General features: G+C 40.5%; 3 protein-coding genes across 5 annotated transcripts; 2 read left to right on the top strand and 1 right to left on the bottom strand.

Annotated features, from left to right (window-relative positions):
* The first annotated feature begins 30,273 nt into the window (after positions 1 to 30,273).
* On the top strand, positions 30,274 to 47,122 carry LOC128702310 (ubiquitin-conjugating enzyme E2 N). The gene is made up of 6 exons (XM_053796496.2): positions 30,274 to 30,425; positions 36,423 to 36,513; positions 39,225 to 39,312; positions 41,792 to 41,859; positions 42,121 to 42,233; positions 46,512 to 47,122. Exons 1-6 carry the CDS (start codon positions 30,393 to 30,395, stop codon positions 46,575 to 46,577), a joined length of 459 nt encoding a protein of 152 aa, XP_053652471.1. The 5' UTR covers positions 30,274 to 30,392; the 3' UTR covers positions 46,578 to 47,122.
* Positions 47,123 to 49,070: 1,948 nt separating this feature from the next.
* LOC128702309 (DDB1- and CUL4-associated factor 6) lies at positions 49,071 to 79,864 on the bottom strand. Of its 3 annotated transcripts, none has more exons than XM_053796493.2 (14): positions 79,666 to 79,864; positions 78,031 to 78,166; positions 75,664 to 75,800; positions 72,722 to 72,900; positions 71,734 to 71,869; positions 68,819 to 68,979; positions 64,265 to 64,415; positions 63,075 to 63,717; positions 55,200 to 55,660; positions 54,751 to 54,793; positions 53,798 to 53,944; positions 52,721 to 52,973; positions 52,039 to 52,147; positions 49,071 to 49,928 (listed from the first exon to the last, which is right to left on the bottom strand). In XM_053796493.2, exons 1-14 carry the CDS (start codon positions 79,733 to 79,735, stop codon positions 49,855 to 49,857), a joined length of 2,700 nt encoding a protein of 899 aa, XP_053652468.2. In that variant the 5' UTR covers positions 79,736 to 79,864; the 3' UTR covers positions 49,071 to 49,854. The 3 variants fall into 3 exon arrangements, with proteins under 3 accessions (XP_053652468.2, XP_053652470.2, XP_053652469.2); XM_053796494.2 differs by having other exon boundaries at positions 49,718 to 49,916; XM_053796495.2 differs by lacking the exons at positions 78,031 to 78,166; positions 79,666 to 79,864 and having other exon boundaries at positions 75,638 to 75,775.
* A 26,144-nt stretch (positions 79,865 to 106,008) lies between these two features.
* LOC128702407 (uncharacterized) lies at positions 106,009 to 107,018 on the top strand. The gene is made up of 2 exons (XM_053796648.2): positions 106,009 to 106,202; positions 106,538 to 107,018. The coding sequence occupies exons 1-2, from the start codon at positions 106,067 to 106,069 to the stop codon at positions 106,738 to 106,740; spliced, it is 339 nt and encodes a 112-aa protein (XP_053652623.2). The 5' UTR covers positions 106,009 to 106,066; the 3' UTR covers positions 106,741 to 107,018.
* The last annotated feature ends 37,161 nt before the right edge of the window (positions 107,019 to 144,179 follow it).

The raw sequence follows: 144,179 nt of genomic DNA, 5'->3' as shown, positions 1-144,179 counted from the left end.
CTAAGTTCCTAATTCAGCAGTGAGTCTCATTCCGCTGCTGAATAATGAGAAGGAGAGTGCATCTCCGAGTGTAGACACTACCATGCACTCCTTCAAGGACTACTGATGAAGGGTTCTTGATTTAAGGAGCTGGAACTGCCCTCACCTGCCTCTTTCGCGAGGGATGGAACCATGATGTTAGTAAGGGACTCTTGTTGTACGGGATTGCAGCTGTACTTCCTTTCCTTATTTCTAACTTTATTGTTTTTCGTTTCCTAGGCGCTGTGTAACAGTTACAGATTGAGAACCTCCCCATAATAATAACAATAATAATAATAATAATAATAATAATAATAATAATGTACGGGATAAAAACCTGAATAAATAAATTCCTACAGGGGCTCTCACCTAGGGAAGGACCATGGCGGAACGACCATGGCGGGGACGACTATAGTTGGGACGACCTTGGCTGGGATGACCTTGGCGGAACGATCAAGGCGGCAACGACCATGAACTAATACAATTGCCTCCTACACCCTCCTATTTTTTCTTCAGTAAGTTTTGCTTCTTTATATCTCTGTATTAGAGCCCCGGGAGCGCCTTGGCTGTGAGCACCTGATAACAAGTAATGGAAACTCCCTGCTAATGACTAAGGAAAAAAATCATTAAATTTACCCAAGAAAAGCGACTACATTCTCTGAATACGGAATTAGAAGTTTGGGGCATTTCCATCTGGATTGTTGTTGTTCTTGATTCACCGGTACTCTCCCGGTCCGGGTCTTTTCCATATGATTACCCGGCCTTGGCTCCCTGTCTTGGGAGTGTCTTGAGACCTATGTCTCCCATGGGAGGAGATACAAGTACTCCCTCATCTTTGGGACCAGCTGTCCCCAGGCCTAGCTTCTCGTAAGGAGAAGCTAGGCCTCTCTGGTCTTCCATCTCCGCCCCAAGGGGACTAATGGGAATGACAGTCTTGTGAGCTGAAAGCTCTGGCTCAGGCACCTACCCTGCCTTAGAAGAGCTGGGCAAGATGTCGATTCTCGGGACCAAATTCCATTGCCGTTTTGCCTTGATTTGTAGACCCTCGAATTTCATCATCCCTTTTCTGTACGTAAAACTATAGATATTCTCTATAAAACGTATTTTTTGTTAATATTTCCCATAATACATAATATAAATCCAATTAATCCATTCCAGACACCCAAAAATATTAACAAAAAATACATTTTATAGAGAATAACTATAGTTTTACGTACAGAAAAGGTATGATGAAATTCGAGGGTCTACGTATACATACGTATTAACGTTTTCTGTTATTACATTATATTCATTGGGAACTTTTATATTCATTAGCGTCACAGTGTCTGGGTAATAGGAAGAAATCAGGTTTAATCTAAGAGTTGGGAGGACAGCTCCGGTTCCCTAAATCAAGAGATCTTCCCTTGGTGATTGAAGTAAAACTGTGAAGTGGTTAACTGAGTTGATTAAAGACTGTCAACTACACGAGGGTCATTTAGGCTGCATGTCACCTGTTCACCACCAGATTCTAATCCCTGGAATAACTTAGAAGTGGGAAAAATACGTTCTTCTGGAAAATATTCAAAATTTTCAGACTGGAAATAATATACACTAATATTAATCTTATTTGTATTTGTTATGTATGATTATAAATAACATTTATTGGTATATTAACCATTGTATGTTAACTAAGAGTTTAGTTATCTGTTTAAAGGATTAAAGTATTCTTGTCTAGCAGTGTACAGATTAGATTATCAGTGTATATATACTGAGATGTATGCACCTCCGTGTATATACCAGTATTACCAGTTAATAAATGGAAGTAATATACAACCAGAGGGATATAGGTCTATCTTCAGACATAAGGTAACCATAAAACCATCAGCTTGATTACCCTTGTAGCCCTTAACTTATTTATTGCCTCACTCGCTACTACCCTGACCATAAGAGCTGTAGTACAATATTTGGACACTTACCCCTTCTCTACATTCCATCGTCACCAATGCTTCCTCCCCCAACTTACCAAACATTTGGTTAAACTTGAACTCTGGACTACTGTTACTTACACTTTTTAGTATAAATCCAAGTACGTGATGCATGGATATGTAATCGGGAACTGAGAAGACATCACCAATGGATTGAACACTTCCCTAAACACACACACATACTTTCCACATTTGAGCACTTGCCGGGGTAACAAATGGACGTCAGACATCACAGCTTTGCTCGTATATAGCGAAGGAAGGTGATATGACTGGAGCTGCGAAACACGCAAAAGCAAAAATCTTTATACGGAAGATTACTGAAGGAGGGGTGTTAATGTTGCAGTTTTATAACTGTAGTGTAAACACGACTCTGGCAAGACAGTGATGGAGTGAATGATGAAAGTTTTCTTTTTCGGCCCACCCTGCCTTGGTGGGAAACGGCCGATGTGTTAATAATATATATATGCAAACAATCGCAGACAGGCGATTTTAACTATGAAGGATAAGTCACAGGGGGGAAATCTTTAGCTCAAGTTAGCTCCTGATGACGCACTGAGAAGTGCGAAAGTACTTGAGCTAAAGATTCCCACCCCTGTGGCTTATATATATATATATATATATATATATATATATATATATATATATATATATATATATATATATATATATATACAATAAGATCACAGTAAACAGGTGATTTCAGAATATGCAAAACAACCACTCTGAAAGAATAGAGAAATTCCAAGCGCTTTCGTGACTACTCACATTATCAAGGAACTCTCATAGTTCCTTGATAATGTGAGCAGTCACGAAAGCGCTTGGAATTTCTCTATTCTTTCAGAGTAGTTTTTTTGCATATATATATATATATATATATATATATATATATATATATATATATATATATATATATATATATATATATATATATACACACACACACAACTAGCAATTTCACATCAATATGAGTCAGTCCTTCCCTCTCGACATCTCTGGTGCTGGGAGGCAGGTCAGACAGGAGGGGCTGGGGTACAAGGCCACTCTGCAGCACAAAATACATGAGTCTGTATTGACATTTCAGGCCGGTTATGGTAATGGGTGAGGGGGAACCAATGGGATCCATTCTCCTTATATATTACCCAAGTTAAGCGAGCCAGACTAGGGCTAAACAGCTGTCTGGAAGTCACTACCAGCTGATTATACATTACTGACAAAAATCTTGCTGTGTTTCACGCTAGTAAAGAATTCTAATTGTTGGATGACAGATACACGGCACAGAACAAGTTCTTTTCCAAGACATTTCATTCTTGGGTGAAACGTTTCAATAAAACCACGTTTGCAACGTGATTTTTTTTCAGTAGTTTCCTTAGCACTCTAACATCCAGAATGATAATTACTTACAGCAGTATAGAATTACATTCAGGGGATAAAAAAAATAATTATAAAAATTTCTAAATATATTTTTCAATGATAATTTACATAAACGTCTCACAATACAAAATACGAATTTTTATTCTCAGTTATTTAAGGAAATGTAATGCAATCTTCCTGTAGAATTTATGTAATTTACATAACGTAATCTGCATGTGATTTGCATAATGTTACACAATATAGTCTCTGCCAGATAGCTTCCGTCTTGCCACAAATACTAAGGTTCTATATAAACTGCATACGTAAGGTTATATACACTTGGAAGTGTATACTTCTCAGTGTATATATACTGAGAGATTAATTTAATCCATGTTTATTTACAAAAAAAAGATAGTTATATATGCTCTTTAAATGATAAAATTTTCTATATTATTGTGACAATAATGCCCAGAGAACTTCAAAGTGAACTTCAAAGTGAACTTCAAAGTGAACTTCAAAGTGAACTTCAAAGTGAACTTCAAAGTGAACTTCAAAGTGAACTTCAAAGTGAACTTCAAAGTGAACTTCAAAGAACAGAGAGAGGAAGATACACACCAGCCATATATATATATTTATATGTCGTGCCGAATAGGCAGAACTTGCGATCTTGGCTTAAATAGCAACGCTCATCTTGCCATATAGGACAAGCGAAAATTTGTGTATGCAATAATTTCGCCAAAATCATTCTGAACCTAACGAAAAAAATATATTTCACTGTGTTTGTTTAGTATTAAATTATTGTTAACAAATCTAAAATATATTTAGATGGGTTAGGCTAAAATAAATTGCGCTTGTTATAATAAGGTTAGGTAAGTTTTCTAAGTTCCTTTTGGTGCAAAATTATAATTTTTTACATCAACATTAATGAAAAAATATATCTTTAAACGTATAAGAGAAAATTTTAGAAAGGACTTAATTTTAAATGAGTTCTTGCTAATTGACCAGTTTTACATATTCGGCACGACATATATATATGTATATATATATATATATATATATATATATATATATATATATATATATATATATATATATATATATATATATATATATATATATATATATTCGTTAGGTTCAGAATGATTTTTGCGAAATTATTGCATACACAAATTTTCGCTTGGCTTATTCGGCAAGAAGAGTGTAACTATTTAAGCCAAAATAAAAATTTTTACCTATTCGGGCCCCTCAAGGGAGGTTCCTTGACGCTGGTGAGGGACTCTTGATCTAGAGAACTAGATCTGTGCTCCGTTTCCCTGAACTGAGTCTAAATACCTTCCATTCCTCCACCCCCCACATGCGCTGTATAATCTTACAGGTTTAGCTCTCCCCCATGATAATAATAATAATAATAGTTACCTATTCGGCACGACATGTATATACTGAGAGGTGTATGTTTCTCAGTGTATATACATCAATATCTTACTTTGATCCCTGTTTTAACTTAGGTGTTAAAGTATTTTTGACTAGTGGTGAACAGTTACACGCAGCCTTAATAATCCTCAGTGTAGTCGATAGGTTTAAAACCCAATTAACCAACCAACAAATAAAATATTTAAGACGCCAGAAGGTTCACATCTTGCAGTGGCAAACAACAGTATCGAATCCAATTTATTATGAGTCACCCTGGGAGAAGTAAAAATGGAAATCGATGGTCAAGGGTAGGGAGGAGGACTATTAATCATGCTTCCATTACACCTCCTGTCACAACGTCGAACACTTTATTGCCTTATTGCTTATTACGCATTCCGCCGCACCTCGTCTAGTGCGTAATATTAAGTGTTATGCGCGCCACCTCCATGTTTGACATAGAGAATTTTACAACGGCGCATTCTCCGAGTCGTGAACTGCTGATGACCCTTAAAGACTAAGTAAGTATGTAGTTTATTCAGCTACAAATACACATAAATACAGTTAAATACATAGTATATGTGTAGATTACCTAGGATTACCTAGGACAACGGTAAGCAGGACAAAAATCACAGCAACGTGTGCTGTTTATGTATGTACTCATTGTATCTTAAAAAGCCAAGGCTCACAATTAAGGGAAACTGATTCTGTATTCAGGAAAGGCGGGACATGTATGGGGAAATGTTCTTGCACCTGCTGCCTCTGTTCTCCTAGCAGTCAATAGGTACCCGGGTATTAATAACTGTTGAGTATCGCATCCCTGGAGGAAAAAGGGCGGATAGCAAACTTCAGAGTCAAGCTTTGAAATGAGATAAAAATGGATAATAGTTACCCTTTAAATTCAACGATGTTAACAGATATAAACCGTGAAGTTCCGGTCTAAAAGAATCTAACTTTACCAGAATAACTTTACAGTTAATCAGGGAAAGGTGGTGTTTTGTGTGCGTGTGCCTGCACAGATAATATATTCATATCTTAATTCCGATCTGAGGCTGACACACCGTGTCCGTATATGTGCTGTGGATTACGGAAGTCAATCACCCATCCCCCTCCCATTTTTTATCGCTTCCACAGCGTCAGTGTTGTGTGATAAGCCATCAGGAGGGATTGCGCTTTTCCTGTAAGAGTAACTCCAATTCTATTACAAGACAGTGCTCAGAACTTTCAAGGTAAGGGATTGAAGATATCCTCATTGTCCAAGTCTCCAAGCGCAGGCAGCCACAGTTTACTAACTCATGAGCTGTGTGGATCCTTATGAGTTTAGTGAAACTCAGGGTGGCCGTGTAATATAAACTCAGGGTAGCCGTGTAATATAAACTAAGGGTAGCTGTGTAATATAAACTCAGGGTAGCCGTGTAATATAAACTCAGGGTAGCCGTGTAATATAAACTCAGGGCAGCCGTGTAATATAAACTCAGGGTGGCCGTGTAATATAAACTCAGGGTAGCCGTGTAATATAAACTAAGGGTAGCTGTGTAATATAAACTCAGGGTAGCCGTGTAATATAAACTCAGGGTAGCCGTGTAATATAAACTAAGGGTAGCTGTGTAATATAAACTCAGGGTAGCCGTGTAATATAAACTCAGGGTAGCCGTGTAATATAAACTCAGGGTAGCCGTGTAATATAAACTCAGGGTGTAATATAAACTCAGCCGTGTAATATAAACTCAGGGTAGCCGTGTAATATAAACCGTGTAATATAAACTCAGGGTAGCCGTGTAATATAAACTCAGGGTAGCCGTGTAATATAAACTCAGGGTAGCCGTGTAATATAAACTCAGGGTAGCCGTGTAATATAAACTCAGGGTAGCCGTGTAATATAAACTCAGGGTAGCCGTGTAATATAAACTCAGGGTAGCCGTGTAATATAAACTAAGGGTAGCCGTGTAATATAAACTCAGGGTAGCCGTGTAATATAAACTCAGGGTAGCCGTGTAATATAAACTCAGGGTAGCCGTGTAATATAAACTCAGGGTAGCCGTGTAATATAAACTCAGGGTAGCCGTGTAATATAAACTCAGGGTAGCCGTGTAATATAAACTCAGGGTAGCCGTGTAATATAAACTAAGGGTAGCCGTGTAATATAAACTCAGGGTAGCCGTGTAATATAAACTCAGGGTAGCCGTGTAATATAAACTCAGGGTAGCCGTGTAATATAAACTCAGGGTAGCCGTGTAATATAAACTCAGGGTAGCCGTGTAATATAAACTCAGGGTAGCCGCGTAATATAAACTAAGGGTAGCCGTGTAATATAAACTCAGGGTAGCCGTGTAATATAAACTCAGGGTAGCCGTGTAATATAAACTCAGGGTAGCCGTGTAATTTAAACTCAGGGTAGCCGTGTAATATAAACTAAGGGTAGCCGTGTAATATAAACTCAGGGTAGCCGTGTAATATAAACTCAGGGTAGCCGTGTAATATAAACTAAGGGTAGCCGTGTAATATAAACTCAGGGTAGCCGTGTAATATAAACTCAGGGTAGCCGTGTAATATAAACTCAGGGTAGCCGCGTAATATAAACTAAGGGTAGCCGTGTAATATAAACTCAGGGTAGCCGTGTAATATAAACTAAGGGTAGCCGTGTAATATAAACTCAGGGCAGCCGCGCATTGCCGATACTCTCAATAATTATAAGTTTTGCAAAGTTCCTTTATTTTTTGCAACATTTCAACCCAGCTGGACGTCGGGGTTCTGATCCCTGGCCTAAAATATAACAATGTGAATTTAAAGAAGCAAACAAATATTTGATATCAGTTTCGTGAAATTTTACGATGCAATTGAATAAAAAAACTAAACACAGTTCTCGAAACCTTTAAAAATCCCATTGATTTAATATTACTCATTTGAAATGATAGTTCTTAAAGTAAAAAACAGGGAATATGTTTTTTTTATATGTAATATGGAACGACAGAACTGCACCACCACAACCAATATAGATTTATTGAATCCTTCCCTAGCAGAAAGAAAGTTATGTAGTGGAATTAATATGACAGTGACATATTACACAAACTCTTGACAGTGACTCGTTATAGAGGTAAAAATAATAGTAGTAAATCTTTTGTTGGGTACTTAAGTGCAGGTGCGTAATATTTATCAAGTTTTTTCTATTGTTGAATGTTTATCAACGTGTTTACTAACATGTCACTTAGGTTCTAAGGATGTAACACAGGATACTAAGGTTCTGAGGGTGTAACACAGGATACTAAGGTTCTAAGGGTGTAACACAGGATACTAAGGTTCTAAGGGTGTAACACAGGATACTAAGGTTCTAAGGGTGTAACACAGGATACTAAGGTTCTAAGGATGTAACACAGGATACTAAGGTTCTAAGGATGTAACACAGGATACTAAGGTTCTAAGAGTGTAACACAGGATACTAAGGTTCTAAGGATGTAACACAGGATACTAAGGTTCTAAGAGTGTAACACAGGATACTAAGGTTCTAAGAGTGTAACACAGGATACTAAGGTTCTAAGGGTGTAACACAGGATACTAAGGTTCTAAGGGTGTAACACAGGATACTAAGGTTCTAAGAGTGTAACACAGGATACTAAGGTTCTAAGGGTGTAACACAGGATACTAAGGTTCTAAGGGTGTAACACAGGATACTAAGGTTCTAAGAGTGTAACACAGGATACTAAGGTTCTAAGGATGTAACACAGGATACTAAGGTTCTAAGGATGTAACACAGGATACTAAGGTTCTAAGAGTGGAACACAGGATACTAAGGTTCTAAGGATGTAACACAGGATACTAAGGTTCTAAGAGTGTAACACAGGATACTAAGGTTCTAAGGGTGTAACACAGGATACTAAGGTTCTAAGAGTGTAACACAGGATACTAAGGTTCTAAGGGTGGAACACAGGATACTAAGGTTCTAAGGGTGTAACACAGGATACTAAGGTTCTAAGGGTGTAACACAGGATACTAAGGTTCTAAGAGTGTAACACAGGATACTAAGGTTCTAAGGGTGTAACACAGGATACTAAGGTTCTAAGGGTGTAACACAGGATACTAAGGTTCTAAGAGTGTAACACAGGATACTAAGGTTCTAAGGGTGTAACACAGGATACTAAGGTTCTAAGGGTGTAACACAGGATACTAAGGTTCTAAGGGTGTAACACAGGATACTAAGGTTCTAAGGGTGTAACACAGGATACTAAGGTTCTAAGAGTGTAACACAGGATACTAAGGTTCTAAGAGTGTAACACAGGATACTAAGGTTCTAAGGGTGTAACACAGGATACTAAGGTTCTAAGAGTGTAACACAGGATACTAAGGTTCTAAGGGTGTAACACAGGATACTAAGGTTCTAAGAGTGTAACACAGGATACTAAGGTTCTAAGGATGTAACACAGGATACTAAGGTTCTAAGAGTGTAACACAGGATACTAAGGTTCTAAGAGTGTAACACAGGATACTAAGGTTCTAAGGATGTAACACAGGATACTAAGGTTCTAAGGGTGTAACACAGGATACTAAGGTTCTAAGGGTGTAACACAGGATACTAAGGTTCTAAGGGTGTAACACAGGATACTAAGGTTCTAAGGATGTAACACAGGATACTAAGGTTCTAAGGATGTAACACAGGATACTAAGGTTCTAAGAGTGTAACACAGGATACTAAGGTTCTAAGGGTGTAACACAGGATACTAAGGTTCTAAGGGTGTAACACAGGATACTAAGGTTCTAAGGGTGTAACACAGGATACTAAGGTTCTAAGGGTGTAACACAGGATACTAAGGTTCTAAGGGTGTAACACAGGATACTAAGGTTCTAAGGGTGTAACACAGGATACTAAGGTTCTAAGGGTGTAACACAGGATACTAAGGTTCTAAGAGTGTAACACAGGATACTAAGGTTCTAAGAGTGTAACACAGGATACTAAGGTTCTAAGGATGTAACACAGGATACTAAGGTTCTAAGAGTGTAACACAGGATACTAAGGTTCTAAGGATGTAACACAGGATACTAAGGTTCTAAGGGTGTAACACAGGATACTAAGGTTCTAAGGGTGTAACACAGGATACTAAGGTTCTAAGGGTGTAACACAGGATACTAAGGTTCTAAGGGTGTAACACAGGATACTAAGGTTCTAAGGGTGTAACACAGGATACTAAGGTTCTAAGAGTGTAACACAGGATACTAAGGTTCTAAGGGTGTAACACAGGATACTAAGGTTCTAAGGTTCTAAGATGTAACACAGGATACTAAGGTTCTAAGGGTGTAACACAGGATACTAAGGTTCTAAGGGTGTAACACAGGATACTAAGGTTCTAAGGATACTAAGTGTAACACAGGATACTAAGGTTCTAAGGATACTAAGTGTAACACAGGATACTAAGGTTCTAAGGGTGTAACACAGGATACTAAGGTTCTAAGGATACTAAGTGGGTGTAACACAGGATACTAAGGTTCTAAGGGTGTAACACAGGATACTAAGGTTCTAAGGGTGTAACACAGGATACTAAGGTTCTAAGGGTGTAACACAGGATACTAAGGTTCTAAGGGTGTAACACAGGATACTAAGGTTCTAAGGGTGTAACACAGGATACTAAGGTTCTAAGTGTGTAACACAGGATACTAAGGTTCTAAGGGTGTAACACAGGATACTAAGGTTCTAAGGGTGTAACACAGGATACTAAGGTTCTAAGCTTGTAACACAGGATACTAAGGTTCTAAGAGTGTAACACAGGATACTAAGGTTCTAAGAGTGTAACACAGGATACTAAGGTTCTAAGGATGTAACACAGGATACTAAGGTTCTAAGGGTGTAACACAGGATACTAAGGTTCTAAGGGTGTAACACAGGATACTAAGGTTCTAAGGGTGTAACACAGGATACTAAGGTTCTAAGGGTGTAACACAGGATACTAAGGTTCTAAGGGTGTAACACAGGATACTAAGGTTCTAAGGGTGTAACACAGGATACTAAGGTTCTAAGGGTGTAACACAGGATACTAAGGTTCTAAGGGTGTAACACAGGATACTAAGGTTCTAAGGGTGTAACACAGGATACTAAGGTTCTAAGGGTGTAACACAGGATACTAAGGTTCTAAGGGTGTAACACAGGATACTAAGGTTCTAAGGGTGTAACACAGGATACTAAGGTTCTAAGGGTGTAACACAGGATACTAAGGTTCTAAGGGTGTAACACAGGATACTAAGGTTCTAAGGGTGTAACACAGGATACTAAGGTTCTAAGGGTGTAACACAGGATACTAAGGTTCTAAGGGTGTAACACAGGATACTAAGGTTCTAAGGGTGTAACACAGGATACTAAGGTTCTAAGGGTGTAACACAGGATACTAAGGTTCTAAGGGTGTAACACAGGATACTAAGGTTCTAAGGGTGTAACACAGGATACTAAGGTTCTAAGAGTGTAACACAGGATACTAAGGTTCTAAGGGTGTAACACAGGATACTAAGGTTCTAAGGGTGTAACACAGGATACTAAGGTTCTAAGGGTGTAACCCAGGATACTAAGGTTCTAAGGATGTAACACAGGATACTAAGGTTCTAAGGGTGTAACGCAGGATACTAAGGTTCTAAGGGTGTAACACAGGATACTAAGGTTCTAAGGATGTAACACAGGATACTAAGGTTCTAAGGGTGTAACACAGGATACTAAGGTTCTAAGGGTGTAACACAGGATACTAAGGTTCTAAGGGTGTAACACAGGATACTAAGGTTCTAAGGGTGTAACACAGGATACTAAGGTTCTAAGGGTGTAACACAGGATACTAAGGTTCTAAGGGTGTAACACAGGATACTAAGGTTCTAAGGGTGTAACACAGGATACTAAGGTTCTAAGGGTGTAACACAGGATACTAAGGTTCTAAGAGTGTAACACAGGATACTAAGGTTCTAAGGGTGTAACACAGGATACTAAGGTTCTAAGGGTGTAACACAGGATACTAAGGTTCTAAGGGTGTAACACAGGATACTAAGGTTCTAAGGGTGTAACACAGGATACTAAGGTTCTAAGGGTGTAACACAGGATACTAAGGTTCTAAGGGTGTAACACAGGATACTAAGGTTCTAAGGGTGTAACACAGGATACTAAGGTTCTAAGGGTGTAACACAGGATACTAAGGTTCTAAGGGTGTAACACAGGATACTAAGGTTCTAAGAGTGTAACACAGGATACTAAGGTTCTAAGGGTGTAACACAGGATACTAAGGTTCTAAGGGTGTAACACAGGATACTAAGGTTCTAAGAGTGTACTAAGGTAACACAGGATACTAAGGTTCTAAGGGTGTAACACAGGATACTAAGGTTCTAAGAGTGTAACACAGGATACTAAGGTTCTAAGGATGTAACACAGGATACTAAGGTTCTAAGAGTGTAACACAGGATACTAAGGTTCTAAGGGTGTAACACAGGATACTAAGGTTCTAAGGGTGTAACACAGGATACTAAGGTTCTAAGGGTGTAACACAGGATACTAAGGTTCTAAGAGTGTAACACAGGATACTAAGGTTCTAAGGGTGTAACACAGGATACTAAGGTTCTAAGGGTGTAACACAGGATACTAAGGTTCTAAGGGTGTAACACAGGATACTAAGGTTCTAAGGGTGTAACACAGGATACTAAGGTTCTAAGGGTGTAACACAGGATACTAAGGTTCTAAGGGTGTAACACAGGATACTAAGGTTCTAAGGGTGTAACACAGGATACTAAGGTTCTAAGGGTGTAACACAGGATACTAAGGTTCTAAGAGTGTAACACAGGATACTAAGGTTCTAAGGGTGTAACACAGGATACTAAGGTTCTAAGGGTGTAACACAGGATACTAAGGTTCTAAGGGTGTAACACAGGATACTAAGGTTCTAAGAGTGTAACACAGGATACTAAGGTTCTAAGGGTGTAACACAGGATACTAAGGTTCTAAGGGTGTAACACAGGATACTAAGGTTCTAAGGGTGTAACACAGGATACTAAGGTTCTAAGGGTGTAACACAGGATACTAAGGTTCTAAGGGTGTAACACAGGATACTAAGGTTCTAAGGGTGTAACACAGGATACTAAGGTTCTAAGAGTGTAACACAGGATACTAAGGTTCTAAGGGTGTAACACAGGATACTAAGGTTCTAAGTGTGTAACACAGGATACTAAGGTTCTAAGGGTGTAACACAGGATACTAAGGTTCTAAGGGTGTAACACAGGATGTAACACAGGATACTAAGGTTCTAAGAGTGTAACACAGGATACTAAGGTTCTAAGGGTGTAACACAGGATACTAAGGTTCTGAGGGTGTAACACAGGATACTAAGGTTCTAAGGGTGTAACACAGGATACTAAGGTTATAAGGGTGTAACACAGGATACTAAGGTTCTAAGGGTGTAACACAGGATACTAAGGTTCTAAGGGTGTAACACAGGATACTAAGGTTCTAAGGGTGTAACACAGGATACTAAGGTTCTAAGGGTGTAACACAGGATACTAAGGTTCTAAGGGTGTAACACAGGATACTAAGGTTCTAAGGGTGTAACACAGGATACTAAGGTTCTAAGGGTGTAACACAGGATACTAAGGTTCTAAGGGTGTAACACAGGATACTAAGGTTCTAAGGGTGTAACACAGGATACTAAGGTTCTAAGGGTGTAACACAGGATACTAAGGTTCTAAGGGTGTAACACAGGATACTAAGGTAACACAGGATACTAAGGTTCTAAGGGTGTAACACAGGATACTAAGGTTCTAAGAGTGTAACACAGGATACTAAGGTTCTAAGGATGTAACACAGGATACTAAGGTTCTAAGGGTGTAACACAGGATACTAAGGTTCTGAGGGTGTCACACTGGATACTACTAGGTTCTAAGGGTGGTTCTAAGGGTGTAACCCAGGATACTAAGGTTCTAAGGGTGTAACACAGGATACTAAGGTTCTAAGGGTGTAACACAGGATACTAAGGTTCTAAGGGTGTAACACAGGAACACAGGATACTAAGGTTCTAAGTGTGTAACACAGGATACTAAGGTTCTAAGGGTGTAACACAGGATACTAAGGTTCTAAGGGTGTAACACAGGATACTAAGGTTCTAAGGTGTAACACAGGATAACACAGAATACTAAGGTTCTAAGGGTGTAACACAGGATACTAAGGTTCTAAGGGTGTAACACAGGATACTAAGGTTCTAAGGGTGTAACACAGGATACTAAGGTTCTAAGGGTGTAACACAGGATACTAAGGTTCTAAGGGTGTAACACAGGATACTAAGGTTCTAAGGGTGTAACACAGGATACTAAGGTTCTAAGGGTGTAACACAGGATACTAAGGTTCTAAGGGTGTAACACAGGATACTAAGGTTCTAAGGGTGTAACACAGGATACTAAGGTTCTAAGGATGTAACACAGGATACTAAGGTTCTAAGGGTGTAACACAGGATACTAAGGTTCTAAGGGTGTAACACAGGATACTAAGGTTCTAAGGGTGTAACACAGGATACTAAGGTTCTAAGGGTGTAACACAGGATACTAAGGTTCTAAGGGTGTAACACAGGATACTAAGGTTCTAAGGGTGTAACACAGGATACTAAGGTTCTAAGGGTGTAACACAGGATACTAAGGTTCTAAGGGTGTAACACAGGATACTAAGGTTCTAAGGGTGTAACACAGGATACTAAGGTTCTAAGGATGTAACACAGGATACTAAGGTTCTAAGGGTGTAACACAGGATACTAAGGTTCTAAGGGTGTAACACAGGATACTAAGGTTCTAAGGGTGTAACACAGGATACTAAGGTTCTAAGGGTGTAACACAGGATGCTAAGGTTCTAAGGATGTAACACAGGATACTAAGGTTCTAAGGGTGTAACACAGGATACTAAGGTTCTAAGGGTGTAACACAGGATACTAAGGTTCTAAGGGTGTAACACAGGATACTAAGGTTCTAAGGGTGTAACACAGGATACTAAGGTTCTAAGGGTGTAACACAGGATACTAAGGTTCTAAGGGTGTAACACAGGATACTAAGGTTCTAAGGGTGTAACACAGGATACTAAGGTTCTAAGGGTGTAACACAGGATACTAAGGTTCTAAGGGTGTAACACAGGATACTAAGGTTCTAAGGGTGTAACACAGGATGCTAAGGTTCTAAGGGTGTAACACAGGATACTAAGGTTCTAAGGGTGTAACACAGGATACTAAGGTTCTAAGGGTGTAACACAGGATACTAAGGTACTAAGGGTGTAACACAGGATGCTAAGGTTCTAAGGGTGTAACACATAATACTAAGGTTCTAAGGGTGTAACACAGGATATTAAGGTTCTAAGGGTGTAACACAGGATACTAAGGTTCTAAGGGTTTAACACAGGATACTAAGGTTCTAAGGGTGTAACACAGGATACTAAGGTTCTAAGGGTGTAACACAGGATACTAACCTGGAGTTTACCTGGAGTGAGTTCCTGGGGTCAACGCCCCCGCTACCCGGTCTGTGACTAGGCCTCATGGTGGATCAGAGCCTGATCAACCAGGCTGTTACTGCTGGATGCACGCAATCCAACGTACGAGCCACAGCCCGGCTGGTCAGGTACCGACTTTAGGTGCTTGTCCAGTGCCTGCTTGAAGACTGCCAGGGGTCTATTGGTAATCCCCCTTATGTATGCTGGGAGGCAGTTGAACAGTCTCGGGCCACTGACACTTATTGTATGGTCTCTTAACGTGCTAGTGACACCCCTGCTTTTCATTGGGGGATTGTTGTATCGTCTGCCGAGTCTTTTGCTTTCGTTGTGAGTGATTTTCGTGTGTAAGTTCGGTACTAGTCCCTCTAGGATTTTCCTGGTGTATATAATCATGTATCTCTCCCGCCTGCCTTCCAGGGAGTACAGGTTCAAGAACTTCAAGCGCTCCCAGTAACTGAGGTGTTTTATCTCCGTAATGCGCGCCGTGAAGGTTCTCTGTACATTTTCTAGGTCAGCAATTTCACCTGCCTTGAAAGGTGCTGTTAGTGTGCAGCAATATTACAGCCTAAATAGAACAAGTGACCTGAAGAGTGTCATCATGGGCTTGGCATCCCTAATTTTGAAGGTTCTCATTATCCATCCTGTCAAAGATTTTTATGATGTGGGATGTTAGTGCTATCGGTCTGTAGTTCTTTGCTATTGCTTTACCGCCTCCTTTGTGGAGTGGGGCTATGTCTGTTGTTTTTAGTAACTGTGGGACAACCCCCGTGTCCATGCTCCCTCTCCATAGGATGCTAATAATAATAATAATAATAATAATAATAATAATAATAATAATAATAATAATAATAATAATAATAATAATAATAATAATCTCTATTTCAACAAGTACATGTATAAGGTATACAGGCCTAGCTGACATCGATGACATACTACTATATAGGAAGCCCCTTGTTATGCAGAGCATTTCGGGCAAATTACCCCTCAAGGAAGGTTCCTTGACGCTCGTGAGGGGCTCTTGATTTAGGAAATTGGATCTGTTCTCTGGTTCCCTGAGTTAAGCCTGAATACCTTCCATATTCCCCTCACAGGTGCTGTATAATCCTACGGGTATAGCGCTTCCCCTTGATTATAATAATCGGGCAAATTAGGTCAATTTTGTCCCCAGGATGCGACCCTCACCAGTTGCCTAACACAGAGGTACCTACATACAGCTAGTTGAGCAGGGACAGCAGGTGTCTTGAGGAAACACGTCCTAATGTTGCCACCCGTACCGGGGATCGAAACACGGACCTCAGTGTGTGAGTGTGTGAGCCGATTGCGCTAACATGGATGCTAAGGTTCAAAGGGTCTATCAAAAGACATCCAGGTTCTAAAAATGTAACACAGGACTATTTAAATATAATGTATTTTTTTATTATTCATAAAGATTGTAAAAAATACTGGCGTGCACTCTTGCGTGCATCGAGTACATCAGCTGGTGCACATTACACTGCAGCTCCTTTAGCTCCTCCTCCTGTATCCACTATTTATTCAATGCGCTCAGTATAAACCCTTATCCCCTGGTGGACAGAGCCATCTGGTAGAGGTATGCAACACTAGAATAAACTGGTGACCCCTGTGTGATGGTTAGTTAGTTTAATATGTTTATTATGCACCCCATACCCATCCTGTGGGCGGTAGTCAAAAGATTACAGAGGTACATAATGGGTCCAGGGACTGGGCCTCAAAGTTTTGATAGCTGAGCAAGTTACAGAGGTAATGAATTCACAATTTACAAAGGTAATGAACTCCAGGTAGGTCTAGTCACAATCATGACAAGTTACAAAGGTATTTACAGATACACTGTGTGATGGATCATTTTGACCTTACAGGAGAGGGTTGTCTGGATGGTATAATTGTTTGTGGACTCAATCTGTCCATTATATCATAGTTTAAAGGGATAGTTAAATGAGCGGGATTTAAAGGCAACAGGGAACAATATGATGTTCAATGAAGACAAATTCCAACTACTCCGTTATGGAAAACTAGAGGAAATAATAACTAGGACTGAGTATACTACAAACTCCAATCATACAACAGAGCGGAAAAGTAATGTGAAGGACCTGGGTGTGGTAATGTCCGAAGACCTCACCTTCAAGGACCACAACAATGCCACTATCATATCTGCTTGGAAACTAATAGGATGGATACTGAGAACATTCAAGACAAGAGACGCTAATCCAATGGTGATCCTTTTTAAATCACTTATTCTCTCTAGGCTGGAATACTGCTGTACATTAACATCCCCATTCAAGGCAGGTGAAATTGCAGAACTAGAGAATGTACACAAAACCTTTACTGCACGTATAAGTTCCATCAAACACCTTAACTACTGGGAGCGCCTGGAAGCACTTGACTTGTACTCACTAGAGCGCAGGCTAGAGATATATATCATAATCTATACCTGGAAGATTCTGGAGGGATTGGTCCTTAATATGCATAGCAATCACTCCATACGAAAGCAAAAAACTTGGCAGGCGATGCAACATACCCTCAGTGAAAAGTAGGGGCATCACTGGTACACTAAGAGAAAACGCAATAAGTGTCCGGGGCCCAAGACTGTTCAACAGCCTCCCACCAGCAATAAGGGGCATTACGGGAAGACCGCTGGTTGTCTTGAAGAGGGGGCTGGACAGATACCTGAAGACGGTGCCGGATCAGCCGGGCTGTGGTTCGTACGTTGGATTGCGTGCGGCCAGCAGTAACAACCTCGTTGATCAGGCCCTGATCCACTGGGAGGCCTGGTCGTGGACCAGGCCGCGGGGGCGTTGATCCCCGGAATGATCTCCAGGAAGACTCCAGGTAGGCCTCGTGGCATGGCTTGCAAAGCTCTCGCTTCACGCACGGAGGGCCCGGATTCGATTCCCGGCGGGGTAGAAACATTTCGACGCTTTTCTTTACACCTATTGTCCTGTTCACCTAGCAGCAAGTAGGTACCTGGATGTTAGTCGACTGGTGTGGGCCGCATCTTGGGGGACAAGATTGAGAACCACAATGGAAATAAGACAGTCCTCAATGACACACTGACTTTCTTGGATTATGCTGGGTGGCTAACCCTCCGGGGTTAAAAATCCGAACGAAATTTTATCTTAAAACGTACAGTAAACGCATCGTTAGATGATCAGGATATCGGGATATCGTGGATGTGTGCTAAGCTCGTGTGGGTCAGACAGTGCCTGTGGAATGAGAGATACTCAGGTTTGATCCATGGAAGGGAAGGATAGCTTCAGTTCCTTGGATCGAGAGCCTATCATATGCCTCAGTCCATCTCTAGTAAAGAGTTTACAAATTCTGCAGATTTTGTTTAGTTGCTGCTACACTATTGCTAGTTTTCTTTGTTAAATATTTCTAGACATAGAAAGTGAGAAACTAAAATATAATGGGACGTCTATACTATACTAATGCTCCATCTCTCTCTCTATATATATATAAGTTTATTCTCTATAAGGGTTACAATGCGGGGTTTACAGGTTTTGGGTATGGTGTGTTTGCATGTTATAAAATACTAATTACAGAGGGGGCCACTAGGGCACCTAGCATGGCTAGGCATTTCGGGCAGACTGAGATTAATTCTTAACATTAAATCCTTACAGATTATGGTATTAAGGCTAAGTGACTACATTATAATTTGTGAGTTTAGCAATGTGAATGCTTTTGTTTTGGCACAATACAAGTGTCTATATTGGAGTATCGTAGGCAAACTTATGACTAGTTAGGATTCATTATTTTAAGATTAAGATTAGTATTTCTGTGTTTATAGTCAGTGGGTGAGTGAGTGTAATTGTGAACCACCAGGTGGTTATCATGTAGTTAGTTGTCGGGGTGTAACAGGGAGATAAGATGTTTTCTAACTGTAGTTTTGAAAGTGATGAATATGTCTGCAGTTCTAGAGTTTTCAAGTAGGGTGTTCCAGATTTTAGGTCCTTTGAAATATATTGAATTTTTGTAAAGGTTTAGTCGGACACGGGGAATGTCATAGAGATGTTTGTGTCTGGTGTTATGCTTGTGGATCCTGTCACAACTATCAAGAGAGCGTTTTAGGTCAAGGTTAAAATTGGAATTTAAGGTCCTGTAGATGTAGATTGCACAGTAGTAAGTGTGGATGTTCTGAACAGGGAGTAAGTTTAGATCTATGAAGAGTGGGGGATGGGTGTTGCCAGGGATGGGATTTAGTGATTATTCTTACTGGGGCTTTTTGTTGGGTTATTATTGGCTTTGGGTGTGTTGTTGCAGTTGATCCCCAAGCACAGATAGCATAGGTGAGGTATGGATATATAAGTGAATGGGATAGTGTGAGAAGGGCAGTTTGCGGCACGTAGTATCGTATCTTGGAGAGGATCCCCACCGTTTTGGATACTTTTTTTGGTATGTGTTGGATATGGGTGCTGAAATTTAGGTTGTTGTCGAGGTATAGGCCAAAGAATTCGCTCTCTCTCTCTCTCTCTCTCTCTCTCTCTCTCTCTCTCTCTCTTTGTTTCTTATTTCCGTTATATATATATATATATATATATATATATATATATATATATATATATATATATATATATATATATATATATATATGCAATAAGATCACAGTGAACATGTGATTTCAAAATATGCAAAACAACCACTCTGATAATGTGAGTAGTCACGAAGGCGCTTGGAATTTCTCTATTCTTTCAGAGTGGTTGTTTTGCTTATATATATAGATGTATATATATATATATATATATATATATATATATATATATATATATATATATATATATATATATATATATATATATATATATATATACCTGGAGTTTACCTGGAGAGAGTTCCGGGGGTCAACGCCCCCGCGGCCCGGTCTGAGACCAGGCCTCCTGGTGGATCATATATATATATATATATATATATATATATATATATATATATGCAATAAGATCACAGTAAACAGGTGATTTCGGAATATGCAAAACAACCACTCTGAAAAAATAGAGAAATTCCAAGCGCTTTCGTGACTACTCACATTATCAAGGAACTTGATAATGTGAGTAGTCACGAAAACGCTTGGAATTTCTCTATTTTTTCAGAGTGGTTGTTTTGCATATATATATATATATATATATATATATATATATATATATATATATATATATATATATATATATATATATATATATATATATATATATATATATATGTATGTATATAAGAAGGTCGTGTAAGTGGAACCTATGAACTGTTAGATTAAGAGTTAGCTATACCATATGTCTCACCCTGTCATAATTGAACCTGGTTCCCTCTATTGCGAGACGGAGCTGCCACTAAGCTACGAGTCACCTACATAAGCGCGAGAATCTTCAGCAGCAAATTATCTAAAGCTTATCATAAATCAACAAGAGACAACGATAAAATTATCACACTCTGGATTATGACAACACACCTCACCCTTAAATAGTTAAAATTACTAAATAGCAAAATCATTAACTTAGCGGAAACAGATTAGTAGTTTTATTGATTTAAGTTAAATCTGCATAAAGCATTTTTTGTGTTTCTATAACATTTGTGTACCGTCAAAACCATGATAAAGAAAAATTCTTATGCACTAAAAGTCGAAATATAAATTTAGAGGGAAAGTAGAAGAGGAAAAGAAGTCTCCTTTTAAATACTTTGTTAATTATATATTGCTGAAGGTAAGACCTTTAAGTGGTTGCCTGATATTTTTACCTTCCTAATACTTTTCGATTTCATTTCACAATGAACTCGAGAACCTCTCATCCGATCGGATTCAGAATTTGAACGCTTATGACTGGTAACAACGACCAGCTTCTAGCAACAACTGGCATGTGCAGGTGCCCTGTGACTAGAGGTATTGAACCTATTCCCAGCAAAACTTTGGAGCCCGGTCCCTGGACCCATTGTGTACCTCTGTAATCTGTAAATACCTTTGTAACTTGTAATGATTGTGACTAGACCTACCTGGAGTTCATTACCTTTGTAAATTGTGAGTTCATTACCTTTGTAAATTGTGAATTCATTACCTCTGTAACTTGCTCAGCTTTCAAAACTTTGGAGTCCAGTCCCTGAACCCATTATGTACCTCTGTAATCTTTTGACTACCGCCCACAGGATGGGTATGGGGTGCATAATAAACATATTAAACTAACCTATTCCCAGCATCTTGGGATAAATTAGATAACTTCCATACCCCCGGTGGTCTGGTGGCTAAATCTCTCGCTTCACACACGGAAGGCCCGGGTTCGATTCCCGGCGGGGTGGAAACATTTCGGCGTGTTTCCTTACACTTGTTGTCCTGTTCACCTAGCAGCAAATAGGTACCTGGGTGTTAGTCGACTGGTGTGGGTCGCATCCTGGAGGACAAGATTGAGGACTACAGTGGAAATAAGACAGTCCTCGATGACGCTCTGACTTTCTTGGGTTATCCTGGGTGGCTAACCCTCCGGGGTTAAAAATCTTATCTTATCTCTTACCCACAGCTGTGTAGCTTCTAGCGTTGAGAAAGCTGCCTCAAGTCGACGATGGCGGAGAGTTAAATTCAAGCAGATAGGTGTTACACTTTTCTCTTTTTCCTGTACAAACCTTGTTAAACTATAAGGTAAAATTCTTTGTAACTTTCTATGACTTAATTTATATGCCCATAAATGACTCGTTACGACTGTAACCGGATATAACATATAAATAGTTCATTATCGCTGTAACTTGTTTAACTCTCAAAGCTTTGCGATCCAGCCCCATTAACCATTTTATATGTAAGTCAGAGTATACCTGGAGTATACCTGGAGAGGGTTTCGGGGGTCAACGCCCCCGAGGCCTGGTCTGAGACCAGGCCTCGTGGTAGTTCAGAATCTGATCAACTAGGCTGCTACTGATGGCAGCACGTAAACCGAAGTAAGAACCACAGCCCGGCTGATCAGCTACTGACTTCAGGTGTCTTCAAGACAGCCAGGGGTCTGTGAGACAGCCAGGGGTCTGTAAGACATCCAGGGGTCTGTGAGACAGTCAGGGGTCTGTAAGACATCCAGGGGTCTGTAAGACATCCAGGGGTCTGTAAGACAGCCAGGGGTCTGTGAGGGATTTTTTATTCCTGTTAAACCACATTTTAATGTTGATGTGTTTTCCTTAACGGAATCAGTTTCTTCCTGTTAGGTTGTGTAAGTAATCACATGCCTATTTTATTAATCAAATGGGTTTCTGTGACTTAATTGGAGAAAGTTACGATCAAACATAAGTCAGTGTTTAACTTCTTTGGGTTATCCTAAGTTAAATCAACTTAATGCTCTATTATGTGTCTATAACATGTGAGCCTTTATGGCACTAGTGCCAGCTGGCTCTGCTAGATAATGACTTTATCTTGAGTCAGTATAAACCATAATGGACAGTGAATATATACCGAGAAATTTGTCTCTCAGTACATATTCACCCAAAGATTTATGATTCGGTGTATATACAATGAAAGGTTTGTTTCTCATTGTATATTCATGAGAAGGTGTGTGTCTCAATATACATGCACCGACATGTTTATGCCTTAGAGTATATAAACTGGGAGGTTCATGTTTCTCAGTGTTTATTCACCAGGAAGTGTGTATCACTCTGTGTATACACATCGAGCGGTGTGTACCTCTGTAAATATACAACTTCTGGATGTGTATAGTTCTTGTCTATTCAGAGAGAAAGGTGCATATCTCTCAATGTATGTACATCAACAGAAGTATATCTGTCAAGGTAAATACACTGATAGAATCCCTATCTAGTAATTAGAGTATTGTTGATGTGGGTGAGTGGTGGATAACAGTCTCAGTAATTCTCGCGTAGCCACAGGCCTTGAATATAGCTAATTTCAGGTCACAGGAAAGGTAGAATGATAATATATCAATTGCATATAGGCCTACAGGCATCGTCGTCAAGACATCATTGCCAAGCATAGGCTTAATTTAAAGCACTCAGATTTCCATGCAATTCGTCCCAATTTTGTTTTAGACACATGTGCAACTCTTGGGTATCAATCTTGAATTCAATTCAATTCAATTCAATTCAAAGTTTATTCTCTATAAGGATTACAATGCTGAATTTACAGAATTTGGTTATTGTGTGGTTTACATGTAGTTAAATAATGATTACAGAGTGTACCACTAGAACACCTAGCATGGCTAGGCATTTCGGGCAGACTTAGTTTAGTTCTTTACCTGGAGTTTACCTGGAGAGAGTTCCGGGGGTCAACGCCCCCGCGGCCCGGTCTGTGACCAGGCCTCCTCTTTATTTTAAAATATTACAAATTATGAGGTAAGTTGGTATTATGGCTAAGTGACTAAATACTAGTGTGTGAGTTTAGCAATGTGAATGCTTTTGTTTTGGCACAGTACATAGTTTCAGTATTGGAGTATCATAGGATTCATAGGACCACATTGACTCAAGGCTGGGGGACTGATTACCTCATTCTCCCCCTGTTCTTCAAGCTTCTCCTGTGTATGGACTGATGAAGCCACTGTGTGGCGAAACGTTTCCTCAATAAAGATACCCAAGAGTTGCACATGTGTCTAATTCATCAACGTATCGGTTCACTGAACCATTCATCTACAAGATGTGTTTTAGTCCCAGCGATGTAATCCTATAAATATGAATTTCATTAAGGTAATAAACGATTATTTTTGTTTGGTAATTTCAGCATCATATTACAGTAATTCAAGAACAATAATTAGAAAGTGGCATCTTAATGAGATATATTTTAAGGTCTACAATGGAAATAAGTCACTCTGACTCTTGTTTTAGTTATCCTGGGTTCTCTGCACATATGCTGCTAATAAGTAAGTAAGTAAGTAAGTAATTAAGTAAGTTTATTCAGGTATATATAAATACAGTTACATAGATTATCTTACACAGCAGCATATGTGTAGATTACCTTGGATAACCCATAAAAATCAGACAAAGTGACTTATTACATTGAGGTCCTGCTATGTATATAATCTATGTAAATAAGATAAGATAAGATAAGATAAGATTTCGTTCGGATTTTTAACCCCGGAGGGTTAGCCACCCAGGATAACCCAAGAAAGTCAGTGCGTCATCGAGGACTGTCTAACTTATTTCCATTGGGGTCCTTAATCTTGTCCCCCAGGATGCCACCCACACCAGTCGACTAACACCCAGGTACCTATTTGCTGCTAGGTGAACAGGACAATATGTGTAAGGAAACGTGTCGAAATGTTTCCAACCGCCGGGAATCGAACCCGGGCCCTCCGTGTGTGAATCGGGAGCTATATTTGTGTATATCTGAATAAACTTACTTAAAACAGTATATTGTACTATTCAAAATTCACTTATAAAATACAAACCTAAGCTTCCACATCGCTTCCTTCATTGATCAATAGAGTTTACAAAAGTTACCATTGTGGCAGAACTCGACCTGACTCTTCATATATCGTTGGTGTCATTGTTTATTGGATGGTTAATGGGGCTTAAAGGTTACCAACAAGAAAAAAAAATGGAAGTAAATACAAATTTAAAAAATAGAATAAAAATAACTGGTGTTTGTAAGGCTGCATGTGACCTGTAGATTACCAGTCAATATTGCTTTAATCTCCAGAATAATGACTTGAGTTGTCAATGTATATGCACTGAGAGGTATATATATATATATATATATATATATATATATATATATATATATATATATATATATATATATATATATATATACTATATATATATATATATATATATATATATATATATACTATATATATATATATATATATATATATATATATATATATATATATATATATATATATATATATATATATATATATATATATATATATATATATATATATATATATGTCGTGCCGAATATGTAAAACTGGTCAATTAGCAAGAACTCATTTAAAATTAAGTCCTTTCTAAAATTTTCTCTTATACGTTTAAAGATATATTTTTTTCATTAATGTTGATGTAAAAATTTATAATTTTGCACCAAAAGGAACTTAGAAAACTTACCTAACCTTATTATAACAAGAACAATTTATTTTAGCCTAACCCAACTAAATATATTTTAGATTTGTTTACAATAATTTAATACTAAACAAACACTGTGAAATATATTTTTTTTCGTTAGGTTCAGAATGATTTTGGCGAAATTATTACATACACAAATTTTCACTTGTCCTATATGGCAAGATGAGCGTTGCTGTTTAAGCCAAGATCGCAAGTTCTGCCTATTCGGCACGACATATATAAATCTCGGTTAGGTTAGGTAAGATTTGTCAGGAAACAGGACAAGCATTTCCTGACGCGGGTCGTAGTCATATGATGACCCGCCACTGGAGCTTTTGGTCATCTGACCGAGGCCTTCCACTGGCTCACAGGTTCACCCCTTTAAAAAATTATGGTCATAATTATACCCATTGGCTACACCTCTCGGTATATATACTTTGGTGTTGGATATATATTTCTCGTGACTTTAGACTTTACTTATGCCCATAACCATTTAATATCCAATAATTCTAGCGCACTTAAAGCCCACTATTTCTAGAAGTGTTACTTCTAGAAGTACATCACAAAAATAAATCTATAATATTTCTGTGAAATGTTCATGATACCACAATTTTTCAAGTGATGAATATACAATCAGCAAAAATGATAAATCTCGCTGGAGAATTTATAAACGAGTAATTCTGATACGTTAAAATATATTTATTGTGCAGTAAATATGATTGTATTGTACACACTGTTGATGTGATTGTATTGTACACACTGTTGATGTGATTGTATTGTACACACTGTTGATGTGATTGTATTGTACACACTGTTGATGTGATTGTATTGTACACACTGTTGATGTGATTGTATTGCACACACTGTTGATGTGATTGTATTGTACACACTGTTGATGTGATTGTATTGCGCATACTGTTGATGTGATTGTATTGCGCACACTGCTGATTGTATTGCGCACACTGTTGATGTGATTGTATTGCACACACTGTTGATGTGATTGTATTGCACACACTGTTGATGTGATTGTATTGCGCACACTACTGATTGTATTGCGCACACTGTTGATGTGATTGTATTGCACACACTGTTGATGTGATTGTATTGCGCACACTGTTGATGTGATTGTATTGTACACACTGTTGATGTGATTGTATTGCGCACACTGTTGATGTGATTGTACTGTACACACTGTTGATGTGATTGTATTGTACGCACTGTTGATGTGATTGTATTGTACGCACTGTTGATGTGATTGTACTGTACACACTGTTGATGTGATTGTATTGTACACACTGTTGATGTGATTGTACTGTACACACTGTTGATGTGATTGTATTGTACACACTGTTGATGTGATTGTACTGTACACACTGTTGATGTGATTGTATTGTACACACTGTTGATGTGATTGTATTGTACGCACTGTTGATGTGATTGTATTGCGCACACTGTTGATGTGATTTTATCTATTTCTGGTGTCGGTGTATATATTAACTATTGCTAACGTCATTGCATTCAGCTCTTAAAATGACCGGTATCTGTCTCAAGTGATTTATTATTATTGCAATCAAACGTAAGCGCTAAACCCACAATGGTCACAGTGTTGTACTTCTAGTGAAAAGCACACAGCAACTGCAAAACTAATGAGCAATTGTTCCTATGCAATATTTATTACATTACCAACGCTGTACATCTTGAAACATGGAAGACTGACGCTGTGCCCCATTGCAAATGAATGCAAATATCATCAACGCTGTACATGTTGAAGTATAGATGGCTGACACTGTGTCCCATTGCAGTGGCATTGCAGTACTGCTGCATGTTAGCCACATTGTTGATCCGTGTTTGTTTTTCCCCGTGTTCTCTTATACATTTTCTTCTGATTTGAAGGGTAGCTAGCAGAAAGATTGGCATTAACAGCTGTTTGTATAAGTAAGAATTTACTGAGTGCTCTACCAGTGGCTTACCAGGATATATAATTTATATATTTTTTTTATTGTTAACACATCGACCGTTTCCCACCAAGGCAGGGTGGCCCGAAAAGGAAAAACTTTCATCATCATTCACTTCATCACTGTCTTGCCAGAGGCACGCTTACACTACAGTTATAAAACTGCAATGTTAACACTCCTTCAGAGTGCAGGCATCTCTCTCAGTCCACAGCAGGACTCGAACCTGCACACTCTGTGTCCTTTGTACTTTGATACAGTGTGTGCAGGTTCGAGTCCTGCTTGGACCGAGAAATAGTGTTTGGTAAAAGTTTGCTAGTTAAGTATTCTTGGGCTATCCTGTGCTTAGTGATGTGGCCTGTTTCCACTGGGGCCCTTGAGTCCTGTCCTAGAATGTCACAATAGTCGACAATGTTCTAGGTATCTATTTACTACTAAGTAGCAGAAGCAACAGTGACCATGACACTAGTGTTTTTTTTTTTTTTACGGTACAGCGAGCGTACCATGGTGGCCCTTAGTTACAAAGTCTGTCTCAAGGTTACCGTCAATGTATCTCACAGACTTTATAATACTATCAATGCCTGGGTATCATCAATGCCAGGGTACCATCAATGCCTGGGCATCATCAGTGCCTGAGTACCATCAATGTCTGGGTACCATCAATGTCTGGGTACCATCAATGTCTGGGTACCATCACTGCCTGGGTACCATCACTGCCTGGGTACCATCACTGCTTGGGTACCATCACACTGCCGGGGTACCATTACTGCCTGGGTACCATCACTGCCTGGGTACCATCACTGCCTGGGTACCATCACTGCCTGGGTACCATCACTGCCTGGTACCATCACTGCCTGGGTACCATCAATGCCTCGGTCATTTGGCTGTGAGCTTAAGGCACGATAAAAATAGTACTGATACATATAGTATACTCATCAATATATAGTAACCATGACTAGCATAAAATATTTGCGACTTCCTGTGTAACTATTTCTACCATTAATGTTTTACCTCCAAACTATTAACAAAAACTATTATCATTATAGTACTGATGCTGTACTATACCATTAAACTATTGTTATTTTAAACTGTATGGGTAAATGACCCATTACGATTGTGACCAGATATAAATATGTAAATAGTTCATTACCTTCGTAATTTGTTCAGCTATCAAAACTTTGGGGCCCAGTCCCTGGACCCATTATGTACCTCTGTAATCCTCTGACTACCGCCCACAGGATGGGTATGAGGTACACAATAGAGACAAACTAACTTATACTTCTACCGTCAATTTGTTTTTAGTTTAATATATTTATTATGCACCTCATACCCATGGTGTGAGTGGTAGTCAAAAGATTACAGAGGTACATAATGGGTCCAGGGACTGGGCCCCAAAATTTTGATAGTTGAACAAGTTACAAAGGTCATGAACTCCAGGTAGATCTGGTCACAATCGTGTTTGTACCAAGTTACAAAGGTAATGAATCATCTACACATTTATACATGGTTACAGCCATGAACAAATTACAAAGTAATGAGCTGATTTAAAGGACTGCCGTCTGGTAACGAGGTGGACAAAGGGGTAAGCAGGAAAAGCTCGGATTTGAACGCTTATCACTGATGATGACTGAATTATCTCCTGTTGTGAGGGTTGCTGGCAGTGATGATTGATGACACTGACAGTCACTGACAGTGATGCTCGTTGATAGTGATGGTCATTGACAGTGATGGTAGCTGACAGTGACAATCACTGACAGTGATGGTCGGTTACAGTGATGATCACCAACAATGATAGCCTGTGATGGGCATTGACACTGACGAACGCTGTCAGTGACGAACACTGAGTGACGAACCCTGACAGACGAACGCTGACAGTGTCGAACACTGACAGTGACGAACGCTGATAAGAAATGCGACAGTGATGAATGCTGACACGCAACCCGTTATCCATTAGCGTCATTTCCGGTTCAACTGGTTGCTTCACAACCACATTCTAATAACTGTGATTCCTCCACTGACTTTGTGAATTGTATCCTTAAACGATAAATAACAAATATTAATATCTGGCTGAGTGGCTAAAGTACTGTGTACTTTGATACAGAGTGTGCAGGGTCGAGTCCTGCTGTGGACAGAGACAATTTCTAAGACTGTAGATTCTAATCAATGGCATTTACGTAATAATAGTAATAACTGGCTTTATTTTACTTTACAGGCTAAGAGTTGTTATCCTGCATCAGTTCGATTATGTGGTGGTTAGGTTTAAAGCCTATCTACTGCACGTGGGTCATTATAGCTGTAGTTGACCTGTGTACTAATATCAAGCATATCTTTATCCCTGCAATAAAGATTAAAGCAAGCTCTCAGTGTACATACACAGGTATATACACTTCAGGGTTTACATGTGGACATTTCCAAGGATGACCTAAGCAATATCTTAAGAGAATTAAATACCACTGTCAAGGATGCGACTTACAACTGACTAACAGGTGATTATTTATTGGTAGGTGAACGGGTACCTGTTTACTGTTAGGTGAAGAGGTAATTGTTCACTGCTGGGTGAGCATATTTATTGCAATGTAAGCAGGGGCAGTAGTTGTCAGGGACCCTTCCCACAAGTCCCACACAACCCGGGGATCAAGCCCGGATTCCTTCGGTTGTGAGCCATTGTATGACTATACTGACCATATTTAACATACAACAATATACATTCTTTATATTGAAAACAGCAGGAATGTAATATTTTATGCTATGTAATTTTTAGATATAAATAAGAACAGTGTACTAATGCAATAATATTCTTCTATTCAATATAAATATACATTTTAATTGGATATAACTATTTGTAAATGTAACTATGATTTTATCTTTTGTATATGGAAACTACTGTAAATATATATATCAAGTTAAACAGGCATAATTGAGTGATTTCCCAAATTAGAAATTCGAATTTACCGCCACTACTTAGTAGACTGAAGACGCGAAGGAGAACCTAAATTTTTCTAAATTCTAATAATATCCACACATTTGATCTAACATACTATAATAAACCCGCAACTGTTAGGCCAGTCATTGAGTCAGGGGTTAAACAAATGGCCATTTAATAAAGGCTAACGGTGTAACGATAAGAAAGGAATATAAAAATGGCATTATTGGAACATAACTGAGCTGGTCCAGTCATAGCCACTGCGGCGTTACTGTGAAATATTTTTCATAAAAATGGCTGCTGGTTTACCTCGGAGAATAATTAAGGTGGGCTTTTTAGGTCTATTTCACCCTGTTGTGTCTATGAGGGGAGGTTTAGGCCCCTCGTAGGTGAAATAAGAGGTGTAATTACCTCAAATACCGGATATGCATGGTAGTAGCCGCTGTCCAACCTGCTCTGTTAGATCATTTCATTTTTTTTTCGGTTTTGTGGGTTTTTATGGTGGTTTTTGGAGGGGGCAGTGTAGGGGATTTATTACTGGGTATTGTGGGTGTCTGTACCCAGGGGTATTGTGTGTCGCCTCTGGGTATTGTGGGTTTGGGCAACTAAGATTGGTGTCTACACGAGTATTACCCCCAGAGTGTTCTGTGGTTCTTCACCCCCAGAGTGTTCTGTGGTTCTTCACCCCCAGAGTGTTCTGTGGTTCTTCACCCCCAGAGTGTTCTGTGGTTCTTCACCCCCAGAGTGTTCTGTGGTTCTTCACCCCCAGAGTGTTCTGTGGTTCTTCACCCCCAGAGTGTTCTGTGGTTCTTCACCCCCAGAGTGTTCTGTGGTTCTTCACCCCCAGAGTGTTCTGTGGTTCTTCACCCCCAGAGTGTTCTGTGGTTCTTCACCCCCAGAGTGTTCTGTGGTTCTTCACCCCCAGAGTGTTCTGTGGTTCTTCACCCCCAGAGTGTTCTGTGGTTCTTCACCCCCAGAGTGTTCTGTGGTTCTTCACCCCCAGAGTGTTCTGTGGTTCTTCACCCCCAGAGTGTTCTGCGGTTCTTCACCCCCAGAGTGTTCTGCGGTTCTTCACCCCCAGAGTGTTCTGCGGTTCTTCACCCCCAGAGTGTTCTGCGGTTCTTCACCCCCAGAGTGTTCTGCGGTTCTTTACCCCCAGAGTGTTCTGCGGTTCTTCACCCCCAGAGTGTTGTGTGGTTCTTCACCCCCAGAGTGTTGTGTGGTTCTTCACCCCCAGAGTGTTGTGTGGTTCTTCACCCCCAGAGTGTTGTGTGGTTCTTCACCCCCAGAGTGTTGTGTGGTTCTTCACCCCCAGAGTGTTGTGTGGTTCTTCACCCCCAGAGTGTTGTGTGGTTCTTCACCCCCAGAGTGTTCTGTGGTTCTTCACCCCCAGAGTGTTCTGTGGTTCTTCACCCCCAGAGTGTTCTGTGGTTCTTCACCCCCAGAGTGTTCTGCAGTTCTTCACCCCCAGAGTGTTCTGTGGTTCTTCACCCCCAGAGTGTTCTGTGGTTCTTCACCCCCAGAGTGTTCTGTGGTTCTTCACCCCCAGAGTGTTCTGTGGTTCTTCACCCCCAGAGTGTTCTGTGGTTCTTCACCCCCAGAGTGTTCTGTGGTTCTTCACCCCCAGAGTGTTCTGTGGTTCTTCACCCCCAGAGTGTTCTGTGGTTCTTCACCCCCAGAGTGTTCTGTGGTTCTTCACCCCCAGAGTGTTCTGTGGTTCTTCACCCCCAGAGTGTTCTGTGGTTCTTCACCCCCAGAGTGTTCTGTGGTTCTTCACCCCCAGAGTGTTCTGTGGTTCTTCACCCCCAGAGTGTTCTGTGGTTCTTCACCCCCAGAGTGTTCTGCGGTTCTTCACCCCCAGAGTGTTCTGCGGTTCTTCACCCCCAGAGTGTTCTGCGGTTCTTCACCCCCAGAGTGTTCTGCGGTTCTTCACCCCCAGAGTGTTGTGTGGTTCTTCACCCCCAGAGTGTTGTGTGGTTCTTCACCCCCAGAGTGTTCTGTGGTTCTTCACCCCCAGAGTGTTCTGCGGTTCTTCACCCCCAGAGTGTTCTGCGGTTCTTCACTCCCAGAGTGTTCTGCGGTTCTTCACCCCCAGAGTGTTCAGTGGTTCTTCACCCCCAGAGTGTTCAGTGGTTCTTCACCCCCAGAGTGTTCAGTGGTTCTTCACCCCCAGAGTGTTCTGTGGTTCTTCACCCCCAGAGTGTTCTGTGGTTCTTCACCCCCAGAGTGTTCTGTGGTTCTTCACCCCCAGAGTGTTCTGTGGTTCTTCACCCCCAGAGTGTTCTGTGGTTCTTCACCCCCAGAGTGTTCTGTGGTTCTTCACCCCCAGAGTGTTCTGTGGTTCTTCACCCCCAGAGTGTTCTGTGGTTCTTCACCCCCAGAGTGTTCTGTGGTTTGTCACCCCCAGAGTGTTCTGTGGTTTGTCACCCCAGAGTATTTTGTAGTTTGTCACCCCCAGAGTATTTTGTAGTTTGTCACCCCCAGACTATTGTCATCAAAAACCTTAACTACTGAGAACACCTGGAAGCACTTGACTTGTACTCACTGGACTTCTGGTGAGAGAAATGTATCATAATCTACACCTGGAAGATTCTGGAGGGACTGGTTCCTAATCTGCATACAGAAATCACTCCTGCGAGAGCTAAAGACTTGTCAGGTGATGTAACATACCCTCAGTGAAAAATAGGGCGTCACTGGTACACTAAGAGAAAATGTGTTTGGGGCCCAAGACTGTTCAACAGCCTCCCACCAACCATAAGGGGCATTACCAATAGACCGCTGGTTGTCTTCAAGAGGGAGCTGGACAGATACCTAAAGTCGGTGCCAGATCAGCCGGGCTGTGGTTCCTATGTTGGGCTACGTGCGGCCAGCATTAACAGCCTCGTTGATCAGGCCCTGATCCGCCAGGAGGCCTGGTTGTGGACCGGGCCGCGGGGACGTTGATCCCCGGAATACCTTCCAGGTAGACCCTCAGAGTATTTTTAGCCTGCGGAGTACTGTAGCCCAAGCAGTAATGTCACCCGCAGAGTACTGTACCATCACTCAGAGTATTGTAATCCATGGAGTATTGTCTTCACCCACAGAGTATTGTAGCCTGCTGGGTATTGTGCCTTCACCCGCTGGGTATTGTCTTCACCCACAGAGTATTGATTGTTGTCACCCACAGAGTATTGGTTGTCATTACCCACAGAGTACCGAGTGTCATCACCCCACAGAGTACTGATTGTTATCACCCCACAGAGTAGTGATTGTCGTCACCCCACAGAGTACTGGTTGTCGTCACCCTACAGAGTACTGGTTGTCGTCACCCCACAGAGTACTGATTGTCGTCACCCCACAGAGTACTGATTGTCGTCACCCCACAGAGTACTGATTGTCGTCACCCCACAGAGTACTGATTGTCGTCACCCCACAGAGTACTGATTGTCGTCACCCCACAGAGTACTGACTGTTGTCACCCCACAGAGTAGTGATTGTCGTCACCCCACAGAGTAGTGATTGTCGTCACCCCACAGTAGTGATTGTCGTCACCCCACAGAGTAGTGATTGTCGTCACCCCACAGAGTAGTGATTGTCATCACCCCACAGAGTAGTGATTGTCGTCACCCCACAGAGTAGTGATTGTCGTCACCCCATAGAGTAGTGATTATCGTCACCCCAGAGTAGTGATTGTCGTCACCCCACAGAGTACTGGTTGTCGTCACCCCACAGAGTACTGGTTGTCGTCACCCTACAGAGTACTGATTGTCGTCACCCTACAGAGTACTGATTGTCGTCACCCCACAGTAGTGATTGTCGTCACCCCACAGTAGTGATTGTCGTCACCCCACAGAGTAGTGATTGTCGTCACCCCACAGAGTAGTGATTGTCGTCACCCCACAGAGTAGTGATTGTCGTCACCCCACAGAGTAGTGATTGTCGTCACCCCACAGTAGTGATTGTCGTCACCCCACAGAGTAGTGATTGTCGTCACCCCACAGAGTAGTGATTGTCGTCACCCCACAGAGTAGTGATTGTCGTCACCCCACAGAGTAGTGATTGTCGTCACCCCACAGAGTAGTGATTGTCGTCACCCCACAGAGTACTGGTTGTCGTCACCCCACAGAGTACTGATTGTCGTCACCCCACAGAGTACTGATTGTCGTCACCCCACAGAGTACTGATTGTTGTCACCCATGGAGTATTGTTACTCTCGGAGTATTGGCATCACCTTTGGAATATTATCACCTGCAGAGTATCGTCACCCGTGGGGTGCTATCAACACCCCTGGAGTTGTGTGTTTTATTCATTTTCCCATGCACTTTTTCAGTTAAATTTACAAAAATTCACTTTAGTATACAGTATATGGTAGAGGAGCTTTATAAGAGCTGACTTTGCACACATATTTGCAGCTTAATGCTCGGAGAGTGCCATATTCTTGACTCCAGTGAGATTAGTTTCATAGCCGAGGCTATGAAACAGATTTTAGTAGGGCTCTTTCCATATTTAATACTTATGTTCTTTAGAGATTTCAGCAGATACAGTTAGCATGAATATTGTATTACAGATTGCTGTCTATGTAACTGAATTTTTTTTTATTTGTGGGTCATTTTATATTTGAGGCCTTAAATATTTTAACGTTAACACTGACATTCATATGAAGTGTTATTTAAGTGAGGAAGGTGATGCTGGGATGAGTATGTAGAAGTCTTCAAAAGGAAACTGGACAAGTAACTTCACCAGGTGCCAGATCAACCAGGCTGTGATGGATATGTGGGGCAGCAGGCCACCAGCAGCAACAGCCTGGTTGACCAGGCAAGCACCAGACGAGCCTGGCCTATGGCTGGGCTCCAGGAGTAGAAGAACGCTTTGAACTCATCAAAGGTATATCAAGGTTTAAGGTGGGTGAGGGGACATGCGCAGTGCACATTTTGAAAAAAGTGTGCTTGGTTTTCGGTTTGTGGTTCCACGACAAATGAAAATGCATATTGGTAAACAGCATACCCTTTTCCTCGTGAGTGATCCTTAAGGGAAAAACAAGCAGTATGATGAATTTGGCTAGTGAATTTGTAGGGATTACTGCTTATTAACCCTTAAATGGTCCAAACGTATATATACGTTTTTTCAACATCTGAAAGTATGTAAAAAAATGTAGATCTTTTTTGTTTTACATTTGAAAACGTGTAAAAAAAACTTTTATCTACATTTTTTTTTGGTTACAATTGAAAATGTTAAAAAAAGTAGATCTACTTTTGTAGCACTACGAATTTGAACGTCGATCTGTTTGGACTGTTTAAGGGTTAAATAATGTCGCTGAAATCAGAGTACAGGCTCTCCTCACTTAGTGACGTACTCATTTATTGATGACTCGGACTTACGACTAGCTCTCTTACCAGTATGCATACCTAAATAATGTATATTAGAGCTGATTTCATCTGTTCTGTTTATGACAATATACAGTACACTGCTGTATAAACATTTAAAAATGCGTATACTGAAAATGTTATTAATGGTGCAAAGGTGATATTAAAACAATATCAAAGATGGTTGACACAAACCAACTACCATTATAGTATGCTCCTTGCTTAGTGATGAATTTGTTTACTGATGTTGTCATAGGAACAGAACTCCGTTGTTCAAGTGAGGAGAGGCTGTATGTGTATACACCTACCATCCGACTTATGACCTGCTCAATTTACGACCACTCGACTTATGACCGTGTTTTTTATGCCAAATTTCTGGGAAATAAACAACTATTTGTGTTGTACACAGTGTTTATCCTAAACCTTACTGTATAAAATACAGTACTAACAGCATAAAAAGTAAAGTAAAACATGAAATACCAAAATAAAACAATAAAATAGTCATTACAAAAATGTTTTGTTGATATTCAGTAGTAAAATTCAACTTAAGACCATTTCGACTTACGACCGGATGGTAGGTGTATTTTATATACAAGAGAATTAACTTTTGTCAAGGGCTCTGGTGGCCTGGTGGTTAACGCTCTCGCTTCACACGGTGAGGGCCTGGGTTCAATTCCCAGCCAGAGTAGAAACATTGGACGTGTTTCTTTCAACCTATTGTCTATGTTCCCCATCAGTAAAATGGGTACCTGGGTGTTAGTTGACTGGTGTGGGTCGCATCCTGGGACACTGACCTAAGGAGGCCTGGTCACAGACCGGGCCGCGGGGGCGTTGACCCCCGGAACTCTCTCCAGGTATCTCCAGGTAGATCCACATGTGTATGTTTTGTGATGTGGTTATTAATAACGTTTACAAAGCATTCTTACAATAAAAAAAATTAATGTATGTATTTCTGTAAGTGATAATTTTGCAATCTTTCAGGAAACTCAGCGGCTTATGGCTGAACCTGTTCCGGGTATCTCAGCCGTCCCAGATGAAACTAATGCCAGATACTTTCATGTAGTGGTAGCAGGTAGGTAGGGAGTTTCATTTGTCTTCTGGTTTCATATTTTAATTTTAAATTAAGTGTTGTGAGTATGTAGGCCTACCCATGTTTGACAAATTTAAAGAAATTTTGTATTATTCCAAACATGAGCTGTACAATCCCTGGAGGTTTAGCATTTAGTTATAATTGTAAGATCATAATTCCAAAACATAATCATGCTTTCTACGTTGGTTTAGGTAGCTTGACGAAGGTTTATTCTCATTTTTTTTCTCCTTTGTGAATATCAGGTCTAGTGTTGGTGTGTTGCCTTCTTTCACATGTGTAAGTTTATTTAGGTATGGGTACACACAAGTACAATTATCATATATAGTGTAAATTACCTTGGATAACCCAAAAATGTCAGTGACTTGTTTCTATTGGGGTTATCTTGAAATATGCTAATGATTAAAGATAGTCATTACACTGAGGTAATTTAGCTTATCATTTATTTACAGTAATTCCAGCCTCTTGGGCTGTTCAGTCTGTTTCTTTATACAGATGGTGGTATCCACTATTACCATGATTTTGACATTTTCATGGTCACTTTTTTTTATTGATGGTTGTCTTAGTTTTCTATGTAGTCTTTTTGCAATTTCTGCTCTTTCCTGGCATTGTTAAACTGGACCGTATGCATTTGCAATGCTAATTTTTAATTTTTGTTCTGGATTTATATCACTAGGATTTGACTTTTTGTTACTGAGCATCACTGACCCTAAGTGGGAAGTTCTTTCTCAAGAACAGGTATTTTATATACAACTTGAAGCACATTCTTGTTGACATTTCAATCCTGGTCTTCCCATGTTTTATGCCCAGTGGGGACTTGACTTACCCCTCTTAGTAGACTAGCCAAGGACCCTAATCAGACTAGTCTTATCAACATATCCTGATATTTGCCTAGTCTTCCCATGGATGTGCTTGTTCATCTTATAGCCTATACCTACACAAGCAGTCGTCTGCCCTACAACAGAGCTCACGGTGCCAGGGCACGACAGGCTCTGGTATCTGCTTGCAGAGTGTGTCTGTGATTGCATTCTTGTGCTCACCATTGTTGCTTGTCCTAGTGCTTGTGTGTTTTCAGTGACAGATTTTATGGGCTTGCAGTATGTCATCACAAAGTTTACTTCATTCCAATGCAGGCTTTACCCAAGGCCTAGTATGGTGACCATCATCTGCATCATTTCTTCCAAGATCTGTAGGTGTCCAAAGAAAGTGCCTACCATACTTATCACGTTCTTGTCTCTTGCTTGTCCCTGTTTGGATGGCACTGCCGGTTTCTGGGTACTGTGGGTACAACTCCAGTTCGACCCAGAAAACTGCATTTTGAATGCTGAGAAATCTGAATTGGGAGCCTGTTGTATTGAGGGTTCCACGTCCCCTAGCTGTGATGCTTCACTTGACAAATGAAGCTTGGATGTATGTACCCCACTTGGCACCTATGCACCACAACCCTTGACAACAATAAAGCAATGGTTTAAATTTATAAACCTTACAACAAAATCTGTACTGGTCAAAACTATACTTTGAAAAGTATTCCTTTACATTCATTGGGCTTAATATGTTGTTGCTCTCATACTGTTCATTTTCTGTATACTAATTGTATGTAATGGAGAACAAGTACAATACTGTAGTTGTATTTGCAGTTTGTCAGTGTCTTTTGTGTTAACTTTTTCTTCCTTTTTGCCTAGTTGAGAAGATTTTTCATAGACTGGACACACTCGATGTTCCAGAGATAGTTACTGTGTCGGCTGGGCATGACGGCTCTTTATGATCCAGGCTTTCAATATTTGTAGGGTTTTCTCCCAACTTGTAGTATACGTACACTGTGGTTGCTACTTCAACCTTTGATCTGTGAATGGTGGTAGTGATTTAGAGGTAGTTAAAAGTGTTGGCAGTTATTTTGTAATATTTTTTCTTGCATTACAGAACACCAAAACCTGAATATAAAGCATTATAACTATGAAAAAGATTACAGGCACTCCTCCCATAATGACCTACCTGTTTAACGACTGTTCAGACTTATGACCAGCTCTCCGACCAGTATGGAAATCTAAGTAACGTATCTAGAGCAGTACACTACTATATAAACATTTAAAAATATACTGTACTAAAAATGTTAGAAATGGTGCAAAGGTGATATTAAAACAGTAAAGATGGTTGACACAAACCCACTACCAATACGGTATGCTTATCGCTTATCGACTAATTCGCTTAATGACCTAGTTGTAGGAACGGAAGTTGGTGGTTAAATGAGGAGTGCCTGTAGTACAGTAGGTCTCCATTTTCCAGAGCTGTTGGGGACATTTTTCAAAACCTTGGATAATCACTCGCTTTTTTTTATGGTCCCTATAGTTAACACATTCCTTTTCTGCAGTATCTGTTAAGGTGTTATACAAAAATGACTGCTGGATGACATTAATTGCTGAATAGGCCATCACCCTGTAATCGATGATCTACTATAGAAAATAGTTTCAGGCCTAAATGTTCATTTTGATTTTGTCATTTAAAAATAAACTGTTGCTCTGAATAAAAATGTACGCAAAGGCATCAAGTAGCACTGCACTCCATATGGTTTGAAATGTTCATTGAACTCAAATAGTAAACTTGATACTTAGAAGCATTTTGAGATAGGATGTGCAGTTGCTGAAGTGTACTATAGTACATGAATGATTTGTAATTTTGGTGTATGATTTCTTTATTAGGTCCAGAAGGGTCACCATTTGAGGGTGGCGTGTTTAAATTAGAGCTGTTCCTGCCAGAAGAGTATCCAATGAGTGCTCCAAAAGTCAGGTAGGTAGTGTAGGTTTTTTCAAGTACAATTATATATTCAGGTTTTTTTATTATGTCAGTAGCATGATGATGCATAGGCCATTCTTTCCCCTTCTGCACATCCTTTGATGGGTCTCGTGAATCCATGTACATTGAACACTTAACTAACGTGATTATTTATAAGTTTATTATGCTCTTGGTGTTGACTCAGAAGGGAGCAATGAAAAAAAAATGGGATTTACCCTGATTGCGTGTACAGCCAACCCATTATCAGATTTATAAGTTAGTTTCCCTTTCATTGTAAGTAATATCTAATTTTAACATATATTTGCATATGGGCTTTTCATCATGACATGATTAATGCTTATAATGTCATAAGTGCAACTTTGACCTGCTCTTCCATCAATTCTACTTGCTCCTCAAAATGTTCATCATGAATTAATACTTATCTAACCAACTAAACCTAACCTGAATAACACATGTAGATAAACGTAAGAAAAAATTGTGAAAAAGCTATCACTATTTCATTGTTTATTTATATCTGGAGACAGCAAGACTGTTGCATTTTGACTTGTATGTATGTTAGCATTTCTGTTTGTGATTTATGTGAATCAGTAACTGTTGCAAAGATGTAGACAGGTTGCCACAGCGATCAGTCAAGTAAGTGAGGATGTAAAATAATAATAATAATAATAATATAATATCTTTATTTACTACAAGTACATGTACATGGTATACAGGCCTAGCTGACATCACTGATATACTACTATATAGAAAGCCACTTGTTATGCAGAGCATTTCGGGGAAATTAGGTCCTTGTCCCAGGTTGTGACCCACACCAGTCGACTAACTCCCAGGTACCCATTTTACTGATGGGTTAACATAGGCAACTGGTGTAAAGAAACATGCCCAATGTTTCTACCCATGCTGGGAATCAAACGTAGACCCTCGCCATGTGAAGCGAGAGCTTTAGCGATCAGGCCACGAGGCACATGGTAATTTTGCTCCCCTACCTTTCCATGAACTTTTATACAAAATTGTGATGAATTTAATGTGAAAAGGCTACTTTTGAGGAAGTTTGAGGGTGTGTCTTTGGTCACATACTTCTGAGGAAAAAAAGATACAGAGTAGCGAGATGTTCTCATCCATGGGTGCCGATCCTGGTGGTATCAAGCATGTTTCTGCTGGTCCTCAGGTTTCATTTGAAGCTTTATATCCTACAGACTTTTCCTTCCTCTTCAGTACTGTTTTAATTTTGTTGTATCTTGGGGGTCCTCTTTTTTTTACCTGTTTTCAATTACTGTACATATACGTGTGTATATGGATATACGGGGGGAGGGGAGAGTGGATATCCAGATTTGCTATCTGTTGGTATAGGAGCAGGGCCAATCTTGTGGTGCCCCATTTAGTGTATTATAAAGTTTTTAGTGCTTGTAGCAATTACTACTACATCCTGTAAACCATTCAATTGATCTACCACACTGTTTAGTAAACAAAAATTGACCCAAGCTGTTTGCCTGACTGAAAATAAGACATGTTTTGTGTGATATATGGTGAAACTCCTACTTTGTCAGTAGAATGTTTGAAATTATTTTATGCGAATGTGTAATGAAATCCCAAACCATGGTACGGGTGAGGTTTGAACCTATGGTGAGCAAATCATAAAACTCCAGGCCAGTACGTAAGCCACTGGACTGGCTGGCTACAATAAAATTCATCCATCTAGGTATGTTTATACACAATAGGGAGGCTAGCATGGGCCACACACTGACCATAGATACAAGTTTTTACAGATGAATCTCCCACCAGCATGGCTGTGGCAAACTCTAGCCCAAGTCCCCTCAAAGCACTTGTGGTCACAGTGGGACCCTTGCTAACCTCCCTGTGGTGTATAAATTAACCTAGCTGGATGAATCTCATTGTAGCCAGCTGGCCCAGTGGCTTATGCACTGGCCTGGAGTTTCACGACTCGCTTGCCATGGTTTCAAACCCCACCCGTATTGTGGTTTGTTGCAATTGTGTTATTACGATTTTGTGAGTAAAGAAATCAACCCAGTTTGGTTTTGATGTTTTCCAATAACATATGCACTTGTTATCTGCTGTAATATTATTTAGCACTGCAACATTACTGTGATTGCATTTTCAAACTGCAACATTAACCAACATTAATACGTAATTAAAGTACAGTGCCTGCACTCTGAAGGAGGGGTGTTAATGTTGCAGTTTAACTGTAGTGTATAGCACCCTTCTGGCAAGACAGTGATGGAATGAATGATGGTGAAAGTTTCTCTTTTTCGGGCCACCCTGCCTTGGTGGGAATCGGCCAGTGTGTTAATAAAAAAAAAATAAATAATAATAATTAAAGCAAGATGTAATATTTGTTCTTTATATTCTTGCTTTAATAAACACTTCACTTTATAGTCCTTGTGCATCCTCTTAAGACTTCAATTTTTAATTGTTTATGTGACTTATAATGCAGTGATTCAATCTTTCCTTACAGGTTCATGACGAAAATTTACCATCCCAACATTGATAAATTAGGAAGAATTTGTCTAGATATCCTTAAAGGTAAGTTCGTACAGTATTTTGATAGAATGTGTTACTGTGAACACAGTTCCAGATAGCTTAAATATTGGACTTGAACGTAAATATTTGAGAGATGTACTTGTGATTTTATGAAGTTGATTGGCAATATATACTAATTGCATTGAATACTTTGATCATTGAAGAATATTGAAGTCAAACATACAATGGTACTCTTAGCACTTTAAAATTGTGCTTACACACTGTAATAAACACAGTTTAATAAATGTTTGTTTTGTCATTTAGATAAGTGGAGTCCAGCACTGCAGATTCGTACAGTGTTGCTGTCGATTCAAGCACTTCTTTCAGCACCCAACCCAGATGATCCACTAGCTAATGATGTTGCTGAACTTTGGAAGGTACAGTAATTTTGGAAATTGAAATGGTAGTTTATACAAGATTATATGTTCTTAAGACAAATGTTACAAGCTGGTGGGGATATTATTTGGAGTGACATGCACCTGTTCATTATATGCATAAGAGAAAAAGTACCTAGGGAGTCTCAGACTGAGCTGCGGGGGCGTTGACCCCCAGAACCCCCTCCAGGTATACTCCAAGTATATGGGAAAAGTGGATAAATGAGAGCAAGAATTATAGGTGAATAATTATTACATTCATGAGGAGTACTAAACCTGTGGGGGTCATACAGTGTTTGGGGAAATGGAAGGTACGTATTTAGACTAATTCAAGGAATTGGAGCACACTTCAAGTTCCTTAGATCAAGAATCCCTCACCAGCATCAAGGGACATCCCCTGAGGGGTGTAGGGGAATTATCCCATTAAGTATACTATGTAAAATACAGTGGACCCTCGCCTTACGATCAGCTCCCAACTCGAACAATTATGCAAGTGTATTTTTGTAAGTGCTTTTGTACGTGTATTTTTGGGGGTCTGAAACGGACTAATCTAATTTAAAATATTCCTGATGAGAGCAAATTCGTTCGGTAATGGCACCCGAACAGACTTCTGGAATGAATTAATATTGTAAGTCGGGGGTCCACTGTTAGGTTAGGGTGTGTAGGAGAGGGGGGAGGATTATTTTCCAGTAAAAGTTGGTCTTGGATGGATGCGAGATGTTACCCTGTTGTAACATATTAAAGATGGGATTGTATGAGAAAATGTTGGTGTTGGGAATGGTGTAAGCTTAAGAGATAATAAATCTGATATAAAGTAAGAGTTCTCATAATTGATATTGGCCTGTGACAAGGTTCTTTTGGAAGATTCTGAAGGAGGTTGCAAAGGTTAGTAGATGAATGTGGGAGGGTATGTAAAAGAAGAAAAGAACAAGGTAATGAGATTGAAATATCCAGGTAATGGAAAATTGAATAGATTGGGGGGGATATGGAGGGGGGCAATGTGGCAGATGTTGCAAGTGTATGGTGTAGGAGGTAGGTTACTGAAAGCAGTGAAGAGTTTTTACGAGGATAGTGAGGCTCAAGTTAGAGTATGTAGGAAAGAGGGAAATTTTTTCCCAGTAAAAGTAGGCCTTAGACAAGGATGTGTGATGTCACCGTGGTTGTTTAATATATTTATAGATGGGGTTGTAAGAGAAGTAAATGCGAGGGTCTTGGCAAGAGGCGTGGAGTTAAAAGATAAAGAATCACACACAAAGTGGGAGTTGTCACAGCTGCTCTTTGCTGATGACACTGTGCTTTTGGGAGATTCTGAAGAGAAGCTGCAGAGATTGGTGGATGAATTTGGTAGGGTGTGCAAAAGAAGAAAATTAAAGGTGAATACAGGAAAGAGTAAGGTTATGAGGATAACAAAAAGATTAGGTGATGAAAGATTGAATATCAGATTGGAGGGAGAGAGTATGGAGGAGGTGAACGTATTCAGATATTTGGGAGTGGACGTGTCAGCGGATGGGTCTATGAAAGATGAGGTGAATCATAGAATTGATGAGGGAAAAAGAGTGAGTGGTGCACTTAGGAGTCTGTGGAGACAAAGAACTTTGTCCTTAGAGGCAAAGAGGGGAATGTATGAGAGTATAGTTTTACCAACGCTCTTATATGGGTGTGAAGCGTGGGTGATGAATGTTGCAGCGAGGAGAAGGCTGGAGGCAGTGGAGATGTCATGTCTGAGGGCAATGTGTGGTGTGAATATAATGCAGAGAATTCGTAGTTTGGAAGTTAGGAGGAGGTGCGGGATTACCAAAACTGTTGTCCAGAGGGCTGAGGAAGGGTTGTTGAGGTGGTTCGGACATGTAGAGAGAATGGAGCGAAACAGAATGACTTCAAGAGTGTATTAGTCTGTAATGGAAGGAAGGCGGGGTAGGGGTCGGCCTAGGAAGGGTTGGAGGGAGGGGGTAAAGGAGGTTTTGTGTGCGAGGGGCTTGGACTTCCAGCAGGCATGCGTGAGCGTGTTTGATAGGAGTGAATGGAGACAAATGGTTTTTAATACTCGACGTGCTGTTGGAGTGTGAGCAAAGTAACATTTATGAAGGGATTCAGGGAAACCGGCAGGCCGGACTTGAGTCCTGGAGATGGGAAGTACAGTGCCTGCACTCTGAAGGAGGGGTGTTAATGTTGCAGTTTAAAAACTGTAGTGTAAAGCACCCTTCTGGCAAGACAGTGATGGAGTGAATGATGGTGAAAGTTTTTCTTTTTCGGGCCACCCTGCCTTGGTGGGAATCGGCCAGTGTGATAATAAAAAAAAAATAAAAAAAAAATGGAGGGAATAATTGCTTGTAGATATTTGGGAATGAACTTGTCGGTAGATGGGTGTATGAAAGACTAGGTGAAGCATAGAATTGATAAAGAGGAAAAAGATGGGTGGTATTGAGGTATCTTTGGAGACAAAGAATTTTATATATTGAGGCAAAAGGGGGGAATGTACCAGAGTATAGTTGTGCCAACAATTAATGTAGTTGTGAATCGTGAGTTTTAAATGTCATACTGGGAGGAGGCTGGAGGCAGTGAGCATGTGAAGTCAGTGTGGTATGAATGTTCTGCAGAGAGTTTTGAGTGGGGATTAAAAGGTGTATGGTTACCAAGAGTTTTATTCAGAGAGTAGAGGTGGTGTTGGTGTGGACATTCAGTAATGTGTAAAAAGTAGGTAACTGGCGGAGAGCGTGTATATTTCCTTTATATAAAGGGAAGGGGGGGGACAAAAGAGAATGTAAAAATTATAGGGGGAGAAGTTTACTGAGTATACCAGGTAAGTGTATGGTAGTGTTGTTATTCAGAGAATTAGAGGTAAGACAGAGAGCAGGATTGTAGATGAACAAAAGAGGCTTTAGAATGGGTAGGGGATGTGTAGAGCATAAAAGTGAACAATATTTACATAAAGGTAGGGAAGTTTTTGTTGCCTTTATGGATTTAGAAAAGGCATATGATAGGGTGGATAGGGGAGCAATGTGGAAGATGTTGCAAGTGTATGGAATAGGTGGTAAGTTACTAAATGCTTTTACAGTTTTTATGAGGAGGGAGATTACTTTCCAGTAAAAGTAGGTCTTGGTAGGTTTAACATGTTTATAGATGGGGTTGTAAAAGTAGTAAGTGCTAGGGTGTTGGGGAGAGGAGCGAGATTAAATTATGGGGAATCGAATATAAAATGGGAGTTGACAGTTACTTTTTGCTGATACTGTGCTTTTGGGAGATTCTAAAGAGAAGTTGCAAAGGTTAGTAGATGAGTTTGAGGGTGTGTAAAGGAAGAAAGTAGATAGTGAACATAGATAAGAGTAAGGTTATCAAACAAATTAGGTAAAGAAAAATTGGATATCACATTGGAAGGAGGGAGTATGGAAGAAGTGAATGTGTTCAGATATTTGGGAGTAGATTTGGCAGCAGATGGGTTTATAAAGGATGAGGTAAGCCATAGAATTGATGAACAAAAAAGGGTGGGTGGTGCATTGATATCTTTGGAGACAAAGAACGTTATCCATGGAGGCAAAGAAGGGCTGTTTGCGAGTATAGTGGTACCCACACTCTTATATGGGTGTGAGGCATTGGTTGTAAATGCTGCAGCAAGGAGGCTGGAGACAGTGGAGATGCCGTGTCTAACGGCAGTGTGTAGTGTAAATGTTATGCAGAGAATTTGTAGTGTGAAAATTAGGAGGTGTGGAATTGCTAGAAGTATTATTCAGCAGGCTTAGGAGGGGTTGTTGAGAAAGTTTAGTCATCTAGAGAAGATGGGGCAAAATATGACTTGGAGGGTGTATAAATCTGTAGTAGAGGGAAGGAGAGAGAGGGGCCGTCCTAGAAAAGGATGAAGGGAGTGGGTAGAAGAGGTTTTGTGTGCAAGGAGCTTGGACATACAGCAGGCATGTGTGAGCATATTAGATTGGAGTGAATGGAAACAAATGATTTTTGGGACTTGATGAGCTGTTGGTGCGAGCAGGGTAATATTTTTGAAGGGATTCAGGGAAATCGGTTAGCTAGACTCGAGTCCTGGAGGTTGGAGGTACAGTGCCTGCACTTTAAAGGAGGGGTTTAAGATTTTGGAGTGACATCTGAACTGTTGTATCTAAGTGCCTCTGCAAAGACAGGGAGTGTGTGAAAAATATTGAAAATGTCTCTCTTTTGGGTCACCCTGCCTCGGTGGGAGATAGCTTAAGTTGACCACATTTCTTTGATACCTTTATAAGCTAATGAAATATATATTTGAACTTGGCAATACATCTTTACTATTTTTCACAGGTGAACGAATCCGAGGCGATTCGTATTGCACGGGAATGGACGCGCACTTACGCCATGGGCAACTAGTGCTTGCCTTTATATAAATTTTTATTGAAAGGATATAACTTCTCAGGATCAACAGCACATTATGTTGATGAAAGAGTGCAGTCCTTAGTCAAAACAAAAGGTACCAACATCAACATGAGCCGCCAAAACACGTGGATCGCCATCCGCTACAAATGAGGGTTAGCTGCTGTTAACAGTCCTTACTGATAAGTATTACCCTTGGCTGTTTTCTACTCCAGTTGTAGGCCAGCAGATGTGTGGAGTACTGGGTGACCTTGGTGGCCCTACAGGTTATATCTGTGGATCATATGTTGGCTTGCTGCCAGTTGACTAAGAATTTTATCCCTTGAAAAAAAAAAATTGTTTTTGGCCACGACATTTTTTTCTTGTACATTTGTTCTAGTCTCTTGTTATTTGGATATTTCTTAAAGTTGAAGATTAGAGCAGAACCATCTGCCACTTCAAATTAACACGAATTCCAATAAACACGAGTTTTGTGTGATTTTTCAAGGTGATCATTTGTAAGTATTTTCATTTGTCCCTGTCTTGGATTCAGTGATTTTTTTTTCTTGGGTGGGGGGGGGGGGGGGAGGTCACATCTTGAGAAAAGGTATCATGTTGTTTGGCCCTGTATCTACAGTGCCTTTTTGTCTGTTTTTATCTCCACTGCAAGGCTTTTTAAATGTTAGGATTTATTTCTTACGCTTAATGGAAAAAGAAGTCGAGCAACTGCAGCACAGGGCCAGAGAACATTCTGAGCATCACAGCAACATGTATAGCTGTATTTTTGTGGGTAACATGTTTGTTCCTCAAAGAAATTTATTCTGATATATCATATTTGATCAGAGAAACTTGTACAATTTTTTGTGCTGTGTGTCCCAAAAAATGAAAGACAACAATTATATTGTCAACCTTGTATGCTGAGTGTAAGTAGATCTCACAAGTACGGGTTCAGTAAGTGTTTACTAAACAGAATTCTGTAGTAAATTTTTTTTTTTTTTTAATCAGATTTTTCTCTTGATGCAAAACCATCTTCAATTTAGGTATAATGAACTGTAAAAAGTGTTTGAAATATATTCAATTGGTGATCCCATGCTTTTTTTTTAGCATTAAGCATAAAATATATACATTGTATATACAGTATATATATATATGTGTGTGTGTGTGTGAAAGTTAATGCTTTAGGATTGTTTCTGGAATGGTGAATGCAGTACAAGGTTACAGTGGGGTAATAACTAATGGAAATAGTATAAGACTGGTGAGGATCATGACAGCATAGCTTTTGAAATGGTGCATAGAATTACTAAATTACTTGTCTATATAGTGAATGTTTTTGGGACACAACAGTACACTGTGGTATCTACAGAAATACTGCTTTAGTACCATGTAATCAATGTCCTATGTAAATGACTCATTCCACATAGTGTGTATTATTTGATAGGCCTTATGATGAGAGAGTAATCTTGCATTACTTTTTCTGTCACCCCTATTTCCATAAATATGCCTGTATTAATGCTTGCAAGAAGAAATGGAAAAATTGGCAATAAGATTCAATCTCAAAGTGAAATTTTGTATGCTGCTTTAGAGTAAAGACTAATAAACTATTTCTGTTTTATTTAAGCCTCAAGATTATTGTGGTTATATATAGTATCCTTCCATGGAAGTACAGGGCTCTTGATCCAAGGAATTGGAGCTGCTCTCCTCTTCCTCATATCAAACTTAATTACCTAGCATTACCCCAGGTGCTGAATGATCCCTTTGGGTTCAGCTCTTCTGAGGTTTCTGCAGCTTTGTCATCCTCCTTTCATACTAAAACAAAAAATAACCTGTAACAATATGTAGTGTATCCATTATTACATTCATTTATATTCAAAAACAAGCACAATCAATGCGAGTCATATAGCATTATATTCACAGAAGGCACCAATATACATTTCACAATTCTTTGTAGAAGGAAACCAAATATTTGATCTATTGAAAAGTTAGTATAGGGAAGGTATTTTGCCAATGATTTTTTTTTTGTTTTTAATAGCTTACAGGATCGATCAAACTTTAATACAGTCAATGCATTATTGTACCTAGTTTACATACAGACATTTTAATAAAAAAAATATAAACATGACATGAAACATTATCCAGATTGTATAATTAGATCAATACTTTCCAGGAATTCTAACTTTTAAAACAGTTAGGAGACCCTATCATTAATTCATAAGTGTTCCACTGCAGTATTAAAATAACATGTATCTCGATCATCCCTCGAGTCATTTTTACAACTTCATCTCGCTAACCTAACCATTTTTTGTCATAGTTCCATAGTATGGAAAGTCCCAAGTAAGGACTCTTAGTAGAGACCAGGACCTTGCCTGAAAAAAGTAAGAGGGACTGGCATTATGCACACCATATAAAATACCTGTATCTCCAAATTCCTGCTTGGCTGCTAGATTGAACTTTTGAGGATTAGAAGTCCAGAGCAATTTCTGCTCCACTACAGCACCCAAGTTCATCTTGCACTAACAAAAAAAATTGAGACTTTGTAAGGAATACAATGCACTAATAAGACTACACAATTATCACAAAAAAAAAAAAAAATATGTACTGATACTCGAGCATCACTCGTGTGATATGTCTGAAGATCAGTCAGACTTATATTAAGGCAACTAATTGGTGTTTTGCATGAAATATAGTTTGTCATACAAATGCCTCACTACAACTTTACAGTTAAACCTTCATATACATGTAATGCATACTATTTTTTGCTATTGTACTTTCATCAGCCGACAAACCAAAAGTTATCTGCTATATGACAAGAAACCGAGACTTGAATCAGTGATATTTTTCCTAATGAAATATGGTAATATTTTAACTAGCATTTATTGGGGTGGAGGTACTATGAGCAAAGTTTTTTCAAAAACCTTAAAAATGCATGTTTAACAATGAACTATGTTGGTCTGACTATTCTATGTGTAACCTTCAAAATATTTAAATTTTCTTCTCCACAATAAACACAATATTATACTCTATTATGGAAAAAAAAAAGCAGAAACAGACCAGTGTAACACTCCAAGCTCAAAATAGCACCTAAACCTCTCTCTACCTCAAGATTAGTACTGGTCAAGGTAGAGAGAGTTAGTGTTAGGATGAGAGAAAACTTTGGTTAGTCAGTACCTTGTGGTAAATTTGTAAAATTAGACCATTATTCACTCCCTAACACATCAAGAGTTTAGAAGTACAGTATTCAACAAGTACATCAGTTCATCAGACAATATTCTCCAAATTCAGAATATCAATTTTTTTCTTATTCTCCGCTCTGATCCTCTTCACCTTGTCTTCGAGCCTGTCGTCGATTCCTCCATCTTTCTGCAATTGAGGCTATGAAATTGTTTATTAAAAACTTATTAAAATATCTACAGGTATAACAAGTGAAAAAAAACGGTATAGCAGTACAACAATGGGATTAATATTTGGTATTCCCCGAATGAAGCCTAGAACAAGATGCCTTAAAACAAAAATAATGTAGTCTTTAAAGAAAGAATTAAATGAAGCACAAAGTGCTGACAACGATGTACATATGGAAACAAGCAAGGGGTAAATTTTAACTCTAATTTGCATGTAAAGATTATCATGGTATAAACCTTGGTAATAAATACCGACAAGTTAGTTTAGAAAGACACGTAAGCAAACACTATGACATATTTATTAGAAAACGTTTCGGTCCTGGGACCTTGATCACTTCTAATATACAGAGGTAGAAAGACATTATATATATAGGCGGAGAGTGAGGTGTGACGCACGTGACCTGAGGAATGTCATAAGAACATAAGAATGGAGGAACACTGTAGAAGGCCTACTGGCCCATGCGAGGCAGGTCCTTATCAAAACAACCTCTGCCTATGAGGAGGACGGGTAGACGATGAAATCATGTGACTCCTGTGTTGTTGGGTTGGTGGTGCTTAAGTATCATGTATGCCAATGTTTTTGAAATTTTGTAGTTTCCAGTGTTGCGTTCTATAGTGTTGGTGATGGCGATTAGTGAGGCTTCTAGGCACCGTCGGCGTCTGAGGTCTGGTTCGGTGAGAACGAGTTGTGCCTCATTCCAGTTCATCAAATGTCCCGTGGAGTCTCTGTGGAGAACACAGGCGTACCTTACATCGTCTCTGTTAGAGGCATTTCGATGCTCATTCAGGCGGACTGCAAGATCTCTGCCTGTATCGCCTACATATTTCTTGGGACAGAACCCACAGGGGATAGTGTAGATGCCTGCTATAGAAGTTAGAGGTGTGGGGCTGCGTTTCGTAGTGAGGTCTTTGATAGATGATGTGTTTATGGTGGAAATGATGTTACTCATAGCAAGTGCCCGGCGAGTATTCGTGGCAACATTACCACATGGGAGTACTATGAACTGCTTAGGGGGCTGTTCCATGGGCGGTTTGTTGAGAATAGCTTGTGCCTCGCATGGGCCAGTAGGCCTTCTACAGTGTTCCTCCATTCTTATGTTCTTATGACATTCCTCAGGTCACGTGTGTCACACCTCACTCTCCGCCTATATATATAATGCCTTTCTACCTCTGTATGTTAGAAGTGATCAAGGTCCCAGGACCGAAACGTTTTCTAATAAATATGTCATAGTGTTTGCTTACGTGTCTTTCTAAACCAAAGATTATCATACCTAACAGAGATGCACTGGCATAACTGCTACTAAAGTGAAGATGGCAAGATCAAGCCAAAGAAAACAAGAGCACAGGGTAAATTAATAAAGGATTTATACACTTAATAAAAGAACTGGGACACTTAAAGAGTCCAGTTTCATGAGTACTATATGACATGAGTGATGGAAGCACAAATTACCATGGCAGGATCTAGCAGTCTCATTCAGGAATTCAAATACTCTAGTGTGTAAATAAATATAAGGAGGGGGGGCTTCCCTATCCGTACTGATCTAACCTTGAATTGATTGTCTTCTTCCTTTATTAACAGCCAGATCTGTATATATTGTTAGATTTGATCAAGCCTGTAGAGGCAATCATTTAAAAATTGCTCCCTATATAAAAAGGAACTAAAAGACAAACAGTTACTGCAATGTGAGGTGGTCATTGAACTCGGTTCTTTAGTACTGGACCACACAAAATATAGACATGTTGACAAAGAACTGTGGAGGTTTTGCATGAGGCACTAACACTACTACAGTAACCATATATACTACAAAGACACATTTGCCATGGGATTTCAGTCTTTTGAGAAGTGTATTAAACCCATTTTCCATTAAGTAACATGGTGTTTCATGCATAATCTCTCTTATGCCACTTTGTTTTTACAAAGTTTCACATACACCTCCATACTCACCAAATTCTCAGTCACCATACTTTTTCAGTTTATCCTGCTTCAGTTTTTTGATTTCAAGTCTGTTTCCATTTCCCTCACTGCCATTCACTTATTCATCCATCCTATGACTTGATAAACCTGAAAAGCTGATGTAACTTACTGCCACGTCTGATTTGGTTAAGTGAAGCCAACATGCGAATCATGAAGGTCGCAGGCACTGTGATGGTATCACGTGTCTCTTCTAACAGTGCTTCATTACGTTGAGTTATCTGAAGAAGCAATAATGAAGTTGTACACAAGGCTACAATTAAGGTCAAGACTTTTCAATGGGACTGAAGTAAAAGTGATATTTTTATGATTGGTATATAAACTGAAAAGTAGATGAACAAAACACATAAGCAACACTTGGGTATCTTTACTGTGGAGGTATTTTGCTAATAAATGCTTCTCCTGTATAAATTATTAAATGTAAAAAGAAAAATGAATTTTTTTTTTTTAGGTACTCCTGCTCTGGTGGGAGATGGCCGACCATGCAAGTTAAAAAAAAAAAAGTTTTGCTACCAATAGTTTTATTAATCCAATAAATTATTCTCTGTATTGGACTAATAAAACCACTGGTTGGCAAATGTTAATTTTTCTTTTTCAACATGTCAGCCATCTCCCACCAAGGCAGGGTGACCCAAAAAAAGAAACACCTTCACCATCATTCACACATAATCACTGTCTTTGCATAGGCGCTCAGATACGACTTCAGATGTCACTCCAAACAGCCAATATCCCAAGCCCCTCCTTTAAAGTACATATGTTAAATTATCAAAAGAAAATTGACTGCTCTTGCCCACCTCTTGAGCCTTGGCTTCATCAAAACGTGATTCCTCGCACATAGGGGCCCAAAGTTTTAGATCATAGTCAATGCCTGAAGTAGCTAACACTGGGAGAGTTGGGTGCGGTTGTAGGCAGTTTACGACATGTCGGTCAGCCTCCCACAACATTACCAGTCGCCCAGTCTTACGCTCCCAGACAAAAACACGACCACAGTCAGAGCCTGACATGACGTGATCATCTCCCCAGAAACAAGCTTCCTTTATCATAGTTCTGAAAGTAAAGATAAAGTAATGGTTAATAAATCATGAATAATAATACACCTACCATCCGACTTACGACCTGCTCGACTTACGACCACTCGACTTACAACCGTGTTTTTTATGCCAAATTTCTAGGAAATAAACAACTATTTGTGTTGTACACAGTATTTATCCTAAACCTTACAGTATAAAATACAGTACTAACAGCATAAAAAGTAAAGTAAAACATGAAATACCAAAATAAAACAATAAAATAAAGTCATTACAAAAATGTTTTGTTGATATTCAGTAGTAAAGTTCAACTTACGACCATTTCGACTTACGACCGGTTTCTCGGAACCGAACTCTGTCGTAAGTCGATGGTAGGTGTAATAATATACAGTAGATTTGTCTTGGTACAGAAAAAGGCCGTGGAAGAATGCAAAGGTTACCAATATTGAAATTGGCTGGTCAAAGGCAATGACCTAACTAGGTTTGACATACAAAAAATTAATGAAAAGTACCATAAACATCACATGTGACATCAGACATAACCACCTTTTAGAATTCTAAGCCAAAGATAGCATTAGCATGGCAATCGTCCTACCACGGAAAGGTCACCACCCTAAGGGTGGGTGTAATGGTTAGCATGAAAATTGTGTGAAAATTGTTTGCCCTAGCAATTATAACCATAAAAATTATTGCAAAGACAGGCAAACAGAGAATGATTACTACAATGATGCACCCAACAGAAGATTTTCTAGGAATGAAAATCCACTGTTTAGTAGGGTAACTCCATAAAAAAAGGACTAACAATGTAAGCATACAGTGTGTACAATATGAAGGATAACCAACCTGGCATTTCTATGACCTTTATAGCATTGCTTCACAGCTGCCTGGGGTACTGCATTCTCAGCCTCACCTCCAACGCCTGGAGCACGTTCTCCTCTTGCCCGCTGAACTGCACGCTCAATTGCACTAGCCATGCGGGCACTGGCCGTCCTGAAAATAAATTTTTAAAAGTCAATGTAAGTATGTACAAAGTAAAATATTTAGAAACTAGAAATAACTTCAGGTGGTATACACACCATATCATGATGCACTACTTTCACCCAAACCATTCTTTTTTTTCTCTCTAAGATTCTCCTTATTTCTTTCACAATAATAGTGTAATGGTGAAAAAGTGAATAACTTAAATAACAAAAATAAGTGCCTTTAGTGTATCACTGGGAGATCTAGTAAATCTGTGTACAGAACATTCCATCTTTCAGTGCCAAACTTTCTATCAGTTTTACAAGCCTCAGTTAAATGGGATGAACTAAATAGTTTATAGAGGATAACATATACCAAGTTTCATGGTGTCTTTATGTGGGTAAAGACACAAAGGTAGTACAGTGCACTTGCTTTGGTGTCTTTATCTATCATGTCGATATTTTATACCATTCCGCTCCCTCATGTCTTGTGTAATGGCTAGGGACAAAATGGGTTTGGGCACCTGCAACCTGAGATATACCTGCTATAGATTTCAAAGGTTATATTACCCTACCAGCACTGACATGGTTATTGCTTATGATGTTTCTCACTACACACTTCGGTTTATCATACACGACATTATGATAATATTTATACTTCAGGGCCTTCCTTAACCTTCGTAACATATTGTGGTATCACCAGCCGGTCCTTACAACACACTTCCTCACTCTCACATCCAAAATATCAATTCTTATTGAACGACTCATGTCTTAGCACTTTTAAAAACCATCATCATATGCATACTAACTCCCAGAGCTAAAAGTGTGTCTTCTTACCTTGCACTTGTTGATTCATCATCACTGTCATCATCTCCAAAATCTGTAGAGGAGAATTACATCATAGCAATCCTCATTGCTTTTTAATCTATTAAAAGGTGAACTATGGTACCTTTATAAATAAACTAAACAGTGATTTTCAGTTATAAAGAACATGATCAAAAGTCCACATTGTGATGGACATTTCCTACTCCATATTTAACGCATTCTTTTGCTTGTGTATCAGTGATCCATTGTCTATTACAGGTTCTAAGATAATACAATAAATAAAAACACTGACTCTTATTAAAACTTGAATTTATAATTTCCCATCGCATAAACATACAAAAGTGCAGTATTTTATGATGATAATATGGATAGGCGATGCTGTATAATTTTTTTGCAAAAATTTTACCGAGGTAATCTCTAGGTAAATATACGGTAAACAAACAAAGAAGTGTTTATGTTACCCAGAGCAGGTCCTAAATTTAGTTCACTGGCTCTTGTCCCATGACTAGATGACCCTGTTGCTACCGACTCCAGTCCCAATCCTCCACGTTCCGCCTGACTAGTTGATGATGGTTCTACTTCCATATCACAGATGGCTGGACTAGAGCTGGAGGTGGGCAATGCATGAGCTTTGGCTGCAGGGGGTTGACGTGATGACGAGGAGGATGATGATAACGACGATGAGGAAGATGAACACGAAGGTTGCTTGGGAGCACTTGCTTCGCAAGGCTGATGAGATTGAGAGATGTGATTTGACTGAGGCTGAGCTGAACTAGATAATGATTCTGCTTGGGAGCTGCTAGGCTCTTCTTGGTATGGACCACTACCTCTGGACACTTCGTCACCTACTCCCAGGCTTATCATACCACTACCAACTCCTCGCCCTGAGTATGACAGATTGACAGAAGGTTCCACTTGATGTCTGAGGAGGAAAAGGGTGCCTTTTAAATCATAACTGCAATGAATTAGGAATATTTAACTGATAAATTTCTTAAAAATATTAGTACTGTGTCCAATAATTTGATATTCACAGCTACAGTGGACCCCCGCATACCGATGGCATCACATAACGATTAATCCGCATACCGCTTGCTTTAATCGCAAAAATTTTGCCTCGCATACCGCTTAAAAACCCGCTCACCGATTTTCGTCCGAGACGCGTCCAATGTGCGGCCTGAGCCACGCTCATATGTTCCGCCGGTGGCATTGTTTACCAGCCAGCCTCCGCAGTAACATCCAAGCATACAATCGGAATATTTCGTATTATTACAGTGTTTTCGGTGCTTTTTCTGTAAAATAAGTGACCATGGGCCCCAAGAAAGCTTCTAGTGCCAACCCTACAGCAATAAGGGTGAGAATTACAATAGAGATGAAGAAAAAGATCATTGATAAGTATGAAAGTGGAGTGCGTGTCTCCGAGCTGGCCAGGTTGTATAATAAACCCCAATCAACCATCGCTACTATTGGTGGTACAACTGCTGCTGCTGCTGCACTGTCAGCTGCTGCTGCTGCTGTAGCATCGTCTGCTGCTGCTGCAACATCGTCTGTTGCTGCTGTAGCATCGTCTGTTGCTGCTGTACCACCGTCAGCTGCTGCTGCTGCTGTAGCATCGTCTGCTGCTGCTGTAGCATCGTCTGCTGCTGCTGTAGCATCGTCTGTTGCTGCTGTACCACCGTCAGCTGCTGCTGCTGCTGTAGCATCGTCTGCTGCTGCTGTAGCATCGTCTGTTGCTGCTGTACCACCGTCAGCTGCTGCTGCTGCTGTAGCACCGTTGTTGGTGTGGCTTATTGAGAATACCAAGAAACAATTAACCCCAGAGGATTTGCCACCCAGGATAACCCAAAAAAGTCAGTGTCATCGAAGACTGTCTAACTTATTTCCATTGGGGTCCTTAATCTTGTCTCCCAGGATGCAACCCACACCAGTCGACTAACACCCAGGTGAACAGGGAAAAATGCCTGGAACTAGTGCTCATATTGGTGAATTTAAAGCCAGCAAAGGTTGGTTTGAGAGATTTAAGAATCGTAGTGACATACACAGTGTGATAAGGCCTGTTCTGGAAGAAAATACCAAACAGGACCTACAGTACTCAGGAGGAAAAGGCACTCCCAGGACACAGTGTCTCATCAGTCATTGCTGCATCTTCAATAAAGGTAAGTGTCATTTATTCTTCATTTAGTAGAGTAGTACATGCACAATATATATCGTGCATGTACTACTCTACTATTGTGCATGTATCCTTCTCTTTGTGTGTAGGAAAATGTATATTTCATGTGGTAAAATTTTTTTTTTCATACTTTTGGGTGTCTTGCACGGATTAATTTGATTTCCATTATTTCTTATGGGGAAAATTCATTCACATACCGATTATTTCGCATAACAATGACCCCTCTTGCACGGATTAAAATCGGTATGCGGGGGTCCACTGTACTTATAAATTTACTTCTATTTAAATATTTAAAAGAGGCTTTTCGAGTTGTAAGGGCTTGGGAATCCACCTGATTCGTGTGAGAATGTTCTAAAGGAGTAAATGGATACAAGTGGTCTTAGTGTATGTGCTGCTGGGATGTGAGCAAGGTAACTTTTATGCAAAGATTCAGGAAATACAGTTAACTGGACTTCAGGCCTAGAGGTAGGAAGAGCAGTACCTGCACTCTGCAGGGGATGGAGGGATGTTACAGCTGGAGGATAATCTGAATTGTGATGTCAACACACTTCTGACAAGACAGAGATTAAATGAAAGATGGTGAATGTTTTCTGTTGGTCTCCCTGCCTTGGCAGGAGATAGCCGTTAGGGTAAAAAATTAACAAATAATAATAAAAGAAAAATATTTTAAAAACGAGGTGAATCACAGAATAGACGGTGGGAAAAAAAAGCAGACAGTGTGTTGAAGCATCTATAGAAAGAAAGATTATCTACAGAGGCAGAAAAATAAGGGACTGTACTTGAGCACAGTGGTACCAACATGTGTGAGGCATGATTAGGCAGTGGAGATATGTTTGAAAGCAAAGAAATTAGAAGATGGAGTGGGGTTACCAAAGGTATAATTCAGAGAGCTGAAGAGGGAGTGTTGAGGTAGTATGGGCATTTAGAAAGGATGAAGAGGAATAGGATGAGAGAGAGTGTATAACTCTGGAGTGAAAGAAAGGAGAGTTAAAAAAAAAAAAAAGCTGCTCAAAACTCCCGTGGGTACTCAAAAGAATTTATCCAAAAATTATCCACAATTTGGACACACACACTAATAAAAGGTACACCATCCCTGCCTTGTATAATTAACACAGTCAAAATTATGAAAAAAATAATATCCACTTTTCTGGCAATTAATCTAAAAGGAAACTAAAAAATTAGGTCCAAAATTAAAAAAAAAAAACAATCCTGCCCCCTCTCCCACTTCCAGTCAGTCAGCTTGTCTTTGTCCAAACCGAAGCACATAAATTATGAACATGTGAAAATGATTATATTTTTTATTATTAACACACTTAGAGAGAGTGGTGAAGCAATGTAAAAAGAGACCAAATGAGAGAGTGGGTGAGATGTTATCAACAAATTTTGTTGAAAATAAGAAAAAGTTTTGGAGTGAGATTAACAAGTTAAGGAAGCCTAGAGAACAAATGGATTTGTCAGTTAAAAATAGGAGAGGAGAGTTATTAAATGGAGAGTTAGAGGTATTGAGAAGATGGAGGGAATATTTTGAGGAATTATTAAATGTTGATGAAGATAGGGAAGCTGTGATTTCGTGTATAGGGCAAGGAGGAATAACATCTTGTAGGAGTGAGGAAGAGCCAGTTGTGAGTGTGAGGAAAGTTTGTGAGGCATTAGGTAAAATGAAAGGGGGTAAGGCAGCCAGGATTGATGGGATAAAGATAGAAATGTTAAAAGCAGGTGGAGATATAGTTTTGGAATGGTTGGTGCAATTATTTAATAAATGTATGGATGAGGGTAAGGTACCTAGGGATTGGCAGAGAGCATGCATAGTTCCTTTGTATAAAGGCAAAGGGGACAAAAGTGAGTGCAAAAATTACTATAGGGGGATAAGTCTGTTGAGTATACCTGGTAAAGTGTATGGTAGAGTTATTATTGAAAGAATTAAGAGTAAGACGGAGAATAGGATAGCAGATGAACAAGGAGGCTTTAGGAAAGGTAGGGGGTGTGTGGGCCAGGTGTTTACAGTGAAATATATAAGTGAACAGTATTTAGATAAGGCTAAAGAGGTCTTTGTGGCATTTATGGATTTGGAAAAGGCATATGACAGGGTGGATAGGGGGGCAATGTGGCAGATGTTGCAGGTGTATGGTATAGGAGGTAGGTTACTGAAAGCAGTGAAGAGTTTTTACGAGGATAGTGAGGCTCAGGTTAGAGTATGTAGGAAAAGTAGGCCTTAGATAAGGATGTGTGATGTCACCGTGGTTGTTTAATATATTTATAGATGGGGTTGTAAGAGAAGTAAATGCGAGGGTCTTGGCAAGAGGCGTGGAGTTAAAAGATACTGAATCACACATAAAGTGGGAGTTGTCACAGTTGCTCTTTGCTGATGACACTGTACTCTTGGGAGATTCTGAAGAGAAGTTGCAGAGATTGGTGGATGAATTTGGTAGGGTATGCAAAAGAAGAAAATTAAAAGTGAATACAGGAAAGAGTAAGGTTATGAGGATAACAAAAAGATTAGGTGATGAAAAATTGGATATCAGATTGGAGGGAGAGAGTATGGAGGAGTTGAATGTATTCAGATATTTAGGAGTGGACGTGGTGGGAATCGGCCGGTGTGATAATAAAAAAAATATTAACACACTGGCCGATTCCCACCAAGGCAGGGTGGCCCGAAAAAGAAAAACTTTCACCATCATTCGGTCCATCACTGTCTTGCCAAAAGGGTGCTTTACGCTACAGTTTTTAAACTGCAACATTAACACCCCTCCTTCAGAGTGCAGGCACTATACTTCCCATCTCCAGGACTCAAGTCCAGCCTGCCAGTTTCCCTGAATCCCTTCATAAATGTTGCTTTGCTCACACTCCAACAGCACGTCAAGTACTAAAAACCATTTGTCTCCATTCACTCCTATCAAACACGCTCACGCATGCCCACTGGAAGTCCAAGCCCCTCGCACACAAAACCTCCTTTACCCCCTCCCTCCAACCTTTCCTAGGCCGACCCCTACCCCGCCTTCCTTCCACCACAGACTGATACACTCTTGAAGTCATTCTGTTTCGCTCCATTCTCTCTAAATGTCCGAACCACCTCAACAACCCTTCCTCAGCCCTCTGGACGACAGTTTTGGCAATCCCGCACCTCCTCCTAACTTCAAAACTACGAATTCTCTGCATTATATTCACACCACACATTGCCCTCAGACATGACATCTCCACTGCCTCCACCCTTCTTGCTGCAACATTCATCACCCATGCTTCACACCCATACAAGAGCGCTGGTAAAACTATACTCTCATCCATTCCCCTCTTTGCTTCCAAGGACAAAGTTCTTTGCCTCCTCAGACTCCTAAGTGCACTGCTCACCCTTTTCCCCTCATCAATTCTATGATTCATCTCACCTTTCATAGACCCATCTGCTGACACTTCCACTCCCAAATATCTGAATACATTCACCTCCTCCATACTCTCTCCCTCCAATCTGATATCCAATCTTTCATCACCTAATCTTTTTGTTATCCTCATAACCTTACTCTTTCCTGTATTTACTTTTAATTTTCTTCTTTTACATACCCTACCAAATTCATCCACCAACCTCTGCAACTTCTCTTCAGAATCTCCCAAGAGCACAGTGTCATCAGCAAAGAGCAACTGTGACAACTCCCACTTTATATGTGATTCTTTATCTTTTAACTCCATGCCTCTTGCCAAGACCCTCGCATTTACTTCTCTTACAACCCCATCTATAAATATATTAAACAATCACGGTGACATCACACATCCTTGTCTAAGGCCTACTTTTACTGGGAAATAATCTCCCTCTTTCCTACATACTCTAACTTGAGCCTCACTATCCTCAAAAAAACTCTTCAATGCTTTCAGTAACCTACCTCCTATACCATACACCTGCTACATCTGCCACATTGCCCCCCTATCCACCCTGTTATACGCCTTTTCCAAATCCACAAATGCCACAAAATCCTGTTTAGCCTTATCTAAATACTGTTCACTTATATATTTCACTGTAAACACCTGGTCCACACACCCTCTACCTTTCCTAAAGCCTCCTTGTTCATCTGCTACCCTATTCTCCGTCTTACTCTTAATTCTTTCAATAATAACTCTACCATACACTTTACCGGGTATACTCAACAGATTTATCCCCCTATAATTTTTGCACTCTCTTTCGTCCCCTTTGCCTTTATACAAAGGAACTATGCATGTTCTCTGCCAATTCCTAGGTACCTTACCCTCTTCCATACATTTATTAAATAATAGCACCAACCACTCCAAAACTATATCCCCACCTGCTTTTAACATTTCTATCTTCATCCCATCAATCCCAGCTGCCTTACCCCCTTTCATTTTACCTAATTCCTCACAAACTTTCCCCACACTCACAACTGGCTCTTCCTCACTCCTACAAGATGTTATTCCTCCTTGCCCTATACACGAAATCACAGCTTCCCTATCTTCATCAACATTTAACAATTCCTCAAAATATTCCCTCCATCTTCCCAATACCTCTAACTCTCCATTTAATAACTCTCCTCTCCTATTTATAACTGACAAATCCATCTGTTCTCTAGGCTTCCTTAACCTGTTAATCTCACTCCAAAACTTTTTCTTATTTTCAACAAAATTTGTTGATAACATCTCACCCACTCTCTCATTTGCTCTCTTTTTACATTGCTTCACCACTCTCTTAACCTCTCTCTTTGTCTCCATATACTCTTCCCTCCTTGCATCACTTCTATTTTGTAAAAACTTCTCATATGCTAACTTTTTCTCCCTTACTACTCTCTTTACATCATCATTCCACCAATTGCTCCTCTTCCCTCCCGCACCCACTTTCCTGTAACCACAAACTTCTGCTGAACACTCTAACACTACATTTTTAAACCTACCCCATACCTCTTCGACCCCATTGCCTATGCTCTCATTAGCCCATCTATCCTCCAAGAGCTGTTTATATCGTACCTAACTGCCTCCTCTTTTAGTTTATAAACCTTCACCTCTCTCTTCCCTGATGCTTCTATTCTCCTTGTATCCCATCTACCTTTTACTCTCAGTGTAGCTACTACTAAAACGTGATCTGATATATCTGTGGCCCCTCTATAAACATGTACATCCTGAAGTCTACTCAACAGTCTTTTATTTACCAATACATAATCCAACAAACTACTGTCATTTCGCCCTACATCATATCTTGTATACTTATTTATCCTCTTTTTCTTAAAATATGTATTACCTATAACTAAAGCCCTTTCTATACAAAGTTCAATCAAACTCTCTTTATTTCTCCTTCTTCTCCCTGTGCACCTTAGTTCTGACTCACACTATTGCAATGCAAATAACATCTGGTAATTCGCCTATTTTTTTCTTTGACTTAGCCTAAGATCTGAGTTGAAAATTAGCCATAGGAAATTAATGAAAATATACTATGATCATTGGATTTCCCCATGCCTAAATCTGTTTTCTTTCTTTGAATAAATATCAATGAAAACCAGTTTAGTAACAGTTAAAGACAATGTTAAAAATGTATTAGTAGTGTAAGGATTGGGTGATTGCATAAGAGTGAATTTATACCACATGTACTGAATTACTGATTGAAAAAAGATCACCACTTAAAAGCAAATTTTCATAAAACAAAACTATATAATGCTAAGGTGTACCAATACCAAATGTAAAATGTTCAACCATGATAGATAAAAATTTACAAATTTCATATACAGCCTCTCCTCAATTAGCGATGTACTCGTTTACTGATGACTCGGACTTATGACAGGTTCTCTGACCAGTATGCATACCTAAATAATGTATATTAGACCTGATTTCCTCTATTCTGTTTATTACTATACAGTACACTACTGTATAAACTTTTAAAAATATACTAAAAATGTTATAAATAGCACAAAGGTGACATTAAAACAATATCAAAGATGGTTGACACAAATATACTACCATTATACATAGTACGCTCCTTGCTTAGTGATGAATTCATTTACTGATGTAGTCTTAGGACTGGAATTCCATGAATAAGTGAGGAGAGGCTATATAATAATATAAAACTAATACCCTATTTGCAAAGGCTATACCGAATTTGCAATATATTTTGCAAACATCTTCTTCATCAAGAACCTATAATGCAATACAAAATGTTTCAGGAACAATTAAAGATTAAGCTTACTTTTGTACAAATCCTTTCCGGAGTGATGAAATCCTGTCTTGTAAACCTTCGAAATTGGAATCTATTACTTTTTCTTGAACAGTCGCTGGATGTGTACTATTTATTGAGCTATCATCTGCGTCAGTTATTGCTTCAGGGTTTGAATGGTGAATTTCCATTTCATTTGTTGTGACTTCAAAAGTATCTGACTGTGAAGGCAGAGAATGCTGTTGTGATGAACTCGATGAGCAAGAATATGACGCCTCGTCAAGACAAACTGCTTGTGACTCTGTTTCTGAAGGCTTAGTACCACTAAAACTGTCTGTGTGTAAACAAGGAGTAGCTTCCAAGGCTGAGGAACACGATGCAACTACTTCTGTAGAGCCTTCCGTAGGTGATGGATTACTGAGAGACTCTGCAGGGACATCTGATGTAGATGGCTGTGCCTCAGTATTAGAAGATGGTGACTGACTACCTTCTGCACTAACATCGACATCACCAGTGGTTTCTACAAGGGAATTTGAACGATTCTGAGAGGATTCAGATTCTGAGGCTGAACGCTGGACAGAAGCCCTTGTTCCAGGATCATTTAGCATGCGAGATAAAACGTCTGTCATTCTCTGCATAAGCGTAGCATGCAAGGTTGGTCTTGCTTGCCCAACATCTGCAGAAAAAATAAAAACAAAAATTACTTGCACACTGGAGCAAAAGTACAATGTACTGAAGAACACTACCATTTCATTGTAACTGGTAATTTCAGAGAAAAGAAGCTTTAGTCACCATTCATTTTCCAATTACCTTTACTCATGACTAATTTAATATTACTGCAAGATCTATGGCTATCCTATTGTGATCTCAAATCCTTTGTAACATTATTAGGCTACACATCTTAAAAAAGTTCATAGGGGAGCCCTAAACCTATAGGGCTCATACAATGCCACGGAGAATGGAAGGCCTTCCAATTTAATCCAAGGAAGGGGAGATCAGGTCCAATTTCTTGGATCAAGATCTTTCCAACATCAAGGACCCTTCCTTAAGGGAATCAAGCAGAACAGCTGGTCTTTATAAAAAAAAAAAGTTCTACTTAAACAAATATATCAAATTTCAAACACAACCAAAGTAAACAAATAAACCTAACAGTGTTACACTCTCTAACCAAACAAATTCAAGTTTTATCTCAATAATGCCAAAGCCAATGAAGTGCAACTTACCTCCTGCTTGATTACGCATCTCACTTTCTGGTAGTGCCTGTGGACCAGTGTCCGACCAGTCACCACGCAGACGAAGGCGCTTCAATGTGGGACCTGAGTTGGTTTCTGCATCACTGTCTGCTGGACCTCCTGATGACACTTCTTTATAATTCTGTAAATAATTTTAAAAAGTGTAATAACTAATAATGCAAATAAGAGCCATAATACTCCAAAAAGAGTACTCTGAAATCATGTCTGCCTCTACTACATATAACCAGAAATGTGCCGCATTTTTTGTATTAATCTGACCAACTTTTTTTTTTTGTGGGGGGGGGGGGGAATACTGTCCTGTAGTTTTAACCTCAATGGCCACCTCCTGCCAAGGCAGAGTGACCCAAAAAAGACTAAGCATTCACCATCATTCATTCAATCACCGTGAGCCAACCTTACAATTTTGATTATCCTCCCGACTATGACATCCCCACCCCTCATTCAGAATGCAGCCAATGCCCTTCCCACTCCAGTCCCTTTCCTCTGACCAAATTAATATCCTGTAAAAAATTAGTGTCAATCATCAAAATCAAAACTAACTGAGAGATAATGAAGAGGTTTGGGAATCCTATCTTCATACATACCTTTTTTTTTATTAACACATCTGCCGTTTCCCACCAAGGTGGGGCGGCCAAAAAAAGAAAAACTTTCATCATCATTTACTCCATCACTGTCTTGCTAGAGGCATGCCTACACTACAGTTGTAAAACTGCAATATTAACACCCCTCCTTCAGAGTGCCGACACTGTACTTCCCATCTCCAGGACTCAAGTCTGGCCTGCCGGTTTCCCAGAATCCCTTCATAAATGTTACCTTGCTTACACTCCAACAGCATGTTAAGTCATAAAATCCATTTGTCTCCATTTGCTCCGGTCTAACATGCTCACGCATGCTTGCTGGAAGTCCAAGCCCCTCGCACACAAAACCTCCTTTACTCCCTCCTCCAACCTTTCCTAGGCCGACCCCTACCGTGCCTTCCCTCAACTACAGATTTGTATACTCTCGAAGTCATTCTATTTCATTCCATCCTCTCTACATGTCCAAACCATCTCAATAACCCCTTTTCAGCCCTCTGGATAATAGTTTTGGTAATCCCACACCTCCTACTAATCTCCAAACTACAGACTCTCTGCATTATATTCACATCACACATTCCCCTTAGACATGATATCTCCACTGCCTCCAGCCTTCTCCTTGTTGCAACATTCACAACCCATGCCTCACGCCCATACAAGAGCGTTGGTATAACTATACTCTCATACATTTCCCTCTTTGCTTTCATGGATAAAGTTCTTTGTCTCCACAGACTCCTCAGTGCACCACTCACCTTTTTTCCCCACGTCAATTCTATGATTCACCTCATCCTTCATAGACCCATCTGCTGACATGTCCACTCCCAAATATCTGAACACATTCACCTCCTCCATACTCTCTCCCTCCAATCTGATATCCAATCTTCCATTACCTGATTTTTTTGTCATCCTCATCACCTTACTCTTTCCTATATTCACTTTTAACTTCCTTCTTTTATGTACCCTACCAAACTCATCAACCAACCTCTGCAACTTCTCTTCAGAATCTCTCAAAAGCACAGTGTCATCAGCAAAGTGCAACTGTGACAGCTCCCACTTTGTGTTAGATTCTTTATCTTTTAACCCCACACCTCTTCCAACACCCGAGCATACACTTCTCTTACTACTCCATCTATAAATATATTGAACAACCATGGTGACATCACACATCCCTGTCCAAGGCCTACTTTTACAGGGAAATAATCTCCCTCTCGCCTACCTACTCTAACCTGAGCCTCATTAACCTCCTACTCCATACATTTGCAACATCTGCCACATTGTCCCCCTATCGACCCTTTTCCAAATCCATAAATGCCACAAAAACCTCTTCACCCTTATCCAAATACTGTTCAACTATGTGTTTCACTGCAAACACTTGGTCTACACACCCCCTACCCTTCCTAAAACCTCCATATTCATCTGCTATCCTGCTCTCCATATTACTCATAATTCAATCAATAATATAACTACCATACACTTTACCACGTATACTCAACAGACTTATTCCCCTATAATTTTTACACTCTCTTTTGTCCCCTTTGCCTTTATACAAAGGAACTATGCGTGCTCTCTGCCAATCCCTAGGTACCTTACTCTCATCCATATATTTATTAAATAAAAATGCTAACCACTCCCAAACTATATCCCCACCTGCTTTTAACATCTCTGTCTTTATCTCATCAATCCCAGCTGCTTTACCCCCTTTCATTCTACTCATTGCCCCATGCACTTTCCTCACACACAACTGGTTCTTCCTCACTCCTACAAGATGTTATTCCTCCTTGCCCTATACACGAAATCACAGCTTCCCTATCTTTATTAACATTTAACAATCCCTCAAAATATTCTCTCCATCTTCCCAATACCTCTAACTCTCCACATAATAACTCTCCTCTCCTATTTTCAACTAACAAATCCATTCTTACCGTAGGCTTTCTCAACTTATTAATCTCACTCCAAAACTTTTTCTCATTTTCAACAAAATTTGTTGATAACATCTCACCCACTCTCTCATTTGCTCTCTTTTTCCATTGCTCCACAACTCTTTTAACCTCTCTTTTTCTCTCCATATACTCCTCCCTCTTTGCATCACTTCTACTTTGTAAAAACCTCTCATGTTAACTTTATCTCTCTTACTACTCTCTTTACATCATCTTTCCACCAGTCACTCTTCTTCCCTCCCACATCCACTTTCCTGTAACCACAAACTTCTGTTGAACACTAACAATATATTCTTAAACTTACCCCATACATCTTCTGCCCCATTGCTTGTATTCTCACAAGCCCATCTGTCCTCCAACAGTTGTTTATATTTTACCCTAACTGCCTCCTCCTTTAGTTTATGAACCTTCACTTCTGTCTTACTTGCTGCTTCCATTTTCCTTGTATCCCATCCACCTTTTACTCTCACTGTAGCCACAGCTAAAAAGTAATCTGATATATCTGTGGCCCCTCTATAAACATGTACATCCTAAAGTCTACCCAATGTAAAAAAGATCAACTAGAGAACAATTTCAATCAATACAATTTCATCTGCAAGATTCTTAACCATTAACAATGCAGATGCTCCTTGCTTTACGATGGTTCGACTTACAGTATTTTGACTTTATGATGGTGTGATAAACCTGTAAAAAGATTTTTGGTTTTTAATATAGAGTACTGCATATTTATTGATAGCATAAATTTTTTTTTCAACACACCGGCCATATTCCATTAAGGCAAGATGACTTAACTCTTTCAGGGTCCAGTCCCTTGATCTAAAATTGCTCTCAGGGTCCAAGGGTTTACAAAAAAAAAAAAAAAAATTTTCTTATGAAATTATATAGAATCCTTTATGTGAAGATAATGAAACCAAAAGTACGAAATTTGATGGAAAACTTACAGAATTACATTCTCGCAAAGTTAGCGGTATCAGTGATGTTTACGTATTGGTGATTTCACCCACTTTTGAGTCCTGTTTTAGGAAAATTACATTGTTCCAGTCGACCAAACTCATAGCTATTTTGCTAGTATATACTAGCCTTCCATTCTATCAAGTGAGTACAAGAAACTGCCCATTTAACTATTTCAACTACCAAATAAAGTGATCAAAAATTAGTAATTTGGCAAATTTCACACAATTAAAAAAATGCCAATTTAAAAAATAGGGTACCAAATAAACAATGTCGACATTCCTGGCACTGAAAAACATTTCCTCTGTTCATTAGTTATGTCCCAAGGCCTCTCCTATATTACACTTGCTTTCCATTTTGAATTTTTATTCACACAAAAAAAATAGAAGATTTACTGTTATGTGGGACTACTGCATTATTGTAATTTTTTTTTTTTTCAACAAACCGGCCGTATCCCACCAAGGCAGGGTGACCCAAAAAGAAAAACAAAAGTTTCTCTTTTCAAATTTAGTAATTTATACAGGAGAAGGGGTTACTAGCCCCTTGCTCCCGGCATTTTAGCCACATTTTACAACACGCATGGCTTACGGAGGAAGAATTCTGTTCCACTTCCCCATGGAGATAAGAGGAAATAAACAAGAACTAGAAAGAAAATAGCAGAAAACCCAGAGGGGTGTGTATATATATGCTTGTACATGTATGTGTAGTGTGACCCAAGTGTAAGTAGAAGTAGCAAGACGTACCCGAAATCTTGCATGTGTATGAGACAGAAAAAAAAAAAAACAGCAATCCTACCATCATGTAAAACAATTACAGGCTTTCGTTTTACACTCACTTGGCAGGACGGTAGTACCTCCCTGGGCGGTTGCTGTCTACCAACCTACTACCTACTATTGTAATAATTGTATGTAATAATTTCAGCCCATTCATGTAGTATAAATAATGTCAGCACATTCATGTATAAATAATGTTATCGCATTCTCTGAATGTAATGTTAATCCTTATTTTAATATTCACATATTTTAATCACAACCTAGGAACTGTATTTAATAAGCTTCTACCTGTGTGTCAAAAAGATACAGGTAATCTGAAGAATAACTGGCCAGAACTTCCTGTCCATTGTGACTGTAGCGTAGGGACGTCACACGGTGATTCTTGCCCTCCATATTGTCAGGTTTAAGCCTCATCAATAGCGCTCTATCAGTCTGCTCCAGATACGAATCTGAAGGGAAAATTTAAAGCAGAGCGATACTGTATTAATCATCCTCAAATACTAAGCAATTCTTTAAAGCATGCAGCCTCTACATGAAATACTGTCGTCCCTATACACATCCTGGTTATTGCGTCAGACATTTAGCAGCAACATTAAAGATATGAAAATACGTTAGTAGAATTCTAAAGATTGGGTAAGCTTATCTTTGCTATGCTTAGTAGGTTGCAAAGGAAGAGGCACATGACTGCAGCAGCACAGTGACATTGCTATGCACTATACTCAAGTGCATCATGCCTTGCACCATGTAGAGGAAAAGATTATTAATTTATGTATATTATGTCTCTGTACTCTACAGTTCAGAAAATAATCACTAGCTGTGACTAGAAAATAATTTTTTTTGGACTCTACATATTTATGTTCCTATTTCAGTATGAATTATAAGTAAAATAGAGAGACCTTCCAATAAACTTCAACAAAGCAGTGAATTTTATAAACTGGATTATTAAAGCAATGGGAAGAGTTCACAGTACAGTGGACCCCCGGTTAACGATATTTTTTCACTCCAGAAGTATGTTCAGGTGCCAGTACTGACCGAATTTGTTCCCATAAGAAATATTGTGAAGTAGATTAGTCCATTTCAGACCCCCAAACATACACGTACAAACGCACTTACATAAATACACTTACATAATTGGTCGCATTCGGAGGTAATCGTTATGCGGGGGTCCACTGTATTCTGAATAAATACTCAGCCCCCCCCCCCCCCCGATGTGGCAGACTTGTACTGTTTTCTGCGTAATATTGTTTGGCTATCACTTGTTAGTAGTTACTCCCACCCCCTTCTGCTTGGTACAGAGCAAATCTCTATAACAGATGATGGCTTGCACTGGGAAGAATTTGATCAAATCTTGAGTCCTGGAGGTGGGAGTTCAATGCCTGTACTCTAAAGGAGAGGTGAAGACACAGAAATTCAAAGGGGCATCTAAACCATGTCAGCACTCTTCTGGGAGGACAGCGATTGAGTGAATGAATGTGCTTCCTTTTTTTTTTTTTTGAGTCACCCTACCTTGGTGAGAGAAGGTTGGTGTGAATTTTTTTTTTCGACAAGTAGGCCGTCTCCCACCGAGGCAGGGTGACCCAAAAAGAAAGAAAATCCCAAAAAGAAAATACGTACTTTCACCATCATTCAACACTTTCACCTCACTTACAAATAATCACTGTTTTTGCAGAGGCACACAGATACAACAGTTTAGAAGCATATATAACATACCCCTCCAAACTGCCAATATCCCAGACCCCAGGCATTGTACTTCCCATTTCCAGGCCTCAAGTCCGGCTATATAAAAATAACCGGTTTCCCTGAATCCCTTCACTAAATATTACGCTGCTCACACTCCAACAGCTTGTCAGGTCCCCAAAAACCACTCGTCTCCATTCACTCCTATCTAACACACACATACATGCTCGCTGGAAGTCCAAGCCCCTTGCCCACAAAACCTCCTTTACCTCCTCCCTCCAACCTTTTCTAGGACAACCCTTACCCCCACCTTCCTTCCCCTACAGATTTATACTCTCTCCAAGTCATTCTACTTCAATCCATTCTCTCTAAATGACCAAACCACCTCAACAACCCCTCTTCAGCCCTCTGACTAATACTTTTAGTAACTCCACATCTTCTCCTTATTTCCACACTCCGAATTCTCTGCATAATATTTACACCACACATTGCCTCCAGCCGCCTCCTTGCTGCAGCATTTGCAACCCAAGCTTCACACCCATATAAGAGTGTTGGTACCACTATACTTTCGTACATTCCCTTCTTTGCCTCCATTGATAACGTTTTTTGCCTCCACAGATACCTCAATGCACCACTCACCTTTTTTCCTTCAGCAATTCTATGGTTAACGTCATCCTTCATAAACCCATCCGCTGACAAGTCAACTGCCAAATATCTGAAAACATTCACTTCTTCCATACTCCTTGTCTCCAATGTGATATCCAAAAATATATGGAGGGATATGTTGTGTATATTTATATGTATATGTTCTGAACACCTCTGCAAAAACAGTGATTATGTGTAAGTGAGGTGAAAGTATTGAATGATGATGAAAGTATTTCTTTTTTGGGGATTTTTTCTTTCTTTTTGGGTCATCCTGCCTTGATGGGAGATGGCTGACTTGTTAAAAAAAAAAAAGTAGAGATTTGCTCTGCACCAAGTGACCTTCTAGCATACTTGCAATACCTGTCATCCATCATTCCCATCCCACACACATCCCAAGAATTATATTTTTCACATTTAACATGTCTCTACAACTTTATTTCGAATGATTAATGTATGGATGATTTGTAACTGCTGTAATCTTTTTGTTATCCCTTGCTCACTCATTCCCTCCTGTTCTCATGAACAGCTCTTTCACATTTAACTCATTCTCTACCATTTGTCAGTCATGATAAGTGTAAGATGTGTAAGTGTAGATGAGTGAAGAAGAATTATAATTACAATCCTGGACTCTTCAATAATATTCAATAAAACACTACTACTATATACATGTATATGCATAATAAATAGAGGAGAAAGTGGTTGAGTAAAATTTCAATTCCCAGACCTGGAAGTAACTCACTGTCTGATGTAGTTTCACCTGAGGAAGGCAAAAGAGGTGGATAGGGAGTGAGGATTTCATTCAATACAGTAAAATTCTTAAAAGCTTTTACACACACACACACTAGTTTTCAGGAACGAATGTACAACATTTCATTTCTCACCGGTTGCTCGGGTACCAAGGATGCGTCGATCATATATTCGGATAGTGGAGTCCTGTGTTGCTACAGCCATGTGGTATGGAGTGATGGGATTGACTGCTACAGCAGTTACAGCACGACCCATATTTAGCAGGATGTCCTGGAAAGTATAGTTTCATGTCAGATCTTTTAATACTTACAGAATTAGGACACCTTCCTAAAAGTAATTACTTTTAGAAATCTTCTACCCACACAATCACTGGTCAAATTATACAACTGGCATTTTTCCACTGAAGTGTAAAGTATAATAGCTTAGCTTCAATAATAATTTGTTCAGTCCAATCTAAAAAATATTTCAATGAGTTAGCTATAATTCTTTCCATGGGGAAGTGGAGCAGAATTCTTCCTCCATAAGCCATGCATGTCATAAGAGGTGACTAAAATGCTGGGAGCAAGGGGCTAGTAACTCATTACTACAATTAAAAAGAGAAACTTTTGTTTTTCTTTTTGGGCCACCCTGCTTTGGTGGGATATGGCCAATTTGTTGAATGAAAGAAGAAAGCTATAATTCTGAAGCAGATTTTTTTACAACTCAAAAAAGAGGAACACCATCTATATCAGGCAATATGTTATCATCCAAGTAGTAAAAGTCCAAGCAGTAGAAGGCACATAAAATATTGTGAATATAAAATTCACAGAAAGTCATGAGGCGAGATTTAGTAACAGATCATAACAGCCTTATTGAATTTACAGTAATCATTATCATATTTATAGGAAACACTAAACCCACTGGGGAAAGGAAAATAATCAGGCTTGATCTGAGGAAGGGGAAAAATAGCTCCCATATCGTAGATCAAGAGTCCTTCACCAGCAAGACATACACTCTTGTGAATCTACAACTATTCCTAGAATCAAGAGTTTTTTGCCAAAACCAGGGCACTCCTAACCTTGCAAATTTACAATAGATAAAATCAAACTAAATACTGTATTGGTAGAACATCAAAAAGCTAACCTCCTGACAGTTGCGAGCGGAACACTGCTCTTTGGTGCGCAGATCAAACCAGCGCACAAAGCCATCCTCCCCACAAGACAGAAACGTGTGAGGATCATCTGGCAGAGTGATGACATCATAACATGTGCTCAAATGACAGGTAAACTTACAGTCATGGGTCTCCTCTTGCCTCTCAACATCTGCCAAACAAAAAAATAAAAAAATAAAAAATAAAAAAATTAAAGACTCTCTTACTTAGAATGTAACTAAGAGTTTACATATACTACTTACATAGTCTTAATATTATCTGATTCTATGACTTAATCACTTTTGAGATTATGAAAAATTTAAATATTTGCCTCTGAATTTTGAAGTGCCTTTGGGAACATCACAGAACAGTAGACACCTGACTTACAATGTTTTAAGTTATGATTTTTTCCACTATTATTTTTCCCTTGGTTTGTTTTTTACTAAATAAATTCATACACTGTGAGTGGAGACAAGTGGTTCATAGGACCTGATGAGCTGTTGGAGTGTGAACAGGGTAATATTGTGTGAAGGGATTCAGGGAAACTGGTTAACCAGACTCGAGTCCAGGAAGTGGGAAGTACTGTACTGTGCCTGCACTCTAAAGAAAAGGTTTGGGATATTTGCTGTTTGGAGGGACAACAGTTTGTTGTATCTGTGCACCTCTGGCAAGACAATGATAGTTTGAATGATAATGAAAGTGTTAACAAAAAAAAACTCACATTTTTTGGTAAAATAGTCAAGAATTATAGATTGTTATTATTACATTCATAAAGAGAGAACTAAACCTGCAGGGGGTCATTCAGTGCCAGTACTATCACATACTACATACCCTCTCATCCTACCAACCCTGAACTGTTTCTCGGCTGGTAGCCGCCTCAGCTAGCTGAGGGATCAGGGGTTTGACCCCCAGCACAAGGAGAAAAGGGTACGTTTCCTTACATCTACTGTCCTGCTCATTAAGCAGTAAGTACATACCTGGGTATTAGCTGACTACTGTGGGTTGCATCCTGGAGGAGAGGTTTAAAGGACCCAATTGAAATAAGACAGACGCGACCTGACTTTACTGGGTTACTCACTCTCCAGGTTAATAATCTGAACAAAACCTTTTTTCTCTCTCTCTCTCTCTCTCTCTCTCTCTCTCTCTCTCTCTCTCTCTCTTTCTCTCTCTCACTCACTCTCTTAATATGTGGACATTGAAGAAAGAGTTTTGCTGTAAATGCAATTGAAAAACATATTAAATGTAAAATACTGGGTAAAAATTCTTTGGAAAAAATTAACCAAAATCTGAGACAATTTTTTTTTTTATTTCTGTGGGAAAATAAATTCCAAGTTCCGAATAAGTGACTCACGATGAATTTAAAGGAACGAATTATTGTCACAAGTTAGGAGTCTACTGTATTCTAACAGTTACACATCTGTTAGTAAAGACAGAACAGCTGCAGTAAACTTCACTACAAACAGGGATAAATTAATATGTAATCCAAACATATCAATTCATCAGGATTAATTAACCCGTAAACAGTCCAAGCAGATCTACGTTCACATGTGTAGTGCTACAAAAGTAGATCTACATTTTTTACAGATTTTTAAATGTAACAAAAAAGCAGATCAAAGTTTTTTTACACATTTTCAAATGTAAAAAAACAAAAAGAAGATCTACTTTTTTTACATACTTTCAAGTGTTGAAAAAACGTATACAGTGGACCCCCGGTTAACGATATTTTTTCACTCCATAAGTATGTTCAGGTGCCAGTACTGACCGAATTTATTCCCATAAGGAATATTGTGAAGTAGATTAGTCCATTTCAGACCCCCAAACATACACGTACAAACGCACTTACATAAATACACTCACATAATTGGTCGCATTCGGAGGTAATCGTTATGCGGGGGTCCACTGTATATATGTTTGGACCGTTTACGGGTTAAACTTCAAATCTGTCAAGTTAATTAGGGGTGCAAAGACACACAAACCTTCTCCACAAATAAGGATAAGCTAATTAACCTTCACAACATTTTGAAAGAAACAAAACATACAAGTTTTCACATTTCTACAGTCAAAATAATATTATAGTGAAATGAATGCTTCAGAAAATATTGGAAAAATGACATGCCCGTACAAGGAACACAGAAATGTGTAAAAAATAATAATTATAACAACTACAATATCCAAAAAAGTTATATATAACAAAAGCAAATTATCCCTAAAGCTACATAAAGCAAAGTATCTGAAAGTTATTTATAACAAGCACAAAATCCAAAATGTTACTTACAACAAATATAATATCCAATAAATTACTTATAGTAAATAACCAATGAATATTAAGTAATTATGTAAAAATAAGGTGTAAAATTAAAACAAAAAGTAATTTATAAACTTCACAAAATGTCTCAACCCATTTAGCTCTCACGTCCCCCATGCATACAACCCATTCATTCACTCATATATACATCCAGTCTAGACATTCACATTCATACATACTATACAGCCCAGTCAATCACACTCATAAATACTATACACACCAGTCACACACTCATACACTCCATCCCCCTGGTTTCACATTAATACAGTAGAACCCCCGTATCCACTGATTCGGTATCCGTGGTTTCAGTTATTCACAGTTTACTGTAGCCCAAAAATACCTCTTAATTTTGCATAATAATGTGCATAATTGATCAATTTAGACTTCATAATAGGTATGTATAGGAGTTATGTATGTATAGCGTTTGCTATTATCCATGGTTTCGGTATCCACTGCAGATCCTAGGAACTTATCCCCAGTGGATATTGGGGTCCTACTGTATTGCTATTTCACATTTTCTCACAATTGCACCACAGTATTTCATTCACTAATAAGAACCTGATATTACTTATCTGTTATCAAAATAAAACTCAATAATACTAACAATGAACACAGCTATTCCACATTAACCTGTATATATTAGAATGCCATCCCCAGAACATGAGATAATCTTTCTGTTTCCAGTTTGAGGTAAGAACTTAGCACTGAAGATATTGGCACGATGTGCAGTGTGGATACGAATTTTTGTCATTCTCTCCCAAGGGTCACTGAAAAGAGAAATACATTATAAGCCATTGCTGAGAAATTAGTTTTCTTAAAAGGTCCCTAAGTAAAACAATTCAATAATATACATAAAATGGTGCAGACACAAATTGCCAAGAATTTAATTTCCACTTCATTTTTTCTAAGTAGAGTACTGAACGTATATAGTTTTAGCATATTGATATTTGCTTGGTTCATGCTCTTATAGACACCATGGATACTTAATGTGTGTGAAAAAGCATTTGAAAGGTAATAGCAGCCACACTGTAATACAGTACATTAAAACTTCAATTTAACGGACTTCGATTTAATGAATTTCAAAGTTAACAGCAGAATCCATTTCTGGATAACATTCGGAAACAGCGGACAAAATCCATTACATTCAAAACTGTCCATTATTCTTACTGTGTGCTGGATAAATTCTCTTCAGATATAGCAGACTAAGTTGGTTAAATCAGAAATGTCTTATTTTATTCATTATTTTTGGATAAATTCTATTAAACCCAGCCTGTTGGACAAATTTGGTCTAAGTCTGTTAAATCTAGAACTGCTTATTATTATTCTCAAAGTTCAGATACAGGTTTTAGCAGACTTCCTTCTCCCTTCCTCTTCCACAAGTCCGTTAAACTGAAAGTTCCCTGTACATGGTTCCAGCCAAACAATATGGTATAAAACATTTTCAAAGCTGTATCTTACAGAATTAATACTTCTACATTAATATACTGTACTCACCAAATGTAGGTCAGTGCTTTTTATGGCTTTCTGGATAAATGTGATCAAGTTTTGGTGCACGAGGCACGAAGAGTGGTAGTGCACAGCTAGTGCTGATGTGCATTGTAAAGTCTATCCTAGTTCTAATCTAACATAACTCCAGTTTCAACTACACTGAACACCTGTGGAGTGCAAGCACTTTGTCCAATAATTTCAAGCAAAACAGAATACTGCATGTGTTTGTTTGGTTGATAAATGTTTTGTGCGAGCAGAGATGACTGTCGGTGACGCTGCCCACAACTATTACTAATTTTCTGATTGACAGACAGGCTGCCAAGACCTGAAATAATTTGTTGATATTAAAGTAAATTTGAGGGGCTATTCACCATGAATATAGTTGAGATATGCAAATTCCAAAGCCACATGTTTGGAATCTACTGTACAACTCTCAAAATCATGCAGGTCTTTAAATTAACCATAAACTTAAGAAATACAGCATGTTAACAACCTCTCCTCAGTTTCTTTTTCCTGAGTTAAGCATCACCAAAATATTCTGCAGTCGATAAAAACTCCAAAAAAGCATTTGGATAAACATCAGTTTATTTTAAGGAAAAAGTGAAATCGACACCCAAGTACTACATCTGTCAAAATTAGCATTATACATATGTACTAATAAATTTGGGATAAAAATTTATGTTCATCTACTGTTGGAAGCAGTATGGTAGAGGTTTGGAATAACACACATGCACAGTACAGGTTGGCCATCACTAATCTGGCATCATTGGGTCCTGTATGTGCCGGATTAGTGAGTTTGCTGGATTACAGAGTGGTTAGGCTAGAACACACTTAATTAACCTATCAATAGAGACTTTCTGCTACATCTTCCTCATTTTCATCACTGCTTGCTCCTCCACTGGTTTACTGCTGTGGATTTACAACCACCTGCACAATTTCTGAGTCAGTATAATGATGAAATTTGAGTCAGTATAATGATCTAAGTCAGTACAATGTATAGTAAAGTTTATTTCTTTATAAAGGTTACAATGTGTAATTACAATTTTGATTTGATAAGTACAAAGATAGCCACTATCATGCCGAGGCATTTTGGGCAAACTAATCCTAATACGTACATAGTAACTAATTAAAACTAGATAAGATAATAGTACATAGTAACTATACTTAAAACTAGACAAGTAATAGTGGTTAGCTGTTTTACAACCTTATTTAAATTTAATACAACCTTATTTAAACTTAGTACAAGTGAGTAGGGTTCAGTAAAATGATGAACTTTGAAATTATGCTAGCTGAAATTAGTGCCGGATTAGCGATGGCCGACCTGTATTAGGATATTTTATTGAGAAAACATTGTGCCAGCACTGTCTTCTTCAGCTCTGATGTGGAAAAATCTTATCAACAGTTTCTTGGTGAAACATTTCCTAAAAAATAATTTAACACTGTGTGTGTCTTATTCACATTTGTTGGTATTTTATACCATATCTTAACCAGTGGTGGCTTGATGCTCACCATATAACAAGGTGTTGGTCATCTGAGCCAGAGAGCAGGAGGTTACCAGGAGCATCCCATACAACGGTGTTGACACAGCCTCGGTGAACCTCCATCGCCTGAAGGAGCGACATCCGTTGCAAAAGGCCCTCATTACCTACAATAAGCAACATTTTGCATTACAGAGCTGTCATTAAATTATTTAAAAGGGTTAAATTCACATAACTTTTGTTTTTCCTTCCGGGCCACCCCGCCTCGGTGGGATACGGCCGGTGCGTTGAAAGAGAAAATTCACATAAGAAAGAAGTAATCAACACTTTCTCTTCATGATGACTTTTTAGGTCATATCTACACCACCTCCATCATCTGTGATTAATTTTGTTTCTTCAGTTTCTTAAATGAAACAAAAAAAAAATAAATTGAAAATTAAAGCATATCTACGTACACAAAATACAAGACTACAAACCAGCTATTCCTTTTAATGAGTACAACTATCCCCATTTTTGCACTGTTTTTTTATTACTAAATCAAATGACCAGAAGTGTTACCGGCATTTCTTACTGTAGAATTAACACCATAAGAATCACTGGCTGATTTAACCTACAACTATAACTCTTATTATTATTATTATTATTATTATTATTATTATGTGTATATATGTATATCAATTTATATCAATTAAATGCATGAAAAGTTGAATACTGATTCAAAATACATTAAGTATTGAACATTATTATGTTTAAAATTACATTAAGAATCACGTGTAATGGGCAGAACAAATCCTAAATCACAATTTTATATTAATATTTAAATTATAAATTATAGTATACCATTAACCTAAATAAAAATATAAGAGGTTAATAACCCAGGATAACTCAGTTATAACAGAGGTTAATAACCCAGGATAACTCAGTTATAACAGAGGTTAATAACCCATGATAACTCAGTTATAACATCAGTTATAACTGATGTTGAACATTAAAATGGTATAAAATACCGACAGATTGTTAGGTAAGACACATATGCAACAGTTAGGTATCTTTATTTCGAAATAAAGATACCTAACTGTTGCATATGTGTCTTACCTAATAACTGATGTTATAACTGAGGGGGGGGCTGAGAGCCCCTTCATTGGAGAATTTTCTCCACAATGTATAATAATTTATGTAACTGTATTTATGTATACAACTGAATAAATTTGCCTGAATTTACTGGAAGCTGAGCAAGAAAATAAGACACTTGTGCAATATCCGGGAATCTTTATTGAGGAAACATTTCGCTAGTCAGTGCCTTCTTCAGTCCAATTCCGAGAATGGTGGAAGATGAGGCAGAGGAGTTTGAGGTAATCAGTCCCTCAGCATTGAGTCGATGTGTTCAGTCCATCAATCTTGATAATAATTCCAAAATGTTGCACATGTGTCTCATTTGGTTTTTCAAAACCATTTGTGACTTTAAATGACGCCCTAAATTACCTGAAGCGGGTGACCCCCCCAGTAGGCCATTTAACAGTCACACCTACATACAATGAAGCCAAAACTCAACACCCATGATGATCTACATCACTCAGCACCCACACTGATGGAGATTCGTCAGGATTATCATTTCCCAAAATTGTTTTTTTTTTGCAATTGCAAAGGCCAGGGTACTGCAACTTACCTTTTGCAAGGGGGAAGAGGAGGCTGGTATCGATAGGATCATACTGGCGCTTGAGAATATGCCTTAACATCAGTATATATCACTCACGGCAGGTCACCCAGACACTCATTCACCACAATTAGCAAGAAAAAATGTTGAGAAATATCTCCTGATGCAGGTTACGCCTCGTCCTCTGTTGTCAGCTGTTGTTATTCCCTCATCAATCTTGAGTATGGATACAACCCTCTGATTCAACTTATAACTCAATCATTTGCAGCTTTAATTAAATATATTTAAATTACTATCTATCTTCTTTGTAATGATAAAGAAACAGTCTATTTCAATTAGTAATATTGATAGTTAAAAGTGTTTATTTCCACTACTTAGCTCTATTTGATGTATGAAAGGCTACGAGCCTTGAGTCTTTTCGATAATGTACTGCAATTTATTGACTCAGAAGTAAGAACCATTAATAATATGCAGTATATTCATCTCCTGCCTGACCTTTAGTCACAGTATATATACCTAGAGGTTTAATAATAAAGTCCCTGGAGGGCGAAGCGCCTACTGTATGTATATATACTTTAATACAATTAAACACCCCCAAGTGAAGCAAATTATGCTAAATTTTTGGCGTTATCTTTGACTGAATCTGCATATTTACCACCAACTGATACTCGAAACGAACATACATTTGTGGTACAGTGTATCAGTTGTATTCAGTACCGACAAGAGGATGAATTAGACCTGAAAAAGTTGGTCTCCGAACGAAATGTTGCCTCAGTAGGATTTACATTTTGCCATAGATAAGAGCTTTAGTGTCTCTAAAGTTTTGGCTAAATCGATTTCAGGCCGTCAGGTGATGTAATTAGTCTTTAGGTTTACCCTCACAATATACTTTTTTTTACACAGCTAAGAGTTGTACAGGATGAAGTTGGAGCCATCTGTGGGCCAGCGTCATTATTTAATCAACTGCCTTCATTTCGATGAACATCAAAATGGTATAAAATACCGACAGGTTGGTAGGTAAGACACAAAGGCAACAGTTAGGCAACTTTATTCCGAAACGTTTCGCCTACACAGTAGGCTTCTTCAGTCGAATACAGAAAGTAGGCAGGAACAGTAGAGATGTGAAGACGATGTAATCAGTCCATCACCCTGTTCCTGCCTACTTTCTGTATTCGACTGAAGAAGCCTACTGTGTAGGCGAAACGTTTCGGAATAAAGTTGCCTAACTGTTGCCTTTGTGTCTTACCTGCCTTCATTTCGTTCCCTTTTCAGTGTCTGTAACGGGTTAATAAAACCCCTGGTAGGCGAGGTGGCATATTTTAGTCCCCTTGTTTCTTGTAAATTCAAAGATCATCAAAGTATCTTATTGATCAATTTTCATCTTTACTTTGCATAATAACTGATAATAACTCTCTTAAGTCAATGTGACCTGACCTGACTAGGTTGGGTGCCGGTAGGAAACTTGGACCTGCCTCGCATGGGCCAGTAGGCCTGCTGCAGTGTTCCTTCGTTCTTATGTTCTTAACTCACCTCCTCAGAGTAATGACTAAACCTGGACCAAAAATACAGCATACATTCTAAATATTTTATAATGAGAAGGTTATATAAGAAACAGGCTATCGTTAGTTTGTTTATTGTGTCCACAAGATAAAAAAAAAAAAGGTCTGGAAAGTCGCTGGAACTGCTGCGGGTGCTGGAACTGCTGCTGCTGGTGCTGGAACTGCTGCTGCTGGTGCTGGAACTGCTGCTGCTGGTGCTGCTACTGCTGGTGTCCTCTCACAGTTGCCTACCACTTCGATGAGGCATCAGGTCAAGATGTTTACCTTCTGGTTGGTAAATAGTTCAGTGCTATTTTCCACATCCTTCTTGCTTCGGTAGGATCGCAAAGTCGTCGAACAAGCTCGCTGAAATTCGCCGGCTCGCGTCTACCTTGGTCTGGAAATTCTTTTATAACCTGAGCTGTGAGTAGGTTAAGTTTATTTAGACACAGGTATACATAACTACAATTATCATATCATAACTTACACTAAGTTATCTAGGATAACCCAAAAACAAAGTGGATAGAAGAAAGGGAGAAGTTTTACAACTATGTTGACAAGATGTCGACGAAGACTCATGGAACCTTACTGACGAGAAAGCATTCTTTGTGCAGCAAATTTAAAAGTGCTATTTTAACAATACAGAATATTAAGATGATCTTATGGACATTTACGTTCATTTCCCTTACAGTTTGGTTCTGCGTGTCTCGCTGTGGTACAAATTCTCGCCCTGCGGTACAACACTTCGTCAACTAAGCATATGAAGATTGAGACACTTATGCAACATATGGGAATGTGATGAATGGTGTCTCAATTCTTCAACATATGGGAATCTTTATTGAGGAAACGTTTCGCCACACAGTGGCTTCATCAGTCTAATACAAATCAGAAGGGTGTAAGGAGAGGAGTTGGATGTAATCAGTCTCTCAGCTTCAACTAAGCAGATAGTAAGAACACTGACAATGAAAGTTATGTAAACATTGATGAAGGATGAACATCAAAATGGTATACAATTGATGAAGTGGATGTCTGTGACATACTGAAAGACATTCATTATTTACGGTGATGAATAACCTGTTGGGTATTATGTAAATACCGAGAAACATCAGTAACTGCCACACCAATGTCAACATACCATAGGAACTTGGATTTGGCTGACTAGACTAAGGACCGGGGATTCTTAAAAAATAAAATGCAAAGATTATAAAAAAAATGTTGTATAATAAGAACATAATTTATACTGGTATAGAAATTCATTCTGTGGTACAGAAATTCACTCTGGTACAGTAATTAAATGCATCAGTTTACCTTATGGTACAAGAATTTAACCTGTGTGAGAATTTATCCAGTGGTATTATTCACCTTGTGGTACAATAACTCATCTTGTGGTACAATAACTCATCTTGTGGTACAATAATTCACCCTGTGGTACAATGATTCACCCTGTGGTACAATAACTCACCCTGTGGTACAATAACTCACCCTGTGGTACAATAACTCACCCTGTGGTACAATAACTCACCCCGTGGTACAATAACTCACCCTGTGGTACAATAACTCACCCTGTGGTACAATAACTCACCCTGTGGTACAATAACTCACCCTGTGGTACAATAACTCACCCTGTGGTACAATAACTCACCGACATGTTGATAAATTAGACACATGTGCAACTCTTGGGTATCTTTATTGAGGAAATGTTTCGCCACACAGTGGCTTCATCAGTCCATACGTAGGAGAAACTTGAAGAACAGGAGGAGAATGAGGTAATCAGTCCCTCAACCTTGAGTCGATGTGTTCAGTCCATCAATCTTGAATAGAATACGGCATATGAGCGGAGAAGCAGCTTATAAACCGTATGGCAGGAGAGGTGCAGCAGTCATAGGTGGTGTCACATTTGTTCAATGTGGAAGTAGGTCGTGCCCAAGAATTAGGCAAGCGAAGAATTCCTAAGTATTAAGATCCCAAGAAGTTGCAGTGTCTGACAGGTTTGTAGATGAATGGTTCAGAGAACCGACTGAACACATCGACTCATGGTTGAGGGACTGATTACCTCATTCTCCTGTTCTTCAAGTTTCTCCTACGTATGGACTGATGAAGCCACTGTGTGGCGAAACGTTTCATCAATAAAGATACCCAAGAGTTGCACATGTGTCTAATTTATCAAGATCTGTTTGACTTGAAAAAAAGCCCATTGTGTGGGCGAAACGTTGTCAATAAAGGATCACATTATACTGCATATGTGTTTATATTACCAGACTTACCTTGGTCATGATCGTTAAACGGTAAAGCCATGGCTGAAACCTGACTCAGTAAGGCCAATAGCAGCAACAGAAAGAAGGTAACAACAGAGGTCGTCATTCTCTACAGATAAAGTGACTTCTAACTTAACAAGAGAAATATATTCTCGTCTGACACTGGCTGGAAGACCACTGATGTTATTGCCATCAATCTGATTGTTTATATGCCTTTGAAGTAGTAGTAGTAGTAGTAGTAGTAGTAGTAGTAGTAGTAGTAGTAGTAGTAGTAGTAGTAGTAGTAATAGTAGCAGTAGTAGTAGTAGTAGTAACGAATATAAAGAGACACTACCTACCTTCCTCCTGACAAACATTAGTAAACCACCACTTGAATTCAACAAAGTCTCATTTAGACTCCATGACGAGGCCTCAATAAGGAAGTTCACAGCTGACCTAGAGATTGTTGACTGGCCTACAGAATTCTCCAAGGCCAATGGTATTGATGACTGGACAGACATTTTTCTTAACAAATTACTTAGACTATACAACAAACATTGTCCTATAAAAACGAAACAGATCACAAACAAACGGCTTGGTTGCCCATGGCTAACCAGTACCATTCTGAAATCCATTGACAAGAAACACCAATATGAAAAGCAATATAGACAGGGCTTAATACACAAAGATATTCTTAAACACTATTCATCAGTTCTCACCAAAGTAATAAAGAAAGCCAAACAACTATACTACTCCAGTAGATTCACAGACACTAGAGGAGATATAAAAAAGACCTGGAAAACACTCTCTCAGATTCTAGGGACCCACAAACTGAAAAAAAACCAAGAACATTGTCCTAACTAAACCTAATAAAACACCACTACATCCCACTGACACAGCTAACGAGATAAACGACTTCTTCTCAACCGTAGGATCTAATCTCGCCAATAAAATCCCACATACCAATGCCCATGCCGGGGACTACCTAGATGGGAATTTCCCAAATTCCTTCTATCTTGCACCAACTGAGCCCTCGGAAGTCACCGAGATTATAAAGTCACTTAAAAACAACTCAGGGAATCTGTCTAATGTCCCACCATTACTGTATAAGCGAGCGGCCCATATCCTTTCGCATGCTATTTCATTACTTTTTAACAAGTCACTAGAGACTAGCACCTTCCCGAAACTACTCAAGATGGCAAGGGTTACACCAATACATAAAGGTGGTGACCCTACAGACTTAAACAACTATAGGCCAATATCAAACTTACCATTGCTATCCAAAATCTGAGAAACTCGTGCACAGGAGACTATATTCATTTATAACGTCACAAAACATACTTAACCCCTGCCAATTTGGATTCAGGAAAAATAAAAGCACTAATGATGCAATCATAAAAATGCTAGATCTGCTTTACACAGCATTGGAAAATAAGGAATATCCACTAGGAATTTTTATTGACCTAAGAAAAGCTTTTGACACAGTAGACCACGACATCCTACTCCACAAACTTGACCATTACGGTATAAGAGGCCATGCGCTTGCTTATTTCAAATCTTACCTTACTAATAGGTATCAGTATGTCACCATTAAAGACACAGCATCAACAACACGGCCACTTAATACTGGAGTTCCGCAGGGAAGTGTCCTTGGTCCCCTGCTCTTCCTCTTATACATCAATGATCTTCCAAACGTATCCCAACACCTGAAACCCATTCTCTTTGCTGACGACACGACTTATGTCATCTCTCACCCTAATCTTGCCACCCTCAACACCATTGTTAACGAGGAGCTGATCAAAATATCGACTTGGATGACAGCCAATAAACTTACGCTCAACACTGACAAAACCTACTATATTATGTTTGGTAGCAGAGCAGGAGATGCACAAATTAACATTAAGATCGACAACACTCTAATTACCAGACATAATGAGGGCAAATTCCTAGGCCTATACCTTGACAACAACCTGATTTTCAGCACCCAAATCCAACACATAACCAAAAAAGTATCCAAAACGGTCGGGATCCTCTCCAAGATACGATACTGCGTGCCGCAAAATGCCCTTCTCACACTATACCACTCACTTATTTATCCATACCTCACCTATGCTATTTGTGCTTGGGGATCAACTGCAGCAACACACCTAAAGCCAATAATAACCCAACAAAAAGCTGCAGTAAGAATAATCACTAAATCCCATCCCTGGCAACACCCCCCCCCCCATTCTTCATAGATCTAAACTTACTCCCTGTTCAGTACATCCACACTTACTACTGTGCAATCTGCATCTACAGGACCTTAAACTCCAATATCAACCTTGACCTAAAACGCTTTCTTGATAGTTGTGACAGAACCCACAGGCATAACACCAGACACAAACATCTCTACGACATTCCCCGTGTCCGACTAAACCTTTACAAAAATTCAATGTATGTCAAAGGCCCTAAAATCTGGAACACCCTACCTGAGAACTCTAGAACTGCAGACACATTCATCACCTTCAAAACTACCATTAGAAAACATCTTATCTCCCTGATACACCCCATCAACTAACTACACGAATACCACCTGGTGGTTCACACTTACACTCACTCACCCATTTGACCATAAACAGAAATATTAATCTCAATCTTAAAATAATGAATCCTATGATACTCCAATACTGAAACTATGTACTGTGCCAAAACAAAAGCATTCACATTGCTAAACTCACAAACTAGTATTTAGTCACTTAGCCATAATACCAACTTACCTCATAATTTGTAATATTTTAAAATAAAGAATTAAACTAAGTCTGCCCGAAATGCCTAGCCATGCTAGGTGTTCTAGTGGTACACTCTGTAATCATTATTTAACTACATGTAAACCACACAACAACCAAATTCTGTAAATTCAACATTGTAATCTTTATAGAGAATAAACTTTGAATTTGAATTTGAACTTAAATATCGTGAGTGGTAGTAGTAGTTCTTAGCGGTATATGATAAATGGTTTTGAAAACCGACAAGTTGAAGATTGAGACACTTATGCAACATATGGGAATCTTTACTGAAGAAATGTTTCGCCACACAGTGGATTCATCAGTCCAATACAAAGCAGATTCCGCCTCCTGCTTCAACTCGCCTGACTACAGTATATAAGCCACTTCTACGGCCATATGCTGTACTTTCTACAAGAGTGATGGACTGAATACATCGATTCCAGGCTGAGGGACTGATTGTCTCAACTCCTCTTCTTACACCTTTCTGCTTTGTATCGGACTGATGAAACCACTGATTGGAGAAACGTTTCTTCAATAAATATTCCCATAGTAATAAAGTTGGTAGAATTACCGACAATATGTAAAGTAAAAGGACACAAGTGCAACTAATGTGACATTCTATTGTGGCAACATTTGGACGAAGACCTTCCTTAAGTCAATGTGACCTGACCTGACTAGGTTGGGTGCATTGGTTTATGCCGGTAGGAGACTTGGACCTGCCTCGCATGGGCCAGTAGGCCTGCTGCAGTGTTCCTTCGTTCTTATGTTCTTATGATCCCGCCTCCTGCTTCCACTCACCTTACTACAGTATATAAGCCATTTCTCCGGCCATATGCTGTTCTTTCTACGAGAGTGATGGACCAAGCGCATCGTTTTCAGGCTGAGGGACTGATTACCTCAAATACCTCCTCTTCTTATCCCTCTCTGCTTCGTATTGGAATATTCTATTCAAGATTGATGGACTGACCACATCGACTCAAGGTTGAGTGACTGATTACCTCATTCTCCTCCTGTTCTTCAAGTTTCTCCTGTGTATGGACTGATGAAGCCACTGTGTGGCGAAACGTTTCCTTAATAAAGATACCCAAGAGTTGCACATGTGTCTAATTTAACAACTGTCTGTGACTCCCTCACATAAGAAAGAAGGAACACTGCAGCAGGCCTACTGGCCCATACGAGGCAGGTCCAAGTCTCCTACCGGCTTAAGCCAATGCCCCAACCTAGTCAGGTCAGGTCACATTCACTTAAGGAAGGAACAAGGCAACTGACCTATTAGCACAAGCTAATCAGGTCCAACTCACACCCACCCACACCCACAGACGTTGTTGCCTTCTGGAGTGCCTGCTAGTGCCTCGTTCAAGTGCCATGATTCAGACACACCCTCGAGAGAGCTCAAGGTGCATACTTACTGCAAACGAGCGAATTTCCAGCCTCTTGAGATGTTGGTTCAGATCCTTGAGATGCTGGCCCAGATTCTCGAGATGTTGGCCCGGATTCTTGGGGTCCTGGCCAAGATTCTCGAGATGTTGGCCTGGATTCTCGAGATGCTGGCCAGGATTCTTGAGATGTTGGGTCAGATAAGAACATAAAGATGGAGGAGCACTGTTGGCCCACATCCATGAGATGGCAATATAAACACAAATGCAGTATAATGTGATCCTTTATTGACTACGTTTCGCCCACACAGTGGGCTTTTTCAAGTCACAAACAGAACTACCTGGGGTGGAAGGAACGCGAGTATTTATAGTCCGGCTGAGGTCAGGTGAAGAATGCTGCATCTGATGATGTACCGAGTTGGGTTGTAGAGTCTAAAAACTTGGGTAGCTTGGAAAGGAGACTGGACAAGTTTGTGAGCAGACCTTCTACAGTGTTCTTATGTGGGATAGCGATGAAGAAGTTTCTTGGCAAGTGGTTCCGCTATGTTATAGAAGCCACTATTCTGGTTGAAGTTGTCGGATATAGAAATAAGTGATGATTCCAGGATTCTTCGGTATTGAGTGTTGTCTTCTGTGGCGATAAGTCTTGAGTTTCTGTAGTTTATCAAGTGGTTGTGTGAATTACGGTGTTGTACGCAGGCATTCCTTGTGTCGTCAGACCTGCTTGCGTATTGGTGTTCTGAAATACGTGTTTGGAGGTCCCTTGATGTTTCGCCCACGTATAACTTGTTGCAGTCATTACAAGGGATTATGTATACCCCTGCAGAGGATGGAGGCTTGTCCTGCCTACTACTGGTGATGTCCTTGATGGTCGTGGTTGTGGAGGTAGATACTTGGAATGATGTTTTGGCAAAGATGTTGGAAACATGTTTGGCAATGGAGTTGGTGGGAAGGACTATGTATCTCTTCTCGGCAGTGTCTTCTCTGGGTGTGTTGAAGATGTTTAGTGCTCGCCGTCTGCAGTCTCTGATGAAGTGACGAGGATAGTGGAGTTTGGAAAATACCTGTTCAATTATAGTGCATTCTTCCTCAAGGAACTCGTTGCTGCAGATTCTGAGTGCACGCAGGAAGAAGCCTATAATTACACCACGTTTGGTTTTGGTGTCGTGGTGAGAGTAGAAGTGGAGAAGATCGTTTTGGTTGGTGGGTTTTCGATAGACTTTAAAACGAAGTTCGTGGTCAGCTTTGCAGAGTAGAACATCAAGGAAAGGAAGAGTGTTGTCGACCTCTTCTTCAAGTGTGAACTGGATTGAAGGCATTTGTGTTTATATTGCCATTGTGTCGGTATTTTATACCATTTATTTCCATCCATGAGATGTTGGCCCATCATCTGGGCTAACATCTCTCTCTCACTTTCTCTCTCTCTCACTCTCCCTCCCTCCCTCCCTCCCTCTGAGATCAAACTCCAAACCTGTGATAAAAAATTCCTTCAGTACAATTACAAAATTCTAGGCAAGTCTCGGGTTCAGTCATGTGATATTTTTTGTCAGGGAAAAAATCTTCGGTTCCTTTCTAGCTACGCAAAAACGCCATTCAGCATTTTGTTTCAAAAATACATATACATTTTTTTGCCCCCCCCCCCAAAAAAAAAAAAAAGTACGTGCGCCAGAAGTACAATTCCCAGGAAGGCACTTCAGAAGCCTTCAGAAACGGACAATAAATGCATTAATTGCCCTATTTGTGGCATATGCAGCATCGTGGAGTATGCAGCATCTAGGTGCATCATACAAGGCATAAGAAAGGAGGAACACTGCAGCAGGCCTACTGGTCCGTGAAACTGTTAGCCATTCAGGATACCTCAGTAAAGTCAGTGCGTCATCGGGGACTGCCTGTCTTAATTCCATTAGGGTTCTTTAATTTGTCTTGTCCCCCAGGATGCGGCCTCAGCAGTGAACTAACACCCAGGTACTTTGTTTCAGACTATGGAACAAAACTCTTCTCCAGGCTGTGGGACTGACCACCTCAAAACTACGCCTTCACGGATGATGGATAGTTCGTCTTCACATCTCTACTGCTCCTGTCAACTTTTCTGCTCTCGACTGAAGAAACCTACTGTGTAGGCGGCGATATGTTTCGGAATACAGATACCTAACTGTTGCACAGGTGTCTTACTTACCAACCTATCAGTATTGTATACCATTTTGATATTCACTCAGGTACCTACTTACTGCTAGGTGAACAAGGACAACAGGTGTTAGAAAACATACCCAACTTTTTCACCCGTGCTGGTATGTTATACCGTTTTTAACTTAGCGATTTATTGTATTAAAAAAAATATAAATTAAACTCAAAGTGAAGTTCAGAACTGATGCATTCATGATGTATTCATGATTCATTCATGATGTATTCATGATTCATTCATGATGTATTCATGATTCATTCATGATGTATTCATGATTCATTCATGATGTATTCATGATTCATTCATGGTGCATTCATGATCCCGTACATGACGGACCACTGTGCTCTTCTCATTAACACATACACACACACCTCTATTCACTTTGTTTCTCTCTCTCTCTCTCTCTCTCCATAACTCCCAGCAGTGCTGCCCAGGATGGGTAAAACTTGCTAATGTAATTATGTGTCCCCGAGTCTTAGCAATTACTGAAAACACTCAGAGTAATATGTAGCGCACACCAACACTGCTTGCAACCTGCTAACTGACCAGCCATCCTCAGCACATTGTTAAGTTTACCTCACATCTCTTGTCTTAGTGAGTTTAATGAATGTGGTTGTCAGTGATTTACCCTACTGAGAGGATACTACTACTACTACTACTACTACTACTAATAATAATAATAATTATCAGTAATAACCCACATGGAGACGGAAACTCAGGAGATTAATTGATCTGTACATTTCGACCCTCTTTTGCGATCCTCTTCAGCAGATGAAAAGCATCCCAGAAGGGAGTTGAAATATACAGATCTTCTGAGTTTCCGTCTACATGTGAGTTATTGATCACTGACAGGTATTCATTGCACTTTATTCATTATTATTACTACTACTAATAGTTAATAATAATAATAATAATAATAATAATAATAATAATAATAATAATAATAATAATAAAATTATTATTATTATTAGTACTATTAGAATTATTTAAAAATAATTTTCACTGAAAGGCTCTAGGGAATGGGAAGTACTGAGAATGACCGTCTTTTTCCTTTTCTGGTTGAGTAAAAAAAAAAATATTTTCGGAGCAATTACTTACTCCAAATATCCATTAAGCTCAATCATGCACTCCAGCTTCCACTGCCTCCTCTGATAAATTTTAAATTCTCTCTTCCTGTTGTGTTTCCTAGTCCCTTGTTATTTTGTGAGTTCGTCTATTTTTGTGTGAACAAATTCTCACGTTTTCTGTGAATAGCTCGTCCCATTTTCTGTGAATACCTTCTCTCGTTTTCTGTGAACACTTTCTCCATTTTTTGTGAATATCTTCTCTCGTTTTTTGTAGGCTCTTCCTCCCATTTTTTGTGATATATCTTCTCGTTTTCTGTGAGTGCTTCCTCTTGTTTTCTGTGAGTACTTTCTTCCATTTTTTATGAATCCTTCCTCTCATTCTCTTTGAATACTTTATCCCATTTTCTGTGAGTACTTCTTCCCATTTTCTGTGAATTCCACCTACCATTCTCTGTGAATAAATGACACATTTAACCTAAATATGGTTATGTTCTTTGTTCCTAGTCTGGAGGTTTTCGCTGTAAATCAGTTTACTGTCATATGATTTTTGTCATTAATTATCATCAGCCAAAAGTACTTATGACCAGCTTTAATTTAGAATTATCATTTACTAATGCAAATTTGGATGAAGTTTTAAATAGAAAGCACTACTTTTGATGCTACTACTATTGCTCTCTCTTTTCTCCCTCCCTCCCTCCCTCTCTCTCTCTCTCTCTCTCTCTCTCTCTCTCTCTCTCTCTCTCCACGTCTTAATGTTGCAGGAGCCTTGGTAATACTGATTAAGCAAGCCATTAGTCATCTAATGTTGTGTTTCATTTGACGCTCACCCATGTTGACACTGTTAATGGTCCTTCCTGCCTTAATGGGTTGTAAGACGAGCTCTGATTGGTTCCAACTGTATCGACGGCTTTTAAGATGGTCGCTAATTGGTTTCGCTTGCTCTGTTGGGTTGTAAGAAGGATACTTAGTGGTGTCTAGGGCCTTGTGGTATGTAAACTGAGCAAAGATTGGTCACTGTGTTCTTGATTGTTTACAAGATGCCCACCAATTAGATTTTCTGGGTGTATGGAGATGTAAGGTGTGCATTGATTGGTCCTTCTAGTCTATAAGGTGTAAGATGTGTGCTGATTGGTCCTTCTAGACTAGACGAGGTGTGAGAAAGGTACTAAATGACATTTCTAACCTCGACGAGGTGTAGGAAAACTGCTGATTGGTTCTTCTAACCTTGAAAAGCGTAACAAATCTGCTGCTTGTTTATTCTAGCCTTCATGAGGTGTAAGGAAACTGCTGATTGGTTCTTCTAGCCTTGACGAGATGCAAGAGAACTTCTCATTGGCTCCTCTAGACTTGAAGAGTGTAAGACAAGTGTTCAATGGTTCTTCTAGCCTTGACGAAGTGTAAGAAAAGTATTCATTGGTTCTTCTAGCCTTGACGAGGTGTAAGAAAAGTGTTCATTGGTTCTAACCTTCACGAGGAGTAAGAAAAGTTGAACATTAAAATGGTATAAAATACCGACAGGTTGTTAGGTAAGACACATATGCAACAGTTAGGTATCTTTATTATGAAACGTTTCGCCTACACAGTAGGCTTCTTCAGTCAAGTACAGAAAAGTTGATAGAAGCAGAAGATACTTGAAGACGATGTAATCAGTCCATCACCCTTAAAGTTTTGAGGTGGTCAGTCCCTCAGTCCCTCAGTAAGAAAAGTGTTTATTGGTTCTTCTCACCTTGATGAGGTGTAAGAAAAGTGTTCATTGGTTCTTTTAGCCTTAACCTTAGGGGTGGTGACGCTCTGTTGTGCATGTAGCAGCCTATAGTCACTAATGAAGTGAGAGAGGAAGTGTAAACTTAGCTATGTAGACTTGATGGATAAAGTTACACTCCTCCTCAAAATATTGTAAACCTTAAGGGGAACACATTTAACTACTTGATTCGTTAGTGCTGTTGTGGTCTGAGTGGAAATGCGCTAAATCGTCCGAAATGTCGAAAAAGACAAACCTGCAGGATTAGAAATTTGATTTAAGACATTTTGCCTGCGCTGCAGGCTTTATCAAGTCGTAATGAATGGTATGCAATACCGACAAGATGAAGAATTAGACACATGTGCAACATCTGTAGACGTTTCGCCAACCAATAAATATACCCAGATGTTGCACATGTATCAAATCAGTATTGATAAATTAGACACATGTGCAACTCTTGGGTATCTTTATTGAGGAAACGTTTCGCCACACAGTGGCTTCATCAGTCCATACATAGGAGAAACTTGAAGAACAGGAGGAGAATGAGGTAATCAGTCCCTCAACCTTGAGTCGATGTGTTCAGTCCATCAATCTTGAGTAGAATACGGCAGATGAGCGGAGAAGCAGCTTATAAACCGTATGACAGGAGAGGTGTAGCAGTCATAGGTAGTGTCACATCGGTTCTCTGAACCATTCATCTACAAATCAGTATTGCTACACAATCTACAATTAGTTCATCTTACACTCGTTACCTCACGTTCACTTAACAATTAAAATGTACTTGTGAGTTAATCTCCTTACACCTTCCTCCCCTACTCATCTACCAATAAATAGGTGGTTAGGTAAGACACATATGCAATGCAGTTCACGTTCCGAATGTTGCCTCATTACAGTAGGTTCTTCAGTCGAATACAGAAAGTAGGCAGGAACAGTAGAGATGTGAAGACGATGTAATCAGTCCATCACCCTTGAGGTCGTAGAATTTGAGGTTGTCAGTCCTCGGCTGGAGAAGTTCAGTTCCATAGTCAGGAACTATCTGAAGATCAAGCGACAGTGCGGAGACTTAAATACTGTCGGAAGGAGAGGTGCAGAGTAGTAGTAGTCAGTAGTTCCTGACTATGGAACTGAACTTCTCCAGGCCGAGGGACTGACAACCTCAAATTCTACGACCTCAATGGTGATGGACTGATTACATCGTCTTCACATCTCTACTGTTCCTGCCTACTTTCTGTATTCGACTGAAGCCTACTGTGTAGGCGAAACGTTTCGGAATAAAGTTGTCTAACTGTTGCATATGTGTCTTACCTAACAACCTGTCGGTATTGTATACCATTTTGATGTTCAATAAATAGGTACCTGATTACCAGTGATTATTATCTAACACCTTAACACTCCGTGAGGCGAATTTCATTTACTTGGTAATGAACCGGTAGCTGCAAGAGCGCTGCTGATTGGAGCTGCGTTGGCTGACAGAATAAAAGATAAATGCTGATTGGTTCGTAAGGCTCTGACAGACTGTAAGACGCACACGACTTTCCAATACCCTAAGCTTATTAGCTTAGGGTATTGAGACATGACATCAAACGGACGTGACTTGTATTGAAGTGTCTCTTTGTAGGGTAGAAGTGTATATCATTATATTAATGTTATACCATACCGGTTAGTTGATGATAAAGACATGTACAACACCTGGATATCTTTAGTGACGAAAATTGTTACCTGCACAGCAGTACCACTTGTGACGCTGCCTTCAACTGCTGCACCTCTCCTGTGGCTCCAGTAAGTCTCCATTTTCATGCCTCTGCTTTAGATTGACCCAGGCTAAAGGTTCGAACACCTGCCAAGGCTAACACCTATGAAATATGTGTACTCACCTAGTTGTGGCTGCAGGGGTCGACTCACAGCTCCTGGCCCCGCCTCTTCACTGGTCGCTACTAAGTCACTCTGTGTATGCGTGTGTACTCACCTATTTGTAGTTTCAAGGGTCGATTCGTAGCTCCTGGGTGTGTATGATAGGTTAGTAGTGTGTTAATGGGGGAAAATTGAACAAGTGAACACACGTGTGTTGACGGAACAGAAGAGTCAGCTGGGAGAAGTGTGCAGAGTGGCCGAAAATATAAATAATATTATATTCAATAGAATTAAAGTTAATGCGATAGAAGTTATTAGAAGAGAAGTTAATCTAGAACAGAATGGGATAGACGTGTTAACAGGCTAGAAGAGTGTGTTCGTGTTAACAGGCTAGAAGAGTGTGTTCGTGTTAACAGGCTAGAAGAGTGTGTTCGTGTTAACAGGCTAGAAGAGTGTGTTCGTGTTAACAGGCTAGAAGAGTGTGTTCGTGTTAATAGGCTAGAAGAGTGTGTTCGTGTTAACAGGCTAGAAGAGTGTGTTCGTGTTAACAGGCTAGAAGAGTGTGTTCGTGTTAACAGGCTAGAAGAGTGTGTCTGTCTTAACAGGCTAAAAGAGTGTGTCGTGTTAATAGGCTAGAAGAGTGTGTTCTGTGTTAACAGGCTAGAAGAGTGTGTCTGTGTTAATAGGCTAGAAGAGTGTGTCTGTGTTAACAGGCTAGAAGAGTGTGTCTGTGTTAATAGGCCTAGGAAGAGTGTGTCTGTGTTAACAGGCTAGAAGAGTGTGTCTGTAAAGTTAACAGGCCAGAAGAGTGTGTCTGTGTTAACAGGCTAGAAGAGTGTGTTCTGTGTTAACAGACTAGAAGAGAGTGTTCGTGTTAACAGGCTAGAAGTGTGTGTCTGTGTTAACAGGCTAGAAGAGTGTGTCTGTGTTAACAGGCTAGAAGAGTGCTCGTGCTAACAGGCCAGAAGAGTGTGTTCTGTGTTAACAGGCCTAGAAGAGTGTGTCTGTGTTAACAGGCTAGAAGAGTGTGTCTGTGTTAACAGGCTAGAAGAGTGTGTTCTGTGTTAACAGACTAGAAGAGAGTGTCTGTGTTAACAGGCTAGAAGTGTGTGTCTGTGTTAACAGGCCTAGAAGAGTGTGTCTGTGTTAACAGGCTAGGAAGAGTGTGTCTGTAAGTTAACAGGCTAGAAGAGTGTGTTCGTGTTAACAGGCTAGAAGAGTGTGTCTGTGTTAACAGGCTAGAAGAGTGTGTCTGTGTTAACAGGCTAGAAGAGTGTGTCTGTGTTAACAGACTAGAAGAGAGTGTCGTGTTAACAGGCTAGAAGTGTGTGTCTGTAAGTTAACAGGCTAGAAGAGTGTGTCTGTGTTAACAGGCTAGAAGAGTGTGTCTGTGTTAACAGGCTAGAAGAGTGTGTCTGTAAAGTTAACAGGCTAGAAGAGTGTCTGTGTTAACAGGCTAGAAGAGTGTGTTCTGTGTTAACAGGCTAGAAGAGTGTGTCTGTGTTAACAGGCCTAAAAGAGTGTGTCTGTGTTAACAGGCCTAAAAGAGTGTGTCTGTAAAGTTAATAGGCTAGAAGAGTGTGTCTGTGTTAACAGACTAGAAGAGTGTGTCTGTGTTAACAGGCCTAGAAGTGTGTGTCTGTGTTAACAGGCTAGAAGAGTGTGTCTGTGTTAACAGGCTAGAAGAGGTGTCTGTGTTAACAGGCCAAAAGAGTGTGTCGTGTTAATAGGCTAGAAGAGTGTGTTCAGTTAACAGGCTAGAAGAGTGTGTCTGTGTTAACAGGCCAGAAGTGTGTGTTCTTTGTTAACAGGCTAGAAGAGTGTGTCTGTAGTTAATAGGCTAGGAAGAGTGTGTCTGTGTTAACAGGCTAGAAGAGTGTGTCTGTGTTAACAGGCTAGAAGAGTGTGTCTGTGTTAATAGGCTAGAAGAGTGTGTCTGTGTTAACAGGCCAGAAGAGTGTGTCTGTGTTAATAGGCTAGAAGAGTGTGTCTGTTAATAGGCCTAGAAGAGTGTGTCTGTGTTAACAGGCTAGAAGAGTGTGTCTGTGTTAACAGGCTAGAAGAGTGTGTCTGTAAGTTAACAGGCTAGAAGAGTGTGTCTGTGTTAACAGGCTAGAAGAGGTGTCTGTGTTAACAGGCTAGAAGAGTGTGTCTGTGTTAACAGGCTAGAAGAGGTGTGTCTGTGTTAACAGGCTAGAAGAGTGTGTCTGTGTTAACAGGCTAGAAGAGTGTGTCTGTGTTAACAGGCTAGAAGAGGTGTCGTGTTAACAGGCTAGAAGAGTGTGTCTGTGTTAACATGCTAGAAGAGGTGTCTGTGTTAACAGGCTAGAAGAGTGTGTCTGTGTTAACATGCTAGAAGAGGTGTCTGTAAGTTAACAGGCTAGAAGAGTGTGTCTGTGTTAACATGCTAGAAGAGTGTGTCTGTGTTAACAGGCTAGAAGAGTGTGTCTGTGTTAACAGGCTAGAAGAGTGTCTGTGTTAACAGGCTAAAAGAGTGTGTTCGTGTTAACAGGCTAGAAGAGTGTGTTCGTGTTAACAGGCTAGAAGAGTGTGTTCGTGTTAACAGGCTAGAAGAGTGTGTTCGTGTTAACAGGCTAGAAGAGTGTGTTCGTGTTAACAGGCTAGAAGAGTGTGTTCGTGTTAACAGGCTAGAAGAGTGTGTTCGTGTTAACGTCATAGAACAAAGTTTTACTGAGTCAATAAAGCTTTAACGAAGCATAAAGTTGTCCAGATAAAGCTTGTTCTATATATAAAGTCGTAGTATTAACTGTAAACTCTACGTCATCTACCTCTTTTAAATCTCCATGTACGTTTTTTAATACAGAACTGTAATACTCTTCAGCCAGGTTTTTCATGCCGGTAACAGGAACAGAGGAATTAAAGAGTGGGGAGGGAGCCTTCTGCTTCACTATGCTGAATTCATCTGTGCTGAGAGAGAATCAGCAGTTATTGACCAAGAGATTATTTACACTCAGCATATAATTTCAGTTTTGACCGTAAGTTCTCCAGAAGCTCTGTCAAGCCTTTACGGTGATAAATTAGACACATGTGCAACTCTTGGGTATCTTTATTGAGGAAACGTTTCGCCACACAGTGGCTTCATCAGTCCATACATAGGAGAAACTTGAAGAACAGGAGGAGAATGAGGTAATCAGTCCCTCAACCTTGAGTCGATGTGTTCAGTCCATCAATCTTGAGTAGAATACGGCAGATGAGCGGAGAAGCAGCTTATAAACCGTATGGCAGGAGAGGTGTGGCGAAACGTTTCCTCAATAAAGATACCCAAGAGTTGCACATGTGTCTAATTTATCAACATGTCGGTTCTCTGAACCATTCATCTACAAGCCTTTACGGCTTGACAGAGCTCCTGGAGAGCGAAACGTTGCTACAATACAGTGTCACATTATGAGATTAAGACACATGTGCAACATCTGGGTATCTTTATTGTACAATAAAGATACCCAGATGTTGCACATGTGTCTTAATCTCATCATGTCGGTATTATATACCATTCGTACACAACAGTGTCACATTAATTGCACTTGTGTCGGTAATTCTATCAGCATTATTACAATTCTTCAATCTTATTTTCCCCATGCATTTTCTCTTTCCAGTTTGTCAATTTATTAACAAAATCATTCGCAGTTCGTTTAGGGCGAAGAGGAGAATTGAGATACACGATAGAAGTTAGAGTGGAGCTAAGTCCATTATTCCTGATGGATGGGAGGCAGAGTTGAGAAGCAGGGAGGAGGTAGGGGCTTCGATGCGGCGTACCTTGTCAGTGGTCCTATAAACCACAAGAAGCAGGGTAAAGAGGCTAGGCTAGATGATACCTTAAAAGACTGATTCACGAGGAGATTCGTCTGTAAAAACTTGCATCTGTGGTCACAGTGGTTCCTATGCTAACCTTCCTATGGTGTAGCAATATGGAAATAAATGGTATAAAATACAGACACAATGGAAATATAAACAATATGCAGTATAATGTGATCCTTTATTGACACTGTGTGGGCGAAACGTAGTCAATAAGGGATCACATTATACTGCATATGTGTTTATATTTCCGGTGTAGCAATATACCTAGTTGGATGAATCTTGTTAGGTAAGACACATATGCAACAGTTAGGTATCTTTATTATGAAACGTTTCGCCTACACAGTAGGCTTCTTCAGTCGAGTACAGAAAAGTTGATAGAAGCAGAAGATACTTGAAGACGATGTAATCAGTCCATCACCCTTAAAGTTTTGAGGTGGTCAGTCCCTCAGTCTGGAGAAGAGCATTGTTCCATGGTATGAAACAGTTGGATGAATCTTCTTGTAGCTAGCTGGTCCAGTGGCTAACGTGTCGGTCTGGAGTTTTGTGACTCTGATTGCAAGTTCTAACCCCGCCCACGGTATGGTTTAAGACTGATTATATCGTCTTTACGCCTCCACTGCTTCTGTTGCCGCCTCTGTATTCGACTGAAGAAGCCTACTGTGTAGGAGACTTGAACCTGCCTCGCATGGGCCAGTAGGCCTGCTGCAGTGTTCCTTCGTTCTTATGTTCTTATGAATAAAGCTGCCTCAGTGTTGTGGCTGACTTATCAACTTGTCGGTACTGTATATCATTTTCATCGTTAAGCACAACACAGGAACCCGCGTTTATGTCTATAGAGACAGCTGGAACGCACGTCGGTGTTTGCAAACACAACAGGAACCTCCTGTTGCTCTATGCAGAGCACAAACAGGAGAATCTGTTGCTTTAATCAGACACAAACAGTATTCCACCCCTGTTGTTATCTTCGAAAGCAACAGGAATCCTTATTGATGCATTAAGGCACTAACAACAACTCCTGTTGCTGTATACAATCAGTATATAAACTTCTGTTGCTGTATACAATCACTATATAAACTTCTGTTGATGTATAGTAAAATCAGGAACCTCTGTTTCTGTGCACACACAGAGACCGAAATAGAAGAGGATAAAGCCCTCGATCTAATCCCTCAAAACTCGAAATCCCCGAAGGAAATCTGACAAAAAAGATTTCCCATTGAAATCCGTGCAAAGTTTATAATCCCCCAGAAAGTAACTCCGACAAAAATAATTCCCGGTTTAAGTTGGAATATGAACCTGCGGGAGGAAAAAAAATAATAAAAGAGGGTTCAATAGCGGGGAAGGAAAGAGTTTGAGAGATAAGGAAACTCTCAAGACTCGGAGATGGCAGGCGAGTCTTCCCTGTCTGGGAAATTTACTGATGTCTTTAACTGGGAAGAGACTGGGGAGACTATAGGCTCCCTCTGAGGACAGGCATCTGAGGGATCGAGGGCTGAGAATAGGCAGCTGAGGGATCGAGGGCTAAGGATAGGAAGCTTAGGGATCGAGGGTTGAGGACAGGTGGCTGAGGGATAGTTAAAAGGTTTAGGGACGATGGTGATTTGCTGAGAGATGAGTGAATATCAAAATGGTATACAATACCGACAGGTTGGTAGGTAAGACACATAGGCAACAGATAGGCATATTTATTCCCAAACGTTTCGCCTACACAGTAGACTTCTTCAGTCGAGTACAGAAAGTAGGCAGGAGCAGTAGATGTGAAGACGATGTGATCAGTTCATCACTCTTTATTTGAGGTGGTCAATCTCTCAGCCTGGAGAAGAGTTCTGTTCCATAGTCTGAAACGATGAGGTTGGTTGAGGGCTGAGGAGAAATAGTTGATGAATCGAGGCCTGATGGTTAATAGACTTGACTGGAAATTAATAGTTGATAGTTGGAGAGAGAGAGAGAGAGAGAGAGAGAGAGAGAGAGAGAGAGAGAGAGAGAGAGAGAGAGAGAGAGAGAGAGAGAGAGAGAGAGAGAGAGAGAGAGAGAGAGAGAGAGAGAGAGAGAGAGAGAGAGAGAGAGAGAGAGAGAGAGAGAGAGAGAGAGAGCTACCTGCATCGTATTTTGCTTTCGCATAGCTAGTACGATTTCAAATTAGCTCCAGTGATGCGAAAAAATGGAAAATATACAGTGGACCTAATTTCCAGAATTTATATTTAATGTAATCAAACGTAATTCCTGTTATGCAGTGTGAATATTTGTAATAATGTTGGTAGAATTACCCACAATATGTAAAGTAAAAGGACACAAGTGCAACTAATGTGATATTTTATTGAAGAATTGAGACACTTATGCAACACATGGGAATCTTTATTGAAGAAACGTTTCGCCACACAGTGGCTTCATCAGTCCAATACAAAGTAGAAATGGGTAAGGAGAGTAGAAGTATGAGGTAATCAGTCCCTCAACCTGGATTCGATGTGTTCAGTCCATCACTCTCGTATTGTGGCAACGTTTCGCTCTCCTGGAGAGCGAAACGTTGCCACAACAAAATGTCACATTAATTGCACTTAAGAACATAAGAATGGAGGAACACTGCAGAAGGCCTACTGGCCAGGGCAGGCGCTGCCTCCGCCCACTACGCCCATTACACCCACTACGCCCGTTACATTCACTACGCCCATTACCGCAATAAAAATGCGTAGGAACGCAATAATTGCATTTGTTTTCGAACATAAGAACATGAGAAAGAAGGAGCACTGCAGTAGGCGTACTGGCCCATGCGAGGCAGGTCCAAGTTACCTACTGGCCCAAGCCAGTCAGGTCTAAGTCACATCCCATTGTCTATCTCTCCTCATCCCAATATGGCATTCTTCACGTCACCAAGTCACAAGTGCCATATCACACTTGCGTCTAATATTCTTCTAAATAGGTTAGAAAATCTTCTAAGTCGATAAATACGACACATGTGCAACACTTGGGTATGTTTAATGGCGAAACGTTCATACAAAGGAGAATGATGGACTGATTACATCGACTCAAGGTTAAGGGACTGATTTTAAGACATGTGCAACATCTGCCTAACTGTTGCCTATGTGTCTTACCTACCAACCTGTCGGTATTGTATACCATTTTGATGTTCAACATCTAGGTATGTTAGGTAAGACACATATGCAACAGTTAGGTATCTTTATTATGAAACGTTTCGCCTACACAGTAGGCTTCTTCAGTCAAGTACAGAAAAGTTGATAGAAGCAGAAGATACTTGAAGACGATGTAATCAGTCCATCACCCTTAAAGTTTTGAGGTGGTCAGTCCCTCAGTCTGGAGAAGAGCTTTGTTCCATAGTATGAAACAAGGTATCTAGGTATCTTTATTGTAGACGTTTCGCCATCCAGTGGCTTTATCAATACAAATTCCAGGACATAACTTGAAGACAGTAGAACTATGTACAGAAGATGAGGTAATCAGTCCCTCAACCTTGGAGTAGGTGAAGACTGAGACACTTATGCAACATATGGGAATCTTTATTCAGGAAACATTTCGCCACACGGTGGCTTCATCAGTCCAATACAAAGTAGAAAGGCGTAAGGAGAGGAGGAGTTTGAGGTAATCAGTTCCTCAGCCTGGAGTCGATGTGTTCAGTCCACATCGACTCCAGGCTGAGGGACTAATTACCTCATTCTCCTTCTCTCCTTACGCCTTCCTCTTTGTATTGGACTGATGAAGCCACTGTGTGGCGAAACGTTTCCTGAATAAACATTCCCATATGCTGCATAAGTGTCTCAATCTTCAACTTGTCGGTTTTTCAAACCATTCATCACACTTGTAGAATGTACTTCGAACATTAAAATGGTATAAAATACCGACAGGTTGTTAGGTAAGACACATATGCAACAGTTAGGTATCTTTATTTCGAAACGTTTCGCCTACACAGTAGGCTTCTTCAGTCGAGTAAAGAAAAGTTGATAGAAGCAGAAGATACTTGAAGACGATGTAATCAGTCCATCACCCTTAAAGTTTTGAGGTGGTCAGTCCCTCAGTCTAGAGAAGAGCATTGTTCCATGGAATGAAACAATATGGAGATGAAGTGATAGGAGGGAGCACTTATATAGCGCCAAGAGGTGAGACGTAGGTCACTAGAAGAGGTAAGAACTCAGATGTTGGGAGGTCAGGTCCCTCTCAAATCCAGCCTGCAGTAGGCCTACTGAAGAAGCCTACTGTGTAGGCGAAACGCTTCGAAATAAAGATACCTAACTGTTGCACATGTGTCTTACCTAACAACCTGTCGGTATTTTATACCATTTTAATATTCAATCTGTCAGACACTGCAACACAAGGATATCTTGGTACAGACCCACAATCAACTTCGACAACCTCTACTAGAGAGAACGACTGGATTTGAGAGGGACCTAACCTCCCAACATCTGAGTTCTTACCTCTTCTAGTGACCTACGTCTCACCTGTTGGCACTATATAAGGCTCCATTCTGTCACTTCATCTCCATATTGTTTCATTCTATGGAACAATGCTCTTCTCCAGACTGAGGGACTGACCACCTCAAAACTTTAAGGGTGATGGACTGATTACATCGTCTTCAAGTATCTTCTGCTTCTATCAACTTTTCTGTACTCGACTGAAGAAGCCTACTGTGTAGGCGAAACATTTCGAAATAAAGATTTGAGAGGGACCTGACTTCTCAACATCTGAGTTCTTACCTCTCCTAGTGGCCTACGTCTCACCTCTTGGCGCTATAAAAAGCCCCATCCTGTCACTTCTTCTCCATATTGTTTCATACTATGGAACAATGCTCTTCTCCAGACTGAGGGACTGACCACCTCAAAACTTTAAGGGTGATGGACTGATTACATCGTCTTCAAGTATCTTCTGCTTCTATCAACTTTTCTGTACTTGACTGAAGAAGCCTACTGTGTAGGCGAAACGTTTCACAATAAAGATACCTAACTGTTGCATATGTGTCTTACCTAACATACCTAACTGTTGCATATGTGTCTTACCTAATAACAGAATGTACTTCGACTAGTGGATGGTACCACTATGACCCTACCTCCTCCTGCTTCGCCTCACCTCACTACAGTATATAAGCCACGTCTACGGCCCTATGCTGTACATTCTACAAGATTGATCTACTGAACACATCGACTCCAGGACTCCAGGCTGAGGGACTGATTACCTCAAACTCCTCCTCTCCTTACGCCTTTCTACTTTGTATTGGACTGATGAAGCCACTGTGTGGCGAAATGTTTCCTGAATAAAGATTCCCATATGTTGCTTAAGTGTCTCAATCTTCAACTTATGTACAGTTTAGGACATTTATCAGAGGAAACGTTTCGCCAGTAATGGCTTTGTCAGTCCAAGAAGAAGCCATTAAAACCATATGAAAGAAAGTTTGTAGATGAATGGTTCAGAGAACCGACATGTTGATAAATTAGACACATGTGCAACTCTTGGGTATCTTTAATGAGGAAACGTATACGTATACGAATACGTATTCTACTCAAGATTGATGGACTGAACACATCGACTCAAGGTTGAGGGACTGATTACCTCATTCTCCTCCTGTTCTTCAAGTTTCTCCTATGTATGGACTGATGAAGCCACTGTGTGGCGAAACGTTTCCTCATTAAAGATACCCAAGAGTTGCACATGTGTCTAATTTATCAACATATGAAAGAAGGAACGCTGCAGGAGGCCTACTGACCCATGCGAAGCAGGTACAAGTCTCCCACCGGCCAGTGACCCGACCTAGACACGTATGTGGCGAAACGTTAATATAAATAGCTTGCTAAATATATCTAGCATAGACAGGACTCGCAGCAATGGTTTTAAATTGGAAAAATTCAGATTCAGGAAGGATATAGGAAAGCACTGGTTTGGTAATAAAGTTGTGGATGAGTGGAACAAACTCCCGAGTACCGTCATAGAAGCTAAGACGTTGTGTAGTTTTAAAAATAGGTTAGATAAATACACGAGTGGGTGTGAGTTGGACCTGCCTATCTTGTGCTACTAGGTCGGATGCCGTGCTCCTCCCTTAAGTGAATGTGCCTGACCTGACTAAGTCAGGACAATAACCATGCCACATATAAACTAAATAATGTAGATCTTAATATTACGGATTGCGAAAAAGATTTAGGAGTTCTGGTTAGCAGTAATCTGAAACCAAGACAACAGTGCATAAGTGTTCGCAATAAAGCTAATAGAATCCTTGGCTTCATATCAAGAAGCATAAATAATAGGAGTCCTCAGGTTGTTCTTCAACTCTATACATCCTTGGTTAGTGATGAATGGTTTTGAAAACCGACAAGTTGAAGAATTGAGACACTTATGCAACGCATGGGAATCTTTAATGAAGAAACGTTTCGCCACACATTGACTTCATCAGTCCAATACAAAGTAGAAATGGGTAAGGAGAGTAGAAGTATGAGGTAATCAGTCCCTCAACCTGGATTCGATGTGTTCAGTCCATCACTCTTGTAGTAAGTGCAGCATAGGGCCAGAGAGGTGGCTTATATACTGCGGTGAGATGAGTTGAAGCAGGAGGAGGCGGGATTTTAGTGGGACCTGCCACTAATGTAAGTAGGTCATCGTCCAAAGGTTTGGGCAAGCGTTGAAGTCTTTGTACCAAGATTCCATGATGTTGCAGTGTCTGACAGATGTGATGAATGGTTTTGAAAACCGACAAGTTGAAGAATTGAGACACTTATGCAACGCATGGGAATCTTTATTGAAGAAACGTTTCTTCAATAAAGATTCCCATGCGTTGCATAAGTGTCTCAATTCTTCATCCTTGGTTAGGCCTCATTTAGATTATGCTGCACAGTTTTGGTCACCGTATTACAGAATGGATATAAATTCTCTGGAAAATGTACAAAGGAGGATGACAAAGTTGATCCCATGTATCAGAAACCTTCCCTATGAGGATAGACTAAGGGCCCTGAATCTGCACTCTCTGGAAAGACGTAGAATTAGGGGGGATATGATTGAGGTGTATAAATGGAAGACAGGAATAAATAAAGGGGATGTAAATAGTGTGCTGAAAATATCTAGCCTAGACAGGACTCGCAGCAATGGTTTTAAGTTGGAAAAATTCAGATTCAGGAAGGATATAGGAAAGTACTGGTTTGGTAATAGAGTTGTGAATGAGTGGAACAAACTCCCAAGTACCGTTATAGAGGCCAGAACGTTGTGTAGCTTTAAAAATAGGTTGGATAAATACATGAGTAGATGTGGGTGGGTGTGAGTTAGACCTGATAGCTTGTGCTAACAGGTCGGTTGCCGTGTTCCTCCCTTAAGTCAATGTGACCTGACCTGACTAGGTTGGGTGCATTGGCTTAAGCCGGTAGGAGACTTGGACCTGCCTCGCATGGGCCAGTAGGCCTTCTGCAGTGTTCCTTCGTTCTTATGTTCTTATGTTCTTATTGGCTTAAGCCGGTGGGGGAATTGGACCTGCCTCACATGGGTCAGTAAGCCTGCTACAGTGTTCCTTCTCTCTCACGTTATGTTCTTAACTGTACATGTCGTTTTAATCATCTTGTCGGTATCTCCATTTTTCAATTATTAGTTGTGTTAATGAAGGATCTGTCAAAACAAACCATACCATACCTGTCTACTGTAGACATACCTGTCTACTGCAGAACTCCTCAGTTCTTATGACAGGGAGGGAAGTGGGGGAGTGGTGGAGGGGGAGCTACCCTCCGGGTAGACTTCAGGTTGCCATAGCATCGGAGGGTATATAAGCAGCATTAACAATCTCATATTCTCACTTCCCTGCTGTCTCTTGACCAGAGAGGTTGTTAGTTAATTCTTATTTAGGTTATAATCCTTCCTTTAACCAGCCACCATGACTGCTAACATCAGGAACTGTCTGACGAGGTGCTCTCTCCTGCTGGTGGTGCTGCTGGGTGCTGCTCTGGTTGACGCCAAACCTCCACCTTACGACTACGATTACTACCAGTACAATCCTTCCCCATACTTAGGTATTGTAGTCTACTGTCAGTTTACCTCCTTGCAACGTTTTCCATTGATGTTTCGAAAAGTTTTACTCATTTCTTATAGTTGGAATTATTTACATTTTTATGCAAATAACCCGTACATACGAAAAACAAAGTTTTATATATTGTTCCAGTCGCGGTATTGTGCCTTTTTTTTCTTAATTTACACTTTCATTTGTATTTTTTATTGGGGTAATCCTAACATTAAACATTGAAATGTATCACTGGTGTGGGTTTTGGGCTAATAATTATGCGGCTCATCTATTGCATTATGTTTTATTACTGCCACATATTTCTAATTGACATTTTTATGTCTGCAGACTCTGGAGTATATCAACGTCCCTACAGGGAAAGGCACCATCATCAGCCCGTCTACTCAGGCATCCCTTCCCATCGTCACTCCTACGATTCTCAGTACTATCAAGGTTATCTCGTTCCCTCTCAAGACCTCTACTCTAACGTCGCCGCCAACGTCAAGAGGACCTTCCTGGATATAATGCGGAGACCCCATCTTGTTCTATAGATAACTTCGGGCGGACACAACGCCTCGGTATCTCCAAGCTAAGTCGAGCGACCTTGGTTTTCGAACATGATTTATATAAATATCTTCAAGGGGTCAGGTTCCACCCGTCATTGTGTATCGTGCCCCTATAGGCGGAAGAGCCCTTAATTGATACCCAGGTAAGCCGGGGACGAAGTCCTGCTGGCGACCATCGTAAACAACGAGGATCTTAAACTGGGTGAAGAATTTACAACGAGGATCTTAAACTGGGTGAAAAATTTACAACGAGGATCTTAAACTGGGTGAAGAATTTACAACGTATTTACATTATTATGAAGAAATAATTAGGATTTTTAGCATGTGATTACAATACATTTGTTTTATTGTAAGAAATCATTAATTTTAGTTATGAGTAGAATCCATTTGTTGTATTACGAATAAATTATGATTATTAACGTGTTTTTCTTTGAGATCCATAAATAACAGTAAACAAATATCTTGGGCTATGTATCATCAAAGATTAGAATTTGAAGCTTTCTAATTCGTAAATGTCTAATTCTCATGACTCACGAAATCGTAATGACACGATTGCAAACAAACCATACCCCGGCCGGTATTGAGCCCGCGGTCAGAGAGTCTCGTTAGCCACTAGACCAGCTAGCCATGTTGACGGCAGTGAGGGGACTTGAGCTAGAGTTCGTCACGGCCACGCTAGCTGGAGATTCGTCTGTAAAAACTTGCATTTGTGGTCACAGTGGTGGCCTATGCTAACCTTCCTATGGTGTAGAAATATACCTAGTTGGACGAATCTTATTGTGGCTAGCTGGTCTAGTGGCTAACGCGACGGTCTGGAGTTTTGAGACTCTCTGACCGCGGGTTCAATCCCGGCCGGGGTATGGTCTAATTCTCACATTGTCATTTACAAAATCTCCATTTAAAAACACTAAGGTTCATTTTATTAAAAGTTTCATTTCACATCAGTTCTACGTAAGAGTTAGAAAACTACATTTGTCAATCTACTGCAATTATATGCACTACGATGACTGGCACAGGAGTATGCTAACCATGTATCCTAGCTTTATTTATTTATAGCGTGACTAAACGAGACTAGAAGCCTAAGTTGCCCGTTGAAGCTTGCTAGGTGATTGAGTGTGTCTTGCAATTACTAGGAAGCGAAGAGTTTGTCTATAAAGTCTGGAAACTGCACCTCAGACTCAAGGGGCAATAGACTAACATCTTGTGTTAGCGGCTGCGGCTCTCTGAATGCTCTCTTCATGTCAATGAGAAGAGCCCCCAACTCAGGCTTCAGTTCTATGAATAGTCCCTTCAGTGGAGCTAGAAGTGGAGTTAGTTCAGCACCTACGAATAATTCCTTCACTGCAGTGAAAAAGGCCCCTATTTCAGGCTGTGAATCGATGAGTAGTTCCTTCAAATCAAGGATAAATGCCACCATCTCTAGCTTTGATTCTGTGAACTGTGTTTTTAATCCAAGAAGCAGTGACTTGATTTCTGGCACAGACTCGGTAAGTTGTCTCTTCAACTCAGGTTTGTATGTGCTGAGTAGACTCAATAACTCTGGCTTGGACTCGATGAACTGTCGCTTCAAATTGGATAGTATTGGCTTCAACTCTGTCTTGGATTCGATAAGAAATCTCTTCAGTTCAATTAGTGGGTCTATCAACTCTATTTTGGATTCGATGAGAAACCTCTTGTACCTCATGAATAACCTCTTCAACTCTGGAAGTAGTGTATTCAACTCGATCTTAGAGTTAATGAGTTGTGTCTTCAAGTCATGCAGCAGTGTCTTAAAGCCAATAAGAGAAGTAACGTCTTGGACAACACTAAGAGAATGAGGTGTAGACACCGCAGTGATAAGTGACTGGACCTGGCTGTTTCCTGGACGGGCGTTGCTGAAGTAGTATCCCGCTGGTTCCAGCACATGTACCATGTGAAGAGCTGTGGAAGAGAGGCAGGAAAGAAAATAAGAAAGAAGGAACACTGCAGCAGGCCTACTGGCTCATGCGAGGCAGGTCTAAGTTACCTGCTGCAGTGTTCCTCCTTTCTTATGTTCCTATGTTCTTAAAAAAATATCCAGAAGTTCTGCTACAATTCTATGCATTATAAGAACATAAGAATGTAGGAACACTGCAGAAGTGGAAAAAGACACTTATGTACAGTTCAGGACATTTATTAAAGGAAACGTTTCGCCACGAGTGGCTTCTTCAGTCCTAATACAGAGAAAACTAAGAAAACACACATATATATAGTGGCGGGAGTCAGGTGAGGTGATGCGTGCGTAGGGGTGGTAGTAGTAGTACATAAGAACATAAGAATGTAGGAACACTGCAGAAGGCCTACTGGCCCATACGAGGCAGGTCCTTATCAAAACGACATCTACCCAAAGCTACTCAAGAAATAACTCCCGAACCATTTGAAACCAAACAAACCCAGCCCCTCCCACTCATATATTTGTCCAGTCGTAGTAGAAGTAGTAGTAGAAATGGAACTAAGGAGGTGAGGCTAGAGAGGGACCTGCTGGCATCAAGTAACACCAGTTCCCAGGATGGGTAATATCCTCTTGCTTAGTAATTTTGAAATACTGTAACTACCGGATTTTTGCTTTATAGTGTTACTGACAGAAATTAGTGCAGAAGGCCTACTGGCCCATGCGAGGCATGTCCTTATCAAAACGACATCTACCTAAAGCTACTCAAGAAATATGTGCAAGATTTCCAGATGTTGCACATGTCTTAAATTTCATTTCTCAAGCAGCTCCTGGAGAGCGAAACGTTGCCACAATAAAATGACACATTAGTTGCACTTGTGTCCTTTTACTTTACATATTGTCGGTAATTCTACCAACTTTATTGGTTTAGAAAGACACGTAAGCAAACACTATAACATATTTATTAGAAAACGTTTCGGTCCTGGGACCTTGATCACTTCTAACATACAGAGGTAGAAAGACATTATATATATAGGCGGAGAGTGAGATGTGACGCAAGTGACCTGAGGAATGTCATAAGAACATAAGAATGGAGGAACACTGTAGAAGGCCTACTGGCCCATGCGAGGCAGGTCCTTATCAAAACAACCTCTGCCTATGATGAGGACCAGTAGACGATGAAATCATGTGACTCCTGTGTTGTTGTTGTTGTTGTTGTCGTCTACTGGTCCTCATCATAGGCAGAGGTTGTTTTGATAAGGACCTGCCTCGCATGGGCCAGTAGGCCTTCTACAGTGTTCCTCCATTCTTATGTTCTTATGACATTCCTCAGGTCACGTGCGTCACATCTCACTCTCCGCCTATATATATAATGTCTTTCTACCTCTGTATGTTAGAAGTGATCAAGGTCCCAGGACCGAAACGTTTTCTAATAAATATGTTATAGTGTTTGCTTACGTGTCTTTCTAAACCAACTTGTCGGTATTTATTACCAAGGTTTATACCACCAACTTTATTACATTGTAGATGTTACACAAGTGTCTTTACTTTCATCATAAAAAGGAGTAGAATGAAAGTGTCGTTCGATAATAACTTAGGAAGCAATGGTTTTAAGTTTGAAAAATTCAGATTCAGGGAGGATATAGGAAAGTACTGGTTTGGTAATAGAGTTGTGGATGAGTGGAACAAACTCCCGAGTACAGTTATTGAGGCCAGAACGTTGTGTAGCTTTAAAAATAGGTTGGATAAATACATGAGTGGATGTGGGTCGGTTGCCGTGTTCCTCCCTTAAGTCAATGTGACCTGACCTGACTAGGTTGGGTGCATTGGCTTAAGCCGGTAGGAGACTTGGACCTGCCTCGCATGGGCCAGTAGGCCTGCTGCAGTGTTCCTTCGTTCTTATGTTCTTAACACTGACTGGGGTAACCTGGCAGGTGACCCTTGACGGAGATTTTGTAAACAGTAACAAACAACTATCAATATATTTTTCTAAATTACGTACCAGCTACACAAAGAAAATTTATTCCTCACAGAAACAGTAAAACACATAAAATTGATAGGTAAGACACATATGCAACAGTTAGACAACTTTATTCCGAAACGTTTCGCCTACACAGTAGGCTTCTTCAGTCGAATACAGAAAGTAGGCAGGAACAGTAGAGATGTGAAGACGATGTAATCAGTCCATCACCCTTGAAGTCGTAGAATTTGAGGTTGTCAGTCCCTCGGCCTGGAGAAGTTCAGTTCCATAGCCTGAACTTCTCCAGGCCGAGGGACTGACAACCTCAAATTCTACGACTTCAAGGGTGATGGACTAATTACATCGTCTTCACATCTCTACTGTTCCTGCCTACTTTCTGTATTCGACTGAAGAAGCCTACTGTGTAGGCGAAACGTTTCGGAATAAAGTTGTCTAACTGTTGCATATGTGTCTTACCTAACAACCTGTCGGTATTGTATACCATTTTGATGTTCACATAAAACTGATCTCAAGTGGAAGGACAGGAAACAAATAATGTCTAGAATTTCTGCTCTAGGGTCTTTATCAACTACAGTAAGAATATAAGACATTTATACTAGTTAGAAGAGTTACATTTGACTAGGATCCGTCTAGCGTGGGCCAGTAGGCCTGCTGCAGTGCTTCTCTTCTTATTTAAGTAGATATAAAATTAAGATAGACATGAACATCAAAAGGATGGGCAGTTAGCTAAAACAAACTCACGTTGAGTAGCCGGACTCAAGTGCTCGGAGACTACAAGCACAGCTGAGGTCAGGAGCAGCTGCAGCACGAACCTGCTGCCAGCCATGGTGACACACTGACATGTGGATGACACTCTCCCTCTATATATAGAGTAGTTCGCCTCCCCCTCCCTACCTGTAATATCACACTCTCCCTACCTGTGATACCACACTCTCCCTACCTGTGATACCACACTCTCCCTACCTGTGATATCACATTTTCCCTACCTGTGATACCACACTCTCCCTACCTGTGATACCACACTCTCCCTACCTGTGATACCACACTCTCCCTACCTGTGATATCACATTTTCCCTACCTGTGATACCACACTCTCCCTACCTGTGATATCACATTTTCCCTACCTGTGATACCACACTCTCCCTACCTGTGATATCACACTCTCCCTACCTGTGATACCACACTCTCCCTACCTGTGATACCACACTCTCCCTACCTGTGATACCACACTCTCCCTACCTGTGATATCACACTCTCCCTACCTGTGATATCACACTCTCCCTACCTGTGATACCACACTCTCCCTACCTGTGATACCACACTCTCCCTACCTGTGATACCACACTCTCCCTACCTGTGATACCACACTCTCCCTACCTGTGATACCACACTCTCCCTACCTGTGATATCACACTCTCCCTACCTGTGATACCACACTCTCCCTACCTGTGATACCACACTCTCCCTACCTGTGATACCACACTCTCCCTACCTGTGATATCACACTCTCCCTACCTGTGATATCACACTCTCCCTACCTGTGATACCACACTCTCCCTACCTGTGATACCACACTCTCCCTACCTGTGATACCACACTCTCCCTACCTGTGATACCACACTCTCCCTACCTGTGATATCACATTTTCCCTACCTGTGATACCACACTCTCCCTACCTGTGATATCACACTCTCCCTACCTGTGATACCACACTCTCCCTACGTGTAATATCACACTCTCCCTACCTGTGATACCACACTCTCCCTACCTGTGATATCACACTCTCCCTACCTGTGATACCACACTCTCCCTACCTGTGATATCACATTTTCCCTACCTGTGATATCACACTCTCCCTACCTGTGATACCACACTCTCCCTACCTGTGATATCACATTTTCCCTACCTGTGATATCACACTCTCCCTACCTGTGATACCACACTCTCCCTACCTGTGATACCACACTCTCCCTACCTGTGATATCACACTCTCCCTACCTGTGATATCACACTCTCCCTACCTGTGATATCACACTCTCCCTACCTGTGATATCACACTCTCCCTACCTGTGATACCACACTCTCCCTACCTGTGATACCACACTCTCCCTACCTGTGATACCACACTCTCCCTACCTGTGATACCTCACTCTCCCTACCTGTGATATCACACTCTCCCTACCTGTGATACCACACTCTCCCTACCTGTGATATCACACTCTCCCTACCTGTGATATCACACTCTCCCTATCTGTGATATCACATTTTCCCTACCTGTGATATCACACTCTCCCTACCTGTGATACCACACTCTCCCTACCTGTGATACCACACTCTCCCTACCTGTGATATCACACTCTCCCTACCTGTGATATCACACTCTCCCTACTTGTGATATCACACTCTCCCTACCTGTGATATCACACTCTCCCTATCTGTGATATCACATTTTCCCTACCTGTGATATCACACTCTCCCTACCTGTGATACCACACTCTCCCTACCTGTGATACCACACTCTCCCTACCTGTGATATCACACTCTCCCTACCTGTGATATCACACTCTCCCTACCTGTGATATCACACTCTCCCTACCTGTGATATCACACTCTCCCTACCTGTGATATCACATCCTCCCTACCTGTGATATCACACTCTCCCTACCTGTGTTATCACACTCGCCCTACCTGTGATATCACACTCTCCCTACCTGTGATACCACACTCTCCCTACCTGTGATACCACACTCTCCCTACCTGTGATACCACACCCTCCTTACCTGTGATACCACACTCTCCCTACCTCTGATACCATACTCTCCTTACTTCTGATACCACACCCTCCCTACCTCTGATACCACACTCTCCCTACCTCTGGTACTACACCCTCCCTACCTCTGATACCACACTCTGCCTATCTCTGATATCATACTCTCCTTACCTCTGATACCACACCCTCCCTACCTCTGATACCACACTCTCCCTACCTCTGATACCACACCCTCCCTACCTGTGATACCACACTCTCCCTACCTCTTATACCACACTCTCCCTACCTCTGATATCACACTCTCCCTACCTCTGATACCACACTCTCCCTACCTCTGATACCACACTCTCCCTACCTCTGATACCACACCCTCCCTACCTCTGATACCACACACCCTACCTCTGATACCACACCCTCCCTACCTCTGATACCACACCCTCCCTACCTCTGATACCACACTCTCCCTACCTCTGATACCACACTCTCCCTAGCTCTGATACCACACTCTCCCTACCTCTGATACCACAGCCTCCCTACCTCTTATACCACACTCTCCCTACCTCTGATACCACAGCCTCCCTACCTCTTATACCACACTCTCCCTACCTCTGATACCACACCCTCCCTACCTCTTATACCACACTCTCCCTACCTCTGATACCACAGCCTCCCTACCTCTGATACCACACTCTCCCTACCTCTGATACCACACTCTCCCTACCTCTTATACCACACTCTCCCTACCTCTTATACCACACTCTCCCTACCTCTGATACCACACTCTCCCTACCTCTGATACCACACCCTCCCTACCTCTTATACCACACTCTCCCTACCTCTTATACCACACTCTCCCTACCTCTGATACCACACTCTCCCTACCTCTTATACCACATTCTCCCTACCTCTTATACCACACTCTCCCTACCTCTGATACTATACTCTCCCTACCTCTTGTACCACACTCTCCCTACCTCTGATACCATACTCTCCCTACCTCTTATACCACACTCTCCCTACCTCTGATACCATACTCTCCCTACCTCTTGTACCACACTCTCCCTACCTCTGATACCATACTCTCCCTACCTCTTATACCACACTCTCCCTACCTCTGATACCACACTCTCCCTACCTCTTTTACCACACTCTCCCTACCTCTTATACCACACTCTCCCTACCTCTGATACCACACTCTCCCTACCTCTTATACCACACTCTCCCTACCTCTTATACCACACCCTTTGAAACTACGGTGATAGAAAAAAAACAGGGGAGAAAACATCCGAAAAGAGTTATAGTTTAATATGTTTATTATGCACCCCATACCCATCCTGTGGGCGGTAGTCACCCCATACCCATCCTGTGGGCGGTAGTCACCCCATACCCATCCTGTGGGCGGTAGTCAAAAGATTACAGAGGTACATAATTGGTCCAGGGACTGGACTCCAAAGTTTTGATAGCTGAGCAAGTTACAGAGGTAATGAATTCACAATTTACAAAGGTAATGAACTCACAAATTACGAAGGTAATGAACTCCAGGTAGGTCTGGTCACAATCATGACAAGTTACAAAGGTATTTACAGATTACAGAGGTACGTAATGGGTCCAGGGACTGGGCCCCAAAGTTTTGATGGCTGAACTAGGTACAAGGTAATGAACTCACAAGTTACAAAGGTAATGAATACTGTAAGAATGGTTACTTACGTTTATACATGGCTACAATCATGAACAAATTATAGTGTAATGAGCAATTCACACTTCCACACCCGGTCACAACTGTAGTGAGTTATTGGTGCAAATGTTGATTGTTGAGTCACACACACACACACACACACACATATACAAATTCATACACACACACACACACACACACACACACACATAAACACACACACACACACACACACACACACACACACACACACACACACACACATACACAAACTCATACACACACACGCACACACACTCATACACACGAAAGTTATTGTTATTTTTTTTGAAGTTAGGGCAACGAGGTTTTCCTAGAGGTGTGAATTTTTATCAGGTCAGGAGAACGATGCTGACCAACAGGTCAGGAGAACGATGCTGACCATCAGGTCAGGAGAACGATGCTGACCATCAGGTCAGGAGAACGATGCTGACCATCAGGTCAGGAGAACGATGCTGACCAACAGGTGAGTCAGAGGTCCCATCACCTGGTGGTGTCAGTGGTACGAGAGTCGATTCCAACCATTTCCTTTAGTTTCTGTAGATTTCTTTAACAACCAATGTACAATAATTTTGTCTGGTGATGTACATGTACAAATACAACCTTTAATGACCCTCATGCACTCGACTGGCTTTAATTAAGGTAAGAAACCGAAAGCAAATGTCACAAATATTTTGTTTGTGGTAAAACTGATGAAATGGATAAGACAGTGAGTAAGTGACAGCAGTCAGGTCAAGAACACCTGTCATCCCAGGAACATTCTTGGTACCTATGATTAAAATACTCGGGAGGGAGGGAGGAAGAATACGCAAATAACCCGCACATAGAGAGAAGCTTACCACGACGTTTCGGTCTGAGTTGAACCGACGGTCTGGAGTTTTGAGACTTTTTGATCGCGGGTTCTAACCACACCAGTGGTATGGTTTGTTTACAATCGTGTCATTACGATTTCGTTAGTCTTGAACCGTTAATGTGATTTTGTAAATGGACTATGTCGGACCGAAATGTCGTCATAAGTTTCTGTGTGTGGGTATTGCGCCTTTTTGTTCTCCGAGGGAGAAAGAAATTGTCACATTGTCACGGTCTGTTCCTCTTATTCCCGTACTGTCCCAAGCTATTGTTCTCGTTCCTACTGTCTCAAGACATTGCTCTAATTAGTACTCTCCTTAATTGTCTCATTATTTCTCATTGTTCCAAACTCTTGCTCGCTGTTTCTGCAGCGCGAAGCTCAATTGGTCAAGAAACCCTTGTTTACTTAGCAGTAAATAGGTACCTGGGTGTTAGTCGACTGTTACGGTGGCATTCTAAAGGTGGGAGTGTACATTTACAGCCTTTGGCAAAAATGGCACAATAGAAAAGGTTAAAAAAAAATGGAACAGGTAACCAAATCATTTTCAATCCAGTCTGTAAAAAGGCATAGACAAGGGAAAAGAAATATTTTTCAGTTGTGCCAAATGGCCCAAGTGGCAAATAAAATAATAAACCAGGGCCATTGTTTACTGCCATTTCTAAACCCTAGATAGGGATGAATTTTAACAATAGCTGAGTTACCATGGCAGGTTTATTATTATTATTACATTCATGTGAGTACGCTAAGTTCTTTGAGGTCAGACAGCACTCGGTAATTGGAAATAACGAGGTTTGATCCATGGAAACTGAGAGCAATTAAAACTCCAAAACGTCTCAGTGTCTGCCATCTTAAACCGCAAGAACCACAGCTTATTCAGGTAATGTGACTCACGAAATCGTAATGACACGATTGCAAACAAACCACACCACGGGCGGGGTTAGAACCCGCGGTCAGTCTTAAAACTCCAGACCGACGCGTTAGCTTGCCCAGTGGCTAACGCGTCGGTCTGGAGTTTTATGACTCTCTGATCGCGGGTTCTAATCCCACCCGTGGTATAGTTTATTCAGGCAATACCTCCAGATTACATTATACAACAGAAACATCGTGACTTAGTAATAAGAGAAGACTTTTGGATTATAAATGATTCATTTTTAGGTTAACATTAAAACAAGGGTAAATTATGGTAAATAGATGGAACAGTAGCTGGTTTGGCTGGTACTTGTCCTCAAGAGGTGAAACAGACAGTCTTACACCACCTCGAAAACAGGCAAAATACGCCCAAAGAATCCATGGTGACCAAAGTGGCTATGGTGACCGTGGTGACCGTGGTGGCCGTGGTGGCCGTGGTGACCGTGGTGACCGTGGTGGCCGTGGTGGCCGTGGTGACCGTGGTGACCGTGGTGGCCGTGGTGACCGTGGTGACCGTGGTGACCGTGGTGGCCGTGGTGGCCGTGGTGACCGTGGTGACCATGGTGATGGTGATGATGATGGTGGTGATGGTGACCATGATGTCCATGGTGGCCAAATTGTCTATAAAGGCTGTAGCCGTAAGTGTCGAACAAATGGCCGTCTCTCTGGAGGACTGGAAGATGGACGCGATAGACTGGCAAGAAAGGGACGCACATTAATGTGAAAAACATGAACCAAAATAATACTAATTACCTACATTAATAAGAAAAAATAGCTTAAAACTAATAACATTATAAATTATAATGATAATTAGAGGGATACGAACACACGGTTCATTCATTCATGTTATATAATGTGTATATAATGAGAGATATTCATCTCTAAATGTATATACGTGAAGAGGTGAATGGCTCTAGTGTATATACACTAAATGATTACTCTATACTCATTTTTTTATATTATTCTTGATTATATGCAGGTTAAATTCAACCTAAGTGACCCACAACAGCTGACAAGCCTTAACCTAACTAACTATGCATTAAGCAAACCTGTCTGGTATTCTAGAAATAAATATATTAGAAATTCCAGCCCAACCCAGGGCTGGAATTTCTATTATTATTATTATTATGTTCACGGGGACAGCTGAATCCCGCAAGGGTCATATAGCCCCTAGAAAATGGGGTTATATGAGGAGGACGGTTCCATTGTCTACAGTCGAGAGATCTCTCCTACTATCAAGGCTCCCACCCACCCACCCGCTTCTTGAAGGGTCAGGTTTTAGTGCCACAGGTTGTACTCGACTTGGAGTGTTGCCTGACAGCTTCGAGTCGTGGTTGAGGCCCGAAGAGCTAGGAAATAATGCATGTTTCGCGTACATAGACTTACGTAGTGCGAGTCTCTTTATCGAGTCTGTGGGGTCGCCATCCTCTTTGGTGACCTCAGCCTTGGTGATCTCTTCCTTTGTGCCTTCATCTTCTGTGGCCCCTTCCTTTGTGCTTTTATCTTCTGTGGCCTCTTCCTTTGTGCCTTCATCTTCTGTGGCCCCTTCCTTTGTGCCTTCATCTTCTGTGGTCTCTTCCTTTGTGCTTTCATCTTCTGTGGCCCCTTCCTTTGTGCCTTCATCTTCTGTGGCCCCTTCCTTCGTGCCTTCATCTTCTGTGGCCTCTTCCTTTGTGCCTTCATCTTCTGTGGCCCCTTCCTTTGTGCTTTCATCTTCTGTGGCCCCTTCCTTTGTGCCTTCATCTTCTGTGGCCCCTTCCTTCGTGCCTTCATCTTCTGTGGCCCCTTCCTTCGTGCCTTCATCTTCTGTGGCCTCTTTCTTTGTGCCTTCATCTTCTGTGGCCCCTTTCTTTGTACCTTCATCTTCTGTGACCCCTTCCTTTGTGCCTTCATCTTCTGTGGCCCTTTCCTTCGTGCTTTCATCTTCTGTGGCCTCTTCCTTTGTGCCTTCATCTTCTGTGGCCCCTTTCTTTGTGCCTTCATCTTCTGTGGCCCCTTCCTTTGTGCCTTCATCTTCTGTGGCCTCTTCCTTTGTGCCTTCATCTTCTGTGGCCTCTTCCTTTGTGCCTTCATCTTCTGTGGCCCCTTCCTTTGTGCCTTCATCTTCTGTGGCCTGTTCCTTCGTGCCTTCATCTTCTGTGGCCCCTTCCTTTGTGCCTTCATCTTCTGTGGCCCCTTCCTTCGTGCCTTCATCTTCTGTGGCCTCATTCTTGGTTACTTCTTCCTCAGCTACCTGTCTGTTGGAGTCATCGTTCTTGAAAACGTCTTTTTCAGGTTCGTCACCTTCAGATATGTTGTCTGTGAGGTCAATATTATCATCATTAAAGTCGTCCTCTAAAAATCTATCCTCGTCCTTTTCTTGTCCGTTCTCAAGACTGGCAAGCCAGTCGAACACTTCTTCAGAACTGTCGCCTTGCTGCAGGTCATGCTGGGTGGGGAAGGGGGCCGAGGCCACAAGGAAAGCTTCCGTCAGCAGCAGTAGAAAGCAGGTAGCCAGGCAGCTTCTGGGCATCAGCACTGGAGTGGCCATGATGGTCCCCGGGGTGAGAGTATGGGTCTGTAACTCCCCACGTCCTGACTTTTATGTCATGGTCTGACCTCTCTTTCCCCAGGATTCTCACTTTCTATTCTGTCCTTATCCATCTCCCGTTAATTATCTTGTTTACGAATCCGCTGTTCCTCCCCCTACCCCCCCCCCCCCTTCACTTCAAATATGTAACCCATCTTGCCTCAGACCGGGCCACGGGGGCGCTAACCCCCAGAAACCCACTCTAGGTATACTCCAGGTATGGAATATGAAGCGTAACTGTCACATAGAATTGGGTATCAGTACACTGCGGTTGTACCAGATTTTGCTAAATTAAAAAAAAAGCTTTCTTCAGTTCTGCTTATTGCATTCTTCGTTGTCTTATAGTTTTTTTTTTTTCGCCGGTATTCTCCCGGCCCGGGTCTTTTCCAAGTAGTGGTGACCCGGCCTTGGCTCCCTATCTGGGAAGTGTCTCGAGACTTAAGTCTCCCATGGGAGGAGGCACAAGTACCTCCTCATCTTTGGGACCAACTGTCCCCAGGCCTAGCCACATTCCCCGCCCTCACGGGGCTCGTAGGGAGAAGCTAGGCCTCTGGTCTGCCATCTACCCCGCCTCAAAGGGGCTCGTGGGGATGGCAGTCGTATGAGCTGCAGATGGTAGCAAGCTCAGGCCTCTTGTTTTTTGTTGTTGTTTCTTCACATCCATTTGCTTTTACATCTGGTTTGTCCCTTCCTTTTTTCCCCTCTTCACTCCTTGTCTTTCTCTTCTTTCACTTCCTCATTTAACATTTCTTCCTCTTCGACTACTTTTATTTCCTCCTAATTCAGACTCTCCTCTTCGTCCTCTCCTTCCTTCTCCTCCCTGCCTCTTGTCTCACATTCCCCTACTGCTTCTACTCATTTTCTCACTCTCCTATTTAGTAACATTTCTCCTCGTTCCTATTTAACTTCTCTTATTTTTGCTCTCTCTTCCTTCGCGGCCTCTTCTTCCTCCTCTATATCTCCATTCTCTTCTTTTACTGAAACCTTGAGATCCGTTCTTTTTCTCCACCTTTCTCCCATCTATTTACTCTCTCCCCTCTACTTACTCTCTTTTACCTCTCTCCCTTCTACTTACCTCTCCGTTCTACCTATCTCCCGTCTACCTCTCTCCTCTTTACCTCTCTCTTCTTTACCTCTTTCCTCTCTACCTCTTTCCTCTCTTCCTCTCGGCGCCTCTATCAAGCTCCTCATTAATTCCTCCAGCCTTCTCGTCCCTGTTTTCTTCAACCATACCGTCTTGCTGCTGCTTGTGTTATGGCTGCGCTACTGTTGCTGCTGTTGTTGGGGCTATAGCTGCTATTGTTGTTGTTGTTGTGAATAATGTTCTGTTACTGTCATTGTCGCTGCTACTACTGTTGTTGCTACGGCTACAACTACTATAGTAGCTGCTACAGCTGCAGCTGTAGCAGCTACTACTACTACTACTACTACTACTCCTACTACTACTACTACTACTACTACTACTATTGTAGCTGCTGCAACTACTGTGGCTGCTTCTGATTCTGCTGTTGCCTTTATAAACTGTTGCTGCTACTACAGTTGATGCTGCTGTGGTTGCTGATTATGCTACTGGATCTCATATTGCTGTTGTTGTTCACACTGCTGCTGCTGCTGCTGCTGCTGCTGCTGCTGCTGCTGCTGCGACTTGCTGGTGGCTATGCTGGCCATATAGTGCTCGCCGACTTGGTTACAGTATGAAAAATGGTATGATGATAGTGACAAGATGTGGCGAAACGTTTCACCTAATAAATGTCCTGAAATGTCCATAGATGTCTTTTTTCACACTCGTTACAATTTATTCAATGTTCGTCACAAAACCATTGGCATTCCCTCTCGAAATAGCAAATTGGCAATTCAGAATGGAGCAGGTTTAGGGCCCCCACTGCTCTATTAATTGCCCATTTCAGTCACCCAACAGCGTGAGAGCTGGCCCCATCAGCAGAGGTGACGGTGTCCTTGACCACCCGGCTGTGGGATCAGACACTCACTGTTGCTGGTCTTGTACACTCATTCTCTCTTGCGAAATATTCACAAACACTAATCTCTGGTCGAGGGAGACTCGAACCTACGAACCTTGGAACAAGATACGCAGTGCTATAACCGCCCAGCCACACTGGCCCAATACCTTAGCTATTTCATCTCATCCCCTGCATGCATCGACCGACGAGATATTTTTACAATGTTTAGAATTCGCAGAAAAGGCGAAATATTCACAAACACTAATCTCTGGTCCAAGGAGACTCGAACCTGCGAACCTTGGGACAAGATACGCAGTGCTGGGTGGTTATAGCACTGCGTATCTTGTCCCAAGGTTCGTAGGTTCGAGTCTCCTTCGACCAGAGATTAGTTAGGTTAGATTAGGTAAAGTTCGTCAGGAAACAGGACAAATGCTTCCTGACGCGGGTCTTGGTCAGATGATGACCTACCTTTGGAGCTTTTGGTCATCTGACCGAGGCCTTCCGCTGGCTTATCGGTCCACCCCTTTAAAAATTATGGTCATTTATAACCATTGTTATTTTTTTTCTTGAGATTAGTGTTTGTATATACTCTCTTATATATCCTGAGGTGTTGTACATCCTAGATTATGATACACTGGTGATTTAACTCTGTAAATACTGTGGATGTCTTGGTAAATGAATATACGGGTAAAGAAGAATGCATTCCCTTGTGTTTGCCTTTGGCTGTTCCTTGATTTTTGGTTACAGTCAAGTACAGTGGGCCTTGAAATTGCTACATGCGTCCGTAGTAGTAGTAGCGATGGTGGTTATAGCAGTGATGGTGTTTAGATGTACACTAGCGATGGTGATAATGGTGTTATGGCAGTAATGAGCACTAGCGATGGTGTTATGATGGTGTTCAGATGAACACCAGCGATGGTGTTATAGCAGTAATGAACACTAGCGATGGTGGTGATGGTGTTATAGCAGTAATGAACACTAGCGATGGTGGTGATGGTGTTATGGCAGTAATGAGCACTAGCGATGGTGTTATGATGGTGTTTAGATGAACACCAGCGATGGTGTTATAGCAGTAATGAACACTTGCGATGGTGGTGATGGTGTTATAGCAGTAATGAACACTAGCGATGGTGGTGATGGTGTTATAGCAGTAATGAACACTAGCGATGGTGGTGATGGTGTTATAGCAGTAATGAACACTAGCGATGGTGGTGATAGTGTTATAGCAGTAATGAACACTTGTGATGGTGGTGATGGTGTTATGACAGTGTTCAGATGAACACTGACTATAGTGCTGTTCATCTGAACATCACCATGAATTTTAAAATTCATTTCTTTTATTATTTAAATCTAAAAATTCACTTTTGAACGTTAGTAATGTTCACAAAAAAATCGAAAATGGCTTGCGCTGAAGTTCGAAATTATCTGACCAGTTTTTTTTTGAGAATTACTGATAACATTGGAATTATTTGTATAATAAATTATTTATATAATAAATGAGGGTATCGCATTTTTATTATTATTATTATTATTATTATTATTATTATTATTATTATATTAATTATTCGTGTTTTATTATAATTTTATTATCAGTTACTTTATTAACAATTATTATTTTTATAATTGTTCGATTATAATGGTTTTAATATCCTGGGGAGCGCTAAACCTGTATGGATTATACAGTGCCTGTGGGAGGGGAAGACATTCAGGTTTAATTCAGGAAATTGGAGCACAGATCCAGTTCCTTAGATCAAGAACCCCTCACCAGCTCTTATGGTTTTATTAATTATTATTATTATTATTATCATCATTATTATTATTATTATTAAAGATTAGCCGGTATTCTCCCGGCCCGGGCCTTTTCCAAGTGGTGGCCCGGCCTTGGCTCCCTCTTTAGGGAGTGTCTGAGACCTAAGTCTCCCATGGGAGGAGGCACAAGTACCCCCTCATCTTTGGGACCAACTGTCCCCAGGCCTAGCCACAAGCTAGGCCTCTCTGGTCTGCCATCCCCGCCCCAAGGAGGCTAATGGGAATGACAGTCCTGTGAGCTACAAGCTCTGGCTCAGGCCTAGAAGGGCTGGGCATGGTGTCGATGGTTTTATTAATTATAATTATTATAATGATTATTATAATAATTTTTATAATTATTATGGTATTATTATAATGGAATTATTATTATTATTATCATAGTTATTATTTTTTATTTATTATTATTATTATTATTATTATTATTATTATTATTATTATTATTATTATTATTATTATTATTATTATTATTAAAATAACTGGACACACACTAACTTCAGAAATTATTTCGACTTTTATGGGTAAATTTAATCAGGAAAGTTACTAATTTTGTCTTTTTATTAATTTCTTATGGTATTTCTCATAACTCCTGGTGAGCGAAACGTGGCGGAACTCCCAGTAACGTGGACCGAAATGTTTGGACTTTAATAATAATAAAGGGGAAATAATAAGTAATTGTTACATTAGTTATTATTTTGGACAAAACTACAGAAAAATATATAATGGGAATTATGATAATGTAACAGTAGGGTCTTCGTTAAGTAGATAGATATGTGATAGATGGAACAGTAGGGTCTTCGTTAAGTAGATAGATATGTGATAGATGGAACAGTAGGGTCTTCGTTAAGTAGATAGATATGTGATAGATGGAACAGTAGGGTCTTCGTTAAGTAGATGTGTGATAGATGGAACAGTAGGGTCTTCGTTAAGTAGATGTGTGATAGATGGAACAGTAGGGTCTTCGTTAAGTAGATAGTTGTGTGATAGATGGAACAGTAGGGTCTTCGTTAAGTAGATGTGTGATAGATGGAACAGTAGGGTCTTCGTTAAGTAGATGTGTGATAGATGGAACAGTAGGGTCTTCGTTAAGTAGATGTGTGATAGATGGAACAGTAGGGTCTTCGTTAAGTAGACAGCTGTGTGATAGATGGAACAGCAAAGAGTACGTTGTGCGAGAGCTGCCAGTCTGCTAAGGCTGCTCCATGGCCGTGTCCTTGGGTTTGACGCTAGCCATGGTATCCCCGTGGACGATGGTGGCTGCCATGACTACCATGGCGATTCCCATGGTGGCTGCTGTGGTGACTACTATGGTGGTGGCTACCATGGACACCACTATGGTGACTACTGTGGTGGCTGCTATGGTGACTACCATGGTGTCCTTGATGCCTTCGGTGATCACGTACAGGACGTACTGAAAACGAGAGATATACCTATTAATGGGAGATGTACGTGAAGTGTAGGACAAGCACGTGATGTACAGAGGCATATATAATAATAATAATAATAATAATAATAATAATAATAATAATAATAATAATAATAATAATAATAATAATAATAATAATAATAATAATTAAGCACTTGAACATATACACATACTTACTCAAAATAATTTCACGTCTTAAGTTTTTAGATGGGACTTCAGTCGATTCATTTTCAGCGGATTCGTCTTCAGTGGATTCATTTTCAGCGGATTCATTTACGTTGGGGCTGACCACAGAGTCGTTCGCCACTAAGTCGCTTACCAAGGAATCTTGTATCACGGAGTCGTCTACCATGGTATTGTTTACTAAGGGTTCGTTCACAACGGATTCATTTACTATGGATTCGTTGACTATTAATTCGTTCACCAGGGGATCGTACACTGTGGAATCAGTGGAACTGTCATCCTCTGAGATGACATTATTAGGATCAAGCTCTTCGTCCTTAAAGTCTCCGGCTGGAAGAATAGTGTCGTCCTGGGGCAGGTCATGCCCTAGGCTGTGTCCTGGCTGGTCTTGAGGATAGGGAGTCGAGGCTACAATGGAAGCCGTCGTCAACAGCAGAAGACACACTTTCAGGCAGGTCCTGGGTACCAGAGACATGGCCATGATGATTCCTGGGGTAAGAATGATCAAAACTCTCCCCCATGCCTTGGCTTTTATGACATAGTCTGACCTCTCCTCTTCCCCCATACCCACCCAAACCTGAACTGGCCCATTAACACCTCACTACCTCTCCCCATCCCACCAGTCATCTCAATTATGGGTGTTAACGTTAGTAACCTCCCCCTCCCTAAAATTATCTTGAATTCTAATCAGACATTTACTCTCCCCACTCCACTAGTTATCAAGTTTATTCTGGTCATTAGATTTGTTTCTCAAACAAATTCTCTTGAGGAATATAGACACTATAAGCAGCATAGAAAACTTTATTTTAGATGACATAGAGCTTGAAGCAATTTCAGTTCCATAGAGGATAATAGAAAGTACAAAAGCACATTAGATATGGACACGAGGTGAAGGTAAACACATGTAACGTGAAAAATGATAGAAAAATACCGACTGTGGGAGATAAATGGTATAAAATACCGACACGATGGGAAAGAAACAAGAGTGAGACGTTGCCTCGACACACCTCGAATGACTTCACCTCACTACACACCGCTATATACCGTACATAAGAACACAGAAATGAAGGAACGCTGTAGTAGGCCTACTGGGTGTTCGGGAAATCAGGTCACATTTTATTTAGGTTAGGTTTGGTTGTGACGTTTTTTTCTTTGATCCGGCTTACCGACCTATGCTAGAAGGATCCAATTCGCACACACTCAACTACACTAACACCAACGCCACTACATTAACACCAACGTCACTACACTAACACCACTACACTAACACCACTACACTAACACCACTACACTAACACCACTACACTAACACCACTACACTAACACCACTACACTAACACCACTACACTAACACCAACACCACTACATTAACACCAACGTCACTACACTAACACCAACACCAACACACTAAAACCAACACCACTACAATAACACCAACACCACTACACTAACACCAATACCACCACACTAAAACCAACACCACTACACTAACACTAACACCTCTACACTAGCACCAACACCACTACAATAACACCAACACCTCTACACCAACACCACTACACTAACACCACTACACTAACACCAACACCACTATACTAACACCACTACACTAACACCAACACCACTACACTAATACCAACATCACTACACTAACACCAACACCACTACAGTAACACCAACACCACTACACTAATACCAACACCACTACAGTAACACCAACACCACTACACTAACACCAACACCACTACACTAACACCAACACCACTACAGTGACACCAACACCACTACACTAACACCAACACCACTACAGTAACACCAACACCACTACAGTAACACCAACACCACTACAGTAACACCAACACCACTACAGTAACACCAACACCACTATAGTGACACCAACACCACTACAGTGACACCAACACCACTACACTAACACCAACATCACTACACTAACACCACTACACTAACACCAACACCACTACACTAACACCACTACACTAACACCAACACCACTACAATAACACCAACACCACTACACTAACACCACTACACTTACACCAACATCACTACACTAACACCACTACACTAACACCAACACCACTACACTAACACCAACATCACTACACTAACACCACTACACTAACACCAACATCACTACACTAACACCACTACACTAACACCAACACCACTACAATAACACCAACACCACTACACTAACACCAACACCACCACACTAACACCAACACCACTACACTAACACCAACATCACTACACTAACACCACTACACTAACACCAACACCATTACAATAACACCAACACCACTACACTAACACCAACACCACTACACTAACACCAACACCACTACAGTGACACCAACACCACTACAGTGACACCAACACCACTACACTAACACCAACACCACTACACTAACACCAACACCACTACACCAACACCAACACCACTACAATAACACCACCACCATTACACTAACACCAACACCACTACACTAACACCAGCACCATTACACTAACACCAGCAACACTACACTAACACCAGCACCACTACAATAACACCAACACCACTACACTAACACCAACACCACTACACTAACACCAACACCACTACAATAACACCAACACCACTACACTAACACCACTACACTAACACCAACACCACTACACTAACACCAACACCACTACAAAACACCAACACCACTACAAAACACCAACACCACTACAAAACACCAACACCACTACAAAACACCAACACCACTACAAAACACCAACACCACTACAAAACACCAACACCACTACAAAACACCAACACCACTACACTAACACCAACACCTCTACAATAACACCAACACCACTACAATAACACCAGCACCACTACACTAACACCAGCACCACTACACTAACACCAACACCACTACACTAACACCAACACCACTACACTAACACCAACACCACTACACTAACACCAGCACCACTACACTAACACCAACACCACTACACTAACACCAGCACCACTACACTAACACCAACGCCACTACACTAACACCAGCACCACTACACTAACACCAGCACCACTACACTAACACCAACACCACTACACTAACACCAACACCACTACACTAACACCAACACCACTACACTAACACCAGCACCACTACAATAACACCAACACCACTACACTAACACCAACACCACTACACTAACACCAGCACCACTACACTAACACCAACACCACTACACTAACACCAACACCACTACACTAACACCAACACCACTACACTAACACCAGCACCACTACACTAACACCAACACCACTACACTAACACCAACACCACTACACTAACACCAGCACCACTACACTAACACCAACACCACTACACTAACACCAGCACCACTACACTAACACCAACACCACTACACTAACACCAACACCACTACACTAACACCAGCACCACTACACTAACACCAACACCACTACACTAACACCAGCACCACTACACTAACACCAACACCACTACACTAACACCAACACCACTACACTAACACCAGCACCACTACACTAACACCAACACCACTACACTAACACCAGCACCACTACACTAACACCAGCACCACTACACTAACACCAACACCACTACACTAACACCAGCACCACTACACTAACACCAACACCACTACACTAACACCAGCACCACTACACTAACACCAACTCCACTACACTAACACCAACACCACTACAGTAACACCAGCACCACTACACTAACACCAACACCACTACACTAACACCAACACCACTACACTAACACCAACACCACTACACTAACACCAGCACCACTACACTAACACCAACACCACTACACTAACACCAACACCACTACACTAACACCAACACCACTACACTAACACCAACACCACTACAGTAACACCAACACCACTACACTAACACCAGCACCACTACACTAACACCAGCACCACTACACTAACACCAACACCACTACACTAACACCAGCACCACTACACTAACACCAACACCACTACACTAACACCAGCACCACTACACTAACACCAACACCACTACACTAACACCAGCACCACTACACTAACACCAACACCACTACACTAACACCAGCACCACTACACTAACACCAACACCACTACACTAACACCAGCACCACTACACTAACACCAACACCACTACACTAACACCAGCACCACTACACTAACACCAGCACCACTACACTAACACCAACACCACTACACTAACACCAACACCACTACACTAACACCAACACCACTACACTAACACCAACACCACTACACTAACACCAGCACCACTACACTAACACCAACACCACTACACTAACACCAACACCACTACACTAACACCAACACCACTACACTAACACCAACACCACTACACTAACACCAGCACCACTACACTAACACCAGCACCACTACACTAACACCAGCACCACTACACTAACACCAGCACCACTACACTAACACCAGCACCACTACACTAACACCAGCACCACTACACTAACACCAACACCACTACACTAACACCAGCACCACTACACTAACACCAGCACCACTACACTAACACCAACACCACTACACTAACACCAGCACCACTACACTAACACCAACACCACTACACTAACACCAACACCACTACACTAACACCAACACCACTACACTAACACCAACACCACTACACTAACACCAGCACCACTACACTAACACCAGCACCACTACACTAACACCAGCACCACTACACTAACACCAGCACCACTACACTAACACCAGCACCACTACACTAACACCAGCACCACTACACTAACACCAACACCACTACACTAACACCAGCACCACTACACTAACACCAGCACCACTACACTAACACCAGCACCACTACACTCCAGAGACAACAACGTTATTCCTTTACATCACAAATTTTTGCGGCGAAGAGAGGTTAAAATTACTGACTGTGTAATCATCAGCCTTCACTATCAATCATCAATATTCATCAATCATCATCATTTACATAAGAACATAAGAACGAAGGAACACTGCAGAAGGCCTACTGGCCCATGCGAGGCAGGTCCAAGTCTCCTACCGGCTTAAGCCAAAGCACCCAACCTAGTCAGGTCAGGTCACATTGACTTAAGGGAGGAACACGGCAACCGACCTGTTAGCACAAGCTATCAGGTCTAACTCACACCCACCCACATCCACTCATGTATTTATCCAACCTATTTTTAAAGCTACACAACGTTCTGGCCTCTATAACGGTACTTGGGAGTTTGTTCCACTCATCCACAACTCTATTACCAAACCAGTACTTTCCTATATCCTTCCTGAATCTGAATTTTTCCAACTTAAAACCATTGCTGCGAGTCCTGTCTAGGCTAGATATTTTCAGCACACTATTTACATCCCCTTTATTTATTCCTGTCTTCCATTTATACACCTCAATCATATCCCCCCTAATTCTACGTCTTTCTAGAGAGTGCAGATTCAGGGCCCTTAGTCTATCCTCATAGGGAAGGTTTCTGATACATGGGATCATTTGTAGCTAGATTGCCGATAATTTGGCTAATCCAAAGGCACAGAGGAACTTTATTAAGTAATAAAGTTGAGCGAAACGTGTGGTTTGGTAATAGAGTTGTGAATGAGTGGAACAAACTCCCGAGTACAGTTATAGAAGCTAAAACGTTGTGTAATTTTGAAAATAGGTCAGATAAATACATGAGTGGGTGTGGGTGGGTCTGAGTTGGACCTGACTAGCTTGTGCTACTAGGTTAGATGTCGTGCTCCTTCCTTAAGTAAATGTGACCTGGCTTCGCATGAGTCAGTAGGCCTGCTGCAGTGTTACTTTCTTATGTTCTAGGCGTTGACATCTACCTCATAGGCGATACGTTTCAATGACAATAATGATTTCCATGATTCACGAAATCGTAATGATTTGCATTTGTGGTCACAGTGGTGGCTTATGCTAACCTTCCTATGGTGTAGAAATGTACCTAGTTGGATGAATCTTATTGTGGGTAAGACACATATGCAACAGTTAGGTATCTTTATTATGAAACGTTTCGCCTACACAGTAGGCTTTTTCAGTCAAGTACAGAAAAGTTGATAGAAGCAGAAGATACTTGAAGACGATGTAATCAGTCCATCACCCTTAAAGTTTTGAGGTGGTCAGTCCCTCAGTCTCCAGACTGAGGGACTGACAACCTCAAATTCTACGACTTTAAGGGTGATGGACTGATTACATCGTCTTCACATCTCTACTGCTCCTGCCTACTTTCTGTATTCGACTGAAGAAGCCTACTGTGTAGGCGAAACGTTTCATAATAAAGATACCTAACTGTTGCATATGTGTCTTACCTAACAACCTGTCGGTATTTTATACCATTTTAATATTCATGAATCTTATTGTAGCTAGCTGGCCCAGTGGCTAGCGCGTCGGTCTGGAGTTTTGTGACTGATCGCGGGTTCTAACCCCACCCGTGGTATGGTTTGAATGATTACCATCTGTTGCAGAAGCGTCTTACCCATCAACTAGTTAGCAGCAATAATTAAACATAGAAATATAACTAAGATAGCATTTATTGCAATGTTTGAAAGTTGAATAAATTTAGATTTAGAAAAAAATATAAGAAAGCATTGGCTTGGGCCTGTGGGGGACTTGGACCTGCCTCGCATGGGCCAGTAGGCCTATTGCAGTGTTCCTTCTTATGTTCTTAAATTATTAATCTGCAAACATCATTCGTCCAGGATGACTGAAGAAAGCCAGGCTGAAGCCTGGTCACGGCTCAGGCCTCGGGGGAGTTGACCCCCTGAAACCCCCTCCAGGTATACTCCAGGTATACCTGAATTGAATTTCTTTTGTTCTCCTTTGTACCACTCGACCCATAACAGCCTACTAACTCATGGGCACTAATATACCTTTGGGTGATCAAGGGTCAGCGGGTATAGAGAGACTGGCAGATACGTCGTGCCTCGCCCGGGACTCGAACCTGAGTTTTTAAAGTTATGAGCCGTATCATCAAACTGATTTATAGATAAGTGGAACAAGCTCTCAGTGTTACTAAATTATTATTATTATTATTATTATTATTATTATTATTATTATTATTATTATTATTATTATTATTATTATTATTATTATTATTATTATTATTATTATTATTATTATTATTATTATTATTATTATTATTATTCACTCAGGCTGATTTATAGATAAGTGGAACAAACTCAATGTCACTAAATTATTATTATTATTATTATTATTATTATTATTATTATTATTATTATTATTATTATTATTATTATTATTATTATTATTATTATTATTATTATTATTATTATTATTATTCACCATGGGAACTGAAATCTACAGAACATATATAATATTAATATTGGTAGAATTACCAACAATGTGTTAGGTAAAAGGCCGAGTTCTTCCAGTGTTTGCAACGGCTTGACAATGCTCCTGGGGAGCGAAACGTTGCCACAGTAAAATGTCTCACTGGTAATACAAGTTTTTGTTCATTGTATGAGAAATAAAACACTTAAAATACATACAGCATTCAATGTTTTGGGTCTATGGAGACCCAGGGTCCCACAGCATTAACTATGGAGACCCAGGGTCCCACAGCATTAACTATGGAGACCCAGGGTCCCACAGCATTAACTATGGAGACCCAGGGTCCCACAGCATTAACTATGGAGACCCAGGGTCCCACAACATTAACTATGGAGACCCAGGGTCCCACAGCATTAACTATGGAGACCCAGGGTCCCACAGCATTAACTATGGAGACCCAGGGTCCCACAGCATTAACTATGGAGACCCAGGGTCCCACAGCATTAACTATGGAGACCCAGGGTCCCACAACATTAACTATGGAGACCCAGGGTCCCACAGCATTAACTATGGAGACCCAGGGTCCCACAACATTAACTATGGAGACCCAGGGTCCCACAGCATTAATTATCACCTGATAACTTACTAATAAATCTACTTTTTATGTAATTTTGATTCCTTACTTCATTAACCGCACAATTTTAATTTTATTGATCTCTTACATTAACATTATGTTTAGAGTATTATCTTGGCACCTCATTTGTCCTCCATAATTATGTCCTCTATGTCCATTTACGTATGACATCTCTTATTAATTACGAAAACTGTCAGTTGCTTTTTTTCAGATATCAGGGAGAGAGTTTGAAGTATATTTTCAATATTTTAGTGACAAAAATTGACCTGCCATCGCCAGATACATTAGCAGAGACCTTCAGATCTGACATTTATATTTATTTAAACTTTCGAAAATCTCTGGCAATCTCTCATCCCAACGTAGATCAAAACTTTATAAATCCAGATATTACATGGCTAGAAAGATATGAGGGGCATATAAAGAAAAGTTGATATATTGCAAGTGATTTTAATAACGTTTATTTAAAGCAAAACTCGAGAATATTTGCAGATAAGGCAGCAGCAATGTAGAAAAGCAGACAGTCGACATGGCTTCTGTAGCAGCGGCAGAATTGTGGATATGGAGCGCAACAAGATCTTCAACGATGGAAATAGTAAGTACAATCTGTACGTGTGATATAGCCCTCATTAGTCTCTTCACTGGTGATACACAATAGCAAGAAGCACTGATCCCAGAAACACAGGAGCCAGGGCTGTGGCTCACACAACCTCTAATACAAGAGGAAATCGTCGTCCAAAGCGTCTGTAGTAATCAAAGCTGTCGAAGGAGTCGTAGGTCTCGTCAGAATAATCTTCGTAACTGTTGTAGAAGGAACGTTGGCCGCGTGGCACTGCAAAAGAGACGTGATAACAACAACAACAACAATAATAATAATAATAATAATAATAATAATAATAATAATAATAATAATAATAATAATAATAATAATAATAATAATAATAATAATAATAATAATAATAATAGTGACATTAACAAAAATATTTACAACACTGACAATAAATGCTTACATAGAATAAATTCCTGCCTAAAGTTATTTGGGTTGTTCTCGTTGGATTCGTCTTCCTCTGAGGAAGTACCATTGGAGATGTCTTCAGAAATATCGGCCTTGGAGTCGTCCGCTCTGGTGTTCTTGTCTTCAGATGTCTCTTTAAAGAGGCCATGATTGTCGGTTGTAACCTCTAAGAGGTCTTGATCTTGCTGCAGGCTGTCCTGGTCGGGAGGGGCAGGGGACGAAGCCACCAGGAAAGCCTCCGTCAGTAACAACAGAAGACACACCGCCAGGCGGGTCCTGGGCGTCAGCGTTAGAGCGGCCATGATGGTCTCTGTCGTGAGAATGAAGGTGTATGACCCCACAATCTGACTTTTATACCATAATCTGACCTCTCCTCCCTAGCTAATCCCTGTTTCTCCTCCCTTCTCTTATTTCCCCTTCACTCCTACCCACCCTCCTGCCCAAACCCCCAACATTTACAAGAGTCTGGCTTTCTCTTTTGACCTTCCTTTGTTCCCACTTATGTTATTTACGAATTAATAACGCTTCTCTCTTCTCATCTTCCATCATTGCTGAGGATCTAATTACCTTAGACTACCTCTCTACATTTCTGTCTCCCAGATTATAATTTATCTCTGTACTCGACTTACGAAGTCTGATGATCAGGAGAAACATTTTCCAAGTAATGTTACCTAATTATTCCACATTTGTTGTACTCGACTTACGAAGTCTGCTGATCAGGAGAAACATTTTCCAAGTAATGTTACCTAATTATTCCACATTTGTTGTACTCGACTTACGAAGTCTGCTGATCAGGAGAAACATTTTCCAAGTAATGTTACCTAGTTATTCCACATTTGTTTTACCCATCAATTCCTCTATATTGCATACCATTCATATGATATTTGTATAGAACATTAGGATAGAAGAGCATAACATTAGAATCCAGGTAAAGATATCGGAAAAAAGGTATAGAACCTAAGTCACACTTCTGTTGGGGGGTAAAAGTCGGTGACCTAAACCAACCTAACCTAGGTAAGACACATATGCAACAGTTAGGTATCTTTATTTCGAAACGTTTCGCCTACACAGTAGGCTCTTACCTCCTGGCACTATATAAAGCTCCATCCTGTCACTTCAACTTCATATTGTTTCAGACAACGGAACAATGCTCTTCTCCAGACTGAGGGACTGACCACCTCAAACTTTAAGGGTGATGGACTGATTACATCGTCTTCAAGTATCTTCTGCTTCTATCAACTTTTCTGTACTCGACTGAAGAAGCCTACTGTGTAGGCGAAACGTTTCGAAATAAAGATACCTAACTGTTGCATATGTGTCTTACCTAACAATCTGTCGGTATTTTATACCATTTTAATGTTCAACCTAACCTAACATAACCTAATACAGGTGGGCAGCACTTGAGTGTGTTTATTGCTGAAGCTTTTCTACTAAGCTACAGACTTCCTCTGTCGAATACAGAGTCGACTTTTATACTGGAGACACTGGAAGAAATGGCGAGAACTTTTTTTGATAAACCTTAGCCAACATCAGGGTTGTCAACATGTCTTCCATTATTAATTCAGCGCCTTCAGTCTATCTTCGTAGGAAAGATCTCTGAAAAGTATGCTTAAAGTGGTATATGAGATAAGATTTTGTTTGGATTTTTGACCCCGGAGGGTTATCCACCCAGGATTACCCAATCAAATCAAAAATGATTTCTATAAGCCTGATGGACTGATACATCTTTACTCTGATACTACGCCTGCTGCCACTGTATTTGACTGAAGAAGCCTACTGTATAGGCGAAATATTTCAAGCAATAATGAAGATACCCAACTGTTGCACATGTGCCCTACTCATCACCATCCTCCTCTACATGTTTTTTCAGCGAATTTTGTTCATGTTGCAGTGAATCACCATAGACCTTGTGCATGAATGAGATACTTCTGCAGCAGTTGGGTATCTTTAACGTGGAAACATTTCTCCAGCCTGGTCTCAGACCTGGCCTCGGAGGCGTTGACTCCTGAAACCCTCTCCAGGTATACTCCAGGTAGCCAGAGGCTTCACAAGTCCAGTACAAACTTAGCTAAAAATTTGAAAATCTAAACTAAGGATACTACTGCCGGTATCTACATTATGTAAACATCAATCTTATAATACCGACAAGCTGAAGAATAACCATTGGAACCTTGACCATTGAAGAATGACCACTGGAACCTTGATCACTGAATCATGGATCCTAAAAGAATGTTTGAAGATATGCGAGACTTCCCAATATCGTCATCCAGTGGCATTAGCAATACAATACAGATAACTGAAGATGTACAAGATGAGATTATCAGTCCCTCAGCCTAGCAGCAAGTATCCACTATCGCAGTCTTGGTGATTCTGAAGCTCCGGCAGAGAGAAATGGGCTTATATACTGGAGTCAGTCTTATGTTGAAGAGACACTTGCAACATTTTGGAATGTAATAAAGTTGGTAGAATTACCGACAATATGTAAGTAAAAGGACACAAGTGCAACTAATGTGATATTTTATTGTGGCAACGTTTCGCTTGATAAAGCTTGATATGGCTTGATAAAGCTCCTGGAGAGCGAAACGTTGCCACAATAAAATGTCACATTAGTTGCACTTGTGTCCTTTTACTTAACATTTTGAAATCTTTATTGTGGAAACATTTCGCCAACCAGCGGCTTCTTCAGTCCAACAGAGAACGGTGGAAGATGAGTAGTAGTTTGAGGTAATCGGTCCCTCAGACTCCTCACCTTTCACTGTTCATCTCTGCTATTTAATATTATTATCAATTATCAATGACCTTCCTGATGATTCACAGGAACTTAAACCAACATTATTTGTACATCACGAAAACTCTTGTCAACAAATATTGATCTGGCTGTACGTAACAGCACACTTTGTACGCCATATAAGAACATTTTACAAATTCCGATTTATAAGCGAAGCAAAAATATATCTAAGTGGTAAAATCTTGCCAGGAAGGTACTAGTCTAGGGTGCGGCACCACCTGACCTTTGCTTGACCTGAAATACGTTCCTCAGAACAAAGGCGACCCTCTGACCAGGTCAAACCAGGTGATAATCGTGGGCAACTAAAGCTAATGAGTCGGTAGGTTGGTGAGCTTACTTGTAGAAGACCGTTTATATATATATATATATATATATATATATATATATATATATATATATATATATATATATATATATATATATATATATATATATATATATATATATATATATATATATATATATATATATATATATATATATATATATATATATATATATATATATATACTATGTATATATGTATGTATGTACGTAATGTGTATCAGTAGAACGAGACAGTAGGCGTTACTTTGATGGCTGGTTTTATCTAATTACGTTGACTAGGTTGGGCAGAAATCGAGTTCAAAGTCTTTGGAAGTGCTGTATCTAGCTTAAAAATAGGTCAGGAGGTACAAGAGTGGGTGTAGTTGTGGGTGTAGTTGTGGGTGTAGTTGTGGGTGTTGTTGTGGGTGTTGTTGTGGGTGTCAGACCCTGCGTAGCGCCTGCGCACCAAGCTCCTTCAGTTGACCACAGAGACGACAAATAAACTGAAGAAAGTTTGAGATGTTTAGTTCCTTTTCCATCTTCTAAGTTCAACATGTAGTTCCTCTGACTTTCTCTTCTAAGTTCTAAATAAACTGTAGCAGAGCCATATTTTTTCTCGTTGACTACAGGTCAGGATATATTTCAATCGTAAAACCGAATTATGGAAAACTGTTGTCCAGAGGGCTGAGGAAGGGTTGTTGAGGTGGTTCGGACATGTAGAGAGAATGGAGCGAAACAGAATGACTTCAAGAGTGTATCAGTCTGTAGTGGAAGGAAGGCGGGGTAGGGGTCGGCCTAGGAAGGGTTGGAGGGAGGGGGTAAAGGAGGTTTTGTGTGCGAGGGGCTTGGACTTCCAGCAGGCATGCGTGAGCGTGTTTGATAGGAGTGAATGGAGACAAATGGTTTTTAATACTTGACGTGCTGTTGGAGTGTGAGCAAAGTAACATTTATGAAGGGATTCAGGGAAACCGGCAGGCCGGACTTGAGTCCTGGAGATGGGAAGTACAGTGCCTGCACTCTGAAGGAGGGGTGTTAATGTTGCAGTTTAAAAACTGTAGTGTAAAGCACCCTTCTGGCAAGACAGTGATGGAGTGAATGATGGTGAAAGTTTTTCTTTTTCGGGCCACCCTGCCTTGGTGGGAATCGGCCAGTGTGATAATAAAATAATAATAATAATAAAAGGAATATATATATATATTTAAATAACAGTTTATATTAAAAGGTAATTGGTATATTAGTAATTTAATGCGTCAAAAATTTTGTTTACACTCAAAACAAATGTAAATGGAGTGACTGTAGACAGTTCAACAGTGGTTCTAGGAGGTAGAGGAGAGACAGATGGCGCAATTGGGTCCTTCACGTCTCTCCGGATGGAGTACCTAGTCTACACAGCTCCCTACGTTGAACGAGCCACACAGGTATCACACATAGGTGTGACACACACGGGTGTGACACATACAGCAATTTTTCATCAGTCCACAATGGAGCTTGACAAGGTTGATCTGATAAACAGACGAATGGACCACATCCTCACAGAATTTCTATTAGAGACGGACGTAGGCCATAGTGGCCATGGAGGCCAGGGCGTCCATGGAGGCCAGGGCGTCCATGGTGACCAGGGCGTCCATGGTGACCAGGGCGTCCATGGTGACCGAAAGGTCTATGGCCACCGTGGAATGGACGATGGGGTACTGGAAAAGAGATAGGAACAAATTAGTCAGGATAATAGCAGCCATGACAAGAATATGAAAAATACCAACGCCAGCAACTGTATAAAACATTATCGTTGTGCTGGACTTGAGTCCTGGAGGTGGGAAGTACCGTGTCTGCGCTCTGGAGAATGGGCAGAGATCATGAAGATGACATGTACAGTACTAGGGTATCTTTATTACCGAAACGTTTCGCCTACACAACAGGCTTCTTTAGTCGAATATAGTATCGGCAAATACACAGAAGTGCTGTACAAAGAACAAAATGGCACAATTCCGTGACTGGAACAATACACAAATAACCAGCACGTAAGATAGAGAGAAGGTTACGACGACGTTTCGGTCCGACTTGGACCTTTTACAAAGTCGATTTCTAAATGGTCCATGTAGGACCAAAACATGTTATTTGTGCGTAGTGAAAGCATTACACATCCGTCAGCTTGTCGGTTTTGTGTAATATCAATAATGTCAATGTAGTCAGGATGCTGCCTTTCGGAAGGTCACTTGAACTGTGATGTCCTCACACTTCTGGAGAAAGGGAGAGAGTTAGAGTTAGTGAGAGAGTTAAATGAGACTTACACAACTTAGCACAAGTATCTCATTCTTCAACTTGTCGGTTTTTCTAAACCATTCGTGGGAAAAACGTGGGTTTTTTTTTTTTTGCTTCTCTGGGTCGCCACCTTGATAGAAAACGGCCGATGTGATAAAAAAAATAAAATATTACCAATAATACAAATAAATATCATCGGTTCAGTAAATAACTTTACATACGCATAAAAATAGATGTCAACAGACTTACGTAAAAGGACTTCTTGTCTGGAGAGTTTAAAGTTGTGTTTCTCTGAATCATCTTCGTAGTTATGTATTGGTCCGTCGTTCTGGGAGACATCGTCTTCGAGTACGCCGCCCTGGGAGTCGTCGTCTTCGAAAACGTCGCCCTGGGAGTCGTTGTCTTCGAAAACGTCGCCCTGGGAGTCGTCGTTTTCAAAAACGTCCACCAGGATGCTGTATCCTTCAAAAACGTGGCTCTGGAAACTATCTTCTTCCAAAACGTCACCCTGGATGCTATCGTCTTCAAGAACGTCACCCTGGAAGATATCTCCTTCAACAACGTCACCCTGGAAGCTATCGCCTTCAACAACGTCGCCCTGGAAGCTATCTCCTTCCAGAACGTCACCCTGGAAGCTATCTCCAACAACGTCGCCCTGGAAGCTATCTTCTTCAACAAGGTCACCCTGGAAGCTATCTCCTTCCAGAACGTCACCCTGGAAGCTATCTCCAACAACGTCGCCCTTGAAGCTATCTCCTTCAACAACGTCGCCCTGGAAGCTATCTCCTTCAAAGACTTCACTTTGTAAGCTATCTCCTTCCAGAACGTCCCCCTGGAAGCTATCTCCTTCAACAACGTCACCCTGAAAGCTATCTCCTTCGAGAACGTCACCCTGGTAGCTTTCTCCTTCGAGAACGCCGACCTGAGAACCACCGCCTTTTTGCAGGTTTTCCTGGTGGGGAGGGGAGGGAGACGAGGCCACAGGGTAAGCCGTCGTCAGCAGCAGCAGACACACCACCAGGCAGGTCTTGGACACCAGCGATGGAGTGGCCATAGTGGTCCCTGTCGTGAGAACGATGACCTGAGAACCCTCACATTCTTTCTTTTATGCCACGGTTTGACCTCTCTCCCCTCCCCCTTCTCTTCCTTGTTATCTTACCCCCTCCTCTCTCTCTCCCCATTTCTCCCAATCAAGGATCTGAATTTCTGTTCTCTCTTTCCACCCTCCCACAAAATAATCTTGTTTACGAATCAGTCATACACCTCCCCCCTCCTTCCTGTTCCTTATCCAGATCCTGTTTCTTGTACTTTAGGGTAAATTGACCAGTACAGTTAGAAGTCTGTGGCGATATGCCCGTGAAGAATCGAGTCTTCACAACTCTTTACTTTCAATAATATGCGCGAAGCTAGAGCTTCATATAATAATAATAATAATAATAATAATAATAATAATAATAATAATAATAATAATAATAATAATAATAATAATAATAATAATAATAATAATAAATAAATAAATAATCTCTGCTTCTCCGGCACTTCTTCCTATTTTCAACATCCTCCACTGTTTATTGCCTCTTCAGCTCATTTTTTTCCCGTTTCTTTTCTGAATTACATTTCCCCCTTTCCGTCACTCGTCCATCCATCTCCCTCTCTAGCTCCTCCTTATTTAATTCCACTTATCCTCTCCATCCCTGCCTCCAGATCGCTCCCTCTACCACTGTTGTCCCAGTTACTGTTGTAATCCTCGTTTGTGTAAAGGGGATATTCATTTTAACTAAGTACTTTTTATTTCTGTACTGTGCTCGTTTATTATTGGTCAATGTGTCTGTCAATTTGCCAGTTTAGAAAGATTTTTTTCCAGGAATCTTTACCTTTCCTGAGAGCTGGAAAACTGGCGAATCTATTCTGAAACCACTACGTGTTCTCTAATTTTACATGATGCTGAGGGTAAGCTTAAATTCTGACTCAGGGACAAAAATGTTTCAGCCTGTTGAACATGGACACTTTATGTATTCTTTATAGTGTTTAAAACATCATGTGATACCCACAAGTTGTTGGAAAAAGAATCATTCTCGGATGCAACCTTTCTTGCTCACGGATTTGTCCAATAAATTCTGTAGTTACTCAAGATCTTTCAATCAACTAACCCCAGTGCCACTCATGTGCACTGAGAGTGACCAAATTCCTTGGATCAAAATGCTTTCAATAAAATATCCTAGTGTTTATATATTTACATAATATCGTACATCATAAATATCTTAAAAACACAATTCTAAACTTTCTCATTGACACTTTTTCCCCATAGGCCTAATAACTTTAAAATTTACAGGGTTAAATACTGATAAAAACGTAGCATAAACGCCCAATAGCTCAATAAGTTAGTCATAACAAATTTCTCAAATACGATCGGATTTTAAAAAATCTGCTCGTGTTGTCGGCAATATTAGGCGCTGTATAAGTTGCCAGTCTTCTGGCGCCGTATAAGTTGCCAGTCTTCTGGCGCCGTATAAGTTGCCAGTCTTCTGGCGCCGTATAAGTTGCCAGTCTTCTGGCGCCGAATAAGTTGCCAGTCTTCTGGCGCTGTATAAGTTGCCAGTCTTCTGGCGCTGTATAAGTTGCCAGTCTTCTGGCGCTGTATAAGTTGCCAGTCTTCTGGCGCTGTATAAGTTGCCAGTCTTCTGGCGCTGTATAAGTTGCCAGTCTTCTGGCGCTGTATAAGTTGCCAGTCTTCTGGCGCTGTATAAGTTGCCACTCTTCTGGCGCTGTATAAGTTGCCAGTCTTCTGGCGCTGTATAAGTTGCCAGTCTTCTGGCGCTGTATAAGTTGCCAGTCTTCTGGCGCTGTATAAGTTGCCAGTCTTCTGGCGCTGTATAAGTTGCCAGTCTTCTGGCGCTGTATAAGTTGCCAGTCTTCTGGCGCTGTATAAGTTGCCAGTCTTCTGGCGCTGTATAAGTTGCCAGTCTTCTGGTCACTGTGAAAGCTTAACATATACAATGATAAATTTGATTTCCCCTTTTCTATAAGTTTATTTTTGTGAACCTCTCAAAGAAGGTTCCTTGATGCTGGTGAGGGGCTCTTGATCTAGGGAATTGGATCTGTTCTCTAGTTCCCTGAATTAAGCCTGAATACCTTCCACATCCCCCCTCAGGCGCTGTATAGTCCTACTGGTTTAGCGCTTCCCCCTTGATTATAATAATATTAATATTTTTGTAAATATAAGAAAGGTGTACAATACCGACAAGTTGATAAGTCACGTGTGCAATATTTATGTATCTTTATTCCGAAACGTTTCGCCTGCACAGTAGGCTTCTTTAGTTGAATATAAAGGCAGGAGAAGCAGTAGAGATGTAAAGAGGACGTGATCGTTCTCGAAGTTGTCTTTAGGGACTTAGATCGTGGAGTTGTCTTTAGGGACTTGGATCGTGGAGTTGTCTTTAGGGACTTAGATCGTGGAGTTGTCTTGAGGGACTTAGATCGTGGAGTTGTCTTTAGGGACTTAGATCGTGGAGTTGTCTTTGGGGACTTTGTTCATGGAATCCTGTTGGGAAACTTCTCTCCAGGAGCCTTCAGAATCGTCGTCTTTCTGCAGGTTGTCTTGGTGGGGAGGTGAGGGAGACGAGGCCACAGGGAAACCCTTCGTCAGCAGCAGAAGAGACACCGTCAGACAGGTCTTCAGCACCAGCTTTGGATTGATCTTAATGGTTCTTCTCCTGGCTTTCATGTCATAGTCAGATCTCTTCAGTCCCGTTATCTACCCCTTCTTCTGCCCTCTTTCTCTCGGTCTAGTATCCAACTTTCTATTATGCACTTCTCTCTCTTCTTCTGCGTTATCTTGTTTGTGAATCTGTTCTACTCTTTCCATTGCTTTGTCTTTTTCTGTATTCATTATCCTCCGTTTATATCTCTGTCCATTCGTCTTCTTACTAATACCTCCCTTCTAAAATCTCCCGGTTCTATGGTTCCTCTTCTTTCTCTTCTTATTCTTGAGGTTATACACCCACACCCACACACACTTCCCACCTCCAAAACTGTATCGACCTCACTCCCACACATAAACTTAAGTAATCTGGTCGAGACTTTTATGTGTGTTGTTTAATGTTATCAGAGCAGAGACAAGTCTTTCCTTAGAGAGAGAGAGAGAGAGAGAGAGAGAGAGAGAGAGAGAGAGAGAGAGAGAGAGAGAGAGAGAGAGAGAGAGAGAGAGAGAGAGAGAGAGAGAGAGAGAGAGAGAGAGAGACAGACAGACAGACAGACAGACAGACAGACGGACAGACAGGCAGACAGAGACAGAGAGAGACAGATGTTCAAAAATTTTGTATCTATCTCATTACCAGCTTAAGAATTCCCATCACAAGTCATAGTGTCGACCTGAAACCTTCAGAGATTCCTTTGAAAGTTTTCTAGTTACGAGAAAATTTCTGACCATAGCTGGGTTGGTAGAGCACTTACCTCACACACTGAGGCCCGTAGTTCGACCTCCGTACGGGTGGAAACATCTGGACATGTTTCCTTAAGACACCTACCATCCCTATTCACCTAGCAGTAAACAGGGTGTACCTGGGTGTTAGCAGACTGATGTGGGTCGCATCCTGGAGGCAAAATGAACCTAATTTACCAGAAATGCTCTGCGTGACAAGGGGCTTTCTATGCCACTGATGTCAGCAATGGTCTGTATAAGTTGCATCACGTAAGTGTAGAAATAAAGATTATTATTATTATTATTATTATTATTATTATTATTATTATTATTATTATTATTATTATTATTATTATTATTATTATTATTATTATTATTATGTATCAAGCAATGTATGTATTTTTACATCATACAATAGACTGTACTTTAAGTATTGTCACACGCAGCATATTGTATCTTGTATCATGCAGTATACTGTATTATGTAGGCCATTGTATGGCCTTACTCCATGCGAGTCAAGAGTTTATTTTCCAATTTCCTGGC

The sequence above is a fragment of the Cherax quadricarinatus genome, chromosome 80 (genome assembly GCF_038502225.1).
Source record: "Cherax quadricarinatus isolate ZL_2023a chromosome 80, ASM3850222v1, whole genome shotgun sequence".
Taxonomy (NCBI): Eukaryota; Metazoa; Arthropoda; class Malacostraca; order Decapoda; family Parastacidae; genus Cherax; species Cherax quadricarinatus.
The sequence above is the reverse complement of the archived record's forward strand: the minus strand, read 5'-3'. Positions and strand labels throughout refer to the sequence as shown.

Bases quoted from the DNA above. Each gene is read 5' to 3' on its own strand.
- LOC128702309 (XM_053796493.2), bottom strand. From the start codon at position 79,735: ATGTTAAGGCATATTCTCAAGCGCCAGTATGATCCTATCGATACCAGC. The intron at 78,167-79,665 runs GTAAGTTGCAGT...TGCTTATTGTAG, and splicing joins CCTCTTCCCCCTTGCAAAAG to GTAATGAGGGCCTTTTGCAA. The intron at 63,718-64,264 runs GTAAGTTGCACT...TTTTTTCTGCAG, and splicing joins GATGCGTAATCAAGCAGGAG to ATGTTGGGCAAGCAAGACCA.
- LOC128702310 (XM_053796496.2), top strand. From the start codon at position 30,393: ATGGCTGCTGGTTTACCTCGGAGAATAATTAAG. The intron at 30,426-36,422 runs GTGGGCTTTTTA...GCAATCTTTCAG, and splicing joins TACCTCGGAGAATAATTAAG to GAAACTCAGCGGCTTATGGC. The intron at 42,234-46,511 runs GTACAGTAATTT...TATTTTTCACAG, and splicing joins ATGTTGCTGAACTTTGGAAG to GTGAACGAATCCGAGGCGAT.
- LOC128702407 (XM_053796648.2), top strand. From the start codon at position 106,067: ATGACTGCTAACATCAGGAACTGTCTGACGAGGTGCTCTCTCCTGCTG. The intron at 106,203-106,537 runs GTATTGTAGTCT...TTATGTCTGCAG, and splicing joins CAATCCTTCCCCATACTTAG to ACTCTGGAGTATATCAACGT.